The sequence below is a fragment of the Melospiza georgiana genome, chromosome 6 (assembly GCF_028018845.1).
Source record: "Melospiza georgiana isolate bMelGeo1 chromosome 6, bMelGeo1.pri, whole genome shotgun sequence".
In the NCBI taxonomy this organism is placed as follows: domain Eukaryota; kingdom Metazoa; phylum Chordata; class Aves; order Passeriformes; family Passerellidae; genus Melospiza; species Melospiza georgiana.
Window position 1 is genome coordinate 61957624 of NC_080435.1, and position 140959 is coordinate 62098582.

The 140959-nt window shown below is 50.3% G+C and overlaps 5 protein-coding genes across 9 annotated transcripts; 2 read left to right on the forward strand and 3 right to left on the reverse strand.

Moving 5' to 3' along the window:
- Positions 1 to 1765: 1765 nt before the first annotated feature.
- Positions 1766 to 27107, forward strand: NID2 (nidogen 2). Its single transcript, XM_058025639.1, has 22 exons — positions 1766 to 1954; positions 2717 to 3025; positions 9082 to 9314; positions 9544 to 9893; positions 10451 to 10600; positions 10680 to 10925; positions 11125 to 11325; positions 11444 to 11662; positions 13117 to 13260; positions 13925 to 14053; positions 14135 to 14278; positions 14360 to 14479; positions 15277 to 15507; positions 16178 to 16414; positions 16508 to 16729; positions 16825 to 16994; positions 17982 to 18111; positions 21337 to 21508; positions 24158 to 24315; positions 24867 to 24990; positions 25623 to 25735; positions 25827 to 27107. The coding sequence occupies exons 1-22, from the start codon at positions 1766 to 1768 to the stop codon at positions 25835 to 25837; spliced, it is 4002 nt and encodes a 1333-aa protein (XP_057881622.1). The 3' UTR covers positions 25838 to 27107.
- On the reverse strand, positions 26803 to 44123 carry RTRAF (RNA transcription, translation and transport factor). The gene is given in 9 exon segments (XM_058025650.1): positions 26803 to 27138; positions 28620 to 28668; positions 31257 to 31325; positions 34978 to 35066; positions 35935 to 36021; positions 39917 to 39989; positions 39991 to 40017; positions 41561 to 41685; positions 43898 to 44123. Coding segments are annotated over 9 exon segments (735 nt in total). The 5' UTR covers positions 43959 to 44123; the 3' UTR covers positions 26803 to 26983.
- Positions 44124 to 48153: 4030 nt separating this feature from the next.
- Positions 48154 to 52355, forward strand: LOC131084303 (periaxin-like). 3 transcript variants are annotated; one of them, XM_058025647.1, is made up of 2 exons: positions 48154 to 50633; positions 50781 to 52355. In XM_058025647.1, exon 1 carries the CDS (start codon positions 49295 to 49297, stop codon positions 50474 to 50476), a length of 1182 nt encoding a protein of 393 aa, XP_057881630.1. In that variant the 5' UTR covers positions 48154 to 49294; the 3' UTR covers positions 50477 to 50633; positions 50781 to 52355. The 3 variants fall into 3 exon arrangements, with proteins under 3 accessions (XP_057881630.1, XP_057881628.1, XP_057881631.1); XM_058025645.1 differs by having other exon boundaries at positions 48154 to 50630; positions 50760 to 52355; XM_058025648.1 differs by lacking the exon at positions 50781 to 52355 and adding an exon at positions 50673 to 50728.
- Positions 51932 to 82919, reverse strand: GNG2 (G protein subunit gamma 2). Its single transcript, XM_058025651.1, has 4 exons — positions 82695 to 82919; positions 55482 to 55549; positions 53805 to 53920; positions 51932 to 52353 (listed from the first exon to the last, which is right to left on the reverse strand). The coding sequence occupies exons 3-4, from the start codon at positions 53889 to 53891 to the stop codon at positions 52225 to 52227; spliced, it is 216 nt and encodes a 71-aa protein (XP_057881634.1). The 5' UTR covers positions 53892 to 53920; positions 55482 to 55549; positions 82695 to 82919; the 3' UTR covers positions 51932 to 52224.
- Positions 82920 to 88692: 5773 nt separating this feature from the next.
- Positions 88693 to 116027, reverse strand: FRMD6 (FERM domain containing 6). 3 transcript variants are annotated; one of them, XR_009114556.1, is made up of 16 exons: positions 115975 to 116027; positions 113995 to 114113; positions 106377 to 106561; positions 105313 to 105403; positions 105050 to 105183; positions 104386 to 104462; positions 101808 to 101994; positions 100096 to 100251; positions 99474 to 99539; positions 99322 to 99390; positions 98457 to 98631; positions 95751 to 96083; positions 94077 to 94202; positions 92606 to 92697; positions 89122 to 91360; positions 88693 to 89067 (listed from the first exon to the last, which is right to left on the reverse strand). XR_009114556.1 is itself a non-coding variant. In XM_058025644.1 (15 exons), the coding sequence occupies exons 3-15, from the start codon at positions 106473 to 106475 to the stop codon at positions 91076 to 91078; spliced, it is 1836 nt and encodes a 611-aa protein (XP_057881627.1). In that variant the 5' UTR covers positions 106476 to 106561; positions 113995 to 114113; positions 115975 to 116027; the 3' UTR covers positions 88693 to 91075. The 3 variants fall into 3 exon arrangements, 2 of the variants coding, with proteins under 2 accessions (XP_057881627.1, XP_057881626.1); XM_058025644.1 differs by having other exon boundaries at positions 88693 to 91360; positions 105104 to 105183; XM_058025643.1 differs by having other exon boundaries at positions 88693 to 91360.
- Positions 116028 to 140959: the final 24932 nt, after the last annotated feature.

Consider the following 140959-nt stretch of genomic DNA (forward strand, 5'->3'; position numbering starts at 1 on the left):
ACCTCCCAATGTCCCCGGAGAGCCGTGGAGGTGTTTGAGCTTCACAGAAAAGCCACGTTTTGGCACATGTGGGGAGCTCCTCAGAGGCTGCAGATCGTGTCCAGCTGGCCTGGACCCTGCTCAGAGTCCTAATGGTTTTCCATGGCCAGGCAAAGGACTCCTTCCAGGGGCTGGAGCCAGCCAGCTGCTGCAGCCAAGGGGCAGGGGCTCCTCCAGATGTGGCCCCCAGAGCAAGTGACACCCCTGGAACAGCCAGGCTTCCATCCCAGCACCAGTGGGAGCTGCTTTCCAGCGTGAGCAGCTGGTTACACCCCGCCAGGATGGGACCACAGTGACAAATCCCTGTCACTGCACAGGGTGGAGGGTGTCCAGCTGCTTCCCGTGCGAAGGATTCCTGCCGGGAATGCCACGAATGTGTCCCTGATTTATTTCTCTCGACAGCCTAACGGGGGTTTGACGCTTCCTCCCTCGTTATCAGGCATTCCTGGGGCATGGCCGTGCCTCGGGACAGCTGCAGCCTCCAGGCCAGGGAAAAGGGGGAACGCTCCAGGAAGCTGCAGCAGAGCTTTGGGCTGCTCCCAGCCCGGATTTCCAGGAGCACTCACGGAGCGCAGCTGGCGGGATTTGAGCTCTTCCCGCCCCCCACCGCCACCGTGGGCGCTCCCACCCCGGCCCGAGGGCAGGGAATTGGGAATTCTCCTGGATCGCCGCAGATCTGGAGATGATGGATGGTGGCACAGAGGAAGGATAAACAGCGCTGACCCTGCGTGCGTGGGGGCCGCTCGCTGACCCGGCCCAGCGCAGATTTCGGCCGGGGGCTGCCGAGTGCTCCCCCCGCGGCTGCCGGGGGATGAGGGTCACGTTCCTGCCCGCCCCGGGGGAGCGGGGAGCGGCCGGAGCCTCCCGCCCAAACCGCGACCCCGGCCCCGACCCCGGCTGGACGCGGGGGCGCTGGGGCGAACCGGGGGCAATGGGGGCTCCAAGAGGAGGGGGCTGCAAGATGGGGGTCTCCAAGAGAGAGGGCTCCAAGATGGGGGGGCTCCAAGAGAGAGGGGCTCCAAGATGGGGGAGAGTTTCCAAGATGGGGGGGGAATCTCCAAGATGTGGGGGGCTCCAAGATAGGGGGGTCTCCAAGAGGGAGGGGCTCCAAAATGGGGGGGGGGGGGGTCCAGGATGGAGGGGTCTCCAAGATGGGGGGCTCCAAGATGGGGTGCTCCAAATGGGACTCTCCAAGATGGGGGGGTCTCCAAGAGGGAGGGGCTCCAAGAGGGGGGTCTCCAGGATGGGGGGCTTCAAGAGGGAGGGGTTCCAAGATGGGGGTCTCCAAGAGGCGGGGGCTCCAAGATGGGGGGTCTCCAGGAGGGGGGTCTCCAATAAGGGGGTCTCCAGGATGGGGGGCTCCAAGAGGGAGGGGTTCCAAGATGAGGGAGTGGCTCCAAGATGGGGGGCTCCAAGATGAGGGGGGCTCCAAGATGGGGGTCTCCAGGAGGGGCTCTCCCCCCTCATTCCCGGGATGCCCCCTCAGGACACCCCCGCTCCCCGCGGGATGCCGTTCCCGGGGGAGGGCGGTGGGGGCCTCAGCCCCGGCCGGATTTTGGGTAAGATCTGATTGGCCCAGGCCGGGGCCGGCCGCTGTTGGGCCCCGCCCCCGGGCCGCTCGCTGTCCCGCCCCGCGGGGCCGGGGTCGCCCCGTCCGCTCCGTCCGGCTGCGCTCGGCTGCTCCCGCTCGGGGCTCCCGCTCGGGGCTCCCGTGGCCGCCGCGGGGATGCGGGCGGCGGCGGCGCTGCTGGCGGCGGTGCTGGCGCTGGGGGCGGCCCTGCCCCGCCCGGGGCTGCTCCCGCACGGCCCGGCCCGCGGCGATGCCCGGCTCCGGCCCGGCGACGACGAGAGCTCCCCGGGGCTGCTGCTCCGCCGCGCCCTGCGCCTCTACGGCCGCGCCGCCCGCCGCCTCTACGTGAGTGCCGCTCCCCTCGCCTTGCCTGCCCTCCTTCCTTCCCCCCGGCCGCTCGGCCCCTGCCCCGCTTCCTCCTCTCCAGCATCTCCCCCTGTCCCTCCGTCTTCACTCCGTCCGTCTCTCCACCCTCTGTCCTTCCATCTTCGCTCCGTCCGTCTCTCCACCCTGTGTCCCTCTCTCCTTCCAGCCCTGTCTGTCTCCGTCTTCCCGCTCTACTCCCCTCCGTCCCTCCTTCCCTCTGGCTTTTCACCCCTCCATCTTTCCATCCTTCTTCCCACTCACCCCCTTCCTCTCTTGCCTTTACACCCCCGCCTCCTCCTCCTCCTGCCCGCCCCTGCCCCTCCATGTGCACCTTCGCTGTCCCGCCGCACGTGTTTTCTCCATCCATCCATCCATCCATCCATCCATCCATCCATCCATCCATCCATCCATCCATCCATCCATCCATCCATCCATCCATCCCTCCATTTCCCCCTTCCCGCGGTCTCCAGCCCGATGTCTCCGGAGGAACAAGAGGGCTTTCTCCTCAGTTTTCTCCCCCGCAGCTGTTCCCCGGCCGCAGCTGGGACGGCCCCCGAGCCGCAGCTCCCTGGGGGATGCAGAAGCCCGAGGTCTTTGTTTTCTGCCCGGCCCGGATGGGGCCACGCGGCCTCGGGGCTCTCCTCGGGGGGACAGGGCCAGGGGACAGCAGTGGTGGCACCTCTGCCATGGTGTGGTGGCACCTCTGCAGCTCCCGAGCGCCCTGCACTGCTCTCCCTGCAGGTGGGGACCAACGGGGTCATCTCCAGCCAGGATTTCCCCAGGGAGACCCAGTACGTGGATGACGATTTCCCCACGGACTTCCCGGTCATCGCCCCCTTCCTGGCCGACCTGGACACCTCTGGGGACAGAGGGAACATCTACTACCGCCAGGATGACTCCAGGGACGTGCTGGACCAGGCTCTGGGATACATCCAGGCCGGCTTTCCCCGCTCTGCTGCCGCCTTCGTGCCCACCAACGCCTTCATTGCCACCTGGGAGGAGGTGGGCGCCTACCAGGAGCTCTCCCAGGACACCGAGCCCTCCACAAAGGTGAGGCCAGGGGGCTGAGCTTGGTTCCCATCTGAAGGTGAGGCCAGGGGCTGAGCTTGGTTCCCATCTCAAGGTGAGGCCAGGGGGCTGAGCTTGGTTCCCATCTCAAGGTGAGGCCAGGGGGCTGAGCTTGGTTCCCATCTCAAGGTGAGGCCCAGGGGCTGAGCTTGGTTCCCATCTGAAGGTGAGGCCCAGGGGCTGAGCTTGGTTCCCATCCTATGTGTCATGAGAGGATGAGTTTCTCTTGCGTGGCACCCAAAATTTCTTTCTGAGCAGCTGCGTGGTGGCTCCATCCATGCATCCATCCTTGGGTGAGCAGCAGGAGGAACGTGGAGCTCTGCTCAGAGCTCTGGCAGTGGTGGGGCTGTTGGCCAGCAGAGGTTTAGAGGTTGCCTTCGTGGCTGGAGGTGCTTGAGCAAGGACATGGAGTGACAGGACAAGGGGGAATGGCTCCACGTTGCTTGGATCAGATGTTAGGAAGGAATTCCTGGCTCTGAGGGTGGGCAGGCCCTGGCACAGGGTGCCCAGAGCAGCTGTGGCTGCCCCTGGCAGTGTCCAAGGCCAGGTTGGACAGGGCTTGGAGCAGCCTGGGACAGTGGAAGGTGTCCCTGCCATGGCAGAGGGTGGAATGAGATGAGTTTCAAAATCTCAACCCAAACCATTCCGTGATTCTGATTCTTTTCAGACACAGCTTTCCAGTTCTGGCTAATCTGCCTTTGCAGGGCAGAGGGTGGCTGGGGGCACCCTGGTTTAGGTCCCCCATTGTGCTCCTGACCTTTACTGGTGGCTCAGGGTTGGTCTTTCCTCCTGCCCTGCGCTGATTGCGCTGCCGGTGAGCAACCGGCTCTGGAATTTCCACCGTGGGCCGGTTTTGTGCCTGGAAAACAAGCTCAGAGGTGGCCTGCCAGCTCGGGGGGCGACCTGTGCTCTCCACCCATGGGGCTGATGGGGCTCCTGCGTGGGTGGACCTCCAGCACTGCCTGTCCCTGTCACATCAGGCCGATGACGTGCTGAGGAGGTGACAGCTATGCTCTGCCAGCTGCAGTGACTCCAAGGAGCTGAAAGGGATGAGCTGCACAAGGAAAACTCTGGTGATGGGCACCCAGAGCTGGGTGAGGGGTGCTGGGCTCTCCCCCAAAGCCCAGCAGCAGCCACCAGGTCCCCAAGAGCCACCAGGAGCCATCCAGGACCCTTCAGCAGTGCCTCGCTGAGAGGGAAGCCAAGCAAGGCAAGAGGCTGAGGTTTGGAAGGAGACAAGGCACATTTTTTCCTCTCATTTAAAAGTTGGGAAAGCAGCTGAAGAGATGCCATCAGGGGCCTCACAGCGACCTCGTGGCCATCGAAAACGCAGCCTCCTCTTCTTTGCTCTTCCCCGTTGTGGTTTTTCCCCCCTCTGAGAAGTTTTGGATCAGGCTTTAAAATGAAACCGGTCTTGTTTGGAAACAAGGAGCTCCAGGGAAAGCTCCTGAAATGCAGCTTGTGCCTGTGCTTTGCTGAGCTCCCCCTTCACCAAAACTGCTAAAAATCTCCCCAAACACCACTTGTTTTTTTTTGTTGTTTTTTTTTTGGTTTTTTTTTTTTAATTTTTTTTCCCTGACCAAATGTGGTGTTTATGGAAACGCTGCCCTCCTGCTGCTCAGCACCAGGACTGACTCCAAAACATTTCCCCCTGCCCTGCAAAGTCACAGCTCTACTTTTTGAACCCCGAAAGTAGAAAACTGGGTTAGGATGGGGAGCAGAGGATCCCCAGACCCCCTTTTTGGGGGTCCTGCCTGGCTGGGAAGTGGCAGTGCCGTGTCCCCTCCAGCTCCTTGGGACATTCTCCTGCTCCCTGCAGTGACATTTTCCCGGGCTGCACAACGGGACAAGGCTGACCCTGCTTCTCTGGGATCAAAACTTGCCCTTTTGGGCTGGAATTTGCCCTTTGCAGCTCTTGGCTGGGGGCTTCCCCCCCTCCTTCCCTTCACCCCACGGTGCCAGCACATGGATGTCACCCGGCGTGTCCCCCCTGCCACCCACCCCTGCCCTGCAGCTGCTGCTGCTGCGATTTGGCTGTGTGGGGGAGGAATCCAGCCCCGGGGGGGTTATTCCACCCCCCTTTCGGGGTCTCTGAATGCCCGAGTGTGTGACAGGCACAACAAGGCTCTTTATATCCCGCGGGGCCGCCGGGAAACCCAGCGATGCTCCGGGGGCCCTGCGCCCCAAAATCAGAGCGGGGGGAGCCCCCCAGCCTCTCTCTGCTCTGGGGGGTGAAACTGGGAATTCAATCACTTTTCCTTCACCCCAAAATCAGAGCAGGGGGAGCCCCCCAGCCTGCCTCCCTCTGTCTGCTCTGGAGGGTAAAACTGGGAATTCAGTCACTTTTCCTTCGCCCCAAAATCAGAATGGGGGGGAGCTCCCCAGCCTCTCTCTGCTCTGGAGGGTGAAACTGGGAATTCAATCACTTTTCCTTCGCCCCAAAATCAGAGCAGGGGGAGCCCCCCAGCCTGCCTCCCTCCGTCTGCTCCAGGGGGTGAAACTGGGAATTCAGTCACTTTTCCTTCACTCCAAAATCAGAACGGGGGGGAGCCCCCCAGCCTGCCTCCCTCCCTCTGCTCTGGAGGGTAAAACTGGGAATTCAGTCACTTTTCCTTCGCCCCAAAATCAGAATGGGGGGGAGCTCCCCAGCCTCTCTCTGCTCTGGGGGATGAAACCGGCAATTCAGTCACTTTTTCTTGGCCCCAAAATCAGAGCAGGAGGAGCCCCCCAGCCTCCCTCCCTCTCTCTGCTCTGGAGGGTAAAACTGGGAATTCAGTCACTTTTCCTTGGCCCCAAAATCAGAGCGAGGGGAGCCCCCCAGCCTGCCTCCCTCTGTCTGCTCTGGGGGGTGAAACTGGGAATTCAGTCACTTTTTCTTGGCCCCAAAATCAGAGGGGAGGGAGCCCCCCAGCCTCTCTCTGCTTTGGGGGGTGAAACCGGGAATTCAATCACTTTTCCTTCGCCCCAAAATCAAAGTGGGGGGAGCCCCCCAGCCTGCCTCCCTCCCTCTGCTCCGGGGGGTGAAACTGGGGATTTAAGGGAATTCAATCACTTTTCCTTCGCTGGGAAGGGCTGCTGCTCCCTGCTCGGAGCAGGAGCTCTGTGGGGTTGGTTTTGGGGAGATTGGGATGCCGGGCGGCTCGGGAGGAATGAGGCAGGAGGAGCAGGAGCTCTGTGGAGTTGGATTCTCGGTGTTTTTGGGAGATTGGGTGCAGGAGGAGCAGGGCCTCTGTGGGATTGGTGTCTTGGTGTTTTTGGGAGATTGGGATGCTGGGTGGCTCAGCAGGAGGAGCAGGAGCTGTCTGGGGTTGGTTTCTCAGTGATTTTGGGAGATTGGCATGCTGGGGGCTCACCACGGCTGTGCAGGAGGAGCAGGAGCTGTGTTGGGTTGGATTCTCGGTGTTTTTGGGGAGATTGGGATGTCATGGGGTTGACCAGGGCTGTGCAGGAGGAGCAGGAGCTCTGTGGAGTTGGATTCTCGGTGTTTTTGGGAGATTGGGTGCAGGAGGAGCAGGGGCTCTGTGGGATTGGTGTCTTGTTGTTTTTGGGAGATTGGGATGCTGGGTGGCTCAGCAGGAGGAGCAGGAGCTGTGTTGGGTTGGTTTCTCAGTGATTTTGGGAGATTGGGATGCTGGGGAGCTCTTTGGGGGTTGGTTTCTCCATGTTTTTGGAAGATTGGAATGTCATGGGGTTGACCACGGCTGTGCAGGAGGAGCAGGAGCTGTGTTGGGTTGGATTCTCGGTGTTTTTGGGAGATTGGGATGTCATGGGGTTGACCAGGGCTGTGCAGGAGGAGCAGGAGCTCTGTGGAGTTGGATTCTCAGTGTTTTTGGGAGATTGGGTGCAGGAGGAGCAGGGCCTCTGTGGGATTGGTGTCTTGGTGTTTTTGGGAGATTGGGATGCTGGGTGGCTCAGCAGGAGGAGCAGGAGCTGTCTGGGGTTGGTTTCTCAGTGTTTTTGGGGAGATTGGGATGTCATGGGGTTGACCAGGGCTGTGCAGGAGGAGCAGGAGCTGTGTGGGGTTGTATTCTCGGTGTTTTTGGAGCGGGTGGGATGTAGTAGAGTTGGTTTTCTGGTGTTTTTGGAGCAGAGGGATGCCGGGTGGCTCAGCAGGGCGCAGCAGGAGCTCTTTGGGGTTCGTTTCTCGGCGTTTTTAGGAGATTGGGTGCAAGAGGAGCAGGAACTCTTTGGGGTTGGTTTCTTGGTGTTTTTGGGAGATTGGGATGTGGGGTGGCTCAGCAGGGCTGTGCAGGAGGAGCAGGAGCTGTCTGGAGTTGGTTTCTTGATGTTTTTGGGAGATTGGGATGCCGGGTAATTCACCGGGCTGTGCAGGAGGAGCAGGAGCTCTTTGGGGGTTGGTTTCTCCATGTTTTTGGGAGATTGGAATGTCATGGGGTTCACCAGGGCGGTGCAGGAGCAGGAGCTCTGTGGGGTTGGTTTTCGGGACATTGGGATGTTGGGTGGCGCAGCAGGGCTGTGCAGGAGAAGCAGGAGCTGTGTGGGGTTGGTTTATTGGTGTTTTTGGGAGATTGGGATGTCTGGGGGTTGACCAGGGCTGTGCAGGAGGAGCAGGAGCTCTTTGGGATTGGTTTCTTGGTGGTTTTGGGACGGGTGGAATGTCATGGGGTTGGTTTGTTGGTGATTTTGGGAGATTGGGATGTCAGGGGGTTCACCAGGGCTGTGCAGGAGAAGCAGGAGCTCTGTGGGGTTGGGTTCTCGGTGTTTTTGGGAGACTGAGATGTTGGGGGGTTCACTAGGGCTGTGCAGGAGGAGCGGGAGCTGTGTGGGTTTGGTTTTTTGGTGTTTTTGGGACATTGGGATGCCGGGTGTCTCAGCGGGCCTGTGTTTCTCGGTGCAGGAGCTGTGTGGGGTTGTTTTCTTGGTGTTTTTGGGGCAGGTGGGATGTCGTGGGATTGGTTTCTCATTGTTTTTGGAAGACTGGGATGCCGGGTGGCTCAGCAGGGCTGTGCAGGAGCTCTGTGGGGTTGGGTCCTCGGTGTTTTTGGGACACTGGGATGTTGGGTGTCTCAGCAGGGCTGTGCAGGAGCTCTGTGGGGTTGTTTTCCCGGTGTTTTTGGGACACTGGGATGTTGGGGGGCTCAGCAGGGCTGTGCCGGCTCCGGAGCCGCCCCATCCAGGGCTGTGCCCGCGGTGCCCATGCCTGGCACGGCCCCAAGGCTCGCAGGGCTGGCAGGGCAGGCGGCCAGCCTGCCTATAGCGGGATGTATGGGAAGCTGGGATGTTTTTTCCGCAGGAAACCGAGCTAAAATTGTTCTCAGGGACGAGCGGGGGTGTGGGTTTTCCTCTGGAGCAGGGGAGGGGAGGACGGGAGTGAGGGGCTCCCAGTGCAGGGGTTGCATGGCCGGGGATGCTCCTGGGACAGCCTTGCCCTGAGGGATGGCCTGTCTGTGCCATGGGCTCCTAGGAGGATGCTGAGCACCTTCCCAGGATGTGGCATTGGGGTTTGGCTGGGCATGAGCAGCCCCAGCTCCTGCTCTTCCTCAGGAGGCCTCTGCTTGGTCATGGAATGGGTTGGAAGGGCCTTAAAGAACACCCAGTGCCACCCCTGCCATGGCAGGCTCACCTTCCTCTATCCCAGGTGCTCCAAGCCCTGTCCAGCCTGGCCTTGGGCACTGCCAGGGATCCAGGGGCAGCCACAGCTGCTCTGGCAATTCCAGCCCAGCCAGGAATTCCCAGTTCCCAATCTCCCACCCATCCCTGCCCTCTGGCACTGGGAGCCATTCCCTGGCTCCTGTCCCTCCATCCCTTGTCCCCAGTCCCTCTGCAGCTCTCCTGGAGCCCCTTCAGGCCCTGCCAGGGGCTCTGAGCTCTCCCTGGAGCCTTCTCCTCTCCAGGGGAACATTCCCAGCTCTCCCAGCCTGGCTCCATGGAGGTGCTCTGTGTCTCAGGGCCCTTTTGGGGCGTTTGCACGCCCTTTGGTGTGTGTGGGGCTGCCTCTCACATCCCTGCTCCCCTTCCTTCACTGCTCTGCTCTGTTGCTGCCCCTCAGTGCCACCCATCTGCTCTCCCTTTGGCAGCTCAACACCTTCCAGGCAGTCATAGCCTACAACGATGAGGACACCTACAGCATCTTCCTGTACCCCGAGGGTGGCCTCCAGTTCCTGGGCACGCGGCCCAAGGAGTCCTACAACGTCCAGCTGGAGCTGCCAGCCAGGGTGGGCTTCAGCTGGGGGGACAGCGACGACCCCAAGAGGGACGGGCTCTTCCACAGCCTGGCCAGCAGCGAGCGGGCTCTGAGGGGCCTGGAGAGGTGGGTGCAGCCTGGGGGGCCGTGCTGTGGGCAGGGGGAGCAGGGCCACCTTCCCCCAGCCCTGGAGCCTTTCAGAGCCTGGAAAAACCTGGGGAGTGACCTTGGGCTGCACCAGGGGCTCAGCCCCACATGCACAGGGGCTGTACTGGGGTGCTGGAGGGGTGCTGCCACCTTTGGGGTGGCTTTTCCAGCATGGCTGTGGTGATTTCTGTGTGTGCTGTGTCCACAGGGAGAGCAACACGGGGATCCCTGGCGTGTGGGTTTTCCACGTGGGCAGCACGGAGCACGTGGAGCCGGGGGGTGGCCAGGGAGCTGCTCCTGCTGTGCCTCAGAGCCCCCCTGAGCCCCCCAACCCTGGCACTGCCAGCTACACCCGCCGTGTCTCCAGCCACACTGCCATGGCCCAGCGTCCCAGCCGCGGTGGCCCGGTGCTGCTGGGCTTTGTCCCTGCCAGGAGGGACACCCAGGAGCCCGGAGGGGACGGTGGCACCGGGCAGAGCTTCTCTGCCAACCCCTCCTCCTACAGCTCGGGCCAGCACGGCGTGGGCGTGGAGGAGGACGTGCATTTCAACCCTGATGGTGAGTGGGGACAATGACCCAGTGGGGACAGTGACCCCTAAAAAAGGCCCCTGGCTGGAATTTCACCCCGTCCCAAGGGCTGGTGCTGCTCCTGCAAAGCTGCTGCCCTTGCAGCTCCTCTGAGCCCCATCCTGCTGCCAAGGGAGCCACACAGCCCTGCCTGCTGGGCGTGCCAAGGGGAAAGAGGGAGGTGTGGAGCTTGGGATGGGGTGGGAAGCTCAGGGGACAGGTCCCAGAATTGGCCTTGCCACCCTCCCCGCCGCCGAGCCAGCTGTGGAGCCGCCATGGCACGTGCCTGGGGAGCAGAGCCCTGTCCCAGCCAACTGTCTCCCAAAAATACCGTCAGGAATTTGATCTCGTGCCCTCTGTCAGATCCGTCTGAAATCGGGCGGCAGGTTCCAAACCCTCCGCCCCCTCTGCATCCCGGGTGACTCCCTTGGGAACCGCCGCCGCCAGCTGGCTCCTTCCCAGCTTTTGGGGCCAAGAAGGCGAAACACCCACCCCGTGTGAAGGGTGGCTTTGTCACCGCGTCCCCAAGCTTCTCCCCTTGTCCCCAGTGTTCACCTACAGCGCGGCCAGCAGGGAGACGTGTGCCCAGCACCACGGGCAGTGCTCCCCTCACGCCTTCTGCACCGACTACGCCGCCGGCTTCTGCTGCCACTGCCGGGCCTCCTTCTACGGGAACGGGCGGCAGTGCCTGCCCGAAGGTACGCGGGGCGGGCGGCGGGCACGGGCGGCCCCTGTGCCCCGCTGCCCGCTGCCAGGGGTGCCCCTCTCCCCACCCAGGCGCCGTGCATCGCCTCAACGGCAAGGTGAGTGGGAGCCTGAGGGTGGGACGGGCGTCCCTCCGCTTCCAGGACGTGGATCTGCACGCCTACATCGTGGGCAGCGACGGCAGAGCCTACACGGCCATCAGCGGCGTGCCCCAGCCCGCTGCCCGCGCCCTGCTGCCCCTGCTGCCCCTCGGGGGGCTCTTTGCTTGGCTCTTCGCCCTGGAGGAGCCTGGCTCTGAGAACGGCTTCAGCATCACCGGTGAGAGGGGATTTGGGAGGTGTGTGGCTGCTTGGGGTGGGTGGGGGATCCAGGTTCGGGGCAGCTCTGTGGTTTATCCAGTCCCACTCACCTCTTGCTGTGACCCCCCATGCCGGAGTAGCTGGGAAGGACACTTTGGGGTTAGTTTGGGGTTTGGGGTTGTCCCTACAAATGGTGCCCGTTCCCTTTTCCTGCCCAGGCGCTGAATTCACCCAGAACCTGGAGGTGACGTTTTACCCCGGCGGGGAGACGGTCCAGGTCACTCAGACAGCCGAGGGCCTGGGGCCGGACAATTATTTAAGCCTCAGGACACACATCCAGGGTGAGGTGCCATTCCTGCCAGACAACGTCACCGTCCACATCACTCCCTACGAGGAGCTCTACTCCTACTCCAGCTCAGGTAAGACCTGTGCCCACCTGCCTTCAGCCCCCTGCCCACACACCCAAAACCACCCGAGCCGCATCGACGCTGACACCGTTTCTCCCACATCCCTGGCGTTCTCCGTGCCATCGGGCAGCCGTGACATCCTCAGGCCATCGGGAGTACGTGGTGGCGGCGGGCACTGCCAACCAGACCCTGTCCTACCGCCTGCGCCAGAACATCACCGTGGCGGGGTGCCCGCACGCGTGGCCGCCGGCGCGGCAGCGGCTCTCGGTGGCGCGCGCCTTCGCCCTCTTCGACAGCCACGAGCACGTCCTGCGCTACGCCCTGGCCGCCCGCATCGGCCCCGCACCAGGTGAGCTCCAGCACCCACCCCCGGGTGCCAATCCGAGTGCCAATCCAGGGTGCCATCCCTCAGAGGGGTGCTGCCATCTTCCAGTGCTGGCTTTGCCCAAAATCAGCCCGAAAGAAGAGTTTTCCAAGCAGTTTGAGTGCAGCGCTGCTGGCGCTGGGTGGCACGGCCATGGTTCCCTGCATGGGACAGCGGTGCTGCAGCACACGGGGTGTAAGTGGGGATGGTCACTCCCTGTGTCTCCCAGGTCTGTTATCCCCCCAACATCCCTGTGTGCCCGTAAGAGTGCCAGCGGATTGCACGGTCAGGACAGAGGGAGATGGGAGATCTCTGGGGCCAGGTGATGGAACTTGGGGTTTATTGCACAGGGCCTGGGTGCAGGGCCCTGCTGGGATTTGGGGTTTATTGCACAGGGCCTGGGTGCAGGGCCCTGCTGGGATTTGGGGTTTATTGCACAGGGCCTGGGTGCAGGGCCCTGCTGGGATTTGGGGTTTATTGCAAAGGGCCTGGGTGCAGGGCCCTGCTGGGATTTGGGGTTTATTGCAAAGGGCCTGGGTGCAGGGCCCTGCTGGGATTTGGGGTTTATTGCACAGGGCCGGGGTGCAGGGCCCTGCTGGGATTTGGGGTTTATTGCACAGGGCCTGGGTGCAGGGCCCTGCTGGGATTTGGGGTTTATTGCAAAGGGCCTGGGTGCAGGGCCCTGCTGGGATTTGGGGTTTATTGCAAAGGGCCTGGGTGCAGGGCCCTTCTGGGATTTGGGGTTTATTGCACAGGGCCTGGGTGCAGGGCCCTGCTGGGATTTGGGGTTTATTGCACAGGGCCTGGGTGCAGGGCCCTGCTGGGATTTGGGGTTTATTGCAAAGGGCCTGGGTGCAGGGCCCTGCTGGGAGCTGCCAGCCACAGCTGGAGCAGGCCCAAGAGAAGAGAGGGGTAGAGAGGATGAGAGGGTAAGAGTGTAAAAGAGGCAAGAGAGCCAAAGCATAAGAGAGTAAAAAAGGTAAGACAGTAAAAGGCAAGAGCTAAGAGAGCAAAGTTCCCATTACAGTACAATAAATCATCTTCTGTGTTGAATATTCTGATTCTCACTAACCAATCCAGTACAAGATACAAATCCTATAGCATTTCCATACAGCCTATAAGAATCACTACATCACCATACTGTGTTACATTTTAAACCCTAAAACCTCCTCTTTGGACCCCTTCTGCCAAGCTGGCAGGGTCTGTTCTGACCCTTGGGCCTGTCTGCAAGCAGAGGGTCTTGTTTCATCATGTTCCATCAAAAGGGGATCACCTTCAGCTGGCCACACCGTTGTTTTCCAGTTGTTCAGTAACTAAGGGATCTCAAAGCTTGCTTTCATTTCAATCTCACTTATAGCTTCTATATTCTCAAAATCTTTTGCCAGACAATCATATTGATAAGGCTTTCCTGTTTCATCTTCCCCAACGTGTGCCCACAGACGATGCCGAGAATCCCGGGGTGAGCCCGTGCCACGATGGCAGCCACGCGTGCGAGGCGCCAGCGCGCTGCCAGCCCGGCGCGGGCACCGAGTACACGTGCGAGTGCTCAGCTGGGTACCGTGGAGATGGACGGGGCTGCCGAGGTCAGCAGGGCTGGGCTTGGATGCTGGGGGGCAGCTCTGGTGCCCGCAGAGCCACAGGTCCCTGGGGAAGCGCACCAGGAGCAGACAAAAACAGGAGGGAAAAAAAGGAGATACAGGAAAAAAGCAAAACCAGTTGAAAAATAATTCCTGCGTTTCATAAATCCAGCCAGCTTTGTTGTTGCTTTCCTATCACTCCAAGCTTTGCACTGCAAATTTATCTTCCAATTTTAGAGTCCCTTTCTACAAGAAGCTGCCCAGTGCCAGTGAGTTGCACTGCATAGTGATGATGGCAAGGAATTTGAGGGTCCTGCCTTTCAATAAGGAATAGGTTTCTCTCTCCTAAAATCCCAGGTTAAGTGACCAATCTGATCACCTCATTTCAGGAGAAGGAAACCGAGTTTTAAACCACAAATACTTGAGAACATTGGTGTGCCGTGAACAAACGCTTCTTTGTCACAACCGTACACCAAAAGCGATCTTGCTCTTTTTTTTTCCCTCCTATTTTGAGCTGATTAGAAAGTTAATTCCGTAGCTGATTAGGTTTGGTGACAGACATGGGATGGGCAGCGTGGGGCAGGATATTCCCTGTCACACCACGAGCAGCCAGAGAGGACGGGGGTGTCCCACCACCATCGGGGTGCCTGGTGTCTCCTCTTTTCCCCAGATGTGGATGAGTGCAGCGAGGGCCTGAGCCAGTGCGGGCCCTTCTCCGTGTGCCTGAACGAGCCGGGCAGTTACCGCTGCGAGTGCCGCGGCGGGTACCAGCCGGCGGGGGACGGGCGGGCGTGTGTGCGTAAGTGCTGACCCCACCGGGGCGTGCCCCACTCCCGAGCCCTCTGGACGTGCCCTGAGCACCCCTCCCGTGTCCCCACAGCGCTGGCACCGCCGAGTGACCCCTGCGAGGCCGGGCGGCACCGCTGTGCCCCGGGGGACCGGGCGCGGTGCGTGTCCCGTGGCGATGGCCGCGCCACCTGCGAGTGCCTGCCCGGCTACACCGGCGATGGCATCCACTGCTCCGGTAAGGCGGGCACGGGAGGGGCCCCACAGCGCAGCTGTTGGGGTGTCCCTGTCCCTGCTGATCCTGTTTTCCCCTGCACAGACGTGGATGAGTGTGCTGAGAGCCCGTGTCACCCCGCTGCCATCTGCTACAACACCCCCGGCTCCTTCTCCTGCCGCTGCCGGCCCGGCTACGCGGGTGACGGCTTCCAGTGCACGTACGGTGAGGTGCCCGCTCAGCCCCGTGCCCTCCCTGCCTGGCACAGCTTCCCCGCTCAGCCCCGTGTCCTCCCTGCCTGGCACAGCTTCCCTGCTCAGCCCCGTGCCCTCCCTGCCTGGCACAGCTTCCCCAGCCTCATTCCCTGCTCAGCCCCGTGCCCTCCCTGCCTGGCACAGCTTCCCCAGCCTCATTCCCTGCTCAGCCCCGTGCCTTCCCTGCCTGGCACAGCTTCCCCACTCAGCCCCGTGCCCTCCCTGCCTGGCACAGCTTCCCCAGCCTCATTCCCTGCTCAGCCCCGTGCCCTCCCTGCCTGGCACAGCTTCCCCACTCAGCCCTGTGCCCTCCCTGCCTGGCACAGATTGCCCAGCCTCATTCCCCGCTCAGCCCCGTGCCCTCCCTGCCTGGCACAGCTTCCCCACTCAGCCCTGTGCCCTCCCTGCCTGGCACAGCTTCCCTGCTCAGCCCCGTGCCCTCCCTGCCTGGCACAGCTTCCCCACTCAGCCTCGTGCCCTCTCTGCCGGGCACAGCTTCCCCGCTCAGCCCCGTGCCCTCTCTGCCTGGCACAGCTTCCCTGCTCAGCCCCGTGCCCTCCCTGCCTGGCACAGATTGCCCAGCCTCATTCCCCAGCCAGCCCCGTGCCCTCCATGCCTGGCACAGTGTCCCCAGCCTCATTCTCTGCTCAGCCCCGTGCCCTGTCCCCTGGCACAGCTTCCCCAGCTCATTCCCCGCTCAGCCCCGTGCCCTCCATGCCTGGCACAGCTTCCCCAGCCTCACTGTCCCCTTTTCTGGCTTTCCAGCAGCAGAGGGGAACCCGCAGCGCCTCACGCCGTGCCAGCACGAGCGGATGTACCCGCGGGAGGTGCCACCCCTGGGCGACGGCCACGTGCCCCAGTGTGACGAGCAGGGCCGGTACCGGCCCCTGCAGTGCCACGGCAGCTCCGGGCACTGCTGGTGTGTGGATGCTGCAGGGCAGGAGATTGCCGGCACCCGGACAGCGCCGGGCACCACCCCACCTCGCTGTGGGAGCCCAGGTCAGTGGCACCCTCTGGGACTGGGTCCTTGGGCGTCTGGGTGGTGTCCCAGTGACTCCCCACTTTGGCCCAGCCACCAGCAGTGTGGGGACAGTGAGGCACAGTGGATGGAAGGGAGTCATAAACTAAACAGCCATAAAGTAAAACTTGAGAGGTTTCATCTCAGCATGAGGGAGAATTTCCTAATGCTGAGGGTGGCAGAGCCCTGGAAGAGCTGCCCAGGGAGAGTGTGGAGTATCCCTCTCTGGAGATTTTCCAAACCCACCTGGACACATTCCTGTGTCACCTTCTCCAGGTGACTCTGCCTTGGCAGGCAGGTTGGACTGGAGGATCTCCAGAGGTCCCTTCCAACCCTAAGGATTCTGTGACTCTGTGACCCTCTGCCCAGTCACCCTTCTGGGGCTTCACTGTGGGCAGGGTGCTGCCAAGTGGGTGCATTGAGGGGCTCCTGGGTGTTTAGGGTTCCCTGGCCCATTGGGTTACAGTGTTTGTGGCCACTGTGCCACCTCTGTGTCAGCTTATGATGGAGGCAACAGCTGTGTGGTACTGAGGCGGCTGGAGTGGGGCAGGTGCTGGTAGACAGGGGACAAGTGATGCCAAGATGCCACGTGGCTCCAGAGGAGCTGGTGGCACCCCCTGAGGCCAGTCTGGGGGTGTTTGCCGCCAGCAGAGTCCATCCAGCAGCTGACGCCGTGCGAGCACGCGCGCATGTACCCGCGGGAGGTGCCGCCGGGGCCGTCCCCCGTGGGCGATGGCCACGTGCCCCAGTGTGACGAGCAGGGCCGGTACCGGCCCCTGCAGTGCCACAGCAGCTCCGGGCACTGCTGGTGCGTGGACGCCGCCGGGCAGGAGATCGCCGGCACCCGGACGGCACCGGGCACCACCCCACCTCGCTGCGGGAGCCCAGGTCAGTGACACCCAGGGGGGACAGGGGGACACAGGGCTCTGCCCAGCCCTGCGTCACCCCAACAGCGCGGTGACTGTCGCCGTCCCTTTGCAGAGCCCACGGAGCGGCCCCCCAGCATGTGCGAGCGCTGGCGGCAGAGCCTGCTGGAGCACTACGGGGGCAGCCCCCGCGGGGACCAGTACGTGCCGCAGTGCGAGCCCGGCGGGGACTTCGCCCCGCTGCAGTGCCACGGCGACAGCGGCTACTGCTGGTGCGTGGAGCAGAGCGGCCGCGAGATCCCGGGGACGCGCTCCGAGCCCGGCACCACGCCGCCCTGTAAGCACCCCAAAGGCAGCACCCTGGGCACCCCCAGCTCTGGCATGGAGCTGAGCGGTGACGCTGAGCCGTCTGTGTCCCTTCTGACACGCCAGGTCTGCCCAGTGTGGCCCCACCCAGCGTGCGGCCCGAGCCCCGGCCCGACGTGTCCCCTCCGGCCTCGGGGACGTTCCTGCTCTATGCGCAGGGCCAGCAGATCGGGTACCTGCCCCTGAACGGCACCCGGCTGCACAAGGAGGCTGCCAAGACCCTGCTGTCCCTGCATGTACGGTACCCGTGGGGTGGGCAGGGGGTGCAGCAGCACCCAGGGGGGTGGGACAGGCTGGGGCCCTGGTTTCACCTCTGTCTGAAGTGCTTGTCAGGGTTTGAGAGGTCACCTCCTGGGCACATTGGCTGTGCTGGATGCCTCGGTGGCACTTTGGATGAGTGACAGGATGAGGAGGCTTGGCTTCCCAATGACGGAGGTTATTGGGATGTAATTATTGACTGGGGGGTGGGGAGGCCCTGGCAGAGGTTGCCCAGAGAAGCTGTGGCTGCCCCAATCCCTGGAAGTGTCCAAGACCTGGTTGGAGCAGCCTGGAATAGTGGAAGGTGTCGCTGCCCATGGCAGGGGTGGAACTGAATGTTCTTTAAGGTCCTTTCCAACACAAGCCATTCTGGGATTCTATGGGTTCTATTTTCACCTCCCTCCAGCCATCCCCAGCAGAGAGAGAGAGGTCTCAGACAGGTCCCAGACCTGGGACTGCTCACAAAGATGCTCCCAGAGCTCCCCAGGGTTGGTTTCAGCCTGGATTTCCAGCTGCAGGGCTGGCCTTTTTCCTTCCTTGGACTCCCCTTGGAGCCTGGCCATGTGCCTCTCCAGCCAGGCCAGGCCAAGGCAGAGGAATGCTGGAATCTGGGCCAGGACCCTCCCTGCTCCCTGGGGAAGTGAAGGACTTTGCCAAGTATTCCCTCTCCCCATCCTGAATGTCATTCCCCGGGCTGGCTTCGCTCTTGGAGCACCCTCTCCTTCAGGCAGAGGGTTCACATCCATCTGGATGTGAGCTGGCCTAAAATCCTCTGCTGAGGGATTCAGCTGGGAGGGTGCAGTGGCAACAGAGCAGAGTCTTGCTGGGGAAATGGGATTTGAGTGTCATTCCCACTTTCAGCGTGTCCCAGGCAGCTCTCAGTGCCAGCTGATGGGCTGAGGTTCCTCCCTGAGCCTCCTGGCAGGATCTCACCCCGTTTTTCCCTCCTCTCCTGACCCTGGCAGGGCTCCATCGTGGTGGGCCTTGACTATGACTGCCGGGACAGGATGATCTACTGGACTGACGTGGCCGGACGGAGCATCAGCCGGGCTGGGCTGGAGCCAGGCTCCGAGCCAGAGACCATCATCAGCTCAGGTGGGCTCCTGTCCCCAGGATTTGTTAAAAAATATGGATGTTGATCTAGGACCGATATCCAACTGTGAGGGACAAAACCTCTCTAACAGTTTAAAATTATAAACTGTGTGTTCATTGTGGGATAGCTCCCAAATACACACCTCAATTTACAGGTGATCACAGAGCCCTTTTATCTGTACAAGTGTTGAGTACCCAAAATACAAATCCATATTCATAACTTTGGTACATCTCATTCCCAGTATGGATATTGATCTAGTACTGATATCCAAAAACTCTCCAACAGTCTAGAGTTGTAAAGTGTGTGTTTGTTGAGGGATAACTCCCAAATACACACTGCAATTTACAGGTGATTCTAGAGTCCTTTTACCTGTAAGTATATAAAAGTATCTATATAAGAGTATCTACAAGTATATAAGAGTATTGAATACTCAAAATACAAATACATATTCATAAATTTGGTACATCTCATTCCCAATATAGATATTAATCTAGTACCAATACCCAAAAACTCTCTAGCAGTTTAGAGTTAGAAAGTATATGTTTATTGTGGGATAGCTCCCAAATACGCACTGCAATTCACAGGTGATCACAGAGCCCTTTTATCTATAAGTATATAAGAGTATCTATAAGTATTTAAGAGTATTGAATACCCAAAATACAAATGCATATTCATAACTTTGGTACATCCCATTCCCAATATGGATATTGATCTAATACCAATATCAAAAAACTCTCTAACAGCTTGAAGTTAAAAAATGTGTGTTTATTGTGGGATAGCTCCCAAATACACACCCCAATTTAGAGATGATTCCAGAGCCCTTTTATCTATAAGTATACAAGAGTATATAAGACTATCTATAAGTATATGAGAGTATATAAGAGTATCTATAGGTATATAAGAGTATTGAACACCCAAAACACAAATCCATATTCATAACTTTGGTACATCCCATTCCCCACCCTATATGGTAATTAGTTCAAAAGCCATTAAGCTTGGTAATTAGTTCAAAAGCCATTAAGCATGCACAGTTTGTTCCTTGAAATGGGTGGGTGGTCCCTTTCATGGGGAGGGGTCCCAAAATGAGGAAGTCAATGAAGTCTTCCTCGTTCTGACCTTTCTGCCTTTTCAATGCAAATGTGACAAATGAACCCTTGGTAGAACTCCCATTCCCCATCTTCAATTGGTTTCAGAACAGAGGAGGCCACAATTGTCTGATATTCCTAAAAGCAATTTATCAGTTCCTATATTCTTCATTAAAACCCAGCTCACCAAACATTGTGCTGACAAGCAATCAGTTATTAGTTAACTACTAACTCTTAACTTCATCAAGGCCTTTTATTTTAATTTATTTTAATTAACTCCAATAAAGCTTATCTTAGCTCCTCTAAAATCTCTAAATTCCTTAAAGTTTATGTCTCACCCAGTGTCACCTGCCCTGAGCCACGTCTGCTCTTCCCATCCCAGCTCCAAGCTCCTCCCATTGGTGCCTTTTTGGGCTACCCAAAAACAGAGCCCAGACAAAATTTAGACAATAAAAAGCAGTTATATTTATATTTATTGAAGAGCCTTCAGGTACATTTCGGGCAGACAAAGCCCATCCAGGGGCTACACCCAAAAATGGACAGTTTTCACACTTTTATAAGTTTGGTACATTTGCATATTGGGGGTTAATCTTCCAATTACAGCTTCAGGTACTGAAGTCATTTATTGGAATGTGCCCTTTGTTGATGGAGTGGCAAAATCTTAAAAAGGAAATAAGTCTATAAGTTTCTCTCCTCAATGAGGTGAAAAGACATCTCATAGGCCTGGGGGACTTCACCTCAAACTTAAGGATGGCTAATGGGACAGAAGCCAAAAAGTCCACCCTGGGCAATTTACTAGAAAAAGAAGAGAACAAAGAAACTGATCACTTTTGTGAGGTGTTTTACCAGGAGCAAGGACCTTTTGCACCTGGCTTGTTTTTTTCTCTGTAAAGAGCTTTGTTATTTTGCCTTTTTTTTGAAACTTTTATTTTTCCAACACTGCAACAGAAGCCATCCTGCTGATTTTATGCCTTCTAAGGTAGCTGAGCTATCTTGGGTGTGAAATAGATCTCTAAAAGCTTATGAGACCTGGCTTGAGGAGACCCATATTTCATGATTTACCCCACGTGTTGAATTTGTGGGCATCCCCGACATGGGAAGAGATGAGAATCTTGACTCCATGTTTCAGAAGGCTGATTTATTATTTTATGATAGATATTATTTTAAAAGAAAATGATATATTAAAACTATACTAAAAGAATAGAAGAAAGGATTTCATCCTGCTAGCAAGGAATAGAAAGGAATGATAATAAAATCTTGTGACTGACCAGAGAGTCTGAGACAGCTGGACTTTGGCCATTAATTAAAAACACAACCACATGAGACCAATCACAGCTGCACCTGTTGCATTCCACAGCAGCAGATAATCATTGTTTACATTTAGTTTCTGAGGCCTCTCAGCTTCTCAGGAGAAAAGATCCTAATTAAAGGATTTTTCATAAAATATGTCCGTGACACCCAAATTTGCTCCCTCCCCAGCTCCCTTTTGTTTAAATCTCTTGGGGCCTGAGTCAGTGAGGTGTCCTTGAGGAATTGTGTCTGACCAAAATGGGAAAGCAGCAGCTCACACTGTATATGTAGTTTAGAGTTTATATGTCGTTTATACACTAAAGAATTACAAGATTACAAGTGTGTCACAGACATCTTTTATGAAAAATCCTTTCCTTCAGATTTTTCCTCCTGAGAAGCCAAGAGGCCTCAGGAACAAAATGTAAACATTGATTATCTGCTGCTGTGGAATGCAACAGGTGGATCTGTGATTGGTCTCATGTGGTTGTTTTTAATTAATGGCCAATCACAGCCCAGCTGGCTCAGAGAGTCTGAGACAGAGCTTTTGTTATCATTCTTTCCTATTCTATTCTTAGCCAGCCTTCTGATGAAATCCTTTATTCTATTCTTTTAGTATAGTTTTAATGTAATATATATCATAAAATAATAAATCAGCCTTCTGTAACATGGAGTCAGATCCTCGTCTCTTCCCTCAACCTGAGACCCCTGTGAACATGGTCACACAAGTACATGAAACATTTAAAAGTTAAAACCTTAAGGCATCACCATCCTCAACCTTTGGGCTGGGGGTGCCTGAGGGCTCCCAGAGCAGCGTTTACCCACCCTGAGCGTTTCCCCCCCATCTCCCAGCAGGGCTGATCAGCCCCGAGGGCCTGGCCGTGGACCACCTGCGCCGGGCCATGTTCTGGACGGACAGCGGGCTGGACAGGATCGAGCGCGCGCGGCTGGACGGCTCCGAGCGCCGCGTGCTCTTCGACAGCGACCTCGTCAACCCCCGTGCCATCGCCGTGGACCCCGTCCGAGGGTGAGCACCACAAATTCCCTACAGGGAGCTTGGGCTTTGGGCTTTGTCTTGGTTTGGAAAGCCAGGTGTTTGCTAAGGAAGGCAGGAGGCTCCCCTGAAATGGAAAATGTAAAACCCCCGACCTGTGATGGTGTTCACAGGGGTCTTAGACCCTCATCTCTTCCCTCATCCTGACTCCATGTTTCAGAAGGTTTGATTTATTATTTTATTATATATATTATATTAAAACTATACTAAGAGAATAGAAGAAAGGATTTCATCAGAAGGCTGGCTAAGAATGGAAAAAGAAGGAATGATAACAAAAGCTTGTGTCTTGGACAGAGAGTCCGAGCCAGCTGACTGTGATTGGCCATTAATTAGAAACAACCACGTGAGACCAATCACAGATGCACCTGTTGCATCTCACATCAGCAGATAATCAGTGTTTACATTTTGTTCCTGAGGCCTCTTGGCTTCTCAGGAGGAAAAATCCTAAGGAAAGGATTTTTCAGAAAAGATCTTGGCTACACCCCCCTTTTTCCAAATTGCTATAAATTTGAAATTAAGGGGCTCTCGGGAAAAAAATATGGGAGCAGGAAATAGCAGTTCTTTAATAGGGAAGAAAATAAAAAGATAAACAATGCAGTGAACCAAACCAACACTGTCAGAGTCAGAACCCAACCTGACACCCTGTGGGTCAGGCTGTTGGCAGCAGTCCCATTGGAATTGTGGCTCAGCCCTCCTGCAGGGTCAGGGCTGGTTCTGCTGGAGCAGGGATCCTGGAGAAGGGTGCAGTCTTCCTCTGGAGATCCAGGGGAAGAGGGAAATCCTCTGGGAAATCCAGTGGAGAAGCTGTGCTGGTGTTCCAGAATCTCCAGATTATATCCAGGCAGGAATGCTTGGCTCCTCCCTCTGGGCTCACATCTGCCAATGGGATGCTGTAGTTCTTATCAGTCATGCAGGGACATTCAAGAGCTGTTATCAGCAGGTGTCTCCCTGTGGTGGTGTTTGTAGGGGTCTCAGGATGAGGGAAGAGATGAGAATCTTGACCCCGTGTTTCAGAAGGCAGATTTATTATTTTATGATATATATTATATTCAAAGAAAATGATATCTTAAAACTATACTAAAATAATAGAAGAAAGGATTTCATCAGAAGGCTAGCAAGGAATAGAAAGGAATGATAATAAAATCTTGTGACCAACTAGAGAGTCTGAGACAGCTGACTGTGATTGGCCATTAATTAAAAACAACTACATGAGACAAATCAAAAATGCACTTGTTACATTCTACAGCAGCAGATAATTACTGTTTACATTTAGTTTCTAAAGTCTCTCAGCTTCTCAAGAGGAAAATCTTAGCAAAAAGTTTTTTCATAAAATATGTCCATGACATCTCCCCAGTTGTCGAAGAGATAAGGAGAACTGCCTGCTGAACAGAAGACAACTGCCATACAGATGGCAAATAGAATACAATTTGCTTGGCAATCCAGGACAAAGGTGCAGAACTTGTCCTTGCCAAGGCTCCTGTGGACACCCTGGGGGGGCATTCCCTGGTTTTGGGAGACACAAGAAGTGATGTGGCCGGAGGCTGGGTTTTGGGGTATTGTGTCTTATCAGTAAAACAGTCTCACTGCTGTGAGTTCAGCAGCTTTTCATTAAAAGGCACAAAATGGCCAACAATCTCTTGCTACAAGGTCTTTTAAGACTAAACCATCCAATTAAGAGCTGACACCTGGATTATTTTCCCTTTTAACCCAATAACTGATCCCACAGAGCCCACAATGTGGATTTTTCCACCCAAAAACAAAATGCCACCCAAACCCATGGAGAAGGAGGGAGAAGAATCATGAAGAAGAAACCCTGTGCCCTCCATCTTCCATCCCCAACATACTAAAAATCCCAAAACCTCAATTTCTCACCCAGTGATACACCTATACTACTCTCTATAACCTATTTCACACTTTTGTGGGTTCCAGTCTACCTTGAAGTGTAGGAAACTTTCTCCATGAATGAGGGTCAAAGTGAGTGCTCCCCTGGGAGTCACAGCACCCCAGAGCAGACAGAGAAATATTTCCAGTGCCCTGGGTTTCCACATCCTCCCTATTCCCTGCCTGGCCCTCATCTTTCTACTGCCCCAGGCCCCTGAGCAGAGAGAAACTCAGACTCTCCATGTGTGGGTGCTGGGACAGAATCATCTCACCACGGGGCTGAATTGAACATCTGTGGATGTTATGCAAAGTTCCTTTTTGCTTCCTTACCCTGGACTGTGTTAGCAGCAGTTCAGCCTGCTGCAGGCCCCGTCCTGACCTTGTCCTGTAGGAGGGATTGGCTCTGCTCCCCAGCCCCTCTTTTTATTGAATTATTCGAGATCTGGATAAAGCTGCTGTTCCAGTATCAGGATGTAGATTATTTTGAAGAGCTGTGCCTCCAGGGTGCTGTTGGGATACAAAATGTGCTGCTCCTCAGACTCGCCCTTGTCGAGGAGCCGCAGTTTGGGTCATAAACATGTCTGATATCGTTCTGCCTTGTTTGGAGAGGTTTTTTTCCTAATCAAATAAAGATGGGTCAGGCACTGATAAGGGAAAAACCAGGCCTTGCTCCTGGCAAGAACCAGGATAATCTCCCACCACTCCTTACTCTTGTGCCCTGTTTGTGCATTATTTCCCAAGCAACCTTTACTGGACGGACTGGAATCGCGAAGCTCCCAAAATCGAAACTTCCACTGTCAATGGAGCCAACAGGAGGGTTCTGGTGCACACAGACATTGGTTTGCCCAATGGCCTGACTTTTGACCCCTTCTCCAAGCTGCTGTGCTGGGCAGACGCAGGTAATGTCCCCAAGGATGGATCAGAGAAGGTCACACTGGGTCTCAGAGGAAAATCCTGGGTGTCTTCAGCTCAGTGCTACCTGTGGGCTCCAGTGTTGTGCCAGATTGGATTTTAGGAAATAATTCTTCATAGAAAATGTTGTTGCTCAGGGCAATGATGGAGTCCTTGGCGCTGGAGGGATTTAAAAGCTGTGTGGATGTGTCACATGGGGACATGGAGCAGTGGTGGCTTTGGCAGTGCTGGGAATGGCTGGACTTGATCTTAGGGAGTTTTTCCAACCCTGAATTTTATGATGCTACATCTTCAGGCTGAAAAGCTGTTTCAAAATGTAATAACTCAGGAAAGGCTCTTCCCTCAGAGGGTGCTGGCCCTGCTCAGGCTCCCCAGGGAATGGGCACAGCCCCGAGGCTGCCACAGCTCCAGGAGCTGCCAGGGATGCCCAGGGTGGGATTGTTGGGGTGTGCTGTGATCCTTGTGAGTCTGTGAAATACCAAGCACATATTTAGTGTGGCATTTCCAGTGGGATGGGGAATATTTTGTGTTGGAACAGGCACCAAGCACCTGGAATGCACATTCCCGGACGGCACCGGCCGGCGCGTCGTCCAGAGCAACCTCAACTACCCCTTCAGCATCGTCAGTTACGCCAACCACTTCTACCACACGGACTGGAGACGGTGAGCAGGGAAAACCCCACGCCCTGCACGCCCGGGAATGCTCAGCTCCCCTCCCTGAGAGGAATCCCAGCCTGCTCCCAAACCCTGGAGCCTCCCCAGAGCTCTCCTGGATCTCCCAGCGCGGCTTCAGCAGCACCTGCTTGTAAATCTCAGCACCGAGGAGTTGTTTAGACACAAGCTCCCTGGGAGGGATAGAAACAGTGGTTTGGGTGGTTTTTTTTTAAACTGAGACTTGGCTGAAGTCTCTGGATGTAGATGAGGTCCAAGGAAAGATCCTGTCCTCAGCCGTTCCCTCCAGCAGCAGGAACTCGCCTCTCTTCCCACTCCAGCTGGAAGCTCTCACAGCTCCCAGCCAATCTTGGGTTACAACAAACACTTAAGGGCTTGCCACGCTTGGAGGAGACTCTCAGGGAGATAATCTCTCCTTGGAAGGCTCTTTTCTGTGGCTGCATCACCACACAGAAATGCACTGACTGAGCTGGAGGAGGATTTTATGGAGCAAATTTCTTCCCACTTGTCCTGCAGGTGTTCAGAGCAAGATTTTCAGCTGCCTGTTCTAAATATGGGAAAAACCCTTAATTTTCACAGGTGAATAAAACACTTCTTCCCTTTTTTTTTTTTTTTCCCACCAGGGATGGGGTGATAGCTGTAAATAAAGAAACAGGCTCCTTCACTGATGAGTATCTCCCAGAGCAGCGATCCCACCTCTATGGAATCACAGCAGTTTATCCCTACTGCCCTGGAGGTAAAATCCCACCCAAACCCCATCCCCCTGTGAATTCTGATGGCCTGAAAAATCTCCACTTCACACTAGAAATCTCCATTTCTCCCCACAGCCAGGAAATAGTAACTCCATTTTCAAGGGAACGAGGATCTTTGCACCCAGAGGAATTTCAGACCCAGAGAACTGTCGCTGCATACAAGGGGGAGAAGTCCCTCACGGAGGCCAATGAAGTGCCCTGCTTTCCTGCAAAAGATTTTCAAGTATTTTTTATAGTTATACCTCAAGACTTTACTACTGTATTTTTGTACCAAATGGAAAATGTTGAGATATCACCAAAAAAAACATCCTGGGAAGCTCAAGCCATGACTCGAACTCTTGCTTATGCAAGATTTAAAGTGTAGCTTTTATTTTTACTCCAATGTTTTATTTTATTTTATTGGAAGAAGAATGGATTCATTTTTCATAGTTTTGACAATCTGACCAAGAGGTCTTTTTATCCAAAAATAAGAAATTAAGTGCCTATGGGAAGCTGTGGATGCAGTTAATTACTGGGTCTAATTAACAAACAGCCCTGAAGACAGAGACTGTGTGTGCTCCAAAATCCTGCAGAACAGGGATGGGATGTGGCAAAGGCATTGAAGATTTTCCAGAGGATGATTCTGTGTTTTCACCACTGCCTCCATGCATGTCTTTTAGTATTTATATTAGAAGAATATGCTAGAATTGATCTGTTCATGCTTGTTGGGTCTTCCAAGTGCCTTCCTAGACCTACCCAGTGTAGACCAATACATGTTCAGAAATACCAGTTACGTTGTAATGCTTCACTTTTTCTAAGTTACTTCAATAATTGAATAAAAAAGGTTGGTTTTAAGTTGCCCTTGGGATACAGTTTTTCACTATTTCAGTTGTAGGGGAATATTTCAGCATGCAAGCCAGGAGCAAGCTGTTCCTAGGGCAGGACCTCAGGAAAAGAAGATTTTATGTAACATTCCCCTCCACACAAAGCCAAACACAATGAAAAAGAGACACACACACACACACACAAAAAAAAGTCCTATTTGCCAACTCAGAGCTCACCAGAACAATCTGTTTCCCTCGATTTCATTTATTTCAAGAAAAAAAATCTGGTAATTCATCAGAAGTCAGAATTCAATTTCCTGTTTTCTTTCCCAAACAGGCAAATCAACCCCGTTCCAAGCTGCACGCCAGAGCGGAGCTGTCCCTAATTGCACTGACACACGGGGGGCTGGAATGGAAGCTCTTCTCCCTTCATCTGCCCACTTTGCCCAGTCTGTGGTCAGTCTTGGGGTCAGCAATGATGGCCTGCACGGCCACGATGGCTTCGTTGATCTTGGTCTGCAGCTCGCGGAGCTCCTCGATGTGCAGCAGGCGCAGGATCTGCGCAGCCTCGTTGATGACGGCGTCTGGGGAGGGCACACAGAGGAAATGCAGTTATCCACAATTTTATTCTCAGCTTTTTACGCATGGTTTTCAGCTCACAGGAGGGATTTAAGGGAGTTTTAGGGCCCTGCGTGGTGTTGCTGCTGGTGGTTTCCAGGGTGGAAGGAAGCAGAGGACAATTTTCTGTGCTGCTGGAGAGGGATGGGGTGGCCTCCAAAGCTTCCCCACCGTCCTGCAGCCCAGGGGCAGGGAATGAGGGAACCATAAAAATAAAGGTTTTTAATACAAAAAACCCAAAAATCAAACCAAACCAAAAACAAACAAAGAAAAAACCCACACCAAAAAAAAAAACCCCAAAACCCCCAAAAAAACACAAATAAACCCCACCCAAACAAACAAAAAACTGCAAAAAAAACGAACCAAACCAAACCAAAAAATCCCCCAAACAAACAAAACAAAAAACAAAACAAAACAAAACAAAAAAACCAAAAAAACCCCCAAGCCCCCAAAAAACCTTCCATAAACACAAAAAAGTTTAATTCACAACCCCTAAAAAACTTAAATTAATATAAAAATAAAATATACAAACAAATTAGAAACAAAAATATACATTAAAGAAATAAAAAGATATCCTAATAAAATAATAAAAACTTAAATAATAAAACAGAAATATAATTATATAAAATAAGAATCTAAATATTATAATGAAATTTATAATATAAAAATATAATTATATAAAATAAATTGAAAATTCAATTATTAAAATTGCATAATAAATTTGTAATATAACGTATTCTATATATTATATAATATTTATAATTTAATACAATATATTATTTAAATTTAAAATGCAATGTGTAATACAATATATACATATACTAACAACTTATTAATTATATACATTCACATTACAATAAAATTAATAGAAACAATAAATTAAAAACACAAAAGGCTGAAAGCACCTTAAGGATCATCTCATTCCAACCTCCCTCTTCCAAGGCTGGTGTGAAACATTCCAAGCAGTGATTTAAGTAATGGGGAACACAAGTGAATCCTGTTGAGTCCCAGGTCACCTGGCTGGCTGTTCCTTATCAATAATCCCTCAGGTTTATCAATGATCCATCAGGTCTATCAATAATCCCTCAGGTTTATCAATAACCCATCAGGTGCTGCCAAGCTGAGGTGCCTGGGTGGGATTTTAGGAGAGAGGAGGCAGCTGCAGTGCATGGAGCAGCACAGCTGTCCTCTGCTGGTAGCAGCAGGATTTACCAACAGCAGGATGCATTCAAAGCTGTTATTTCAACAGATTCCAAACAGACTGGATTGAGGCTTTGCTGTTCCAAACCCAAAATGCTCAGGGATGCTCATAAATAACCAGCTGGGAGGGAGGAATTCTTTCCACCGCAGGGTTTTTTACTGCCCACATCAGCTCTGGATCTGACAGTAATAACTCTGTCAAAGGCAAACATTCCCATTTAAAAGTCACATTAGGGGCAGTGCTCACCTCCCGTGTCAAATCCAAGAATGTGCTTTTCCAGAGCAACAGGCAGACCCTGGAAAAGGGAAAAAAAAAAGTGTTAAAAATGTCATTTAAATGTTGGTAAATCAAATCAACGACTACAGCAGGTATTGGGGAGAAAATATGGGTTTTGCTTAGACAAAAATGTGTGAAAAGTTTGAAAAGTTGGTTAAACAACTCCCTTTGTGTCCTGAAACACCAAACCCCAAGCATTATTACAGAAAAATCTTGCTGCTTCAGAATCCCTCGGTGGATACACAGTGCCTGCATTCAATCCTTAAAAGGCCAACAGCAGGACTGGGAGCCATCACCCAACCCTGCAGCTTCCCAGGAAAACAAAACTGAGCTTTCTTAGAAACTCCTGCCTTTCAACAGCTGCCAGCCTTGGAGCAGGGGCTGACTGCAAAGAGCTGCACAAATTCTCTGTAATCAACTTTTGCTGAGCTCACAACATCCCCACAAGCATCTGCTCAAGTGTTAAGTTTAGGAATAAAGGGAAATATTCCATTTTTCTGAACATTTTATCTATTAAAACACTCCAAGGCAAAATTTATTAGTGGTGATTTCTGAGCATTGCTGTGTTTCCTTTGTGCAGCTGCAGAGGAGTGGTCACACTAAATCTTTACTCAGGGAGCTTCAACATGCACTTAAAATTAGATTTAAACATTCCAAATGCCAGAATTTGCTTTTATTACCCTCAGCAAGTTTGTTTTTTTTTTTTAACATTTGCCAAAAGCCTTGCATTTTGCACAACAAAAACATCAAGAGTTCAATACCATTAATTTCTGCAGGGATGGGGCTGTAAAGCTTTTAGACAGTGAAAATTTCCTTTAAAGGCTTTTATACACATGGGAAAAAAAAGAATCTGAGCTGATCAAAACACAAATTAAACACAAACTGGTGGCTGCAACTCATCTGCAAAAAGTGGGGGTTTTTCCATGGCCTTTATAGTAAAATCCATGTTTTACTGCAATCTTAAAAATCCATCTCCACTGTTAAAATTGGTGATCAAAATGCCACTAAAGCCACTTCAGAAAGATTCCAGAAATATCAGACTTCCTACAAGGATTTTTTTTTAAGAACTGAGGTTTGTACTTAAGGTTCCTGCCAGCCTGGGGGGTACTGAGGAAAAAATTGTCATTTTTTTGTCTTTTTTTTCTCTCACAGTTCTTTGTGGATAAATTCCCCAAGGTTCCTCCAGTGTCCCCTGCTAGCAGGGAATTCTTTACCCTCCCTTCTTCCCACGCTTTGGAGTCTGATCCTTTTTAGGGAACTCCCTTTGGAATCCCCTCAGCCCATCCTACAACAAGCTCACGATCCTTCAAACAGGGAATGAACTAAAAAAAAAGAGCAACTTTTACATCAGGAACTGCACACACAACTTCACTTCCAGCCTCATTCCCTACAAATCTGATTTATGAATGCTGCACAAAAATGTGGCCATTTACAAATCAGCCAAAACCTGAAGAATAAATCTAATTTTACTTTTTTTTTTTTTTGTTTTTAAGATATTGATGGTCCCTCCTTGCACAGATTTTCGTGCTTCTCACCGCTCCCTTTTCTCCACACCCCTTGGAATGTGGCATTCCTAAGGAAAAAACACTCCCAGGTTATCTCCCAGACAGAGACCTCTCAGCCCTGCTGATGATTTGGAGATCTATCAAAAATGAACAATTCCCTGAGATAAAAAAAAAAAAAGAAAATCCCATTTTGATCCCAGCTGTGCAGCTATGAAAACAACAAACTAAAAGCTGCTTTTTATTAACATTACAGAACCTTGAAATGAAGACAGCAGGCTCAGCTGTTTTCCTATTTTCCTGCTCTTTGAACAGTTTTATGGATTTGCAGGTCCAAAGCTTTGATTAATGAATAAAGAAATAAATAAATCATGGATTGTTGTGAGCAGCTGCCAACAAAAATGAAAGAATTTGGGTTCTTTGATCAGATTTAGCAGATTTTAGCAGATTTAGCTGCTTTAGCAGGGACACTCATACACCTGCAGGGCAGGTGAGGCTGCCTTTCCCAAATTCTGGAGAGATCTGGAATGATGAGGAAATCCCAAACTAAAAACCCACAGTCATCCCCTGGAACATCTTTCCCAACAGCCAGCTCGTGGTTAGCAAAGAATTCTGCAAAAATCTGACTTTAAGGGCAGAAATTTCCTTCACTGCTCCTTTTTTTTTTCTAGGGAAAGAGAGGAGGGAGGAGCTGGATGTCCAACATCCCATTCCTTGAACAAATATGAGGTGTCCATATGAAAAAAATCACTCCAAACAAGGAAAATTTAACTTCTTTATGGTGCCTAATCCCAAGGAAAAGCCAGGCCATGCATTTCCCCTCACTCTATAGGACAATCAGGATAATCCTGTGGAAAATAACTCAGGGAAGAGCTTTTCCATGATTTCTCACACAGGTGTGTTTGTATTGACATGGAAAAAACCCAGCTTTGTGTCCTGCCCTCCACAATCCCCCAGATCTGCTGGAACCAGCATGGCTGGGATAAATGAAGCTGCCACCATCCTCCTAAATGAAGTGTTGGAACAGAAATGGTTTTGACTGAGGGGACAGAGCTTTATCTTCATTAATTAGCATGGATAATTAAATCTGGCCATGGGCACAAACCTCCTTGGACTGGCTGGCTTTGGCTATGGCATCCTGTGTCAGGCGCTCCTGAACCAGAATCCGAATTGCCTGGGAAAAACATGGAAAGGGAACAGGAATTAATTCATGTCCTGAGGCATTTCTCAGTAATTCCAAGGGAAAAAGAGCCACAATTATAACCCCAAATCCAGTTTTGTGACAGGTTTTTTTTTTAATATTTTTTCCAGCCCTTAAACCTTTCCATTTAGGAATAATCGTGGCATGCAGGATCTCACCCAGGTGACAGAACCAGAAGTGACAAGGACATTGATTTCACACCATTAATTCCTGCCCTTCCTGGGACAGAAGCTGCAAAATACAAGGAACAGCCTGGAAATCTTGGGATTTTTAGCCTGGAGCAAGGGAGGCTCAGGAGGGTGACAGGAGGGAGGAGCCAGGTGGGAGCTGGGATCTCCTACAGGGAACAAGAGACAGAACAAGAGGAAATGGCCTCAAGCTGTGCCAGGGGAGGTTTAGGTTGGATATCAGGGAAAATTTCTTCCAGGGAAAGGTGGACAGGCACTGGAAAGGGTTTCACAGTGGTGATACCCCCATCCCTGAAGGGATTTCAAAGCTGTGTGCATGTGGCACTTGGGGACATGTGGCAGTGCTGGCAATGGTTGGGCTCAATGATTTAAAGGTCTTTTTCCAAGCTAAACAATTCCATGATTCCAAAATGAGCTGATCACAGCCCCAAAGCAGCAGCACCAATCTTCTTCTCCTGAGTTCTCACATCTTGAACTCTGCAGCAATGCAGCTCCTCTGGGAAGGAAATGCTGCCTGGGGATGGAAATCCTGCTTTGGGAAGGGAATACTGCCTTGGGACAAAAATACTACCTTGGAAAGGAAATGCTGAATTGGGATGGAAATGCTGCCTTAGGAAGGAAATGCTGCCTGGGGAAGGAAATTCTGTCTTAGGAAGGAAATCCTGTATTGGGAAGGAAATCCTGTATTAGGAAGGAAATCCTGTATTAGGAAGGAAATGCTGCATTGGGAAGGAAATCCTGCTTGGGGAAGGAAATGCTGCCTTGGGATGGAAATGCTGCCTTGGGATGGAAATCCTGCCTGGGATGGAAATCCTGCCTTGGGAAGGAAATCCTGCTTGGGGAAGGAAATCCTGCCTGGGATGGAAATCCTGCCTTGGGAAGGAAATGTTGCCTTGAGATGAAATTCCTGCCTGGGATGGAAATGCTGCCTTGGGAAGGAAATGCTGCCTTGGGAAGGAAATGCTGAACTGGGATGGAAATGCTGAATTGGGATGGAAATGCTGAATTGGGATGGAAATGCTGAATTGGGATGAAATTCCTGCCTGGGGATAGAAATGCTGCCTTGGGAAGGAAATACTGCCTTGGGAAGGAAATGCTGAATTGGGATGGAAATGCTGAATTGGGATGGAAATGCTGAATTGGGATGGAAATCCTGTCTTAGGAAGGAAATGCTGCCTGAGGAAGAAAATGCTGCCTTGGGGTGGAAATCCTGCCTTGGAAAGGAAATGTTAAATTGGGAAGGAAATGCTGCCCTGGGAAGGAAACGCTGCCCTGGGAAGGAAATGATGAATTGGGAAGGAAATCCTGCCTTGGGATGGAAATGCTGCCTTGGGAAGGAAATCCTGCTGCCAGCATCTTTTGGAGGTACTGAACCTCCTCCCACATGCAAAAAAACCCTAGAGCAAGGCTTCCCAGGCAGGCTAGGAAAAGACTGAGAGCAGAAAGGAATCAATTTTTGAGAGCAGAAAGGAATCAATTTTAGCCTTGGGAACAAGAGCAGCCTTGACTTTGACAATCCTGGTGCTCATCTGTTTTCCCTGGCTCCAGCACATGGGGTGAAATCTTATCAGAGCTATCAGTTACAGATACCTCCAGCTCCAAATGCCTCCAAAAATAACTGCAGGCAGATTTCCACAGGAAAGGAGAACTGGCTCTGTCAAACACACTGCTCAGACTCTCCCTGATGAGCAGCCAAAAGTGACAGAAGCAGCTCTGTGTTTCTCCCCCAGGATTTCTCCCCGTTTTGGTCATGATTAAAAGTTGAACTGATACCAGAAAGTTGTCACTTAAATACTTCTAGAAATCTGTCACTGAAGGAAGTGGCCTGGACAAAGGAATGGTTGGATGGGGAGTTTCATTCCAGCAGTGAAACCAGACCTTTGTGGAAGAGAATTCCAAGTGCTTTTGGCATTAGGAAATATCCAACTGTGTCCCACAGATGCTTTCTGATCCACTTGCCAGGTTTAAATGGGATCTAAATCTCTGCCCAGATGTCTGTGCTGTGCCTGCACCCTCTGGCTCTCCCTAAAATCCACTCCTGAGTGTGCGAGCCTGGACAGGGATCAGAAATTCCCTGCAAACCTGCTTATGGTGGGAGAGAATTTAAGATTTTGACACCTTCTAATATCATCATCCCAACCCCAAAAACAGCTTTGCATTGCTCCTGGAATGGGGATTTTTCACTGCAGGATTCCACTCTTGCTGGAATTAAAAGCAAGAAAATTCAGGCTGGTTTTGCCCAAATCTGTCTGAAAAAAAGATGTGGAAATACAAATACATTTATGCAGAATTATACAAATACATTTTTGCAGAATTACACAGCCAGTAAAGTTTGCTTTACTCGGTGTATAATTCTGCATAAATAAATTTATGCAGAATTATAAATTCTCTAAAGTTTCTTTCAAAGAAGATCTGAAGGAATTTTGATAAGAGCTGAGCTCATTCAAGCTGCAAATCCTCAATATCACCACACTCAGAGTCTCCCCTCCCTACCTGATTCCCTTTTCACTGATTTTTGGGGCGTTTTGAGTGGTTTTTGGTGGGGGGTATGAGATCTCCATGCTCTTTAAAGATTGAAGAAAAATATATTGGGAACGGAAAGTAGGAAACCATACTGGAGAGAAAGGGAAAAAATGGATGGAATAACTGCAGGCTGAGAATTCCTTCAAAAACCAGATTATCATTTTCAAGAGTTACAGACTAACACTAAATAAACCTCAATACCCACAGCTTTTGGTTTCTCCAAAATAACTTTAGCAAATATCACAACTATTGCCATGAACAGAACTTTATGAGTTTTCTTTTAAAGTTAAATGCTTTTCTTTTTGTTCCAAACCAAACAAAGTTTATTCCCATAGTATGACATGATCAAGTAGGAACTTGGGATTTTATACTCTCATCAATAATGTATTGTTTATTTTAACCCCAAATCTATAAAGTTCCACCAGAAAATCAGAAAATTTCTTAAAGACATAAAAAAGATGGTTTAGAAAATTAATCAGCTTATTTAGTGCACTTAAAAGCACTAATTAATTATAAAATTTAAATTAAATAATGAAAAGGAGTAAACAGTTCATAGGACCAAAGGAAAAAGGAAATTTTTAACAGTGGCTTCTCCCTTGGATGTTGTTTTAAAACACCTTTGGCATCATTAACTTTTAAATTTTCAACTTTCTCTGATTTCTAGCACTGAACAGAATTTTCTCCTTTGAGGATGTTCCTTGAAGAACTCAGCTAAAATTGTTGACCAGGATAATTCTCCCTGAATTTCCATGAAATGTCTTCTTATCTGCTTGAAAAGACACAGAAATGTTTTTTTTTTCCTATCTTTGCCTAAAAATTCATATTTGTCAGTAACTGCACCTCAAGCTATGAACACACACCAGGCACTGGGGAAAAGAAGGAAAAAATAGAGGTGGGAAAAGTGTGAAACTCACCTTGAGCATCACCAAGTAATCATCATGTCTCTGGATCTGAAGCAGATTAGCCAAAGCCATCACTCCAGCCTTGAAATCAGGATTATTCACTGGAAAAAAAGAAGGATTATTGGAAAAAAATAAGGATTATCATTAAAAAATTATGATAATTTATTTTGGTTTCACTGATTCCAGCAGGCAGAAGTGTCTCCCTCACTCCATGACATTGGATTGCTCTTCAGGATGGACAAGGGCAATTCCTCAGCACCCCTGAAGTGTTCAAAAAACAAGAATGTGGCACTGGGGACATTATTTAGTGCTGAATGTGGCAGTGCTGGGTTCATTGTTGGGCTCTGTGATCTTAGAGGGCTTTTCCAACCTTAACTCCATAATTCCAAGCAGTGAGGAAACAATTTGGCTGCAGAGGAATTAGCACTGGGCTACACAGCCAAGAAAAGTGTTTGAAAATATAAATTACAGGCAGGTATTGTCTGCTGTACATTATTTGTACATTTTTATTGTTTTGTATCTTTTTATCCTTGCTGCTGGTGAGGGCAGGATCAATCCCTGCCTTTTTGGAGATGGAGGAATGGAAGAATATTGGAAGATTTAGGATTGATTTTAGCAGCTCTCTCCCACCACTTCCATTTATTGTGACTGTGCCAAGCAGGGAAAAAAGAAATTAAAATTATGATGACAGAACAGCTGGGGAAGAAAAAGCCAACATGAAATCCCTGACAGCATGGAAGTAACCAGCCTGCCACCATGTTTCCTTGGATATTTTTACTTTTCAAGGCATCTTGCCACTTCTCCCTCACTTAAAATAAATAATTATGATTTACAGAGCAGAGCTGTTCATGTAAATGTTCAGATCTGCAGTCCTAAAGCTTTTAAAAAATCTACAACATAGGATTAACCAGCTGAGGAAGACCCAGGCCATGGAGCACATCCCCACCCAGGAGCTTGTGGCACACTCACCATCCAGATTAATCAGGGGCTCTGCATTTTTTGCTGTGTTGTCTGCATTTTTAGCACCATCAGGGGTGGAATCCTTGTATTTATCAGCTGGCAAAATGAGGAGGCAAACACAAAAATCATCAGCATTAATGGCAAAAAGAAATAACTCCAAGTTTAGCGAGGAGCTGTGGTGTTACAGATGGATTTTTGGGTGTGGTTGTTGCTTGTGGGATTGTAAACTGAGATTTCTGCATTTATAAACTGAGGTTTCTGGGTTTATAAACTGGGATTTTGGAGCTCCCAATGTTAATGATACCAAAAGCTGCCACTCCTGTGAGCTGCTCCAGGAGCTCCCAGCCTCAGAGCCTGCTCCAGACTTTTATTTAGGGCAGGATCCTCTTCATTACAGCCTCACCCCTGAAGGCTGAACAAGTGCTGGAACCCTGGGCACTGAGAATTTCAGACTTTCTGTGCTGCCAGGCTCTGACCCCCAGGAGAACACTGCACTGACCTGAGGGCTGTGGAGAAGCTTCCAGAATGGAATGGCAGAACTGGGATTGTGGGTGTGGGGTTTGGATAGAATTGTGTGATATCACAGGATGGAAAACTTAGAGTTCAAGGGTTTAGAATATAGCAATATATAAAAAAAAGATGGAGGTTTTAGGGTGAGGCTGCTCCTTCTTCACCTTCTTCTCCATGGGTTTGGGTGGTTTTGTGTAATTGGATAAAAACGTCCCCATTGCAGCCATGGGTGGTTGGTTATTGGGTTAAAAGTGAAAATAATTGAGGTGTCATTTCTTAACTGGACACCTAAATTAACTGGACACTTAATTCTTAAGTTTATCCTTAAAAGGCCTTGTAGAGAGAGAGAGCTGGGGCTCCATTTTTAGTTTGTTAGAGTGAAGTGCTGCAGAACTCAGGGTCTGTGACACTGTGGCAGAGATAAGAACTAACAAACATCTGAGTCCCTACAGGAAATATCATGATGCCTTGTGCAGGCTGCCCCAGAGCAGAGGCTGGATGGAGCTCCAGAATAAAGCAGGGATTCATTCACAGCATCTCCTCCATGGATCCACCTTGGGCAGCACAACCCAAAATGGCCACAAAAATGGACAACTGGTCACAGGTCTCTCACTTTTATAAGTTTTGGTCCATTTGCACCTTGCAGTTCATTGTCCCATTCCAGCTTTAGCCCTGCAGTCCCACCCTGCTTGTTTTTCTCTCTCCAGCCCACGGGGTTTGTGCTCCTGGGCTGAGATTTGGGTCATTTGTCCTTGGTGCCCAGCTGGAGCAGAAATTGTTTTGTCTCCCTGCTCTGTGCACAGAGCTCACCATCCCCTCATATGGAGATGAGACCCTCACACTAAAGCAGCACAGAATCTGAAAAATAGAAAAGCTGAACCTGAGGTATCACTGTCCTGCAATTTAATCCTATCCCTGGCAAAAAAGAAGGAAAAAATTAGCAAAAAAGCTGCATCTCCCAGATCTGCCCTTCTAAAATCCATCAGTTCCTTTGCCTTGAGCAGGGAAAAAGAACTGGGAGATGATGTTGGTCCTGAGGAATAAATAAAACATTTCCAGCTCAGGGTTTGTTTCACAGCCCACACTGGGGATTTCCAAGCCTTTGGAAGATGGAATCTCCTGAACTCCTCCTTTTTTTCACACAATCCCAAGGCATAGGCAGCCCATTTTGCCCATCCTGAAGGACTGAGGATCACAGCACAGGTATTTGTATCCCATCCCTGCAGGAATTACAGGAAATGGAAAAGCAGCACTTCGGCTGTTGTTATTTTGCCACCAGTAATTACATTTGTATTCCCACTCCCTCCATAAGGAAATGGAACTGCTGTGACTTGGGGAAGATTTAACTCCACTTTTCCAGAACTTTGTCCTAGTTCCCAAGGCTTCCACATCCACTCCTTGTTAAAAACAAACAAAAAAAAATTTAAAAGTGGTCTAAGAATAACTTCTCTGAATAAATTCAGTACTAAATATAATGCACTTAATACCCTTCAGAGGAAGTTCTCATCAAGGCAATCCCACAGGGAGAAAGGGGGTAAATATCTACAATGGGATTGGCTCTATCCGGAAAAAGGAAAGGAAAAAGGAAAGGAAAAAGGAAAGGAAAAAGGAAAGGAAAAAGGAAAGGAAAGGAAAGGAAAGGAAAGGAAAGGAAAGGAAAGGAAAGGAAAGGAAAGGAAAGGAAAGGAAAGGAAAGGAAAGGAAAGGAAAGGAAAGGAAAGGAAAGGAAAGGAAAGGAAAGGAAAGGAAAGGAAAGGAAAGGAAAGGAAAGGAAAGGAAAGGAAAGGAAAGGAAAGGAAAGGAAAGGAAAGAAAAGAAAAGAAAAGAAAAGAAAAGAAAAGAAAAGAAAAGAAAAGAAAAGAAAAGAAAAGAAAAGAAAAGAAAAGAAAAGAAAAGAAAAGAAAAGAAAAGAAAAGAAAAGAAAAGAAAAGAAAAGAAAAAGAAAAGAAAAAAGATGCAATTATGCTGTTCCAGTCCCATGGGAGCTGAAAAGAAACAGTTCCTCTGAGCAGGGGGTGCAAACAAACACACAAAATTGTGTTTTATTCTTTTAAAGAAGTGAAATATCCTTTTGACACTGTCTGATTTTGATGAAAATTGAAACCATGCAGGGGAAGGTGTCCCTGCCTGTGGAACCCGGCGTGTGCGAGGGCACTGTGACATCACAGCACATTTGGTGGCACTGTGGGGGTGACAACTCCCGTCCCCAAGGCGCAGAGCTGCAGGTGCCACCCAGGGATGGCCTGAGCAGGACCCCAGAGGGATGCCCAGCCTGGAGGAGCTCCTGCTGGTGGCCTTTGGGTTCAGCTGTTTCTACCCCAGCAGCACCTCCCACTCGTGCCCACCCTCCTGGGCCACCCTGGTGTGGGATGTGCCCCAGCTGGAGAGGGGCACTGCCCCCAAGGGCACCACCGTGGCAGAGGTGCTTTGCTGGAGCATCCCAGCCCTGTGCCTGCTGCTCCTGCTGCTTTTCCTCAGCAGGACCTACTGGAGGAAGGTGAGGGAGGGCTGGTGCCACAGGCCAGGAGCCCATGGGGACAAGGAAGGGACTTCCCAGAATGTGCCCAGCCCCTGTGGAGAAAACCAGGACAGGCTCAACATTCCTGGGGACTGGAATGAGGTGGGGTTTAAGGAACCTTCCAAGCCACACCATTCCATGATTCCCACACAAGCTGCTCCCTGGGACAGCCCTGAGGTGCCTCTGTCCCTGTCCATTCCAGAGATGTGGCAGGAAGCCTGGATGCTCCTGCAAGACCTCCAAGCTGCTCTCCAAGCTGAAGGAAGATCCTGACTTGCTGAAGCTCTACCTGAAGCACCTGCAGAGGTGCAGGACTTCCTTTGTGGAAGTGTTCCAGGTATGGCTGGATGGGGCTGGGAGCAACCTGGCCTGCCTGGAAATGGCCCTGCCCAGGGGGGTTTAGACTGGAAGGTCTTTACAGCTTCCTTTCAATCCAAATCTCTCTGTGATTCTCCAGAAAAACCAGCAGGAATATACAGGAGGGCTTCGAGGAGGAGAAGACACACTTGGCTGTTTGCCAGTGAATTCCCAGCTGTAGCAAGGATCCCAGGAAAGCTGGGCAGTGGCTGGAGCTGTCCCAAAGCACGGGGACAGCACAGCTTTGCAATAAAGGTTTCAGGTGAAATTGTCTCCAAGGTAAATGGAACACGGAATGGATGCAAGGAACACAGGGAGTGACCTCACAGGGAATGCTGCAAAGTTCCTCCAAACCAAAGGGAAGGAATTCCTGGCTGAGAGAGAATTCCCAGAGAAGCTGTGGCTGCCCCTGGATCTCTGGAAGTGCCCAAGGCCAGGCTGGATGGGGTTTGGAGCAGCCTGGGGTAGTAGAAGGTGTCCCTGCCCATGGATCCTTGAGGTCCCTTCCAACCCAAACCATGTGAATTTCACACAGGATTGTGTGAAATGAATCAGAATCCCCCCACTCCCTATCCATTTTGAGATATCAAATAGATTTCCTCATACCATTATCTCCATACTCCAGCCTCACAGCCAAGCCAAGCAGCCAATCCACAGTTTCCTGTCGTTCCTGTATTTTTGAAGGGACAGTTCACATCTTTCATGTACTGGGCAGCAAAAAAAAAAGAGAAAAAAATGGATTTTAGTGGATGAATCAGTTGGGAGCACAGAACTGTTGTCACTTTCCCACAGGCCTCACAGAAAATATTAATTAACAAGAGGTGTCACTGTGAAATTCCTGCTGTGGCATCTGATCCATGTTGGAGTGTCCCAAAGCACCCCCAGCTCAAGTCTGACACCTGAGAATGGAATTTTATTTTTAATGAATGTTTTTTATTGCCAGACTGTACCAAAATGCCCTTGCTTTGCTCTCTGCTCATGTCACAGAGCAGATGGAACAAGGGAAGGGGGAACAAGTTGGAACAAAGCTTTCCCACCTGGAATGAAACCACCTAAGGCTTCCCCACACCAGAGCATTCCCTGCAGCAGCAGAAGTAAAATTTTCCTTTTTTAGGGATTTTGTACAACAAGAGAGGACAAAACCAGGCTGAGGTTCTATCCCAGACCACGAGACCCAAAAACCAGGACATGGTGACATCCTGTCATGTCCCTTTGCTGCAGGGACAGGAGTGCCACACAGCTGGGAAAAGGGATTTCTGCTTTCCAGGGGCTGGAAAACAGGAATTCCTTGGGAATTACGGAGAGGACATTGTCACCAAGCCAGGAAAGGCACCACAAGCCTGGAATTCCAGATATTCCCATTTCACCTCCAGGATATTGGAATAATTCACTGAGCAAAGCAAGAGTTTCCAGGAGGGGAAAAAAATTGGGATGGATGGGCACTGGGAATTACAGGGGAAATGGGAGCAAGAGGAAAAGCTCAAGAGCTTTGGGGGGCTGCAAATGCTCAGGAGCACAGAGATCACCCAGAGTCCATTTGGATGCAGAAAATCCATCTGGAACCAGAAAAATCCATCTGGAACCAGAAAATCCATCACATTTCCAGCTCAGGAAATCCAGAAAAAAAACTCCATCTGGGTCTAGACAAAAAAAATCCATCTGGAACCAGAAAAAAAAACTCCATCTGGGTCTAGAAAATCCATCTGGAACCAGAAAAAAATCCATCTGGGTCCAGAAATCTACCTGGATGCACAAAAATCCATCTGGGTCCAGAAAAATCCAACTGGGTCCAGAAAAATCCACCTGGAACCAGAAAAATCCATCTGGAACCAGAAAAATCTATCAGGAATGGCAGGAGGAGCAGGGATGAGCTTCCCCCACATGCTGGCAAGGCCTGCAGGAGCCTCATCCACCTCCTTTTGGGACAAAAGGAGCATTAATGCAGAAAAAATTTGTTTATTTGCAGACTCGCTTCTGGTTCAAGAGCTGAATCAAATCAGGCAAAAAAAAAAAAGAAAAAAAAAGACAAAAACCAGTTTGGGATGGACACTCCACCTATTAAACAAACAAAGCTGAGGGAAAACTATGCACAAAATTCCCCCATTGTCATAAACTCCCCCAGTTTGGCTCCAATAATACATTTAAATTCCTAGAAATGTAACAGGACAAATATTCAGTTCTTTATTTGTGCTGCACAGCCACAGCAGCTGTGAAATATCATTGACAGCAATGTCTGGAGCAAGGAAATACCTTCTCAAAGGACTTGGGCCAGTCCTCACTGTGGATGTTCCTCAGATTCCCTCGGTCCTCGATCTTGTAGTGTCGGATTTTCTGGTCCTCCAGCCAGACAATGAAATTCCTGAACTCTGTCTCATCTGTGGGGAGGAGCAAACAGAGCAGGAATTCAAAAATATCTCAAGTTTTCATCTGATTCATACAGATCTTGATGGCTCTGAGCACTTTTCCCATTAAAAACAACGCATACATATACAAACATATAGAAAACCCACTAAAGAGGTATTTAGTGGGTGACAAATATATATATTTAGCTAATATATATTTACTAGTTAATATATATTTATAATATATATTTACTTATGTATTTAGTTAGTATATAATTCAGTCAGCATATATTTATGTATTTAAAATATATATTAATTTATATATTTAGTTAGTATATATTTATTTTAGTTAGCATGTATTTATATGTCTATAATATATGTTTATTTATATATTCAGTTGGTATATATTTATTTTAGTCAGTATATATGTATATATTGAGAATATATATTAATCTATACATTTAGCAGGTATATATTTATTTTAGTTAGTATATATCTATATATATTTATATACTTAGTTGGTATATATTTATTTAGTCAGTATATGTTTATATATTTAGAAAATATATTTATTTATGTGTTTAGTTAGTACATATTTTAGTTAGTATATATTTATACATTTATAATATATATTTACTTATATATTTCGCTAGTATGTTTATTTTTGTTAGCATAAATTTCTATATCTATAATATGTATTTATTTATATATTTAGTATATATTTATTTTTGTTAGTATATTTATTATATATGTTACTATACACTTTTATTTATGCATTTAGTTAGTACATATTTATATATAATAAATTGTTATTCATAAATTATATTAATAATATATAAATAATACATAATTAATACACAATTATATATTATATATTTTATATAATATACAGAATTATAGAATTTATGTAAATTATTACTTATATATTTATTGATTTATTTATTTGAATATTTAGTTGGTATATACTTATTTTAGTATATACTTATATATCTATAATATATATTTACAATTTAGTTAGTGTATATTTATTTCAGTCAGTATATATTTAAATATTTCTTATCTATGTCTTTATATATATATTTAAATATATATTATATAACTTATGGAGCACAGAGAGAAAGGTGAAAAAACAGCAGAGAATTTGAGTTTTTAATTCTGTTTTCAGCACACACACACGACACATGCAGCACTAATCCCCAGCTCCTCTCACAAAACAGCATAAATATCATGGCTGCACATTTTTCCATTCACTGCTGACTCCTCCTGACCCCAAATCCCGATTTTTGGGGGCTGGAACCCCACAGTTCCCAGGCTGTGGCACACAGGGATGTCCGGGCTGGGTGACACGGGAGGTGACAGCTCTGCGGTGTCACCGCGGCCCAAAGCCAAAGCCCAGCTGGGCCACGCTGCCTCTGGGTGAGCTTCAGCCAGGGAATGGCTGGGGGGGAAGGGACCCCTTCCATCCCATCCCAATCCCAGCCCATCCCATGGATCCCATTCCAAACCAAATCCCATGGATCCCATCCCATCAACTGCATCCCATGGATCCCATCCCATCCCATGGATCCCATCCCAATCCCAATCCCATCCCATGGATCCCATTCCAAACCAAATCCCATGGATCCCATCCCAATCCCAGCCCATCCCATGGAACCCATTCCAAACCAAATCCCATGGATCCCATCCCATCAACCTCATCCCATGGATCCCATCCCATCCCATCCCATGGATCCCATCCCAATCCCATCCCATGGATCCCATCCCAAACCAAATCCAATGGATCCCATCCCATCAACTGCATCCCATCCCATCCCATCCCATGGATCCCATCCCATCAACTGCATCCCATCCCATCTCATGGATCCCATCCCAATCCCAATCCCATCCCATGGATCCCATCCCATCAACCGCATCCCATCCCATCCCATCCCATCATGATCTCATCCCATCCCAATCCCAATCCCATTCCACGGATCCCATCCCATCCCATGGATCCTATCTCATCCCATCCATCCCATCCCAATCCCATCCCCTCCTATCTCATGGATGCCATCCCAATCCCAATCTTGTCCTGTCCCAATCCCATCCCAATCCCATCCCCTCCTATCTCATGGATGCCATCCCAATCCCATCCCATGAATCCCATGCATCCCTTCTCATCCCATCCCAATCCCGTCCCATACCATCCCATGGATCCCATCCCAATCCCCGTCCAGCCTCCCCCGGTTCCCCGCAGCCCCCTCACCCCTGCAGTTGAAGCCGGCGGGGTTGTGATAGTCGAGCGCCGAGAGCTTGCGGCGGAACATGGTCCCAGTGCCGCTCCCGGAGCCGGCCTCGATCCCGATCCCGACCCGGATCCCGGATCCCGATCCCGGTGCCGGCGCCGCCTCCCCCGCTCAGGCCGCGCCGACGGCACCGCACGGACCGGAAGGAGGAGAACGCCCGCCCCCTGCTCCGCGTTCTGCTCGCTCATTGGTCAGCGCGCTGAGCGGCGGTCATCTCCACCAATCAAAGAGCGGAATGGGCTGCCGGGAGGGGAAGTGGATGCTCTGCCTAGGGTATGGACGCGGCGGCGGAGGGGGCGGGGCCTGTTTGGCGTGTAACGGGCGGGGTCAGTGTGAAGGGGCGGGGTCATCGCGAGGGGGCGGGGTCTGCATGTAGGGGCGGAGTCAGTGTGAGGGGCGGGGTCGGCGAGAGGGGCGGAGTCAGTGTGAGGGGCGGAGTCAGTGTGAGGGGCGGAGTCAGTGTGAGGGGCGGGGTCAGCGGGAGGGGCGGGGTCTGTGTGGGGCGTGGTCTGTGTGAGGGGGCGGGGCTTTGGCGCCGTGTCCGCCCAGTGGGGAACTGGGGCGTGTGCTGGGCTGTACTGGGAGCTGTGTTGGGGGCACTGGGAGCGCTGGGAGCTGTACTGGGAGAGCTAGGAGCTGTATTGTGGGGGTACTGGGAGCACTGAGATGCACTTGGAACACTGGGAGCTGTACTGGAAGTACTGGGAGCCGGCGTATAGCTGGGAGCTATACTGGGGGGTACTGGGAGCGCTGGGAGCTGTACTGGGAGCTCTGGGAGCTGTACTGGGAGGTCTGAGAGCTGTTCCGGGAATACTGGGAGCACTGATCTGTACTGGGAGCTCTGGGAGCTGTATTGGCAGCTCTGGCAGCTGTACTGGGAATACTGGAAGTGCTTTACTGGGAGCACTGAGCTATACTGGGAGCTCTGGGAGCTGTACTGGGGAGCTGTGCTGGGAGAATTGAGCTGTACTGGAGAGTACTGGGAGCATTGCACTGTACTGGGAGCCCTGAGATCTGAACTGGGGAGCACTGGGGAGCAGTGATCTGTACTGGGCAGCACTGGGGAGCAGTAATGTGTCCTGGGGAGCAGTGATCTGCACTGGGGAGCCGTGATCTGTACTGGGGAGCAGTGATCTGCACTGAAGAGCAGTGATCTGCACTGGGGAGCACCGGGAAGGCTCCAGTTGAAGGTTTTTTCCCTGGGGAAGGAAGGGATGAGCTCCGGCTGGGAGCGAGGCCGCCCCCGTCCCTCATGTCCCCCCCTCCCGCATGGCTGGGGTGGCACTTTGCAGGCAGCCAGGCGGTGACAGCGTGACGAGCCACTGCAATATTCATGCTGACATTTCCTCCGTGCCAGCCCTTCCCTTCCCTTCCCAGCTGGCACCGGCTGCAGGATGGCAGCGGGAAGAGCCAGCCCCCGCCATGGCCTCAGCGGGATCCAGGGTGCTCTGCCTCCCTTTCCCTTCAGGACATTCCCCTCCCGTCCACTGGATCTCCTCCAGCTCCTTCCTGGAGTGGTGTCAGCAGGGCAGGGGCTCCCTGGCACCTCAGCCTCCTTCAGCTTTTCTGGAATTCCAGAATTCCAGAGTGGTTTGGGTTGGAAGGGACATTAAAACCCATCCAGTTCCACTCCTGCCATGGCAAGGACACCTTCCACTGTCCCGTGGTGTTCCAAGCCCTGTCCAGCCTGGCCTTGGGATCCAGGAGCAGCCTCTGGGCACCCTGTGCCACCACCCTCCCAGCCAAGAATTCCACAAATCCAACCTAAACTTCCACTCTTTCAGTCTGAACCTGTCCTGTGGCTGCAGTTCCTGAGGGAGTGTCTCTTTCCCACCCCACAGCTGGAGCAAGCAGTGACATTGAAGCCAGCAGGACAGGCACAACAACCCCAGCATGGAGAAAAGGAGCTTGGGCCCATGCCCACAGTGTCCTCAGCCACACGAGTGTCACACGCTGTCCGTGCCACCAAGAGTGACAAGCAGTGTCATTGAAGCCAGGCACAACAACTCCAGCATGGACAAAAGGAGCTCATGCCCATCCCCATGGTGTCCTCAGCCACATGAATCCATGCCACCAAGAGTGACAAGCAGTGACACTGAGGCGAGCAGGTCAGGCACAACAACTCCAGCATGGAGAAAAAGAGCTCAAGCTCATCCCCACAGTGGCCTCAGCCACACGAGTGTCACACGCTGTCCGTGCCACCAAGAGTGACAATCATGGAGGCAGTGACACCTCCACTCTCCACCCCTCCTGCCATCCTCGCCCTCAGAGCAGCCCTTCCCCCATTCCCTGGTGGCTCCAACCCTTCCTGCAGGAGCACAAACACATCCCCAGGAGATGAGTTGTGCTTCTCCTCTCCCCGCTGCAGCTAATGAATGCAATTAGTGCAGATGGGTTTATTCTCATTAGGGAGCCGGGCCTGGCTGCGGCCTGCGCGCGGAGCAGCGCCTCGCCCACGCTCTCCATGGAAGCTCCTCACCTCCTCCTGCTTGGCAGATGCTGCTCCAGAGCCAAATCCTGGATGTGAGGATGGAAGGGAGAGAGTGTTGGAGCTGGAGGGGAGCCAGGGAGCCATGGAACAGCTGAGCTGCCTGGCAGGCCAGGATAGACTTGGCTCCTTCCTCCCCAGCAACACCATTTTGCTTTGGAGCTGCTGTGATGGACACAGAAAAGGATGGAGGGGCTGGGAGTTGAGCTTGATGCCTGGAAAAACTGGAATATCAGCACAGATCCGTGCTGGGCTCTGTTTTGGTGGTTTTATTTCAGAACCTGTGGTGATACCTTGCTTGGAGCAGCCTGGGATAGTGGAAGGTGTCCCTGTGAATGACAGGGGGTGGGACTGGATGATTTTTAAGGTCCCTTCCAACCCAAACCATTCCAGGATTCTGTGAGTCCATCATTCTTACTCTGGACCACCAAAACACCTCCTGATCACAGAATCAAACATACTATGCTCCTGCCAAATTCCCCACATCCTGAATTTTCCCTCCAGTTTCACAGGACCTCAGGGGTGAGTGTTTGATTCTATGATCAGGAGACGTTTGGGTAGTGCAGAGTAAGAATCATGGAATCACAAAATCCTGGAGTGGTTTGGGTTGGAAGGGGCCTTAAAAGCCATCCCGTTCTCCCCCCTGTCATTCACAGGGACACCTTCTGCTATCCCAGGCTGATCCAAGTAAGGTTCTGAAATAACGCCATAGGTTCTGACATAAAACCACCAGCACCCAGCCCAGCGCAGATCTGTGCTCATATTCCAGTTTTTCCAAGCACCAAGATCAACTCCCAGCCCCTCCATCCTTTTCTGTGCCCATCAGAGCAGCTTCAAAGCAGATCCCAGGAATGAGCTGAGACCGAGCAGGCTCAAAATGTGTGGGCAAACACTCACCTCTGAGGGTCCTGTGAAACTGGAGGGAAAATTCAGGATGTGGGGGATTTGGTAGGAGCAGAGTATGTGATCAGGAGGTGTTTTGGTAGTCCAGAGTAAGAATGATGGAATCACAGAATCCTGGAATGGTTTGGGTTGGAAGGGACCTTAAAAATCATCCAGTCCCACTCCCTGGCATTCACAGGGACACTTTCCACTGTCCCAGGCTGCTCCAAGCCCTGTCCAGCCTGGCCTTGGGCACTGCCAGGGATCCAGAGGCAGCCACAGCTGCTCTGGGCACCCTGTGCCAGGGTCTCCCCACCCTCCCATTAAAAAATTCTTCCTTATTTCTGAGCCTGAACCAACCCTCTTTTAGATTAAAACCCTTTTTGCTGTCCCTCCAGGCCCTATAGAAATCTGTCCTTCTGTAGAAGGTTCCTTGAGGCCCTGCAAGGGGCTCTGAAGTTTCCCTGGATCCTTCCTTTCTCCAGGTGAGCGCCCCCAGCTCTCCCGGAGCATTCTCCAGCCCCTGGAGCAGCTCCATGGCCTCCTCTGGATTTGCTCCTGTGCTGAGTGCCAGGGCTGGGAGAAGATGGAAGGAGAGGGGAGAAGGATGGACAATGAAATTGGGAATTTTAGGTGTCTCTCAATTTCAAGGAGCAATGTCCCACCCTGAACAAGTCTGTTCTCCCCTGACCTGCCCCATCCTGTGGGGCTGCTGAAACCCCAGGCCCAAAACTCCTGCTAAACCCTCCCTGACAGGGAGAACCCCTTGGGAACTGCATGCAACCACAACCAGGACGGGATCCCACCTCCCCAGGGCGCACAGAGCAGCATCTCCAAAGGCTTGAAACAAATCCAAAAGTTTATTTCCAACGAGTACACAGACCATGTGGGATGGGGATGCGCTACACCACGACTGGCTTTCGCCTACAGCCACCCCCTCCCCAAAATCCTGCTGCTGGCAGGGTGACAACCCATGGACAGAATTGCCACCAGCAACCTTTGCAGACAATAAAAGTCCTTTTTTCAGTACTCCAGATATTTTTTTTTTTCTTTAAAAGCCTGGGGGTAGTGGAATGTCGTTTGAGGCCAGGCTGGAAATCCAGCATGGGGATGGAGGGATGGGTGGGATTTTTGTTGTGAGGAGGGGAAACAACCTTGGCAGGAGATCTCTGCTTGGCTAACAAAGGCAGATCTGTGTAAATAGAAATACTGGGGTGAAATACCTGGCAGCACACCAATGGCAACACTACAACCAACAGAAAAATCAAGCCCAGCAACATAAAACACCTTCAATGAATAGTCTGGGTTAATTCAAAATCTCCCCCTCCCCGCTCCCCCATATTCATGCAGGTTTATTTTGTCCTCTAAGGTATTAAGAATTCGAGTTGTAAAATAGGCAAGTCGTTAAAAAAATTATTACAAACCACTTTTGTGACAATGTTTGAGAAAGGGTGGGGTGGGAGCCCCGGGTCAGACCGGCTGCACTTCACTCTCTGTGACAATAAATCAGATTAAGAAGAAAAGACAAAACTCAGGGTGGGGTTTTTACATCTCTGCCTGGTAACACCAAGAGTGAAACCAGCTGCAGAGCAAACCACCCTTCATCCACCCTTCATCCAAAAGCTACGGGAGCTGTAGTAAAAAGATCAAAATTGGGGGAATTAGGGGGGGCTGCGACCATCTAGGTTACTTGTGGCTTACAAACATTCCCAGGTGCCAAAAGTTTGGAGTCCAGTGTGAGAAGAACTGGCCTTCTCTGTAGAAGAACTAGAAAAAGAGTATGAAAAGGTAGAAAAACCAAAAAGCACTTCTTTTTATGGGCTAGAAAGAGTTACCAAAAGGTACCTAAAGACTTTTCCCCTCCCAGATCCACAGGAATTTTTAAAAGCTCTCACACCTGATTCAGAACTGCTTCAGCAGGGTCACCACAGACCCCTAAAAACCCCTTTGTGACCCCCAGCTCATTTTGTACATAAATCCCCACATAATGATTCCCAAAGTGATGGTTCCTAATGTGATGGTTCCCAAAGGGATGGCTCCCAAAGGGATGGCTCCAAAAGGGATGATTCCCAAAGGGATGGTTCCCGAAGGGATGGTACCCAAAGGGATGGTTCCCAAAGGGATGGTTCCCAAAGGGATGGTTCCCAAAGGGATGATTCCCAAGGTGATGGTTCCCAAAGGGATGGTTCCCAAAGGGATGGCTCCCAAAGGGATGGCTCCAAAAGGGATGATTCCCAAAGGGATGGTTCCCAAAGGGATGATTCCCAAAGGGATGGTTCCCAAAGGGATGGTTCCCAAGGTGATGGTTCCCAAAGGGATGATTCCCAAAGGGATGGTTCCCAAAGGGATGGTACCCAAAGGGATGGTACCCAAAGGGATGGTACCCAAAGGGATGGTTCCCAAAGGGATGATTCCCAAAGTGATGATTCCCAAAGGGATGATTCCCAAAGGGATGATTCCCAAAGGGATGGTACCCAAAGGGATGGTTCCCAAGGTGATGGTTCCCAAAGGGATGGCTCCCAAAGGGATGGTTCCCAAGGTGATGGTTCCCAAAGGGATGATTCCCAAAGGGATGGTTCCCAAAGGGATGGTTCCCAAAGGGATGGTTCCCAAAGGGATGATTCCCAAGGTGATGGCTCCCAAAGGGATGGTTCCCAAGGTGATGGCTCCCAAAGGGATGGTACCCAAAGGGATGGTTCCCAAAGGGATGGTTCCCAAAGGGATGGTTCCCAAAGTGATGGTTCCCAAAGGGATGATTCCCAAGGTGATGGCTCCCAAAGGGATGGTACCCAAAGGGATGGTTCCCAAAGGGATGATTCCCAAGGTGATGGCTCCCAAAGGGATGGTTCCCAAAGGGACGGTACCCAAAGGGATGATTCCCAAGGTGATGGCTCCCAAAGGGATGGTTCCCAAAGGGATGGTTCCCAAAGTGATGGTTCCCAAAGGGATGGTTCCCAAAGGGATGGTTCCCAAAGTTTCCCAAAGGACAGATGAGCAGGGGAAAGCCAGGAGGTGTTTAGCAGCAGAAAGGAGAGACAAGCCACATCCACAGAAGCATGGGCCTGAGGAGGAGCCCAGAAAGGTGGCGTGTGTCCCCCGAGAGCTGGGAGCAGATGAAGCAGACCTGGGAATCACTGCCCAGCCTGGCAGGAGCCCAGGCTGTGTGTAAACAGGGAATCAGGCACCTCTGGGAAGGGGCAGCCCCACAGCTCCCGGGGCTGCTCCTCTGGCCCTTCCCAACGTGGGGAGGGGACAGCGGGAATGGGAGGGGAGGTGGGGGAAGGAAGGGGCAGGAACATCCCAATGTAGGGCAGCATCTTGTGGTGGTACAGCATCCCATGGAGGAGGAGCATCCCACCATGGAGCAGCATCCCATGGTGGAGCAGCATCCCACCATGGAGCAGCATTCCATGGAGGAGCAGCATCCCACCATGGAGCAGCATCCCATGGAGGAGAAGCATCCCATGGTGGAGCAGCATCACATGGTGGAGCAGCATCCTATGGTGGAGCAGCATCCCACCATGGAGCAGCATTCCATGGAGGAGCAACATTCCATGGAGGAGCAGCATCCCACCATGGAGAAGCAGTCCATGGAGGAGCAACATTCCATGGTGGAGCAGCATCCCATGGAGGAGCAGCATCCCACCATGAAGCAGAATCCCATTTTGGAGCAGCATTCCACTGTGGGGCTGTATCCCACCATGGAGGAGGTGGCATCCCATTCTGGAGTAGCATTCCACCACGGAGCAGAATCCCACCATGGAGCAGCAGTCCCTGGAGAAGCAGCATCCCATTTTGGAGTAGCACTCCACCATGGGGCTGTATCCCACCAAGGAGCAGCATTCCATGGAGGAGCAGCAACCCACCACGGAGCAGAATCCCACCCTGAAGCAGCATCCCACCACTGAGCAGCATCCCAGCAACATTCCAGACCAGCCCCAAGGGAAGGAAGTGCTACCAGGAACTGGGAAAAGAGCAGGACCAAGCGAGGAGAGCAGAGGCACAGAGGTGTAGGAGGAAGGAAAGACCCAGAAAGAAGCGGTCGACTTTGATTTTCGGATTTCTGGCTCGCCCTGCACCCGGGCTGGCACCTGCCCTGTGGCAGGAGGCATTTCAGGCACGTCTAAGGCATCTCAGGAGCTCTCTTTGCTTTCAGAATCGCCTCTGTTCCCTCCCTACGGCTTCTTCCACCAGCACGTGGTGCCAAACGCTGGAAAAGAAAAGTCTGGAGCGGATGAACGGAATTAAACTCTCATGCACTACCACTGAATGTCATCACAGGGCTAGGAAGCACCAAGCACAACACAGGAACCACTTTTACTTGCAGAACCAAAGCTAACCATAGAGAGAATGGTAAAAAGTGGGGTTTGCTGGGGACACAGAGCTGCTGGTGTTCCCTGGACCCACCCCTGCTACGCTACGGCCAGAAATGAAAAAGCACAAGACCAAACATTGAGTAACAGCACAGCCACCTAACCTGTCTGCTATATATCTGACAACTTAAATCAAAAATATTAGCTTGGAAAGAAACCAGCAATATCATTCCAAGAAGGTTATACACATCCTTAGCAGTTAACTTTGCTCAGCACAGCTCTGGTGCTTTAAATATGGAACAATTGAACAATTTTGTGAGCAGAAAAGTGACACAGATTTATTCTTTACATGGGTTTTTTTTTTTGTTTGTTTTTCTCTTTCTAGGCAACTCTACAGACTTCAGATCTTTTGCCTTGCAATGCAGATCATCTGATTCCCCCAAAGGTGGCCAGGTTCTTTAAACATGCACATCTCTGTAGCTTCCAGGCCGTGTTTTTTACTTATTTTTGTTTAAATTCTGCGGACCAGCAGGTCGTCCCCATTCCTAAAAACTCTACATCAGTGTTCAGGGTGGCCTGAGTGCCCGTCAGGCTCCTCCTGGGTTTACAGGATCACACAGAAGAACTTCTTCTCTCTAAAGGGGTTTTCTGAGGCCGGGACGGGGGTCAAGAGAGGGTCCTCCTTGGCGTGGGCTTCACAGTACGCCATCAGGTCTGCTGCTGCTTTGGACACCTGCAAAAGGAGGAGCCCTGGGTTAGGGACAGGCTGTGCTGGGGACATCCCACCTGGAGAGGTGCCACCAGGCTGGCAGCATCCCTGGGCAGGGAGCCCTTTGGACACCTGCAAAAGGAGGAGCCCTGGGTTAGGGACAGGCTGTGTGACGGTGTTCACAGAGGAATCAGGTTGAGGGAAGAGATGAGGATCTGACTCCATGTTTCAGAAGTCTTGATTTACTATTTTATGATATATATTACATTAAAACTATACTAAAAGAATAGAAGAAAGGATTTCATCAGAAGGCTGGCTAAGAAGAGAAAAAGAAAGAATGATAACAAAAGCTCTGTCTTGGATTCTCTGTCTGAGCCAGCTGACTGTGATTGGCCATTAATTAGAAACATCCACATGAGCCAATCAAAGCTCCACCTGTTGCATTCCACAGCAGCAGATAATCAATGTTTACATTTCGCTCCTGAGGCCTCTCAGCTTCTCAGGAGGAAAAATCCTAAGGAAAGGATTTTTCATAAAAGATGTCTGTGACATGGCTGTGCTGGGGACATCCCACCTGGAGAGGTGCCACCAGGCTGGCAGCATCCTTGGGCAGGGAATATCAGAGTATATGAGAACCTGTCTGACAGTGCAGCAGCACGTCCCTGCTGGGGCTGATTCTGGGCTGGTTCTTCACCTCTGGGCTCTGAGCTGCTCTGTCAGCCTGAATTCCCATTCCCAGCTTTCCCAGCCTTCCCCCATTCCCACCCTTCACCTGACAAGGACTGACTACAGCATCCCTGCTGGCTCTCCCACGCATCCCTTGGCAGGAACATCCACAGCAGATTTCCTGCCCTCACCCACCAGCCTCGCTCTTTATTCCAGACATGGCAGCAGCTCCCAAGCCACCAGAGCTCATCCCAGCCCTGGAACACTTCTCTCCCTGGATTTAAGCTCTTAGCAAGGAGCTGAGATGCCTTGGGGACAGTCACTCCTTCCCACCACCCCACAGGGCTCCAGGGGATGCTTCCAGCTGCCCCTCACCCTTGGGAGTGCAAGGCTGGATAGGGCTTGGAGCAAGCTGGGATGGTGGAAGGTGTCCCTGGCAGGGGGTTGGAACAAAAAGGGCTTTAAAGGTCCACTCCAACCCAAACCATTCCCAGATTCTACAGTCCCATCTCCCTGGATCTGCTGCCCCAGGGCCATGGCTGGAGGTTCGGCTCGGCCCGTGCATTGCTTATCTCACCTCTCCCTTCTTTTTGTGGTGGCTGGAGAAAGGTTTAAGCCCTCTTTTGATTTCCCTCTTCTTTTGATTTCCTTAATCTGGTGCTCGTAACACTGATGACTGAATGGTCTACTTAAAACAAGAGCGTCCCCCACAAACACCACCTGGCTCCACCTCCCAGCTCCCTCCACGAGCGTTGGGCAGCAGCCACCACCTCCCAGCCTTCCCAGAGGCCTCTCCCAAGAATCCCTACCTTTATCCTGTCGATGTTGGCCTCCATCTTCAGCTGCTCCACCAGCTTGCGGGCCTGTGCTATGCTAGCAGTGTTGTTGCTAGCCATGGGCAGGCCAGGAGGGCTCTCGGGATGGGCTGTGGGCAGGAACACACCGGGATCAGCTGCTGGGCTGCTCCTGCCAGCTCCAAAATGGGTTTTTTATGGGATTTAAAAAAAATATATATATATATAAAAAATATAGATCATATTATATATGCCAGCCCCCAAAGGATGGGCTGGGGTTGCTTGTGTGGAGGGTTAGAGCCATCAAAATGAGGGGGTGAGGATGGCAGATGCCAACCCAGGGCAGGGACATGCTGCCAGTGCTGGCCCCAGAGCTGGGTGGCACTGGGGCTGTCCAGAGCACAGCCTGCAGCAGCAGGAGCCCAGCTGATCTGTGCTTTGCTGTTTGCTGTTCCACACCAGCCTCTGACAGCAACAAAAACCAGGGAACAGGATTTCTGTGCCAGGCTCATTCCCTGCCCTTCCTCCAGCCCCTGCTGGTGCCCAGTGTGCGTCCAGTGTCCCTCAGCCTCCCTGCCTTTGTCCCTGCTGCCAATTTGCACATTGAGATGCTAAACAGGATGCTGGAGTTTCCTGTTTCTGGAGATTTCTACCCCAGGCAGGCGGGGGATGCTCATTAAGGTCACTCCAGGCTGGATCCCGGATGTTTTTCCAGCACCTTCTACCAGCAGTGAGCTCTGGCAGAGGCAGCAGAATCCCAGCATCCAGCTCCTGCAGCACCAAGGGCTTTCCAGCAGTGCTGAGGCTGACTGGGGCTGCCTGCCAGCTCCAAAATGGGTTTTTCATGGGATTTAAAAAAATATATATATACATTTAAAAAAATTATATATATATATATATATAAATAAAATATAATCTATGTAATCTATAATATAAATATAATCAATATCAGATAATAGATATTATATATTTATATATTAGATAACTGATATTGTATTAGACAATATAGATTACAAATATAATGTAATGTAATGTAATGTAATGTAATGTAATATAATATAATATAATATAATATAATATAAACTACATAATATATAATGTTTTATATTCTAACATTATTATAATATATGTTATATAATAATAATATATAACATTATATATTATAATAATTTATAATAATGTTATATAACATTATATATTATGTAGTTTATATTATATTATGATGTTATATTATATATATTAGAATAATATTATACAACATTATTATAATATATAATGTTATATATTATAACATTATAATTGCAATTATAATATAAACTACATAATATATAATATTCTATATTGTGTAATTTATATTATATTAATGATATATTAATGATATATTAATGATATATTCTATTATATTCTATTAATGATATATATTCTATTATATTATATCATATAATATCATCATATCATATCATATCATATCATATCATATCATATCATATCATATCATATCATATCATATCATATCATATCATATTTATTATATTATATATTTTTGTGGGGTTTTAGGGGATTTATATGGGACCCCACTCAAATCTGTGGGATTTCTAGAGGAATCACCCTGGCACTGGTGCCTGTGCTTGGAGCCAGGGCCAGCCGTGTTTGAGGATGAGGAGGGGAGCACAGGGAGGGGTTGTTTTTTACCAGAAGCTGATCTCTCCGCTGATCTGTGCCTCTAAGGGAAGCTCTGCTCCTCTTGGCCCTTCGCTGCCCTTAAATAAAGAGAACAGAAAATGAAACCCAGCTCTGTGGGACGATAATTTCTGGCGCCAGGGATCCCACAGACGCCGGGTGCCACATCCCCAGGTCCCCGCCGTGTGTCCCCCTGCCCTGTGCAGGGCCAGCCCAGCCCCCAGGGACACTTTTTGTTTGCATTCAGCGAGGTTTTCAGCACAGGAAGAGGTTCCAGTCATGGGCAAGCAGCCCAGGGCTGCTGGCAGCCCCGAGCAGGCTGGAGGGCACCCAGGGCATGGGTTGAAGGTCTGGTGCACAGAAGGAGCATCCATCTCCTGGGGAGTGCTGCCAAAATGCTCCAGCCCAGCTCCTGCCTGGATCTGCTCCCCAGGCCATGGCTGGAGGTTCAGCTCAGCCCCTGCATTGTGTTTATCTCACCTCTCCCCTCGTTTTTGGTGGCTGGGGAAGGGTTTGAGCAGCAGAGCACAGCTCTCTTTCGATTTCCCTCTTCTTTCAATTTTTCTTAATCTGGGGCTCAACACTGATGACTGAATGGTTACAAAGGATTCTGAAATGAATCTTTTGCTTCACAGGGCACCATTTGTGTTGGGGAAGCTTTTTGTCTTTCACAAACAGAGCGAGATTAGCAAGAGACATTCCTTGGAATTTTATTACAACATCAGCCTCATTTTCTCAACATTAGATAGCTGAGACAATAGAGAAATAGCAAAAGCTCACATCTTGCCAGCAGCAGCCAAAGATTTCTTTGTTACAGAACATTTTAAAAATTTTCTAGCCAATAGCATATTGCTAAAGTTACAAACAATAGTTCTAACCAATCACTACAGGTACACATACTTCACACAACACTTACTTATTTCTAAGTAAGAAATACTTCTTACTTAATAGAACTTACTTCTATTAACAATGCACAATACACCATTATTAAGCTTAAAACCTTCTACTATGTTACTAAATATATTTTTTCTATAGTCTTAAAGTCTATCTTAACCAAACCTAAAACTCAAGCTATTGTTTCAGGTCCTTATTTACTATTAACTTTACTTACTACAATATTGTAACTTTTTCCTACCTTCACACTTTACAACTAATTCTAATTTCTCTATTCTTTCTATTTTTAAAATCTGCTTTCCCAACTTTCTTTCTTATCTTCACTATTCCCCACACCATGGAACGTGTTGTGTTCTGGCATAGCAGCAGGTTCAACCAAGACTGGCTTGGGTGCCACAGAGACTTTCCCAAGGCAGCAAATGTCACCCCTGGCAGGGTTCCAAAAGTGTGTGACTGTGGCACTTGGGGACACGGACTAGGGGTGGGATTGGCAGTGATGAGGGCTCAATTTTAGAGGGCTTTTCCAACCTAAACAATTCCACATTGTGCCCTTTCATATTGTGTCTTAAGCTGGACTAAGGGAAATTTAGGTTGGATATCAGGAAAAAGTTTTTTACAGAAAGAGTGATAAAGTTCTGGAATGGCTGCCCAGGGAGGTGGTGCAGTCCCCATCCCTGGGTGTGTTTAACAAAGCCTGGATGTGGCACTGGGTGCCAGGGCTGAGCTGAGCTGTTGGGGCTGGACTGGACTCCATGATCCTGAAGGTCTCTTCCAACCCAGGGATTCTGTGAATTCTGTGGAAGGACCTGCTCCAGTGGCAGGGAATCACTTCAGGGACTTCTGTTTAGGATCCATAGGAGCAGGGAGGGCAGCTGAGAGCATCTGTATGCCTGTTACAGCTCTGATATTTTAAATAATTCCATATATCCAACCCAGCTGCCACGCTCCTGCAAGGAAACCCTCCCTTGCTCTTACTACAGCCAGCCCTAGGGACACTAAAATGGGGAAAACAGCCCCAAAAATAAGGTGAGGGAAGGGTGGGACCCTCCTGAGAGGAGCACAGGCCTGTTGGGACAATGCTGGGGCAACCCAGAGGAGCCTCCCAGGAGCCACCACACCCTGGGCCCTGCTTGGCCACTCTGCAGGTGCTTCAATTAGAAACAAGAAGCATTTTGGGGCCAGGGATGGGTTTAGAGCACTTCCACCCCTGGGGAAACCCGGGGCGTTTCCTCCACCACAAACAACAAAAAAAGCAGCAGGTGACACTTCAAAATGAGCTGCTGAATGTCCCACCCTGGACAACAGCCCTGTGGAGCTGCTCCAGCACTAAAGCAGCTCTTAAATCCCAGAGAGAGGAGACACCACTGTGCCCTTGCGAAGGCGTGGAACCCCAAAATTCCATGGGTTTTTGGTTTGGATTTATCATAGAGAGATGGGATGAAATGGATTGGAAGAACCTTAAATCCCATCTCATCCCACCCCTGCCACAGGAGAGACACCTTCCACTGTCCCAGGGTACTCCAAGCCCTGTCCAGCCTGGCTTTGGGCACTGCCAAGGATCCAGGGGCAGTTTGGATTGGATTTATCATAGAGAGATGGGATGGGTTGGGTTGGAAGAACCTTAAATCCCATCTCATCCCACCCCTGCCATGGCAGGGACACCTTCCACTCTCCCAGGCTGCTCCAAGCCCTGTCCAACCTGGCCTTGGGCACTGCCAGGGATGCAGGGGCAGTTTGGATTGGATTTATCATAGAGAGATGGGATGGGTTGGGTTGGAAGAACCTTAAATCCCATCTCATCCCACCTCTGCCATGGCAGGGACACCTTCCACTCTCCCAGGGTGCTCCAAGCCCTGTCCAGCCTGGCCTTGGGCACTGCCAGGGATCCAGGGGCAGCCACAGCTGCTCTGGGCACCTGTGCCAGGGCCTGCCCACCCTCATACTCCTTCCCAAAATCCCATCCAACTCTGCCATTCCCTGTGTCCTGTCCCTCCATCCCTTGTCCCAAGTCCCTCTCCAGCTTTTTGCTCCCCTCAGAACAATCCCAGCCCTTTCCACACACAATAAATAACCCAAGGCCCCTCTGCACTACAGACAAACATCAAAACAAGCTGGCAAGATCCCGAGCTCTAATTACAGTGCAGAGCCCAAAAGAGACACTATCCATGTCCTGGCCCTGTAAAACATCATTAGCATGGAAATAACGAGGAAGGGCTCATTAACCTGTGGGCTCCAAGGCAGGAATCCCATTATCCAGGCACACACGTGCCATTAAGTGAGGGAAATAAGGCACTGCCTGAATTCCCTTGGGAGGGCCATAGAACTCCTCTCATTGCAGGCAAAGCTCAGCACAACAGCATGAGCGGGTGTGAGAGCAGCCCTGTGATAATAGGAAGACCAGGAAATGAAATATAAATGAATAAAAATAAAAATTAAATTAAAAAAAATTAAAAATAAAATAAAATTTAAATTTTTTTAAAAATAAAAGTAAGCTCAGCACAACAGCAGAGGATGTGAGAGCAGCCCTGTGATAATAGGAAGACCAGGAAATGAAATAAAAATAAATAAAAATAAATTTTTAAAAAAAATTTATAATAAAAATAAGCTCAGCACAACAGCAGAGGATGTGAAAGCAGCCCTGTGATAATAGGAAGACCAGGAAATGAAATAAAAATAAATAAAAATAAAAATTAAAAAAAAAATTTAAAATAAAAATAAGCTCAGCACAACAGCAGAGGGTGTGAGAGCAGCCCTGTGATAATGGGAAGACCAGGAAATGAAATAAAAATAAATAAAAATAAAAAATTAAATTAAAATAAGTTAAAAAATAAAAATAAAATTAAAAAAATTTTTAAAATGAAAATGAGTTCAGCACAACAGCAGAGGGTGTGAGAGCAGCCCTGTGATAATGGGAAGACCAGGAAATGAAATATAAATCAATAAAAATTTAAATAAAAATTTTAAAAATTTAAACATAAAAACAAGCTCAGCACCACAGCAGAGGGTGTGAAAGCAGCCCCGTGATAATGGGAAGACCAGGAAATTAAATAAAAATAAATAAAAATAAAAATAAATTTTTAAAAAATTTAAAAATAAAAATAAAATTTAATTTTTTTAAAATAATAGTAAGCTCAGCACAACAGCAGAAGGTGTGAGAGCAGCCCTGTGATAATAGGAAGACTAGAAAATGAAGAAAAAAAATAAAAATTAAATTTAAATTTAAAAAAAATTAAAAATAAAAACAAGCTCAGCACAATAGCAGTGGATGTGAAAGCAGCCCTGTGATAATGGGAAGACCAGGAAATAAAAATAAAAATTAAAATAAATAAATAAATAAAATCAAAATTATCCTAAAACAAAACCTATAAATAGAACTATAACTGTAAATATAAATACATTTATAGACATAATAAAGGAAATTACAAAATAAAAAAGAATATTAAAATGAAAATGTAAAAATTAAATATATTTTATATATTTATTTGTAATATATAAAAATAATATAAAATATAAAATTATATATATATAATCTATTTTTTTAAAAAACATAATTTATATATATATATATATATAAAGTTATGGACAGGGCTTGGAGCAACCTGGGATGGTGGAAGGTGTCCCTGCCATGGCAGGGGTGGAGTGGGATGGGCTCTAAGGTCCCTTCCAACTCAAAATATTCTGGGATTCCATGAAAAATGCTGGCAAAAAATGTCTGGACATGAAAATTTCGCTGCTGGTTTTTGCTAAGCTCCAAACCCACCTCATTTGTTGCTCCCTGCTGAATGAACAGCTTTGGGTACATTTGAATGATATTTTTTTCTGTCTCCAGCAGCACCCAGACTGAACAGGCACCAAAAATTGGGATTTAGGTGAACAAACAGTGAGGCACATCCCTGATCCCTGGTGCAGCTCTGCTCATTCTAGCTTTCCCAAAAATTTCCCAAAGAATGGCCAAATATTGGAAAATTCAGGGCTGCCCAAATATCAGGGAATAAAGATGCCCAGATACTGAGGGATAAGAAAATCCAGACAGAGGGAAATACAGATTGACAGATATTTGGGAAATACAAATGCCCAAATACTTGGGAACAAGGATATCCAAATTTTGAGGAATAAGAATGTTAAAATACTGAAGGATAAGGATGCCCAGATACTGCAGAATAAGGATGTCCAAATACTGGAAAATAAAGATGCCCAAATTCTGAGGAATTAGGGTGTCCAAATCCTGGGGAATTCAGGGATATCTGAAGACTGAGGAATAAGGATGTCCAAATATCAGGGAATAAGGATGCCCAGATATTGAAGGATAAGAAAGCCCATACAGGGAGAAATACAGAAACTCAGATATTTAGGAAATAAGGATAGTTATTTCCAAATACTTGGGAACAAAGATGTCCAGATTTTGAGGAATAAGAATGTTCAAATACTGAAAGATAAAGATGGCCAAACATCAGGGAATAAGAATGCCCAGATACTGGAAAATAAAGATGCCCAAATACTGAAGAAAAAGGATGTCCAAATGTGAGGGAATAAGGATGCCCAGCTACTGGAAAATAAAATGTTGAAATACTGAGGAATAAGGATGTCCAAATACTGAGGAACATGGACACCCAAATCCTGGGGAATTCAGGGATACCCAAATTCTGAGGAATAAGGATGTCCAAATATCAGGGAATAGGATGCCCAGATTCTGGAAAATAAAATGCCCAAATACTGAGGAATTAGGGTGTCCAAATCCTGAGGAATTCAGGGTTATCCGAAGAATGAGGAATAAGGATGTCCAAATTATGAGGGAATAAGGATGCTCAGATACTGGAAAATAAAATGCCCAAATACTGAGGAATTAGAGTGTCCAAAACCATGAGGAACATGGACACCCAAATCCTGGGGAAATTCAGGGATACCCAAATCCTGAGGAATAAGGATTCCCATATAAAGGAAAAAATTATTCTCAGATACCTGGGGAATAAGAATGCCCAAATTCTGAGGAATAAGGATGTCCAAATATCAGGAAATAAGGATGTTCAAATACTGGAAAATAAAGACCCCCTAATACTGCAGAATAAGGATGTCCAAATACTGGAAAATAAAGATACCCAAATACTGAGGAATTAGAGTGTCCAAATCCTGGGGAACATGGACACCCAGATGCTGGGGAATTCAGGGATATCCAAATCCTGAGGAATAAGGATGCCCATATAAAGGAAAAAATTATTCCCAGATACTTGGGGAACAAAATTGCTCAAATTCTGAGGAATAAGGATGTCCAAATACCAGGAAATAAGAATGCCCAGGTACTGGAAAATAAAATGCCCAAATTCTGAGGAATAAGGATGTCCAAATTTTGGGAAATAAGGATGCCCAAATACCAGGGAATAAAGATGTCCAGATCCTGAGGAATCTCCACCAAAATCTTCACCTCTTATCTGTGATGTGGAGCAACAAACGTGGATGTGGATCAGCTTGATGTGCTGAGATTGAGATTTAAAATGCTCTGAGCTAAAAGCCACCACTGCTCTGGGCCAACCAGCCCTCCTCCATCCCACCCTCCTGGATTCCTGGAAGCATTTCCACACCAAATGGCACATCCAACCCAAAGCAGGCACTGCAAAAGGAGCATTTCTCCATGCTGAGCCCTCCTGCTAAGCTGCCATGCCATCCCTCCCTCCCAGCCCGGGCTCCTGTGGGGCTCTGGCACCCCAGAGATGCCAGCTCTGCTTGCAGCAGTAATTAAGCTTCATTTGCCAGCTCCTCGTCAGCAGCAGCTGCTGCCTGCTCTGCACTGAGCTCACAGGCTGTGGAGCACAGAGGATCCTGGATCTGGGTGCCTGGTGCTGGATCCATCCCCAGCTCCAGCTCCAAACCCATGGCATCGGAGCTGAACCACCTCCAGAAGCTTTTTTCGCCTCTTTTGGTTGGGTTTTAGCTCAAGGTGTGCGTGGGTGGAGATTGGAATTCTCCTAAATGTTTTAAAAAATGGCATTTTCCCATCCCTGGAAGTGTCCAAGGCCAAGCTGGATGGAGCTTGGAGCAACCTGGGATAGCAGAAGGTGTCCCAGCCCATGGCAGGGCATGGAAAAAGATGAGCTTGAAGATCCCTTCCGACCCAAACCATTCCATCATTTATGGTGGAATAACCTTTTCCAACCTGGATGATTCCATGCTTCAGTTTTCCAGATTTTTTTCACCTCCCAGCAAGCTTTTTCTCTGCTTTCCATAAAATCCATCTCTCCCCTCTGAACCAAAAGGAAAAGCAGGAATGAAACAGAAAGTGCTGACACAGGCCAGGCTGAAACCTCTCCCTTCCCTCACCACAAAGACTGAAAGCAGCATCACCCACCCCGAAACCAGCTCCTTTTTGGGGTGAAAGCAGCAGCCTCCCTGCTCCTTGCCTGCAAAAGAAGTCATATTTTCCATCCTGATGCATTTTCCACTCATTTATAGCAAAGTGGGTGAACCCCACTGGGACAGGAAGGATTTTGGGGAGAGCAGGGATCAGGGTTGTTCCTACCAGGCAGGCATCACCCATGTGGGGTTTGAGCCAGAAAAGAGGGGATTTTTGGACAGAAAAGAGGTTTTTTTGACAAAAAGGGATTTTTTTGGACAAAAAAGGGGCCATGCTGGGTATTATAACAAATAAATTAGTCCCAAATCTCATTCACTCTGGGATTTCTCCCTGTCCTTGTGCTTCCCAAGAGCTGAGCCCAGCCCAGGTTGCTGAATCCCCATTGAGACAAGCAGGATCTCCCAAAAACTGCCTTTTTCTCCCCAAAAGCAGCGAGGATGCAGATCCAGAAGGGATAACTGGGAACAGGGTCACTGTCTGGCTGGAGTGTGGGAATCCCTCGTGAGGGGCTGGATGCCTTTGCCAGGCATCTTGTGGCTTTTGCTAAAAGCCATGGCTAAAAATAGGTGGCTCAGCTGAAAAAAAAAAAATTGCTAAATATATCCAGAAAAGTATAAAAATACAACAGGCAAAATTGAAAATAGCAGAGCCACGTTTTCCAGGGGGTGAGAGATGGGATAGTCCCACTCATCCCAACAGGAGTTGCAGATCTGGCTGGGAAAGGAGACTTAATACACCCAAATTCCAAATGTTTCACTTTTTCCTTAAGGAAAGAAAATTATCTGAGCTTGATTTGTTCCATGGAGCAAAAAAAAACCTTAATCCTGAGTGCTGCTTCCATCCCCAGCTCCCAGCCCCTCTCCACAGGGATTTTATTCCCTTTCCCAGCCATTTTTTAATCCTGGATGTCCAATCCAGTGTTTAAATGCCTGGGAGGCAGCTTGCAGGTCAGAGATGTTGCTGGCAGATAAATAAATAAATAAATTAAAAGACAAGGGAGTGGAAAAACCGAGCTTGTTTCCATGGCAACAGCTTCCTTATCCCTTTGGCTGCATCCCATCCCTCCTGGCAAACCCAGACAGGAGAGCTGGGACGGGCACCTGGTTCAGCCCCAATTGCTGATCCCACAATGGTTTGGGATGGAAAGGACCTTAAAAATCATCCAGTTCCACCTCTGCCATTCACAGGGATCCCTTCCACCATCCCAGGCTGCTCCAAGCCCCATCCAGCCTGGACTTGGGCACTGCCAGGGATCCAGGGGCAGCCACAGCTTCCTTCCTTCACCACCCTCCCACAAAAACATTATTTCTTATATCTGTGCCTGAATCAACTCTCTTTAGGATTAAAACCCTTTTTGCTGTCCCTCCAGGCCCTATAAAAACCTGTCCTCCTTTAGAAGGTTCCTTCAGGCCCTGCCAGGGGCTCTGAGCTCTCTCTGGATCCTTCCCTTCTCCAGGTGAGCACCCCCAGCTCTCCCAGAGCACTTTTAAGGATGGGAATTATCAAGCCAAGATGAAACCACATTTTGCTCTTCCCTGACTTTTGCAGAGCTGAGCACTGGGATTGGCTCTGTCAGAGATGGGGTGTGCCCTTCACTCACCTTGTGGGAAGCTCAGATGGAGTCAGGAGGCTCCAGCCTCACATTCCTGCTGTGCCCCCTCTCCCTGGAGCAGCCCGTGGGCATCGCGTGCAGGGCAACCTCAGCTGCTTTTGTTTTCTCTCAGGCCCCAACTGAAGGCTCAAAATGAAGCAAACAGGAACCAACCTCAACTTCCTTTTTTTGTTTTTTAGGGGTTTTGTGGTTTGGTTTTTTTTTTTTTTTTTTTTTTTTTTTTAATATTGTTCATGTGAAAGATCAGCAGCTCTGGTCCCTCCTACAAGGCCACCGTTCCTACAAGGTTTTGGCTCTCTCCACCTCAGTGCCACAGATCTGCTCCAGGGTGGGGAAAAAAGTATTCAGAGCCATGGGAATGCCACTAGGGAATGCACTGGTAGTTGAGCAAACCCCCAGGCTGCTTTAGGGCTGTTATCTGGGGGAAAATCCTGGGAAAAAGTGCTGGTGCACAAGGGATAATGCCAGTGGTGGGAGCAGATCAGGCTCTGGGTGTTCCCTCACCTTGGTCAAATACTGGGGAATAAGGATGCCCAAATTCTGAGGGATAAGATGGAATAACATGCCCAAATATCAGGGAACAAGGATGCCCAAATTCTGAGGGATAAGATGGAATAACATGCCCAAATATCAGGGAACAAATATGCCCAAATATCAGGAACAAGGATGCCCAAATTCTGAGGGATAAAATGGAATAACATCCCCAAATACCAGGGAACAAATATGCCCAAATATCAGGGAACAAGGATGTCCAAATTCTGAGGAACAAGATGGAATAACATGCCCAAATACAAGGGAACAAGGATGCCCAAATATTGAGCAATGCCCAGCTACTGGGGAATTCAGGGTGCCCAAATACCAAGGAGTACAAATGCCCACATATGGGAAATGAGAAATAAGGAATTCCCAGATGCCTGGGGAATAATGATGGCCAAAGGCCGAGGAATAAGGATGCCCATAAAGAGGGAATAAAGAATTCCCACCTACTTGGGGAATAAAAATGCTGAAATATTGAGGAATAATGATGTCCAAATACTGGGGAACATGGACACCCAAATCCTGGGGAATTCAGGGATACCCAAATCCTGAGGAATAAGGATACCCATATAAAGGAAAAAAATATTCCCAGATACTTGGGGAACAAAACTGCCCAAATTCTGAGGAATAAGGATTTCCACATACTAGGAAATAAGGATGTCCAAATACTGGAGAGCAGGGTTGACCAAATATCAGGGAATAAGAATGGCCAAATATTGGGGAATTCAAGGCTGCTGAAATAACAGGGAATAAGGATGCCCAGATACTGAGGGATAAGAAAACCCATACAGAGGGAAATACGGATTCCCAGATATTTGGGAAATAAGGATCCCCAAATACTTGGTAACAAGGATGTCCAAATTTTGAGGAATAAGAATGTTCAAATACTGAATGATAAGGATGCCCAGATAGAGGAAAACAGAGATGCCCAGCTACTGGAAGATAAAATGCCCAAATACTGAGGAATAAGGATGTTCAAGTTTTGGGGAATAAGGATGCCCAAATACCAGGGAACAAGGATGTCCAAATCCTGAGGAATGAATAAGGATTCCCAGATCCTGAGGAATAAGAATGCCTAAATACCAGGGAATAAGGATGCCCAGATACTGGAAAATAAAGATGCCCAGATACTGGAAAATAAAATGCCCAAATACTGAGGAATAAGGATGTCCAAATTTTGGGGAATAAGAATGCCCAAATCCTGAGGAAAAGGATGTCCAAATTTTGGGGAATACGGATGCCCAAATATCAAGGAACAAGAATGTCCAAATCCTGAGGAATAAGGATTGCCAAATTTTGGGGAATAAGGACATCCAGATCCTGAGGAATATGGATGCCCAAATACCAGGGATTAAGGATGCCCAGATACTGGAAAATAAAATGCCCAAATACTAAGGAATAAGGATGCCCAAATTTGGGGGAATAAAGATGTACAGATCCTGACGAATAAGGATGTCCAAATTTTGGGGAAATAAGGACATCCAGATCCTGAGAAATAAGAGTGTCCAAATACCAGGGAATATGGATGTCCAGACACTGGAAAAAAAAGATGGCCAAATTTTGGGGAATAAGGATACCCAAATTTTGGGGAATAAGGATGTCCAGATCCTGAGGAATAAGGATTCCCAGATCCTGAGGAAGAAGATGTGGGATTCACATTCTCTGAACAGAGAGAGACAATTCTCTTCCTCAGGTTCAGATAATCTGAATCCCACAATAAGGATGTCCGAATTTTGGGGAATAAGGATGTCCAAATTTTCAGGAATAAGAATGCCCAAATACCATGGAATTGGGATGCCCAGGTACTGGGGAATTAGGACTCCCAGCTATGGGGAGCAAGGCTGGCATCTCGTCCTGCTGTGACTCAGAAGGGAAGGGGCCAGGCTGTCACATGCTGTGACACCCCAGCAGGGCAGATAAGGGCACACATCCTGTCACATCACCTCCAACCCCAACCCCTGCTCCCCACCAGGGCTCAGCCCTGTCAGGCTGCACTTGAGTGAAAATGAAAATGCCTTAAGGTTTCATGGGGTTTTTTGGGGGGTTGGGTTGGGTTTTTAAGGTTTAACAAAACGTTAAACAACACCCAGAGGTCACCAGAAGGCTGCTGCAGCACAGGAGTGAAGGAGAGGAGAACATACAGCTTGAGAAATTCCCCAAAATCCATGGATGGACCAGAGTATCTCCAGCACACAGATCACAGAATCCCAGAGTGCTCTGGGTTGGAAGAAACCTTAAAGATCATCCCATTCCAGCCTTGAAGCTCGTCCCATTCCAGCCTCCAAGCTCATCCCATTCCAGCCTTGAAGCTCATCCCACTCCAGCCTCCAAGCTCATCCCATTCCAGCCTCCAAGCTCATCCCATTCCAACCCCCAAGCTCATCCCATTCCAGCCTCCAAGCTCACTCCATTCCGACCTTCAAGCTCGTCCCATTCCAACCCCCAAGCTCATCCCATCCCAACCCCCAAGCTCATCCCACTCCAACCTTCAAGCTCACCCCATTCCAACCCCCAAGCTCACCCCATTCCAACCCCCAAGCTCGTCCCATTCCAGCCTTCAAGCTGATCCTACTCCAGCCTCCAAGCTCATCCCATTCCAGCTTCCAAGTTCATCCCACTCCAACCCCCAAGCTCACCCCATTCCAGCCTCCAAGCTCGTCCCATTCCAGCCTCCAAGCTCATCCCACTCCAAACCCCAATCTCATCCCATTCCAGCCTCCAAGCTCATCCCATTCCAGCCTCCAAGCTCACCCCATTCCAGCCTCCAAGCTCATCCCATTCCAGCCTCCAAGCTCATCCCACTCCAAACCCCAATCTTATCCCATTCCAACCTTCAAGCTCACCCCATCCCAACCCAGAAGCTCACCCCATTCCAACCTTCAAGCTCATCCCACTCCAGCCTTCAAGCTCACCCCATTCCAGCCTCCAAGCTCACCCCATTCCAACCCCCTTCCACCATCCCAGGCTGCTCATCCAGCCTGGCACTGAACTTTTCCACAGATTGGGAATCCACAGCTTCTCTGGGCATTCAGTGCCAGGGCCTCACCACCCTCCCAGTCAGGAATTTCTCCTTTATCTGCTCATCCAGCTCTGAACCCCTGACCCTTAATTAAGGGAAGCAGGCAAGAGCTATTATTTCATGTTAATTAACATATCCAGCCATGGGTTTCAGGTTTTTAACATCCTGCTCTTAAGTATTGGCCAGGGTGAAGATAAGGATCTTGATGGGAAGATGGGAAATGAGGATTGAAAGGGAAGGGAAGATGAAGGGAGAGCTGCAAATGGAGTTGTTTCTCCCAGCATCACATTTCCAAGAGGATTTGGAAAAGGACAAATCCACCTTGGAATGGGTGGAAAAGAGGGGAAAAAATGGAAAAAGAGAAGGGGGAAAAAAAAAAAAAAAGAGGAAAAAAATAAGAGGGAAAAAATGAGAAAAAAAAAGAGAAAAAAAAAAGAGAAAAAAGAGAAAAAAAAGAGAAAAAAAACAAAGAGAAAAAGGAGAAAAAAAAGAGAAAAAAGAAAAAAAGGGAAAAAAAGAAAAAAAAGAAGAAAAAAGAGGAAAAAAAGAGGAAAAAAGAGAAAAAAAAAGAGGAAAAAATTGTATAAAAGGAGGAGGAAAAAGAGAAATAAAAAGGGAAAAAGAGAGGAAAAAAAGAGGTGAAAAAAGGCAAAAAAAATTGTCCCCTGTGCATTCTATATTTCCACAATCCATAACTCTGAAAAGGAATTTTCTGCAGCATGCATTCCTGCAAATCACCCCAAATTAAAGCCTGGGAAATAATTTGACTCCATTATCTCAGGGATCTCCTCCATCCTAAATGATTCCATGATTTCCCAATCCCTGCTCATTGGTGTGGGGACACAGCCACCCTGGAGAAACTGGGACAAGACCTTGCCCTGATTTGGTTAAAAGATTTTATTTTAGGGTCACCCTCTATGTGACCACAGAAAATGGGGAGGAAAATGTGAATTTTGCCACGCTGCTGGGCCCAGCCCTCTGCAAATCAATTTTCAGCTCAAATAAACCCTAGATCTCTTTTTTTTTTTTTTGCTAGAGCCTCATCATTTTCCCCAAAAAAACCCTCCTGCAGCAGGCAAAGCCTTGGGCTGCAGAAATCCTCGTGATGAGGAATCATCCCCCGATGATTTCACCCCCATCAAACCTTTATTAGAATTTTATTTTAAGTAACACTCACAGGGAGCCCAATGACCCTTTCCAGCCTCTGGGAATCACCCAACAAGTGACATCAGCACAGAAACAACCCCGTTAAGCAGCCCCATTAATCTGAGCCCCTCTCCCCTCAGGAATTACCTGAGACTGCCTTAATTAGGTATCCAGCGTGCAAAAGAATTAATTAATTGGTGATAAGCACCTGAACCACATTACTCATAAGGCTCTATTTCAAGCTTCAAATACAGCAAACAGGTCACAGCCCAGCTGAGAGTGTAGACAGAACTCCCAGGGCTCCTGCCTGGTATTTCTCTTCCCATCCTTGTCATGGAAAGAACAAGGCTGGGAATTTTTTTTTACCTTTTTTTTTTTTTTTTTGTATTAATTTTCCTTCCATCCTGGGAAGTGTTGGACAGGGTTTGGAGCAACCTGGGATAGTGGGAATTGTCCCTGTCCATGGCAGGGGGTGGGACTGGGTGATTTCAAGGTCTCCTCCAACCCAAACTATTCAGGGTTTTCAGATTTTCCACAGCTGCTGCCTTCAGAACCACTCCAATAGTGACTGCACCACATGGAGATGGGAGTTCTGGGATAATTTTGGGGGATTTGGTGTGTTTTAGGTGTGGGTTGTGGGGTAAAACACACCAAATCCCCCAAAATTATCACAGTTATCTTGGGGCTGTGAGGGTTTCACATCCCTGAGAGGAGCAGTAAAGTGAGTAAAGCATCTGCTGAGGGCCACAGCACAATGGGCAGGGGGAGAATCCACGTGGAACAGGGCAGGGTTTAGCAGGTTTTTGAGGGGGGAAAAAAGCGGAAAAGGAGAGGAAAAATGGGTATAAAAGGAGAGAAAAAAGAGAAATAAAAAGAGGAAAAAGAGGGGAAAAAAAGCAGAAAAGGAGGGGAAAAGTGGGGCAAAAAGAAGGAAAAAAATAAATTTTTTCCCTGTGCATTCTGTATTTCCACAATCCATAATTTTGAAAAAGAATTTACTGTGGCTCGTGCTGGCTCTGACATTTCACAGCCTGGCAAAGCTGAGGCTGTGAGAGGGGTTCCCCAAGCTGAGGGGGATGAGGGCAGGGATGGAGAAAGAGGTGTAGGCAGGGATACAGGGATGTGGGCAGGGATGCAGGTGTGGATCAGGGCAGGGCTGCAGGAGCAGATGCAGGCAGGGATGTGGACAAGATCGGGGCATGGATGTGGTCAGGGATGCTGTCTCAGGCTGGAAATGCAGGTGTGTGTTCTATCCCCAGCTCTCTGCTGTTCCTGGGGCAGTTTTTTCTTTATCTCTCCCCCAGCCAACTCTCCCTGCAGGAGATCTCTGCTGTCCATAGCCACTGAGTGTCCCTGCAGGGCTGATCCAATCCCAGCATCCCATGGGGAGATGCTCCGCCCAGGGGAGGAGCCAAGCATTCCTGCCTGGATCCAATCTGAGCTTTGGGACACCCCAGCAGCCTTTGCCCCCTGCACTGCCAGAGGAGCAGCTTTCTGCTGCCCTGCATGGCCAGAGGGAGCCCAGGCCCATCTGCAGCAGCCCTGGAGCTGCAGAGGAAAACTCCCCCCTTGTGCAGGATCCCTGCTGCAGCAGAGCCACAGCTGGCACTGCAGGAGGGCTGAGCCCCCATGGCATGGGGCTGGGACACCCCCTGGCACACAGGGGGCAGGGCATGGTCTGGCTCTGGATGGGGTTTGTTTTCTTTCTTTGTACTATTGCATTTGTATTTTTAATTTTCCTACTAAAGAACTGTTATTCCTATTCTGCAGGAGGGCTGAGCCACCATGGAATGGAACTGCTGCCACCACCCTGACCCACAAGGTGTCAGGTCTATTCTGACTCTGTCAGTGGGGTTTTTTTTATTTGTACTGTTGCATTTGCATTTTTAATTTTCCCAATAAAGAACTGCTATTCCTACTCCCATATCTTTCCCTGAGAGCCCCTTAATTTCAAAATTATAATAATTCACAGGGAGGGGTTTTACATTTTCCATTTCAGGGGAGGCTCCTGCCTCCCTTAGCACACACCTGGCTTTCCAAACCAAAACTGATGCACACGGGGACGTGTGTGGGGATCTGGGCAGGGCTGGAGCCCTGGCAGAGCTCAAACCAGGTTATTCGGGCGGGCTGGCAGAAGTAGGTTGTTGGTGCTGCTGCTCTGACCCATATTATCCCAATTAAATTTAACTCCCTGCCCCTGTGTCCCCTGTGCCCTGCTGCATTCCAGGCTACAGCTGGCCCTGTTTTTGGAGGCAGGGTGTACACCTGGGTCCTGCCCAGCAATGAGGAGAGGAGGGCACGGCCAGCGTGGCAGAACTGGGGCAGCGTTTCTGATCCACAGGCTTTCCACAGCATCCACAGCTGCTCCAGCAGTGGCTGTATCACAGGATGGGAATTCTGGGATAATTTTGGGGGTTTTGGTGTGTTTTAGGTGTGGGTTGTGGGGTAAAACACACCAAATCCCCCCCAAATTATCACAGTTATCTTGGGGCTGTGATAATTTCAGGTCTCGCATCCCTGAGCGAGCAGTGAATGAGTAAAGCATCTGCTTGAGGGCCACAGCACAATGGGCAGGTGGAAAATCCACATGGAACAGGGTTTAGCAGGATTCTGAGGGGGGAAAAAGAAAAAAAAAAAGGTATAAAAGGAAGGAGGAAAAAAGAGAAATAAAAAAAGGAAAAAAGGGTATAAAAAGGAAGGGGGGAAAAAAGAGAAATAAAAAGAGAGGGGGAAAAGGGTATAGATGGAAGGGGGGAAAAGAAACAAAAAAAGGAAAAAGAGAGGGAAAAAAGGGTATAAATGGAAGGGGGAAAAGAGAAATAAAAAGAGGGAAAAGAGAGAAAAAAGGTATAAATGGAACGGGGGGAAAAGAGAAATAAAAGAAGAAAAAGAGAGGAAAAAAGGGTATGAAAGGAAGGGGGGGAAAAGAGAAATAAAAAGAAGAAAAAAGGGTATAAATGGAAGGGAGGAAAAGAGAGAAATAAAAAGAGAGAAAAAGGTATAAAAGGAAGGGGGAAAAGAGAAATAAAAAGAGGAAAGAGAGAGGAAAAAAGGGTATGAAAGGAAGGAGGAAAAAGAGAAATAAAAAGAGGAAAAAAGGTTATAAAAGGAAGGGGAAAGGAGAAATGAAAAAGAGAGGAAAAAAGGTTATAAATGGAAGGGGGAAAAACGAGAAATAAAAAGAGGGAAAAAGGTATAAATGGAAGGGGAGGAAAACAGAAATAAAAAGAGGGAAAAGAAAGGGGGAAAAGGTATAAATGGAAGGGAGGGAAAGAGAAATAAAAAGAGAGAAAAAGGTATAAAAGGAAGGGGAAAAAAGAGAAATAAAAAGAGGAAAAAGAGAGAAAAAAAGGGTATAAATGGAAGTGGGGGGAAGAGAAAGAAAAAGAAAAAGGTATAAAAGGAAGGGGGGGAAAGAGAAATAAAAAGAGGGAAAAGAGAGAAAAAAAGGTTATAAAGGAAAGGGGGGGAAAGAGAAATAAAAAGAGGAAAAAAGAGAGAGGAAAAAAGGGCATGAAAGGAAGGGGAAAAAAGCAAAATAAAAAGAGGAAAAAGGGGTAGAAAAGGAGAAATAAAAAGAGAGAAAAAAAGGAAAAAAGGAGGGAAAAAAAGGGGGCATGTGCTTAGCATCTTTCCTTTGCTCCAGGCCTGACCCACCTACATTTTCCCTGACCACGCTGCTCCTGCAAACAGCAAAATTGGCTTTTCCCTGCCAGCTGCTCCCTCAGAGCCTTTCCCACCCCATTCCCTGGCCTGTCTCCATCCTCAGCCTCCCTCATCCCTTACTGACCTCCACAGAGAGCTCAACCCCCAAACCCAGCCCATTTCTCCCCAAAACCCTGGCAGAGATCCCTTCCTGCTGAGTCCAGGGCGCTGCTTTCCCAGCTGTGGGTGACACGAGCTCAGCACACACCGCTGCCTTTACACTCACACAGCAAAAAAAGAACGAAAGGTGCAAAATTCCCAGCCTGAGGAACGCTGGAAAGCCTGGATGAAGCAGCCCAGGAGAGCTGGATCCCCTTCCTCCCCATGCAGGGATCCCTCAGGTGCTTCATTTATCCCAGTCCCAGAGCTTTGATCCTTCTGGAATCACTGCCTTGGCACCACGAGTTTTGTCTTAAATATTCTATACGTGCTTTTTTAATATAACTTATATAAATTTATATGATTTATATAATATCTTTATATAACTCACAAGTTTGAGCTTACTAGTTTAACATTAATTTATCTTTTTCTATAGTTTGCATGTTTTTCCCATCAACTACTGCATACCCTGTATTTTCTCCTTTTGCAAGGAGTTGTATCTCTGTTAGCTAACATCATTCCCAAAGGCCTATTTTGGGGTGTCTTCTGCTAGTATGACTTTATTTTATTTTATTTTATTTTATTTTATTTTATTTTATTTTATTTTATTCTATTTTATTCTATTTTATTCTATTTTATTCTATTTTATTTTATTCCTGTATCCAACTTTCTGGTTTTCTGTCCCATTTTTCAAGATTTTTATCTTCATATTATCTTATCTTTTTATTCATCCCCTCTCTCTGTTTTTCACTTTTCTCTAACAACTTAAATACCACTTTTCTTTCTACTATACACACACAAAAAAATAAAAAACCTTTTCTCCACACTACTTTTCAATACAATACACCTCTCTCCAAGGAGATATAGTGAAGTTTAAAATGCACAATCTACATTATGCACAATATACATTATTATACATTACACAATATACACAATCTACATTACATATACTTTCATTTGTCTATATTCACTCACTTTTATTTCTCATTCCCCAGGGTTAAACACCTTTCCCTGCCTACCTGCTACTGGGAAATCTCTGTTTCACTATTTTCTGTATTTTTCCTGAGCTGCTCGTTGGGGGATCTCAGTTCCAGGCAGGATGTGGATTCCAAACCAGCCCAACTTTTCCATCATTTAATAGAAACACTCACACAGGGCTTAGATTTTCAAGCTTAAAAAAATAATAATAATTTCCTCCCTTATTTGCTGCTTATACCTCTCCTTAAGCCTGGCTGGCTGCATTAAAATAATCTTTTTATTCCCTTTATTCCCTGTTTTTATTCACAGTGTGGAGGGAGGAAGGAGGAGGGAGAGTTTCCCCCAGCTCTGGCATTAAGTGGGGAGTGAGGGAAGCACCAGAGGTGGATGCAAATCCCTGAGCAAGGATGTGAGGCTGAGCAATTCTATTAAATCAGCTGATAAATAATGCAAGGGATTTTGATGGGGCCGGCCCTGCCAGCACCACACAAACACCACCAGGTCTCCAACACGTTCAAAATCCAAGGGATGCAGCAAGAACTGACCCCAAAGCCTTTCCCAGCACGTAAAGATGAAAAAGAGGGTCACTCTGGAGCTCTGTCCCCACCAGGGCTTTGCCCTTTCCCAAGGTTCTGCACAAAGCCATGGAATCCACCATGGAAGGCCTGGCCAATGTTCAGCATTTCCCCAGGTGGGGAAGCTCTGCCTGGGCCCTTCCCAGCAGCAGCCTCAGGCCTGGGGGTTCATTAGAAGTTAGAAGAGGTTCAGGCAGGTTGTGATGGTTCCCAAAGTGCTGCAGAACCAGAGAGGGGCAGGAAATCCCTGAGGAGGAGCCTGGAGCATGGAGAAAACCCAGCCATGTTCCTGCAGGACACCCTGGGCCTACATGGACAGCTCTGACCTGCCCTGAGTGATGGGTGGGAGCAGAGATTCCCAATTCCCAGTCTCCCATCCATCCCTGCCCTCTGTGTCCTGTCCCTCCATGCCTTGTCCCCAGTCCCTCTGCAGCTCTCCTGGAGCCCCTTCAGGCCCTGCCAGGGGCTCTGAGCTCTCCCTGGAGCCTTCTCCTCTCCAGGGGAACATTCCCAGCCCTCAGAGCACCTCCATGGCTCCTCTGGGCTCCTGGCACTGGGAATTGTTCCAGTCTCAGGAGGCTCAGACCAAGCCCTGCCTGTTTCTCCCAAGGTTTCTGTGCAGAATCCCTTGGGCTGCAGACATGACAATGACAAATGGCACAGCACAGACACTGGCACTGCCCTGGTGTCCCCCTGGGGACAGTGGCATTGTGGAGACATTTCCCTGGCACCCCTGACTCTCAACACCTTCTTTATCCTCCTTCCCTGCTCCAGAGCAAAACCAGAGAGGAATCAAATCAGTGCTGAGCATCTCCCATCAGCTGGCAGCTGCTGCTTTCTTACCCAAAATACCCAAAAACGACCCCAAAGCACATCTCCTCCAAACCCACAGCTCCTGCACAGGAACCCAGAGCTCCAGGGAGGATTTTAAACCTGAAGGATCCTCTCAGCATCCTTTCAGCACTGTCCTTAAGGGATCAGAGCACAGACTGTGCCTGTTGGACACCTGGCAATGCTCCCTGTGCCATCCCAAGGGATGCTCCAACAGGTTCAATATTCCTGAACCTCATCCAGCTCCTGGTTTGTCCTCTGAGACACAGCCCAGATGGGAGAACACAGCTCCTCCTCACCCCTGCAGGCTCTGGGGGCTGCACAGGGACACTCTGCCTGTCCCCAAGGTGCCACCACCACCGTGGTGGCTCTTCCCTGGCTCAGCACCACGTCTGCTCCTTGGGAAAAGGAACCAGGAAAAAGAAATCATTGAAAGAGAATTGGCAAAAGTCGCAGAGGAATTTCAATCCCCACCCCTGGAGGGACAGAAAAGCCCTGTGGGGTGGTGGCACTCGGGGACGTGGGTGGGAATGGCTTCGCTTGGAGATTTGAGAGGGATTTTCCAATTCCACAATTTCCTGGCACGAGAAACACGACAGCACCCGAACGTTAATGACCATAATGACCTTAATGACCGTAATTAGCACATGAACCCACCATGAATTAGCAGTGCCACTCTTCTCCTGCAGGTGCCAGCCCTGGGGACACCAGGGCTCTTCCTGCCCAGGCAGGGGCAGGAGGAGAGGGAAGAGAGGGATCTTCAGTGTGAAAAATGTGTATTTGATGATTGGCTTTTCGCAAATATTCAAATGAATATTGTATATGTTGTGTTAGAAAGTGATGCTGTGTTAATTCTCTTAAGTAGTGTGTTAAATATAGTTTTAGGTTATAACAAAATGTTAAAATAGAAACAATGCTATGTAAGATACTTTTTCTAAAGAAAGGACTTGCAGCCACAGGAGATAGCAGCCACAGGACACCTGAATCTTTCAGAGAAAGAGAATTTATTGCTCCATTATCAGGAGAAATGAACTTCTTCCTGCATCGAAGGCGCTGTCAGGATTCAGAGGAAGAAGCTGACACTGCCCAGCCAGAATCCTGGGTTTGAATGGAATTTATGCATCATGGATGAGCTGTATGAATATGCAACAGGCTGTTGCTTTTAAGGGTTAATCCTCTGCTAATGTGTGTCCTTCTTTGGGCTTGTTTTGCCCAGAAAAGGCACCCGGACTGTCTGTAACCCTTTGTATTTATTGTCTCATATTGTCCTAATCCAAATTGTCCAAATCATTATCACTCTAATTATATTACTATTTTTATCACCATTTTATTACTATTAAACTTTTAAAATTTTAAAAACAAGTGATTGGCGTTTTTCACACTCAGCACGGATTTACCCCGGGAACGTGCCAGAATCAGGGGGTGGTGACACAGGACACCAATGATGTCCCCAGGTTTTGGGGCTGGGTTTGTCCCCCTGGCCCCTCAGAAGAGCAGCCCTGTGACCCCAGGAACACCGAGGGATTTGCAGTGGGAATATCCCGTGCTCTGCCAAGGATTTTCCCCTTTTGGGGGATTTTATATGAGCACAAATCCCTGAGGAGCTCCAAGGCAGCTCCTCCTCACCCAGATCCCTCTTGCAGCGCCCATCCAGGACCTTTCCAGCTGTTCCTAGGGAGCATTAAGGGATGGACAGAGACAGCTTTCCTTCCCAAAGCCCTCGGGAGAGCAGAGAGGAAGATAAACCTGTTAAACTGAGCCAGCAGCTCAGCCAAAGGAGCTTATTTATCCAGCAGCACCCCTGGAATAACCAACCTGCAGCCCAAGAACCTGCAGGAGAGCAGCAGAGAGCTCCAACCACCATAGCTTCCCTTGGATAAACTAATTAAGCCGGGCTCTAATGAGGATGATGATGACAGACAAGAGGGGAAGGAAAGTGCTGAGTGAAAAGCCAGGGAAGGACGAGATAAGGTGAAAACTAATTGTGTTTGGGAGGATAAGCAGGTCCTGGTGCAGCTGCTGCTTCCCAGGAATCATCCAGGCTGCCTCAGCTGCAAGGTGCTGATTTTTCAAGGCTTGGCCCAATGTCATTTCTGAAGGGATTTATTTTTTATTCCCACTGATCCTGGTGCTTGGAGTCCATCATTCCCACGTGAAATGCAGGGCATGGGGGATTTTAGACTCCAGCCTCAGCATGGCTGCATCTGAGCCCATCCCAGATGGTCTCTTAGATCCCTTCCAACCCAAGCTACCTGTGATTCCCTGATCTGTGATTCTCTGATCTGTCATTCCCTGATCCTGTGATTCCATGATTTCCTGATCTGTCATTCCCTGATCCTGTGATTCCCTCATTTGTGATTCCCTGATCCCCTTATCCTGTGATTTCCTGATCCTGTGATCCTGTGATTCCCTGATACTGTCATTCAAGACCTGTGATTCCCTGATCCTGTAATTTCTCGAACTGTCATTTCTTGATCTGTGATTCCCTGACCTCTCATTCCCTGCTCCTGTCATTCATTTCCTGCTCTTGTCATTCCCTGATCCTATGATTTCCTAATCTGTGATTCCTTGCTCCTGTCATTCCCTGATTCCGTGGTCATGTCATTGCCTGACCCTGTGGTTCCTTGATCTGTGATCCTGTGATTCCCTGATCCTGTCATTCAAGACCTGTGATTCCCTGATCCTGTAATTTCTCGAACTGTCATTTCTTGATCTGTGATTCCCTGACCTCTCATTCCCTGCTCCCGTCATTCATTTCCTGCTCTTGTTATTCCCTGATCTGATTCCCTGATCCTGTGATTTCCTAATCTGTGATTCCTTGCTCCTGTCATTCCCTGATTCCTCGCTCATGTCATTGCCTGACCCTGTGATTCCCTGATCTGTGATTCCCTAATTTGTGATTCCCTGATCCTGTGATTCCATGATTCCCTGATCCTCTGATTTCCTAACCTGTGATTCCTTGCTCTTGTCATTCCCTGATCTGATTCCCTGCTCCTGTCATTCTCTGATTCCTTGCTCCTGTCATTGCCTGACCCTGTGATTCCCTGACCTGTGATCCTGTGATTCCCTGATTCCCTGATCCTGTCATTCAAGACCTGTGATTCCTTGATCCTGTCAATTCTTGATCTGTGATTCCCTGATCCTGTGATTTCCTAATCTGTGGTTCCCTGATCCTGTGATTCTCTGATTCCCTAATTTGTGATTCCTTGCTCCTGACATTCCCTGCTCCTGCATCATTCCCTGATCTGTGATTCCCTGCTCCTGTCATTCCCTGATTCCCTGATCTGTCATTCCCTGCTCCCTCCATTCCCTGATTTCCTGATCCTGTCATTCATTCCCTGCGCCTGCCATTCCCTGATTCCCTGCGCCTGCCATTCCCTGCTCCTGTCATTATGTGATTTCCTTATCTGTGATTCCCTGCTCCTGCCATTCCCTGCTCCTGCCATTCCCTGCTCCTGTCATTATGTGATTTCCTTATCTGTGATTCCCTGCTCCTGCCATTCCCTGCTGCTGCCCCCAGCCTCCTCGATTCCCTTGCACCTCCCTAATCAAAGGCATCATTAATTAATTAATCAACCACCGGCCTGATCCAACACTCACACTCCACCAGCACCATCCCAGCCCCACCCTGGATGGAACAGTTTGGAACAGTTCTGGCTTCTCCATGGAGCCAAATCCAGCTGGATCCTGCCCAGCTCAGAGCTGCCCTGTCCCTGCAGCCACCCTGAGCATCCCCACCAGGGCACCCCTGGCCATTCCCTCAGGGAATTTGGGTGGACAAAACCCCTCCTGTGCTCCAAAGGGAGTGGATGTGAGGGGTTTGCACCACGCACGAGGCACCCAGAGGGAAAAATGCACATGGAAAGCTGAGCAGGGAATAAAACAGTGCGAGGACAAGCAAAAAAATCCCTGGCTCGGTGGAGCAGGATGCAGCCACATCCTTTTCCATGGAATGGGGTTTCATCCCTGCTCCCCACGAAGATGCTGAGCCCAGAGAGGGGAACAGCAAGAGAAGAGCCTGAAAAGCAAGAAAAGCTGAAAATCCAGCTCGTTCCTCCCTCTTCCATGCTGGCTGTGAACACACACGGACACATCCCGCTTTCCCCATCCCGCTTTCTCCTCTCCAGGTGAGCACCCCCGGCTCTCCCAGCCTGGCTCCAGCCCTCAGAGCACCTCCATGGCTCCTCTGGGCTCCTGGCACTGGGAATTGTTCCAGTCTCAGGAGGCTCAGACCAAGCCCTGCCTGTTTCTCCCAAGGTTTCTGTGCAGAATCCCTTGGGCTGCAGACATGACAGTGACAAATGTCACAGGCACAGACACTGGCACTGCCCTGGTGTCCCCCTGGGGACAGTGGCATTGTGGAGACATTTCCCTGGCACCCCTGACTCTCCACACCTTCTTTATCCTCCTTCCCTGCTCCAGAGCAAAGCCAAAGAGGAATCTGATCAGAGCTGGGCATCTCCCATCAGCTGGCAGCTGCTGCTTTCTTACCCAAAATACCCAAGAACGACCCCAAACCACATCTCCTCCAAACCCACAGCTCCTGCACAGGAACCCACAGCTCCAGGGAGGATTTTAAGCCAACTGAAGCCTGAGGAATCCTTTTCCCATCCCGCTTTCCCCATCCCGCTCCGGGCACAGCAGGGAGATCCTTGGCAAAGCCACGCTGAGGATTGATGCCACTCGAGCCTGAAATGCTGTTTTTCCAGGGTAAGTGCCTAAATCCCAGCCCCAAACGGGGCGATCCAGGGGGAGGGAGGGTGCAGGATGTGCCCTCCTGGAGCATCCCAATGGGATGGGCGGGATGGAGCAGGACAGCCGCCCCCGGCAGCGATTTTTGGGGACATGAGGGCTCCGTGGGGCTCCAGCACCATCTCTCCAGCCCTAATTACTATGGAAACAGCCGGCGCCTGCCTGTCCTCCTTCGGTGACTCACCGGGATTCAGGAGCCCCTGGAATTCCAGCGGGAGCACCCGCGGGGCTGCCGGGCGGGATTGGCACTGCCCACCCCGGGAAAATCGCGTTTATATTGCATTTTGCACTTGGCATGGGGTGGCAAAGCAGCAGGTGGGGTTGGGGATTAATACCAGTAATAACAGTAATAATATTAACAATAGCACACAATATAAATATAAATATAAATATAAATATAAATATAAATATAAATATAAATATAAATATAAATATAAATATAAATATAAATATAAATATAAATATAAATATAAACATGCTTCTTGACCAGCTCGCAGCCATCAATCCATGGGATTCCCTTCAGGAATTACCTGCTCCTGGTCTTGAGAACCCCCATGCCATGAAGCAGCCTCAGTTATCACCTCCCCCAGATGCAAAATGTGCCCCACCAAGGAGAAAAAACCCCACGAGATCCTTCAGGGTGGTGCATTATCCACTGGGAGCAAAGCTGGCAGCTCCCAGAGAGACCACAGGTCCTCCCAAGGTGGGAATATCCCGTTTTTGGGGGCAAGGCTGCCTCCAGGCGTGATCCAGGTGATAACGGATCCAGGTGAGCAGCCAGCAGCACATGGCATCAAGCATCACCCCTCCCTCCTCCTCCTCCAAGGCTGGAAATGCCTAAAAAAGCCCCAAAATTGGTGCCAAGGAGCCGCTGGGGCCATGCCCGGCCTTGTAGGGCCAGCACAGAAGGTGGGGTGGGATAGGGATCAGCCCATCCCTGAATCCCACAAAACAGGGTGGGAAAAGCCCCTTCAGAACCCTCCAAACCCCCTCCCAGAGAAAGGCTTGGCCCCAGGGCTTTCCTGGCAATAATTAATTGAGTCATATTTCAACGCAGCCAGCGGCCATATGGTTGGAAAGAGGATTAAAAAATCTGCATGCTCCAGTTGCATCCAGGGAAATCCAGTTATGAGGAAAAATCCTCCGTGCCTGGCTGCAGCCTGCTGCCAACCCATCCACACGGCCCCAGCCCCTTCTCCAGGACAGAGGGGCTGGGGATGATGGATTGGGAGCGATGGGGGGAAATGGGGAAAGAAATGAGAGCAGCAGGAAATGGGGAAAGAAATAAGAGCAGCAGAGGCAGATCACTGCTGCCCCCAGCCCCTGCCCTTTGGGCACCGCGCTCTAAGTTCGTTAGCAGCTCATCAGCGATTGATTAATGAGGGGGGTATGGCTGTGCCTCAGGACTGGCCTTAAATCATTTAATAAATATAAATCATTTCCCACCAAGGAGGTGAGAACCGTGGGGTCTCTGACAGGGGTGGGAAGGGTCCTTAAAGCCCATCCCATCCCACTCCCTGCCATCCACGCCTTCCCCAAGCCCTGTCCAACCTGGCCTGGAACAATTCCAGGGATTTGGGGCAGCCCCAGCTGCTCCGGGCACCCTGTGCCAGGGCCTGCCCACCCTCACAGCCAGGAATTTCCTCCCAATTTCTATTCCAGAATTCCCCCCTAATTTCTATTCCAAATCCTGCCTGTGTCGGTTTTTTGCTGGATTCCCCCCTCCCAGCCCTGGGCCGGTTTTCCTCGAGAGATTTTCCCGGGAATCCTTCACCCAAAGCACAGCTGGGAAAACACGGATTGGGATATAAAGGAGAGGGACACGGCTGTGGGGATGGACCTGCATGGACATCGCCCCCAAACCCCCCCAAGCCAGGCTGGGGCTGATCCCAGCACATGCTGCTGCAGGGATTTGGGATCGGGAAAATCTCCCCGTTCCTTCCTTCCTTCCTTCCCGTGATTACAAAAAAAAAAAAAAAGAAAAAAGAAAAAAATCAGGGAAGAAAGAACACTACGTCTCATTCATCCGCGGAGAAAGCCTCGCCTGTGATGGCAAATCAGCTGATTAAGGAGGATCAAACCCTTTAAATCCAACCTTTGTTGGGAGCCCGAGCTCGCTGCACAAAGCACCTTCGGGTGGGACCCCGGGGGTGTCCCTGGGCGCGGGGAATGCGAGATTTGGGGGAACTCTGCAGGTTTGGGAGCGGCTCGGTCCCCACGGGGGTCAGGGACAGCGGGGGTGGGGACAGCCCTGCCCGGCCCCACCTGCGCCAGTGATCCCAGTGATCCCAGTGCTCCCAGTGCTCACTCCCAGTGCTCCCAGTGCCAGTGCTCCCAGTGCTCCCAGCGATCCCAGTGCTCCCAGTGCTCACTCCCAGTGCTCCCAGTGTTCCCAGTGTTCCCAGTGCCAGTGCTCCCAGCGCTCCCAGTGCTCCCAGTGCTCACTCCCAGTGCTCCCAGTGACAGCCCTGCCAGCGCTCCCAGCGCTCCCAGTGATTCCAGTGCTCCCAGTGCTCACTCCCAGTGTACCCAGTGCTCCCAGTGCCAGTGTTCCCAGTGCTCCCAGTGCCAGTGCTCCCAGTGCTCCCAGTGCCAGTGTTGCCAGTGTTCCCAGCGCTCCCAGTGCTCCCAGTACTCACGCCCAGTGCCCCCAGTGCCAGTGCTCCCAGTGTTTCCAGTGCTCACTCCCAGTGCTCCCAGTGACAGCCCTCCCAGTGCCCCCATTCCGTACCTGGAAGCGGTGCCCCGGTTCCCCGCGGGGCGGGCGGCGGCGGGACGGACAGACGGACAGCGGGATGGACGGACGGACGGGCGCTGGGATGGAGGAGGGAGGGCCGGGGGGACGCGGCCGCAGCAGCAGCAGCAGCAGGAGGAGGAGGATGGTGGTCAGCAGCAGCCCCGAGCGGCGAGTCCCCACCCAGCTTTGTCTGCGCTCATCCCGCTGCCTACAGGAAGCGGCTCAGCCCCGACTTCCTCCTCCTCCTCCTCCTCCTCCTCCTCCTCCTCCTCCTCCTCCTGCTGCTGATGCTCTGCGCTCCCCCGGCGTTCGGGGATCGCTCCTGCCCAGACCCCGCTGCCCCTCCCTGTCCCTGTCCCTGTCCCTGCCCCTGCCCCTGCCCCTGCCCCTGCCCCTGTCCCTGTCCCTGTCCCTTGTCCCTCGGCCACCCCATGGCGCCCCGACCCCGCACCCGCTCCGTGCCCGCCCCACACCCGTGTGCACCCCCAGTTCCTACACCCGCCCCGTATCCCCCCGAACCCCCCCTGCACCCATCACAGCCCTAAACCACCCCTGAACCCCACACAGACCCCCTGCACCCCACAGCCCCCAGACCCACCCCTGCCCTCTCTCAGCCCCTGCGCTGCTCCAAACCCCCCCGGCCTGGAGCCCCCCAAAACCCCGGATCCCTGCCAGCCCTTCCCTCCCCAACACCCCCCATCCCCCTGGCACACCCAAACCCCTCCCTGCCCCTCCAACCCTTCCCAAATCCAAGGTTCCCATTAGGGCACAGCTCAGGGGATCACTCATTATTTTATTTTATTTTATTTTATTTTATTTTATTTTATTTTATTTTATTTTATTTTATTTTATTTTATTTATTATATTTATTTTATTATTTTATTTTATTATATTTTACTTTATTTTATTACTTTATTTTAATTTTTATTTTATTTTATTTTATTTTTTATTATTTTATTTTATTATTATATTTTATTTTATTATTTATTATTTTATTTTATTATATATTTTTTACTTTATTTTATTATTTTATTTTATATTTTATTTTATTGTTTTATTTTATTTTTATTTTTATTTTTATTTTACTTTATTTTATATTATTATTTTATTTTATTTTATTTTATTTTATTTTATTTTATTTTATTTTATTTTATTTTATTTTATCTTATTTTTCACATGCCCAGTTTAGGGGAATTTCAGGTGGAAGATTCTGGAGGCATGAGGAACGGGGTTTTTATAAGGTGGCTTTTCCCTTTTCCCCCCTTCTGCTCCAGCCCAGCTGTGTCCTCATGGAAATCCTTCCCTGGCAGGGTGGGCAGGGCCTGGCACAGGTGCCCAGAGCAGCTGGGGCTGCCCCAAATCCCTGGAATTCATCCAGGCCAGGTTGGACATTGGGGCTTGGAGCAGCCTGGGACAGTGGAAGGTGTCCCTGCCATGGCAGGGGTGGGATGGGACTGGATTTAAAGCCCCTCCCAACCCAAAACATTCTGGAATTCCATGATTTTATGAAAGTGCACAATGATTTTTTTTGGATTTAAGGTCCCTTCCAACCCAAATTACTCTGTAATTCCATGATTTTCTGAAAATGCACAATTTTTTTTTTTTTTTGGATTTAAGGTCCCTTCCACCCCAAGCCATTCTGGAATTCCTTGATTTTATGAAAGTGCACAATGATTTTTTTTTTTTTTTTTTGGATTTAAGGTCTCTTCCAACCCAAGCCATTCTGGAATTCCATGATTTTATGAAAGTGCACAATGATTTTTTTGGATTTAAGGTCTCTTCCAACCCAAGCCATTCTGGAATTCCATGATTTTATGAAAGTGCACAATGATTTTTTTGGATTTAAGGTCCCTTCCACCCCAAGCCGTTCCGGAATTCCATGATTTTATGAAAGCGCACAATGATTTTCTGCCGTGCCCTTCGCCCGGGGGCAGAACTGGGGAGAGGCACAACCCCCAAAACATCCTAAAACAGCCCCAAAACAGCAAAAACCAGCACAAGACATCCCAAAACAGCCCCAAAACAGCCCCAAAGCAGCTCCTCCCACAGCAGCAGCACCGAGGGATGCTGCTCATTTTGGGAGCATCCCCAAAGGGTGACGGCGGAGGGACAGGGGCGCTGTGTCCGTGTCCCCTCCCCTGTGTCCGTGTCCCCTCCCCGGGCTCGGTGGCTCTGTGCCCGCTGTCGCCGCCCGGGTTTCCCCGCAGTTTCCACAGCAACCCCGGTGACAGATTTCCGTCCGTGACCGATTTCCTCCGCTGCCCCGAGCGAGGGAGCTCCGCGCTGCCACATCGCCCCGACAGGCCAAAAAATCACCCAGAGCTGTCCCTGCAGCCCTGGGACACCCCAAAAAATCACAGAGCTGTCCCTGCAACCCTGGGACACCCCAAAAAAAATCACAGAGCTGTCCCTGCACACACCTGGGACACCCAAAAAATCACCCAGAGCTGTCCCTGCAACCCTGGGACACCCCAAAAAAATCACAGAGCTGTCCCTGCAACCCTGGGACACCCCAAAAAATCACAGAGTTTTTCCTGGGACAGCCCAAAAACCCACCAGAACCATCCCTACAGCCCCGGCACATCAGCCTGACACCCCAAAATCCCACTCAGAGTTGTCCCTGCGGCCCTGGCACATCCCAAAAATCCCACCCTGAGCGGGTCCTACAGCCCTGGCGCCCACCTGGATCCCCCAAAAACCCACTCAAAGCCTGAGACATCCCAAAAACCCACCCTGCAGTCCTGGCACCCACCTGGGACACCCCAAAATCTCACCCAGAGCCACACCTGCAGCCCTGGGATATCCCAAAAACCCACCCAGAGCCTGGGACACCCCAGAATCCCACCCTGCAGCCCTGGCACATCACCTGGGACATCCCAAAACCCCAGAACTGTCCCTGGGTGCCTCAAAACAGCCCCAAAACATCCCAAATCAGCCCCAAACAGCCCAAACCAGCCAACAATAGCCTAAAACTGCCTAAAACAGCCCAAAACAGCCCGAAAACATCCCAAACCAGCTGAAATCAACCCCAAAACATCCCAAATCAGCCCCAAGCAGCCCAAACCAGCCAACAATAGCCTAAAACCGCCTAAAACAGCCCCAAAACATCTCAAGCCATCTGAAAACAGCCCCAAAGCAGCCCCCAAACATCCCAGAACAGCCCCAATATTGTGCATTTTGCTCCCTAAAACTGATGTTTTGCCCGTGGTCGCCCTACAAATCCCAAATCTCTGACTTCTCCATCCAGCCTGGGACTGTGATGGGAGCTGCAAAATTTGGAAGTGCAGCCGCTGGAGAAGAGAAACCCCCAGGGCAAGGGTTTTTTTGGGTTGTTGTTTGTCGTGTTTAAATCCATGGAATGGCAGCAGGAGCAGCAGGAAAAGGGCAGGGATGGGAACTCGGGGACCTTTCCCTCCCCTGGGAACCTCCCCCGTGCTGAGATGAAGCAGGAATGGAGGTCAGGGCATCAAAGAGAAGGGGATTTATTGATTTCATTCCCATTTTCTGAGCACAGCCCATGGGCAGGGCAGAGCTCCCTCCCCTGCTCACCCCCTCCAGACCCTTCCCCATCTGGTTTGAGGAAAATTCCGGGGTTTTATGGGCCAGGCATGAAATGTGCAGGGTATATTTAGCATCAGACAATGCAGTCCCCCTCGCAGGAGTGGCTCATTCCCTCGTGCTCCTCCCTCCTGCCCCAAAAATGTCGGGTTTCAGCAGAAATCAGCAATTAGGGCCCGGGACCTGCCGATGACGGCCAGTGGGATGTTTATAGAGGACAAAGGGAATCTGCTGGGAACGTGCAATTACCCCTGGAGCCTGTGGGAAAGGCACACAGAGGGGCTCCTGGCAGTGGGGATGGGCAGTGGGACACAGCCCCACATCTCCATGTCAGGGCTGGGAGCCAGGGCCCAGCCCCAAAACGCGACGGGGCTGCAGCTAGGGCAGTGCTGGGGAAAAACACTCTGGAGGTGCACTGATGCTGCTTTCCCATGGAAAATGGGATCATCATCATCATCATCATCATCATCATCATCATCATCTTCTTCTTCTTCTTCTTTTCTCCTTCTTTGCTTCTTCTTCTTCTTTTCTTCTTCTTTTCTCCTTCTTTTCTCCTTCTTTTCTCCTTCTTCTTCTTCTTCTCCTTCTCCTCCTTCTCCTTCTTCTCCTTCTCCTTCTTTCTTCTTCTTCTTTTCTTCTTCTCCTTCTTTTCTTCTCCTTCTTTTCTTCTTCTTCTTCTTCTTCTTCTTCTTCTTCTTCTTCTTCTTCTTCTTCTTCTTCTTCTTCTTCTCCTCCTTTTTTTCTCCTTCTCCTTCTCCTTCTCCTTCTCCTTCTCCTTCTCCTTCTCCTTCTCCTTCTCCTTCTCCTTCTCCTTCTCCTTCTCCTTCTCCTTCTCCTTCTCCTCCTTCTCCTTCATAGAATCCCAGAATGTTTTGTGTTGGAAGGGATCTTAAATCCGACCCAGTGCCACCCCTGCCATGGCAGGGACACCTCCCACTGTCCCAGGGTGCCCCAGTGTCCAGCCTGGCCTTGGGCACTGCCAGGGATCCAGGGGCAGCCACAGCTGCTCTGGCAATCCCAGCCCAGCCAGGAATTCCCAATTCCCAATCTCCCACCCATCCCTGCCCTCTGGCACTGGCAGCCATTCCCTGGCTCCTGTCCCTCCATCCCTTGTCCCCAGTCCCTCTGCAGCTCTCCTGGAGCCCCTTCAGGCCCTGCCAGGGGCTCTGAGCTCTCCCTGGAGCCTTCTCCTCTCCAGGGGAACATTCCCAGCTCTCCCAGTGAATGGGGACATGGAAAGAGTGTGGGTGTTGACACCTTCCACACTTTTCCAGGAGGCACCAGGATCAGCAAACCTGGCCCAAAATCACACAGAAAAGAAGTGGCCAGTGATGTTCTGAGTTTCATTAGCACCAGTGGGAGATGGGAGGGTGGTCCTGGCTGCTGTGGAGGGGAAAGGCAGCACAAAGCTTCCATCAGACACTGGAGAATCCACGAGAACCACCCAAAACCATCAACCCCACAGCTCCTGAAGGCTGGGGACCCCCCTGAGCATCCCACCAGGATCCCCACTACGGACACTCCACACTCCCACTCATTTCAGGAGCTCCCCCTGTGCCTCTTCCCAACTCCAGAGCACTGGAAGTGGCTGGAACTTCTACAAAAATCACCAAAAACCACCAAACCCACAAAAAAATCATCAAAAACCACCAACCCCACAGCTCCTGAAGGTTGGGAATGCCCCTGAGCATCCCACCAGGATCTTTACAATGGACACTCCACGTATTTCAGGAGCTCCCCCTGCACCTCTTCCCAACTCCAGAGTGTTGGAACTGCTGGAACTTCTACAAAAACCCACCAAAAATGACCAAAACCCACAAAAACCCACCAAAAATCATCAAAAACCACCAAGCCCACAGCTCCTGAAGGCTGGGAACCCCCCTGAGCATCCCACCAGGATCCCCACTATGGACACTCCACACTCCCACTCATTTCAGGAGCTCCCCCTGTGCCTCTTCTCAACTCTAGAGCATTGTAAGTGGCTGAAACTTCCACAAAAAACCACCAAAAACCCACAAAAAACCCACCAAAACCCACCAAAAATCATCAAAAACCACCAAGCCCACAGCTCCTGAAGGCTGGGGACCCCCCTGAGCATCCCACCAGGATCCCCACTATGGACACTCCACACTCCCACTCATTTCAGGAGCTCCCCCTATACCTCTTCCCAACTCCAGAGTGTTTGGAACTGCTGGAACTTCTACAAAAACCACCAAAAATCCACCAAAAATCACCAAAACCCACAAAAACCCACCAAAAGTCAGGACTGAAAGGCTCAGCCCATCCACTGCCCTGCCTGAGGCAGGAGTTGCCTTAACCTGAGCTGGGATCACCGGAGCAGAGAACCCCAATAAGTGCAAGGTTACCCTTAAATCCAGCCCTGCTCCATCTCCCCCTTAAGCCTGGGAGCATTTTCCACCTCCAAGAGCCAAAGTGATGCAAACAACTGTCACTTTATTGTCACCTCCAGCCGTTCTGCAAAAGGCACACAACAAACTTCATTGGTACAAAAGAATTTCCGGGGATTTTCGCTCGATTTTCCTGGAGTTTTTTTTTTTTTTCCTTTATTTTTTTTTTCTTTCTTTTTTTTTTTTTTTTTAATTTTCCTGCTCCTTTTTGCAACACAGTCACCGGGCTCTCCCATCAGCCCTGACGGGGAGATCCTTTCACAGAAAGGATTATTTTTGTGCAGACAGACAAATCCTTATTGCGGGGGGGGGGGGGGGGGGGGGACAGCCCCAAGGGCACGGCCACCTGTGGGAAAACTGGGAATAAATGGCACCTCTGTGTCCCCCTGTCCCAATGTCACCTCTGTGTCCCCCTGTCCCAATGGCACCTCTGTGTCCCCCTGCCCCAATGGCACCTCTGTGTCCCCCTGTTTTAGGGCTCCATCCCAACCCCATTGTTCACCCCAGCTCTGGATGCAGAATAATGGGACAGGGCTGCCTCCTCCCCATTCCTCAGAAGTGTTTACCCATTTCTCCACACATTTCTTTACACATTTTATCCCTTTTTTCCCTCTCCAGCTCTGTGTTTCTGCAGGCCGAGGGTCCCATGGGGAGCACCCAGAGGGTGGCAGAGGAAGGGGAGGAAGAGGCTGGGGATGAATTTTGGGGGATTTTCCTGCCTGTGCCAGCATGGAAACTCACGCTGCAAAGCCAGCTGCGACTCACAGATGCTACCCCAGCACCCAAAGAGAGGGCTGTGGGGTATTTGGTGGGGTGTCCCCCAAACCAGAGCATCCCCCCAGCTGCCCTGTGTGGGTTGAGGGAGACAAGGATGCTTCAGGGACCCCCATCCTGCCCTGCCAACGTAGGAAATCAACATTATTTTCCCACAAAACCCCTCAGGCAGGGCCAGATCAAGCTCTGGGCTGGGGGCACAGTGCCATAGTGCCACAGCAGCTCTCCCATGTCCCAACATCCCAAGAGATTTTTATTTTTTATTTTTTGCACTGTGCCTATAGCTCCTCTCCATTTCTTTTGGTACCAGCTCCCTCCCTCAACATTTCTTATAAAAATAAGATTGTGCTTATTTATAAAATAATTATAATTTTTTTTGGTTCTTTTTTTTTTTAAGAAAAGCTTCCAGTTTAAAAAAAAAAAAAAAAGGTGGTGTATCAAAATATGGCAAAACTTTGGCTGTCAATGGCTAAACTCTAATTAAAAATATCCACTACAAAGGCATTGTGCTGTGATAATTAACTCTGCAATCAGCAAATATTCCACCTGGGCTGCCTGCCTTCCCTGGGACACACTCAGAAACCACCCCTGGGTTTTCCTGGCACGTCACCATCATCCTCTGGCAGAATTATTCCAGCTGTAAGACACCTAAGGATGCATGAAAAGCGTTGGGAAAAGGGAAGGGAGATGCAGTGGGAAGAGCCACACAGACAAGGCAAGGATGCACATTCTCCTCGAGAGGAAAGTCTCTTTTCTCACCTTGGTGCTTAGGAAAAAAAAAATAGGATTGTTGATAGAGTTCATGAAAGAAGAGAGGCAGAGCTTTTGTATAAAAGGTGTTTCAGAGCAGGAGCAAAACGCAAATGGGTCTATAAGATCCAGACATATATAAACATACATACCTCGATATATTTATATATGTATTCTCTAGATATTCAATGTTTGGAATGCATTATTGCATTATCCTTATAGGAGATTTATTTTTTTTCCATCCTGCTTTGCTTTTTTTTTTTTTTTTGGGAGGGTGGGTTTTTTGGTTTTTTTTTTTGGTTTTGGGGTTTTTGCTCTCAAAAAAAAAAAAAAAAAAAAAAAAAAAAAGAGAAAAAAAAAGAGAAAAATATAAAAAACAAGTTGCAAATGGCTCTGAGAGCTTCCAGCCATCATCCACCTGGCTGGGACTGCTGTGGCCCGACCTCCAGCACGTGTTTTTTTGGAAAAACTGGGCTCATGCTGTGCCCCAGGAGCTGCTGGCCATGCCTTCCTCCACGGAACACCACCACGCCCGGCTGGTTATTGCTTGACTCTCCCTTCCCATACTGGCCTTTAGGGTTATTTACATTTCTTTGGCTTGGCTTGAACACAACAGTCTGGCACTTTCCATCCGCCCCAGAGTCACCTGGGGGCAAGGAGGGGGCGAGAGGGGCCACGGCAAAGCACAGGGGGGCTCCTGCCAGCTCCAGCTGGGCCGTGCCCCCGCCAGCCGGAACGAGACAGCTCGTGCTTGGCACAAACCCCTCTGGAACCCGCTCTGTGCCCGGGGCATCCCCATCCTGCCCCTTCTCCAGCACGGCCAAGGTCTCCAGCGTGGTCTGCAGGGAGCAGGGCAGGGCTGGCGGCGCCAGAGCCTCCCCACGCTCACACCACGAACTCGGGCACCTCGTCGTGGGTCAGGTCCAAGGAGAAATATTTGCTGGTTCTCTTCACGGGGAAGGTGTCCTGGATGTTGATGCACTGCTGGGCCAGGCAGCCGTTGCAGTAGAGCCCCTCGTGGTCCAGGCCGTGCGCGCAGCCGAAGGTGAAGCTCTGTGCCGTGTCCTGGCACAGGTTGGCCAGCTGCAGGAAGTCCTTCTGGTAGAGCCTGATGTCATCCAGGCTCAGGCTGTGCCGGTCTGTGGATGTCTTGGGTTTCCTGCACGTTGTCTGGGAAAAGCCAAGAGGAGGCTCAGGATGCGCCAGGGAGACCCCAGGGTTCACAGAATTCACAGAATAATGAGGCTGGAAGAGACCTCTGAGATCATCAACTCCAACCTATGCCCTAACACCTCAACCAGACTATAGCACCAAGTGCCATGTCCAGGCTTTTTTAAAACACATCCAGAGATGGTGATTGTTGAAGATTGCAAGGCAAGATGTGCTCTACTACCATCTGTATGGCAGATTACCTTTGCCAAGGGGGCAGTTTGCCTTATCTCTCTCTTTGAGTGACCACATTCACACCTCCCTTGGGAGGGGACATCTGCTGATAACAGCTATTGAATGTCCCTGCATGGTTGATAAGAACTACAGCATCCCATTGGGAGATGTGAGCCCAGAGGGAGGAGCCAAGCATTCCTACCCGGATATAATCTGGAGATTCTGGAACAGCAGCCAAGCATTCCTGCCCGGATATAATCTGGAGATTCTGGGACACCAGCCAAGCATTCCTGCCTGGATATAATCTGGAGATTCTGGAACACCAGCCAAGCATTCCTACCCAGGTATAATCCAGAGGTTTTTGAGACAGCAGAACGGCTTCTCCACTGGATTCCCCAGAGCAGCTGCCTCTTCCCCTGGATCTCCATAGGCAGAATACATCCTTCTCTACAGATCCCCCTTGCTCCAGCAGAACCACCCCTGACACTGCAGGAGGGCTGAGCCACAATTCCAATGGGACTGCTGCCAACAGCCTGACCCACAGGGTGTCAGGTTGGGTTCTGACTCTGGCAGTGTTGTTCTAGTGCACTGCACTGTTTATTTTATCCTTTTATTTTTTCCTTTCCCTATTAAAGAACTGTTATTTCCTGCTCCCATATTTTTGCCTGAGAGCCCCTTAATTTAAAATTTATAGCAATTCAGAGGGGTGGGGAGGGTTTACATTTTCCATTTCAGGGGAGGCTCCTGCCTTCCTCAGCAGACTCCTGGCTTTCCAAACCAAGACAGTGATTCCACCACCTCCCTGGGAAGAGCACTCCAGTACTTTATTATTCTTTAAGTGAAAATTTTTTTCCTAATATCCAACCTATCCCTTCCCTAATGTAGCTTGAGGCTGTGTCCTCTTGTTCTGTCAGAGACCGACCCCACCTGTCTGCAGCCTCCCTTCAGGAAGGTGTAGAGAGCAATGAGGGCACCCCTGAGCCTCCTTTTCTCCAGGAATATTGGAAATCCCAAAGCCCCAGCCCCTCGTACCTGGGGTAAGGAGTCGGTGCTCTGCCCCCGCAGCTTCACCACCGTCTCTGAGGAGCTGGAGGTGGAGGAGCTGATCTCCTTCACGATGAGTCCTGCACAAAGGAGGGTGCAAAGGTTATTGTGGGGTGGCTCAGCTCTCCTGGCATCCACTCCTGCTGTCCATGGGGGCAAAGGCTCCCTCAGTGCAATGCTTCAGCCCAACAGCTCCACTCGCAAACAGCATTGCCTACAAAGCATCCCAAATTTGCCCCAAAATGGCATCCAAAATGTCCCCATGGAACCTGGCATCCCCAAAGACCTTCCAGTACCTCCTAGCTCAGAGCTGTAAGTGACTTTCAGGGTGCAGACACAGCTCCAGAGAAGATCATGGAGTCCAACTGTTCACCAGCAGTGCCAAGGCCACCACTGTCCCCTGTCCCCAAGTGCCACATCCACGTGGCTTTTAAATCCCTCCAGGGATGGTGACTCCACCACTGCCCTGGACAGCTGTGCCAGGGCTGGATAAACCTTTCTGTGAGGAAATTTTCCCCAATATCCAATCCAAACCTCCCCTGGCACAAACTGAGGGAGGTTCCTCTTTTCTTTACCCCATCTCTCCTTCAACCCATTGGGTGAGCAGTTTCTCCCAGCATCCCAAATGGACACCTGGGGCTAACTCTGTCCTGCCAAACACCAGAGAACCACGGTGTCCTAGGGTGATGTTATGATGCTTGTATCCCCATTTGTGTGTTCTGTTCATGCTGGATATTACGTTCTGTGCCTTCAAGACTGGCTCTGAAGAGTGAAAGTTTTCTTTAAGTTTTGTTATCAGCCTGGCAGAACACAGAGACAGGGCAGTACAAAGTGCTGCTTTTGCTTTTCGCTTTGCTCTTGCTTCTGCTTTGCTCCTGCTCATTAGTTAGTTTAACTAAGCAGTCCAAATTTTCCCTGGACTGTTTTTCCTTTCCCTTTTTTGGACCTACTCGAACCTGCTCTGGACTGGGACCTGGGAATAGCGAGAGTTTGCACCTTGTGACTGCAGCAGCTGCCCCAGCAGAGGCGGGACTGAGAACAGAGCAACCACCCCAAGAGAGACTTTCTGAATTTGTCATCTTTTTCAGAGCGGTGTCATCCTGTATTGCTCATTTTGTGTGCTGGGGGGTGCTGTGCCTGTTCAATAAACAGGTTCTGTGTGCTGGGGGTGCTGTGCCTGTTCAATAAACAGGTTCTTTCCCCTTCTCTCCGAGGAATCCTTCCCAAACCGGTTGGGAGGAGGAGCCGTGTGGGTTTGCTTACTGGAGGGACCCCTTTTGGAATTTTTCTCCCAAATTTGCCCTAAACCAGGACACACAGAATGATCAGGCTTGGAAGAGACCTTAAAGACCTCTTTAAACCTTAAAGACATCTTTAGACCTCAAAGGCCATCCCATCCCAGCTCCCAAAGGCGTGACTGGCACGGGGGGATTGGGAAGAGAAGCGGCCAGCACCTTACCCGAGTGCCCGTTGAACTTGCGGGACAGCAGCATGTCCTCGGTGATGTAGACACACATGTCGGGGCTCACGTCCATCTCCCCAGCCTGCTCCAGCTCCCGGGGGTCATCCACCAGCATCTCAATCTCTGCAGGGCACCAGCACACAGGACAAGTCAGCTGTGCCCCTTCGGAGCACCCTCTGTCACATCTTTCATGGAAAATCCTTTCAGTAGGAGCTTTTCTCCTGAGAAGCTGGGAAGGTTCAGCTTCCTCCCCCATGTTTTGCTGCTTTGGAATGTTATTGGGACAATTGTTTACCCAGCATGTGAAATTGTTTTTACTTGATGACAAATGACAGCCACCTGTGTCGAGGCTGTGAGCAGCCACAAGATTTTGTTTTCATTCCTTTCTATTCCTTGCTAGCCTTCTGATGAAATACTTTCTTCTATTCTTTTTAGTATAGTTTTAATATATCCTTTTGTTTTCATATGATATATATCATAAAATAAATCAAGCTTCTGAAACATGGAGTTTCGCAGGGGTTCTTTTAGTATAGTTTCTTCTATTCTTTTAGTATAGTTTTAGTAGATCATTGTATTCTTCTATTCTTTTAGTATAGTTTTAGTATAGCATTTTCTTTTCATATAATATATATCATAAAATAATAAATCAGCCTTCTGAAACAGGGAGTGAAGATTCTCATCTCTTCCCTCAATAATAACATCTAGCAGAAAGCAAATCTGCCATTTGCAGGAATAAATTGTGCAAGATGCTGTTAAAAAAAAAACTATCATTTACAATACAGCTGTTACCCCTCCTAAAGAAATATTAAAAAAATTAAAATATTTAGTGTCTGACAATCTACAATAATCAGGACCCGAGATCCCTGCGAACACCACCACACACCCTTCAACCACCCCAGTGCCTGGACAACCTGTGGTATCCACAGAGAGAAGCTGTGAGACAAGCAGAGAAGAAGGAAAACACAATTCTTATCTGGCTTGCTGTGCCTGTGTTGTGCTAAAGTAGAATGCAATATGGAAATGGTTTACCCAAAGTGAGGATGTTTTGTTCCCTTGGCTTAGCAGGGCCAAGAAGTGTGTGTGTGTGTGTGTGTGTGTATGTGTGTGTGTGTGTGTGTGCTGGACTGTCACGGGACTGTGCCGGTGTTCACAGGGGTCTCAGGTTGAGGGAAGAGACGAGGATCTGACTCCATGTTTCAGAAGGCTGATTTATTATTTTATGATATATATTACATTAAAGCTATACTAAAAGAATAGAAGAAAGGATTTCATTAGAAGGCTGGCTAGGAATAGAATAGGAAGGAATGATAACAAAGGCTTGTGGCTTGGCTCTCTGTCTGAGCCAGCTGGGCTGTGATTGGCCATTAATTAGAAACATCCAACACTGGCCAATCAAAGATCCACCTGTTGCATTCCACAGCAGCAGATAATCATTGTTTACATTTTGCTCCTGAGGCCTCTCAGCTTCTCAGGAGGAGAAATCCTAAGGAAAGGATTTTTCATAAAAGATGTCTGCGACATGGGAGAGTCACGAGAGAATCAGAGGTGAGTGCAGTGTGAGAAAGAGCGAGTGCAGGGCAGATTCAGTTTAGATACAACATATATAGTACAGTATAACAAAGCAATTCATTAGCCTTTCTGATGATGGAGTCATATCTATCATTCTCTCACCGTCATCCTGGGAATCCTCCTCCAGCCGCTCCTTCCCGCCGCTCTCCACGCCCGAGGTGTGGGAGCTGCCGTGGCTGGTCATGGAGCTGCACGTCTTCAGCTTGCGGTGGGCACCACCAGGGAAGGCGTCCTCGGGCCCCATCTCCCTGGCCTTGGGGTCAGCCTCGATGCCGGACGTGTGGGAGCTGCTGTGGGAGGCCGTGGAGTGCCGGGACAGCCGCTTGTGCCGGGCGCTGCCGGCGCTGCTGCCGCTGGCGCGCGAGCGCTTCTCCAGCTGCTCCATGTCCAGGTCCAGCGTGTCGCTGATGTAGGACTCCCGGTACTGCTTCTTCTCTGCAGCAAATGAAATACGCACAGAAATATTTTCGGAAAAAGCCTTTCGTTAGGATTTTTCTCCTGAGAAGCCTCAGAAGAAAAGAAAAGCAATAATTATCTGCTGCTGTGGAATGCAGCAGGTGCATCTTTGATTGGTCCATGTTGGTTGTTTTTAATTAATGACCAACCACAGTCCAGCTGTTTCGGACTCTCTCTCTCTCACCCTAACCCTAACCATAACCCTAACCCTAACCCTAAAGGAAAAGAAAAGCAATAATTATCTGCTGCTGTGGAATGCAACAGGTGCGTTTTTGATTGGTTTCACGTGGTTGTTTTTAATTAATGACCAATCACAGTCAGCAGGCTTGGACTTGACTCTGGTCAGTCATAAGGTTTTATTATCATTCCATTCCTTTCTATTCCTTGCTAGCCTTCTGATAAAATCCTTTCTTCTATTCTTTTAGTATAGTTTTAGCATATAATTTTATTTTAATATAATAATAATAATTTATATATATATAAATAAATATTAATTATATTTATTATAAATAATAAATATTTTATTATATAAATATATAAAAATAAAACTATAAAATTAATATATGTATAAATAAATATGTATTTTATGATAATATATACAATAAAATAATGAATCAGCCTTTTGAGACATGGAGTCAAGATTCTCGTCTCTTCCCTCATCCTGGGACCCCTGCAAACACCACCACATTTGGTGACCCCGAGTGAAGAAAAATTCCACATTTGGTGTCTCCAAGTGAAGAAAAATTCCACATTTGGTGACCCCGAGTGAGTGGCATTGATTACCCCTTAATGGAGTCATCACCACGGGGGAATGGAATCAGAGTGATTCCCATGACCTCCAGGGCAAACTGGATCCTCTGGAGGGACATGGATGTCCTGGCACACAGAGGAATTGTCACTGAGCCCTGGCACAGCTGGGGACACCTCTGTCCCAGTGGCATTAGGGAAGATGGGGCAGGAGCTCCAAAGCTCCTGTGCTGGGCTGCTCCTCCAACAGAGCAGGAGGAGGGAGACATGGAGGAGGAAGAGATGTGGAGGAAGAAGAGAAAGAGGAAGACAGAAAATAAGGAGGAGCAGGAAAAGAAGAAAATAAAGAGGAGGAAGAAGATGCGGATGAAATGGAAAAAGATGAAGATGAGGAGGAAGAAGATGAAACAATGTGGAAGAAGATGATGAGGAAGAGCAAGACAATGAAACAAGGTGGAAGAACATGAGGAGGAGGAGGAGGAGGAAGAAGATGAAACAAGGTGGAAGACGATGAGGAGGAAGAAGAAGACAGGAAAGAGGAGAATAAGGAAGAGAAAGGAAGATGAGAAGGGGAAAGATGAGATAGGAGCAAGAAGAGGAGGAGGAGGGTGAGGAAGAGAAAGAAGAGAAAGAAGAGGAAGATGAGGAGGAAGAAAAACAGGAAGAGAAAGAAGAGGAGGAAGAAAGCAAGAGCAGATTGGGATGAAGATGAGAACAGAGGAAGAAGATGAGGAGGACATGGAAAAAAGATGAGGATGACGGTGAGGAGGAGGAAAACAAGAAGAGGAGGATAAAGATGAGAACAAGGAAGAAGATTAAGAGGACAAGGAAAAAAAGATGAAAAGGATGAGATAGAGGAAGAAGTTGAGGCAGAAGAGGAGGATGAAGAAGAGTACGACAAGAAGAACAAATAAGAAAAGGAGGAAGAGGGGAAAGAGAAAGATGAGGAAGAGAAACAGAAGATGAGAGAAAAGAAGAGGAAGAAGACCTCTTGCTTTCACAGGGATGAGGGACACTGGGAAAGGGACACATGAAAAGAAGGAGAAAGAGGAATAAGTTGAGGCAGATGAGGAGGATAAAGAAGAGCAGGACAAGAAGAACAAATAAGAAAAGGAGGAAGAGGGGAAAGAGAAAGATGAGGAAGAAGAAGAGAAAATGAGGAAGAGTAAGAGAAGATGAGAAGAGCAAAGAAGAACACCTTATGCTTTCACAAGGATGAGGGACACAGGGAAAGGGACACACGAAAAGGATGAGAAAGAGGAAGAGGTTGAGGCAGATGAGGAGGATGAAGAAGAGTACGACAAGAAGAACAAATAAGAAAAAGGAGGAAGAGGGGAAAGAGAAAGATGAGGAAGAAGAAGAGAAGATGACAAAGAGGAAGAGAAGATGAGAAGAGGAAGAGAAGATGAGAAGAGGAAAGAGGAGGAAGAACACCTTATGCTTTCACAGGGATGCAGGACATGGCAAAGCCGTGCTGAGGCAGAACCACGACACCGGCGAGGACGGCAGGGCTCGCGCCCATCCCTTCCCAGAGAACCAGGAGCCCTCAAGGTGCACACACCCCCTGGGAGCCCATGCTGGCATCTCGGGGGCTGCAGCACGTACCCTCGTTCTCCTCGAGCCGGCGCACCTGGCGCAGCACGGGCTGCAGGTTCATGTAGAGCCGGTGGCTGCTGCTGAGCAGCTGCAGGAGGTGCCGCGAGCGCAGCGGGCAGCCCGTGTAGTAGATGAGCTTGCGCGCCGAGGGCAGCCCGTCCGGCAGGATCTCGAACTTCTTGCCCTGCGTGGGACAAGGGAGGGGTCAGCCCCAGGCAGGAGAAGGCTCCAGTTCTCACCCAGCCCTGCTGCAGCTCCTCAGTGACCCCATGGGTTGTTGTTGTCACCTGCTGCGGGTTGGTGCTGAAGCGTCCCGTGCCCATATCCACACCCTGCCCAGGGATGGTGGAATCACTGAGGGGTTTGGGGTGGAAGGGACCTTTAAGACCACCTAGACCAACCCTCGTTCCAACTTCCACCATCCCAGGGTGCTCCAAGCCCTGCCCAGCCTGGTCTTGGACACTGCCAGGGATCCAGGGGCAGCCACAGCTTCTCCAAAGACCCTCCCTACCCTCCAAACACCCAGGGCCTGCCCACCCTCACAGGGAACATTTCCCAATCCCCAATCTCCCACCCATCCCTGCCCTCTGGCACTGGGAGCCATTCCCTGGCTCCTGTCCCTCCATCCCTTGTCCCCAGTCCCTCTGCAGCTCTCCTGGAGTCCCTTCAGGCCCTGCCAGGGGCTCTGAGCTCTGCCTGGAGCCTTTTCCTCTCCATGTGAGCACCCCCAGCTCTCTCAGCCTGGCTCCATAGGAAATGGAGCTCGAGCCTGTGGAGCATCTTCTGTGGAGCTGCTCCAAGAGCTCCACGTCCTCCCTGTGCTGAGGACCCCGGAGCTGGAAGCAGTGCTCCAGGTGGGGATGGTGGCACTCACCACAAACACCAGTTTCCCCACGTTTGTCCACGGGAAGTCGTAGAGCAGCTGCTTTTCCTCATCCAGGTTCTGCAAAAAGAGGAGAGGGAGCCATGGCTGAGGGTTCTGGCAGGGGCATGGAGCTGGGCTGAGCCATCACCTTCATCACCTACCTGGAAAATCTGGATGCCCCGTGTTGTCAGCCCCAGAGTCAGGGAGGCCTCCACTTCCCTTTTGTCCTAAGGGGGGAAAAAAATGCTTTTAAATACACAATTTGCAACATGAATTGGTTAAATCCACCCCACCTCAGCCCAGGGATCCTTCCACAATCACCCCAGTCACCATTCTATGATTAATTGAAAATGGAAAGTCATTTTGGACACAGGCAGTGAGAGGATAAGGGGGAATACTTTTGAACTAAAAGAGATTTAGATTACACGTGAGGAAGAAATTATCCCTTAAAGGTGGTGGGGCCCTGGCACAGGGTGCCCAGAGCAGCTGTGGCTGCCCCTGGATCCCTGGCAGTGTCCAAAGCCAGGTTGGAGCACACTGGGACACTGGAAGGTGTCCCTGCTATGGCAGGGGTGGCACTGGATGAGCTTGAAGCTCCCTCCCAACCCAAACCATTCTGATTAAATGGTTTTTTAACCATTAATTAATTAAATTAATTAAAATACCCCATGCTCTCCCAGCAAACAAACATCTTTATTCCCAGGAGTGAAAAAAACAGCATTTATTTCTCAGGGAGAGTATTCCCAAAATTCAGGTCGCAGCAGGCACAGGGCCAGGGCTCACCTTGTACAACCTGTAGTAGTGCACGGCCACGTCGTCCAGCCTGACAGCCTCCTTGATGTACTTGAGATGGGCCTCTGAGGCTGTCAGGGCAAACTGGTCCTTGTGCATGTTGGGGACGTGCTTCAGGATGTAATCCTTGCCCCTCTTGGCAACCACCTGTTTGGAGGGGGAGAGAAGCTCGTCCAGCTACCCCGTGCTGGCCCCTGGGAGTGGTGGTTTCAAGGGAAAAGGGCAAATTGGAGCTTTGTTCTAGAGAGCCCCAAGCAAAAAATAAAATCATTGCAGCAGCCAGTGACTTCTTGCCAGCAGGATTTCCTGCTGGGGATTGTGCTCCTTGTGGCCATTCCATGGTGACACCTGTGCTGGGGCACACGTGGGCTCCCTGTGTGCCTGGGGACCACTACTCAGTGAGGTGTGTGAAAAAAGGAGAAACGGGCAGATTTTGGGACAAATCCAAGAAAAGAGGTTGGGAAGGAGAAGAAAAGGCTCCAGGGAGAGCTCAGAGCACCTGAAGGGGCTCCAGGAGAGCTGCAGAGGGGCTGGGGACAAGGGATGGAGGGACAGGAGCCAGGGAATGGCTCCCAAAGGGCAGGGATGGGTGGGAGATTGGGAACTGGGAATTCCTGGCTGGGCTGGGATTGCCAGAGCAGCTGTGGCTGCCCCTGGATCCCTGGCAGTGCCCAAGGCCAGGCTGGGCACTGGGACACCCTGGGACAGTGGGAGGTGACCCTGCCATGGCAGGGGTGGCACTGGATGAGCATTAAGGCCCATCCAACCCAAACCACTCTGGGATTCTGTGCCAGCAGCTCCCAAAGGGCTGCACCTGATGCTGGTTGGGCAATGCGCACACAGAACCACCCTGAAAAATCCCTTTGCCAGGATTTTTCCTCCTGGGAAGCTGCAAGGCCTCAGAAAAGAATGAAAGCAATAATTATCTGATTGCTTTCAAATGTGGTCTGGAGATCATTTACCAACAGCTGCGTCTTTGATTGGTTCCATGTGAATTGTTTTTAATTAATGACCAAGCACTATGAGCCGTGTCAGACTCTGAGGAGTCAGCCACAGAGCTTTCATTATTCATTTATTTTCTAGCCTTCTGATGTATCCCTTCTCTTTCTTTAGTATAGTTTTAGTATATAATATAATATAATATAATATAATATAATATAATATAATATAATATAATATAATATAATATAATATAATATAATATAATATAATATAATATAATATAATATAATATAATATAATATATAATATACAATAATGTAATGTAATATAATAGAATGTAATGTAATATAATGTAATGTGATACAATGTGATATAATATACTATAATATACTATAATATAATATAATATACTATACTATGATATATGATATACTATGATATAATATAATATAAAATAATAATATAATATGATATGATATGATATGATATGATATGATATGATATAATATAATATAATATAATATAATATAATATAATATAATATAATATAATATAATATAATATAATATAATATAATATAATATAATATAATATAATATAATATAATATAATATAATAATATATCAGCCTTCTGAGAACTTTGAGCCTCATCTCTCACCTCATCCTGGGAACCCTCCCAAGCACCACACTGTCCCAGGTTATTTACACCAAGGACTAACCCAGGCTGCAGCCAGAGCAGGGAGCAGAGCAGGATTCCTTACCCAGGCAGGGAAATAGGCCTCGGGCTCGAAGTATTTCCCGTAGTGCTTGTTCCTCTTGAAGTCCCCCAGGTCGGCTTGCAGGGCGAAGGCAGTGAGCAGGAAATAAGCCTCTTCCCTCAGCACGCACTGGGAGTGCAGCACCTGCTTCCTCAGGTGCCAGTAGTAGTAGTACCGAGCTGTCCTGTCACTGGGGAGGGACAGGGGACACAGAGGGGACATTTTCCAGAGTGGAAATCTGTCACAGACATCTCTTATGAAAAATCCTTACAAGATTTTTCCTCCTGAAAAGCTGAGAAGCCTCAAGAACAAAATGTGAACAGTAGTTATCTGCTGCTGTGGAATGCAACAAGTAGATCTTTGATTGGCCCATGTTAGTTGTTTCTAATTAATAGCCAATCACAACTCTCTATCCGAGCCACAAGCCTTTGTTATAATTCTTTCTTCTTCTATTCTTAGCTAACCTTCTGATAAAATCCTTTCTTCTATTCTTTTAGTACAGTTTTAATATAACACATATCATAACACAATAATAAATCAGCCTGCTGAAACACAGAGTCAGATCCTCATCTCTTCCCTCATCCTAAAACCCCTGTGAACATGGTCACAGAAATCCATTTTGATTTAGGTGAAATGTACATTTTTGAGCTAAGTCTGTAGTTTGAATAGCTGTTTACTCTGACTACCTGTTCTCATAAAAAACCTATGCTCAGAGAAACTGCTTCAGCCAAAGTACAGAGAGATAAATGGGGGGCAGACAAAAAACCAAAAAGTCCGCTATGAAAGCAGGTCAACCTGACCCAGGGATTCTTTCTGATAAAGAAGAATTAATGGCAAACTTCTAGCAAAATCAGTAAAAATTTGTATGCATGACCCTATTGTGAAATTGCACGCTTATGTCTTTGAGAAGGGGCTAAAAAAGGATCTGGAGTTCCCAGAGGCGCCCATGTCTTTTAAGAAGAGGAATCTCCACATGTGTCCAGCACTGTAATAAACCACATACCAGCTTTACAACTTTCACAGAGTTGTGGAGTTTGTTTGCCTCCACAAAACACAGGGGACACAGGGAGGTGTCAGCAGCCAGGGGACACGATCTGGGAAGCCCTCAGGGAGGGGGCACCAAAGGGTTTTCTTCCCTCTTCCCTATTTGTTAAAATTGGTTAAAATTGGTTAAAATTCTGCAAACGCGCAGCCGCTTCACCAGCCAGGTGAGTGACCCCTCTCAAAAACTCTGTGCAGGTGCCACTGTGTCCCCAAAGCCCTCAGGACATCATTTAGCCCCAAAGCAGGAGCTGCAGCTCCCACCCAGCTGTGGGTAAGTTCAAATTAGGCTGTGCTAAATCCCTAAACACATCATCCATCCCACGTGGCATTCACATTTTCTGGAAAAATCCCTTCGCCCAGGATTTTGCTCCTGGGAAGCTGAGAAGCCTCAGAGAAAAAGAAAAACAATTGTTATCTGATTTGCTTCTCCTGTGTTTTGCTGCTTTGGAATGTGTTTGGAGATTGTTTATCCAACAGGTGATTGTTTGTTTGGATTTTTGGTGTGAGTTGTTTTCACTCTCTGGCCAATCAGTGCCAAGCTGTGTTGGGACTCTGGAGAGAGCCATGACTTCTCATTATTATCTTTTGAGCCTTCTGTCAGTATCCTTTCTGTATTCTTTAGTATAGTTTAGTTTAATATTCTTCAATATAATATAGTATCATAAAATAATAAACGACCCTTCTGAGAACATGGAGTCAGATTCATCATTCCTGCCTTTTGTCTGGGGGCAACCCAAATACAATAATCCCAAATAAAACCCCCCAAAAGGCTTTGTCTGGGGCCAATGTCCCCACCTGCCCCTGTCAGAAACCACTCAGCACCCACCCATCAAAGCCCCAGCTTCTGGGATGTGCCCAGCACCCCAGAGCACCCCAGGATGGGCACGGCCACCCCACGAGGGGCACAGCCATCCCAGGAGGTGCCCAGACACCCCAGGAGGGGCACAGACACCCCAGGATGGGCATAGCTGTGCCAGGAGGATCCCAGCCGTGCCAGGAGGGGCACAGCCACCCCAGGATGGGCACAGCCACCCTGGAAGATGCCCAGCCATGCCAGGAGGGGCACAGCCACTCCAGGAGATGCACAGATACCCCAGGAGGATCTCAGCCACGACAGGAAGGGAACAGCCACCCCAGGAGAATCCCAGACACCCCAAGAGGTGCCCAGCCACCCCAGGAAGGGCACAGCCATCCCAGGAGAGGCACAGCCACCCCTGGAGGTGTCCTACCATGCCAGGAGATGCCCAACCATCCCAGGAAGGGCACAGCCACCCCAGGAGGGGCACGGCCATCCCAGGAGGGGCACAAACACCCCAGAGGGGCACAAACACCCCTGGAAGTGCCCAGCTACCCTAGGAGGGGCACAGCCAGCCCTGGAAGATCCCAACCATCCCAGGAGGATCCCAGCCATGCCAGGATGTGCCCAGCCACCCCAGGATGGGCACAGCCACCCCAGGACGTGCCCAGCCACCCCAGGATGGGCACAGCCACCCCAGAAATTGCCCAGCACCCCCAGAGGTGCCCGGGCACTCCGTACCTGATGAGCCGCCCGTTCTCCACGTAGTACTGCACTCGGAAGTGGATGATCATGGGGGGGCCAAACTGGTCGATGCCCTGGAATGGAGGAGGTTTTCAGGAATGCCCTGGGGGTCCCAGCATCGCACCCCAGGGCCTCTCCTCAGCTCTCTGGGGTCATGGCTGTCACAGCCACCCCGTGCCCCGCCATGGCACTGACGGTGGTTTTGTTCCTCAGTTTTGAGTTTGGTGCCCATTTTTCCACATAAAATGCAGGAAATGAAGGGGATTTGGATTTTAAAAGGCTGGGTGTGACAAGCCCGGGAGCTCTGCAACATCTCATTGCTGCTCTCCCTCTCCCAGACCATCACCCACCAGCACTCAAGCCTGGAGCACTGAAAGAATGAAAAGGTGCTTTGGGGAGAAAAAAAAACCTAAATTGATTTTAGAATTTGGAAGAAGGGACATCAAAAATTCTGCTGAAGGATAAGGGAGGAAAAGAAAAATCAAAAGAAAAAACCCCCAGAGCCCCAGGGATGGAGCATGGAGGACACATCCCCAGCTGGGACACATGGTGGCACTCAGAGTGCCAACCCCAGGGCTGTGGTTTTGCACACCCACCCCCAGCCCCACAGTGACCACGTGCCCCCCACCCCTTGGCAGTGTTCCCAGGTGCTGGGAGTGACCTGTGATGGGGACAGAGGTGGCCTCAGCTCTCCATGCAAGACCTCACCGCTGACCTTGCTGGCCTCCTTCTTCCACTCCTTGGGGCAGTACTTGTAGAGCTTCTGGGCCAGGTCCATGTACACATGCTCATTGTCTGCGAGGGACAGAGGTGGCATCAGCATCCCCACGTGTCCCCTGCCTCCCACCATGACCCACTGGTGAGGGGGATGAGGAATTGTGAGCTCCTCATCACCAAAAGTGTTGATTTTTCACCCTGACTTACTCTGGATGACGCTGAGCCCGAAGAGGTGACAATCCTTCAGCCTCAGGAGGTCACACACCTGCACCAGTAACTCTTGGCACAAAATCTTCACCTGTTAAAAACCCCTTAAATGAGGCACAGTGGATGCATCTGTGCCCACCAAAGCCCTCAGCAGGACCCTGAGCAGGATGGGGGTGACAGGGTGGGCTGTGGGCTCAGCTGTGGCCCCAAAGCCTGGACCAGAGCTCTGCCAGGGCTGGGATGCTCAGAGCACCACGGGGCAGCTCCAGAGCAGTGGGTGGAGGAGGAACCCAGCACTGGGGAGATGTTCTGGAGGCAGAAATCAGAACATTGACAGTCTAATTCTACCCCACAGTCACCTTCCACCATCCCAGGCTGCTCCAATCCCATCCAACCTAGCTTTGGACACTTCCAGAGATCCAGGGGCAGCCACAGCTTCTCTGGGAAACCTGTGCCAGGGCCTCCTCACCCTCCTAGGCAAGGATTTATTCCTATTATCTGATCTAAATCTTCCCTCTAAGTTTAAAACCATTCCCCTTATCCCCTATAAGGATAAGGGGAATGGTTTTAGATTAGAGGTGGATATCATTATCCACGTCTTTCCATCTTTTTTCATAAGCTCCCTTAAAGTCCTGACAGGAATTTCAACATTTTCACGACTCAAATGCAACATTGGGTGGGGGTGAATTAACAAAAAAAAAAAAACAAAACCAAAAACAAAAAGTGGGGGAATTTGGGAATTTCACATTCAATGCTCCATCCCAACCAGAGCCAAAGCCCCTCCTGTTTATTCCCTGGGCTAGAGAAGGCTGGAGAGCCATCCAGAAGGGATTGGTGGAGTGATGGGGCTGGTGGCATGCAGCAGGTCACCCTCCCCAAACCCAGCATCACATCCACCAGGGAGACTCAGGAGAGCCTAAAACACCACTGCAACCCCCAGGGGAATAACCCACGCGCATTTCCCCAGCAGGGCAAGGCCAGGCAGGCTCCAAAGGAAACCCAGGGTGTGCAAACACAACCCTGGGGGTGAGGGAGGTGTCAGGCTGGGGAGGGGTGTTCCTTACGTTGATGATGATGTTGAGGGAGTCGTCGTTGGGGAGGAAGATGCACACGCTGCGCCGGTCCTGCATGACTCTGTTGTTGTGGAAGGGCAGCTTGTTCATGGTGCTCTGGCCTGGGGGCTCGGGGGGGCTGCTGGGGGCACCTCACCGGCGGGCCGGGGCGGCCTCGGGCTCTGTGGGTGCCATCCCTGGGGGAAAAGGGGGGGTGAGCCCTGGGCAGGGCACCCTCAGCTCCCCAACTGCATCCCCCAGCCCTCCCACCCACCAGCATGTCCCACACGGTGTGGGGTCATGGTGGGGTGTCCCCCTGCCCCAGATTGCAGGGCAAGATGTGTTCTATCACCATCTGTGTGGTAGTTATCTTCTGTTCATTGGGTAGTTTGCCTTATCTCTCTCTGAGTGATCACAACCACTCCTCCCTCGGGAGAGGGCATCTGCTGATAACAGGCTATTTTTTATTGAATTTTATTCAATTTTTTAATTGTATGTCACTGCATGGCTGATAAGAACTACAGCATCCCATTGGGAGATGTGAGCCCAGAGGGAGGAGCCAAGCATTCCTGCCTGGATATAATCTGGAGATTCTGGAACACCAGCACAGCTTCTCCACTGGATTTCCCAGTGGATTTCCCTCTTCCCCTGGATCTCCAGAGGAAGACTCCACCCTTCTCCAGGATCCCTGCTCCAACAGAACCACCCCTGACACTGCAGGAGGGCTGAGCCACAATTCCATGGGACTGCTGCCAACAGCCTGACCCACAGGGTGTCAGGTTGGGTTCTGACTGTCAGTGTTGGTTTGGTTTACTGCATTGTTTATCTCATCCCCTATTAAAGAACTGTTATTTCCCGCTCCCATATTTTTTGCTTAAGAGCCCCTTAATTTAAAATTTATAACAATTGGGAGGGGTGGGGAGGGTTCACATTCTCCATTTCAGGGGAGGCTCCTGCCTTCCTTAGCAGACCCCTGGCTTTCCAAACTGAGACACCCCCAAAACCCTGAGCACATCCCACACCACCACAGCCATCCCCATGGTTTTAGGCCCGGCCCCAAAAATCTGAGCCAGCAGTTTGATGCTCCTGGCTCAGGCTCAGGAAAACATCAGGAAAGGCTTTTCTGGCATAATTAAAACAAATAGAAGTTTATCCTCTGGGAATAACCCGGTTGGGGCAGCGAGGAGCAGTGCTGTAAGCAGGAGGTTTCCCTGCCAGCCATGGAAAGGCAAGGAAATTCTGTGGGGTGTCCTTAGAGGATACCCACATCCCTTCCAACATCCTTCCCCCCAGTTCTGACTCTTCACTGGGGTGGATTAAAACAATCCAAGCACCAGCAGGGATTTACAGACTGGAATTGACATTCAGAGCCAACAAACCCATCCTAACACTGACCCCAGGAAATTCTCATTTCCCAGGGTGAATATTCCCAAAGCACTTTTTACCCCACCATTCCTGAGGACACGAATTCCCACGTGACACCATGAGGAAGGACTTTAAACTCTGACCTAGTTCAGCCCTTTCCTAGCCCAGATTTACACTGGCAGACAGCAGAGTGTCTCCCTTGTCACCAAATATTTGCTTTGGTCTAAATGGATGCGCCTTTGGCTTCCGAAAGTCTGGAATTCCTGCAGCAGCACAGGGGGAAAAGTGCCCTGAAGTGACTTTTGGTTGGTGGTTCCTGGGGTTTTGCAGAAGTTGGGAAATTTGGAAGTGATGCTTTCCCATGGCCAGGGCACGCTGGGACTGCAGCAGAGAGGCCGTGTCCCTGCATCATGGATTCTGGATTGCAAATGTGCATTGCATCCATGCATTGCATTTGTGCCTTGGGATGGTGCATTGTGGCCATGTATTGCACCCATGCATTGCATCCCTGCATCCTGGCCATGCGTTGCACCCATGCATCGTGGTGGTACACCACAGATTCTCTGTGTTGCATCTGTGTCGATCTTGGCCCTCCACTGCATCCATGCATTGTGGCATCCATGCATTGAGCTGGAACATCGTGGCACCTATGCACTGAATCTGTGCAGTACAGATGTGCAACCTGGCCATGTGTTGCACCTACACGTTGCATCTCTGCGTTGTGGCATCCATGCATTGAGCCGTAACATCATGGCACAAATGCACTGCACCTGTGCATTGCAGCAATGCATCAAGGCATCTGTGCATTGCAGCACTGCAGCGTGGCATCCATAAATTGAGCTGGAACATCATGGCATCCATTCACTGCACCTGTGCAGCACAGATGTGCAACCACAAATTGTGTTGGCACCTCATGGCATCCATTTGTTGCATCTGTGCAGCACAGGCATGCAGCTGGCCATGCGTTGCACCTACACATTGCACCCACGCATTGTGGCACCCATGCATTGAGTTGGAACATCGCGGCACCAATGCATTGCATCTGTGCATTGCAGCACTGCATTGTGGCATCCATTAATTGTGCTGGAACATAATGACATCCATGCATTGCACCTGTGCAGCACAGATGCGCAACCTGGCCATGCACTGCACCTACACATTGCCCCCATGCATTGTGGCATCTGTGCATTTGGCTGGAACATCATGGCACAAGTGCATTGCATCTGTGCATTGCATCAATGCATTGTGGCATCCATGCATTGAGCTGGAACCTCATGGCATCCATGCATTGCACCTGCACATCACACTCATGCATTGCGGCATCCACGCATTGAGTTGGAACCTCATGGCATCCATGCAGCGCACCTGTGCATTGCAGCAGTGCATCATGGCATCTGTACATGGCATCACTGCATTGTGGCATCCATAAATTGTACTGGAACGTCATGGCATCCATGCATTGCATCTGTGCAGCAAACTGGCCATGTGTTGCACCTGTGCATTGCAGCACTGCATTGTGGCATCCATAAATTGTGCTGAAACCTCATGGTATCCATGCATTGCACCTACACGTTGTACCCACGCATTGTAGCACCCATGCATTGAGCTGGAGCACTATGGCACCCATGCAGTGCATCCCTGCAGCACAGCTCTGCGCCGTGGCTGTGCCTGGCCCCTCTCCATGGCATCCATGCTCTGAGGCCATGCCTGCCGTGGCCAGGTTGGTTTCAGGGCTCGTTGAAGATCCTGGTGCTCACGGATCAGGGCTGAAGGAATTTGGCACGTCCTGGCCTGGCTGGGCACGGGCAGCTCCCGGGCACTGGTGGGATGTGGCTTGTGAGGGCTGGGCTGGGGAGGGACCGTGTTCCCAGCAAAGCAGCCGTGTCCCGGGGCTCCTGCAGCACCCTCCATGTCCTGCTCCCACCCACAGGCTCCTCAAGTCCCAGGGGAGCACCAGAGCTTCCTCCCAATTCAGCTCGAAATTCCAGCAGCACCCACTGCTGAGCTACTGGAGAATCCATGCCTGGGATTCTCTCCCCTACATGGGCAGGAACACCTTCCACCATTCCAGGTTGCTCCAAATCCAGTCCAACATGGAAAACTTCCAAGCATGGGGCAGCCTCAGCTCCTCTGGGCAGCCTGTGCCAGGGCCTCTCCTCCCTCATAGCCAAAAATTCCTTCCCAATATCCCATCTAACCCTGCCCTCTGCCAGTTTGAAACCATTCCCTCTTGTCCCGTCACTCTCTGGCATTCTGGGGCTGCTCATCCCCACACCAGTCCCTGCACTTCCTCCTCCTCCTGCAGCCTGGATTGATCCCAGAGCACCAGGGAGCTGGCGTCAGCAGAGCACGGACACGGCAGAGGAAAAAACCACCCGAGCCCAAACCCTGTATTTTGGTGTTTGTATAGAAAACATCCCAGCTCCTGCTGCTGAGTGGGAACATTCCATCAGCCCACCACACAGGGACGGTCCCTATGGAGATTCCCTCAGTTCCAGGTGCTTCCTGGGGGCTCTGGCAGCCCTGGGAGCTGCAGGGATTCAGCAGGGGATACACAAAGCCCTTGCCAGGGTGCTGTGCCTGCAACAGCCCCGGCCAGACGCCGGGAAATTCTTTCCAACATCTGCTGCTCATTGCCACAATGTGAGCTTTGATTCCCCGGGACCTCGCGCCGCTGCCCTCACAGAGTCCCTGCTGCTCCAGAGGAAGTGCTGATAGCAGGCACAAACGTGGAAGCATGGAATGGTTTGGGTTGGAAAGGACCTTTAAAGATCTAGCCCAACATTCCCAGCTCCAAGCTGGAAATATTCTAGATAGAGGGAGAGCCACCCTGGATTGCCCTGGAACAGAGGGGGTGACACAGATCACCCCACACTCCAAGCAGGAACCTCCACCCCAGGCAGTCTTCCAAAGGGTTTTCCATCCAAAGTCAGCTGGAAAAAACACTGGGAATGAGGACTTGGGCATGGATCAGCAGAGTGAGGAGCTCCAGGTCTTCCAGCCATGTTTTCCCTGCTATGGGGAAAAGAGCATTAAAACTCCACAGGAAGGCACTGCAAACTCCTCGTGACTCCAGAGCTGAGAAAATTCCTTGATCCACCGTGTTTTCCAGGCCCAGGCTGCTGGAATATTGTCTCCCTCCCTGGTGCTGATGCCATGGGATAAATCCTGTCACAAAGCTCAGCTGCAAAGAAAACATCCCACAAAAAACCTGGGAAAAGCAGCTGGGGCTGGCGCTGCTGACTCGGCGAGGGATTTGCTCATCCCGGGGTCCTGCAAACACATCCGAGGGCAGGCAGAGCCTGGGATTGGTTCACATGGAGGTGCTGGAGCAGGATCTCGTCAGAAATAGAAATTTGGATGTAATTCCAGGGTGGGGATTGAACATGGTTTGAACTTGCTGGCTGAGATGGGGTTTGCTTCCAGATTCCGTACGTGTGAAGCGAGGCTGGGTGGACGGGCAGTGTTTTTCCCTCTCCGTGGATTTAAATGGATTTAAAAGAAGTGAATGAGTCTCCATCCTCGTGGGTTTGGGTCAGGTTTGTCCCTCTGTGGTACCCACCAGACATCCCAGTGCCCCCCATTCAATCCAGCCTCCAGGCAGATCCTGTCCACTTCTCCATCAACCAAATCCATCCCTCTTTGCCAAAATATCCACTTTTCCAAAAAATGCAGCTCTATCAGACATCTATCCCTCCTTATCAAAATACTCACTTTTCCAAAAAATGCAGCCCTATCAGACATTGCTGTGCCTGCAGGAATTTAACAGCCATGTGGCTGTGGCACCTGGGGACATGGGTTAGTGCTGAGGGAACGGCTGATTACAATCCTAGAGGTCTTTTCCAACCTAAAAAACTCCATGATTCCCTGATTCTAACCCACCTCCAGGCTTTTGTTCCAGCCCTCCTGAGGCTCCCCAGGGGCAAGGGAAGGGATCCAGCCCAGGACCCACACGTAGGCAGAGGCCATCCACAGCCAGAGGCTGCCCAGAGCGCGGGGCGAGACGGGAAGATGAATTCACGGGGCAGGAATTTCTTGTTTTGAAGAGTCTGGAGTGGGTCTCACCCCACATCACAGGCACAGGTATGCACAGAGCTGTTATTACAAGTTTTAGGGCCGTCCCTTAATGCAGCTCCTCCGAACCCAAAACCCAGATTAATTCCTGCTTGCGGTTGCCCCGTAATTAAAATCGTCTCCAATTCTTCATGAACTCAACAGTTTCCTCCTAATGAAGAGAGGCAGATGAAAGAGACCTTCACTGGGAAAAAGGACTCAGTTATAAATATTCCATTACTTCATCCACCACAAAAGCTATTTGGATGCTGGAAGCTCAGCCTGGGCAGCCAGGGCCAGCCCCCACCAGCCTCACCAGATACCCCCGAGTGCTGGGGGTATCCAAAAAGCCTCTCCAAGGAAAATTCCTCCAGGAGATCGCCTCTCTCCACCTCTTCTTCCTCATCCTCATCCCCTTTGGCTATTGCAGTGGGACAACAGCAATGGGCAGGAACGGCTGGGCCATGTGGATCATCCTAAAAATGGGGTGATGTCCCCTCCTGCTGGGGATGAGCCCCATGGGATATCACATTCCATGGGGAAACACAGGAAGCTGCTTGCCCTGCTTATCTCGTCGTGCACGGAGCAGAATCCAGCCTGGAAGCGCTGATTTTCCATCCAGCCCACAGCAGAGTCACCCCAGGCCTCTTCATTCCCTGACTTTGGAGCACTGAAATATAAATAAAGCGTCCCTGCCTCCGCCAGGGATGGACACGGAGATGGATTTCTCCTGGCAAGGGCTCCAGGGAGGGGAGGGACAATGCCTGCTCTTCCTCTTCCCTCCTCTGCTCCAGAACCAGCCCCTTCCATCAGATTTCCTTCCAGGAAACTCTGCCTGAGCCTCTGGGATTAGAACAATGTCCAGACTGGGTTGGAGAGGGTTGTGCTCAGGGCAGCCCAGCTCTCCCATCCAGCTCCAGAGCCTGTCCCATGGCGTCCCCAGGCATTTTAGGAACCATCTCCCAGCACCAACAAGCCCAAAGCTCCCAGAGCTCCGATCCCACTCCCAGGATGACAGGCATCACTGCCAAGGCTGCACATGGATGTGGAGCACTGCCTTTGCTCCCCTCTCCGTGGGCAGGCTGCAGCCCACACCACCAGCAGCTGCCATAAATCCCTTGGGATTTCGCTGCGGGATCCCTGGACCACAAAGCAGCCCCAAGGGCCAGAGTCACCACGCCGAACCCCTGCACCACAGAAAGCACAGCCCCGAGTCTCCAAACCACAGAGATCCCTATTTAGAAATTAAAGTCATATTTTAAATGTAATTAACAATATAATATTAAATAATTAATAATGCCACGTAAATATTAATATTGTTAATATGCAATGATGAATGTTTATGTTATTTTCTATAACAACACACCCCCCAGATGCTGTGACCCTGGGTAAACCCTCCCTTCCCAGTAGGAGGCACTTTTGGGGAGCCCCATTCCCAAATATCCCAATAATAGAGGAGCTCACAGGCTCCTCTACATTGGCTGGCCAAACCCATTCCCACTGTGGGGAATGTGCAGTGCTTGCTGCACACAGAGGGGGAAAAAATGTGATGCAAAGTGCTCTGCAGACACACAAGAACCCAAAAACCAGCTCCATTTTATGCCCAAAAATTCAAATCCATGCCTGGACTATCAGGAGCTCCCGCTGCCCTCTGTGGCGTCCTCGCCTCCAGCTCCAAATCCAGCGAAACAAAGCCAAACCAAGTTCCTGATTTTTTTAATCCTGGGGCGGGCAGAGGGAGATTTGTCTTCCCTCAGCAGCGCCGCTCTCCAGTTTTCCAGCTGGGAAAGCTCCTCAGCCACGCCACAGCCTCCACCAACTTCCCTGCCCCGGCCACCATCGGGGAAAGCTTTTTGGGAAAAACATCCCAAGCCCACTTTTCAGTCAAGGTGGGGAAAAAAAGCAGGATAAAACTCAATTAAGGAGCAGGCAGATATTTTAACCAGCGCCATGGTTTGTATACTCCATCTGGAGTCCAAAGGCTGCCGGGTTTTTTTTTTTAGCAGGAGGGAACTGACATCATCTTAATTTTAAATTCCCATTTATTTTTACATCTGGTCTGAATTAATCTTTCTCAGCGTCCTGACTTTCATGTAATGGAATAATTGCTTACAGACTCGGGGTTTAAAGAGCCTGAATAAACCCAGTTTTTAAAAAAAAAAAAAAAAAAGAAAAGAAACCCCTTTAAAAACCGATAGTAAAAATCCAGTACCTAGAACCAAACTCCAATATGCCTTCGGGATTGGGAATTTTAAACGGAACATCTCTTTCAGGCAAGAGAGCTCGAATTAATCCCAGCTCTATCCAAGATTCCAAGAGGGAGAGCGAGCCCTGTGGAAAAACACCAACACAAACCAGCCCAGAATTAGGCAGAGCAGCACAGCTCCATCGGTGCCACGCGGGGAGCAGCTCTGGAAAAGCAGAGTTGGGCTCGGAGGGGAAAACATCCTGCTGGCCAGAAAGGCACTGGCCACGAGCAGGAAGAGGAGGATCAGGAATGGGAGATGGCAGAAAGGTGGCAGGGGGCCAGGGGCACGGCAGGGTCGGGACGTGCCTCACTCCCACGGGCCAGTCAAAGCACACAGGAACACCAAGGATGGCGCTGGGAAAGCTCAGCCCAATTTCCCCGCTGCCACCAGGGCACCGGGTCAGATAAAGCTTGGCTTAGGAGCTGCATGGATTGACCCAGAAAGCGTCAGGGATGGCATTCCCGGTGGGAAACGCAGAGAGGGCCATCAGGGACACCAGCAGGGAGCAGCTGTCACCCCTAAGCACCTCCATGGGGTGGGGGGCAGCCGAGGGTGAGGGGAGCCCAGGGGCAAGGGGGTCCCACAGGTGGCTGTGACCCAGGGACAGGAGGATCCATGGATGAGAGGATCACAGGCAAGGGGACCAAGAGATGGTGGGGACCACAGCTGAGGGCACCTGTGGGTCACCACGAGCCACAGAAAAGAGCTGGCACAGGCACAGAGCACCCACAGGTGAGGGGACCCACTGGGGATGCGTGACCCAGGGGTGAGGGGACAGTTGGGTGAGTGTGGCCCGGGGACAAGGGGGCCTGTGGGTGAGACCCAGGGGTGAGAGGGGACCCATGGGCACCTGTGACCCAGGGACAAAGGGGCCCATGGGCACCTGTGACCCAGGGACAAAGGGACCCATGGGCACCTGTGACCCAGGGACAAAGGGACCCATGGGCACCTGTGAACCAGGAATGAGGGGACCCATGGGCACCTGTGAACCAGGAATGAGGGGACCCATGGGTGAGGGGACCTGGGGGTGAGTGTCACCCATGAGCAAGGGGTCCCATGGGTGAAGTGACCCATGGGTGAGTGTAACCCAGGGACAAGGGGACCCATGGGTGACTGTGAACCAGGAATGAGGGGACCTGCGGTGATGGTGACCCACAGGTGAGAGGACCTGCGGGTGAAAGCAAGGGGTCCCGTGGGTGAGGGGACCTGTGGGTGAGTGCCACCCAGGGAAAAGGGTCCCAAGGGTGAGTGAGACCACAGGTGAGCGAGACCCGTGGGCGAGTGTGACCCAGGGGCCAGGGCTCTCACAGATGTGGGGATGAGCGTGACCCAGGGGCCGCAGGTCCTGCAGATGTGGGTACTCGGGGGCACGGGGTCCCGTAGATGTGGGTACCCACGGACCGGGGCTGCTGCAGATGTGGGGACGAGTGTGACCCAGGGGTCCCGCAGCTGTGGGCACCCAGGGGCGCGGGGTCCCGCAGATGTGGGGATCCAGGGACGAGTGTGACCCAGGGGTCCCACAGCTGTGGGCACCCATGGGCGCGGGGGTCCCGCGGGCGAGCGCGCCCCCGGCGCGGGTCGGGGCGGCCGTGTCGGTGTCGCGGCGGTGTCGCGGCGGTGTCGCGGCGGTGTGGCGGCCGTCGGGGGCCGTGGGGGGGTTCCGGCGGAGCCGCAGCTCCCGCGGGCGGGCGGGCGGGCGGAGGAAATGACTCGCATTCCTGCAGCCGGGGCCGCTCGCACCGCTCCGGCTCCAACTCGCCCCCGAGCGCAACAAGCGGCAGCGCCGGGCCCACCCGCGGCACGGCCCCGCGGGGGCGAGCCGAGCCGGGCCGGGCTGAGCCACAGCGAGCCGAGCCGAGCCGAGCCGAGCCGAAGGGAGCGGAACCGGGCTGAGCCGAGCCGGGCTGAGCCGAGCGGGAGCGCGGTGCGGGGCACGCACCTACCTGCGGCTGCGGGAGCGCGCTGCGTGCCGGCCGTGCCGAGCCGAGCCGAGCCGAGCCGAGCCGTGCCGAACCCCGCCGTGCCGAACCCCGCCGTGCCGAGCCGAGCCGTGCCGAGCCCAGCCCAGCCCAGCCCATCCCGCCGCCCCCGCCCCTTCCCGGGCAGCCCCGCACCGCCCCGAGCGGCACCGGCACCGCCTCCCGCCCCGGCGCCGGGCCCGGGACAGCGGGGACAGGATCGGGAACGGGGCGGCCCCGGGCTGCAGAGACGAGTGCTGACCCCGGAGGAGGCGTGGGGAGCCGGGCACGGTGCCCACGGAAGACTCCGGGAAGAGCCCGAGCATGGCATCCCCTGGGAGGGCACTCGGACACCGTCCCTGCGGGATGGAGCCAGCGGAGGTGCCCGGAGCGGAGCGGAGCTGAGCATCCTCCAGCGGGGAGAGCGGCCGGAGGAGCCTCCGAGGGCTGGGGAACGCTGCGCCGGAGGGCTGGGAGAGCTGGGGTGTCCAGCTTGGGTTGGCCTTAGAGCCCCTTCCAGTGGGGCTCCAAGAGAACTGGAGGGAGTTTGGATAGGGGGAATGGATTCCCACTGCCAGAGGGCAGGGATGGATGGGATATTGGGAAGGAATCCTTCCCTGGGAGGGTGGGAGGCCCTGGCACAGGGTGCCCAGAGAAGCTGTGGCTGCCCCTGGATGTGTCCAAGGCCAGGCTGGACAGGGCTTGGAGCAGCCTGGGACAGTGGAAGGTGTCCCTGCCATGGCAGGGTTTGGAATGAGATTTTTTTAAAGAGCTCTTTTAATCCAAACAACCCTGGGTTTCTATGATCTCCTAGGAAAGGCACTCACATGTCCTTTGGAGGGGTCTCAACACCCTTGTGTAGGGGACCCCTCGCACCCATCCCATTATCCCCAGCCCCTGGACATCATAGAATCCCAGTTTTTAGGATTCACATTGAGGCAGGAGCAGAATTAAACCCCATTCCCATTAAATCCCCCCCTAGCAGCTGGATGAAGGTGAGTGTGGCTCACTCATGTGAGGCCTGGCCACCCTTAGGAGCTGATGCACACACAGATCCCTCTCCATAGGTGACCCAGGCCCGGAATAGCAACAGCAGCAGCACCATAAATTAGCAGCAAAGCATCTCCGAGCCGCTCCTCCTTCAGAAGTGCCATCTGGCGAGATTGTTTTTGGAGGAGTTATTTATTCCTCACTTTAACCGTCTAAAGGCGTTCCTCGGGCTGACCTGCGAGGCCGCCTCGGCCCCCGCAGTCTCTCCGAGGCTCTGGCAGAGAGGAGCCGCTTGTTCCCAGCCCTAAATAAAGAGCAGCTCTGCTGTGAGCACCCTGACACTCCTTGCTGAAATCTGTTTGCAGCTCAGCAGCTCGTGCTGGGTAATTCCATCATGGGAGCGCGCGGCGCCGGCGCTGGGGATCCAACGCGCCGCTCTCCTTGTGGAGAAAAACAACCCAGGGATGGGGCTGGATATCCCTTGGGTTTGGGATCACTCTCATCCTCCTGTCCATGCCAGGTGGAACTGGGAGAGGGTTTCTACCCCCACAGCTCCTGCTCGAGTCCTTACAAAGACACTGGTGCCACTGCCAAGGGCATGGAGAGCGTCCTGTCCAAGCAGGGCCTGTCATTCCAACACGGCCTGTCTTTCCAGCCAGAAATATCTTTTTTTCTTCCCCAAAAACTCCCTCTGGAAACACCCCTCCTGCAGATGACACAAGCAAAGCCTCCCTTTGGTTCATTTATCCAAACCCACAAATCATTTTAGGGATATGGGGTGGCACAAGCAGGACACGGCCCCATTGCTGCGGTGCTGAGGAGGACGAGTGGGTCCTGCTGAGCACATCCCAGGCCCCGTGGAGCACAGGGATACAGGAACCCAGCTCCTGCCTTGCTGCAGAGGCTAAATAAAGCAGCAGGAAGAGCTCTGGGATGCCAGCGAGGCGATGTATAAACACCGACGTGGATGGCGCGGCTGCTCCCGAGCCGGGGGGGAAAATCTCGGCTCATTCCAAAGGGAGATGCTCCCAGGGCTGGAGGAGACACTTCAGGAAAAGCCATCCCAGGCTGCAACGTGGGGAGAGCTCGGAAAGATGGACCTCAGCCAGGGTCTGCTCTGCCTCTGCTCTCTGGGAGAGGAAAAGCCCAAAGACTCCGGTGACATTTCCCTCACAATCCTGGAATTAATCTCCCTCAAAGTCCCAAGGAGCGGAAATGCAGATGGAAAATGGGAAAAAAAATTGAATTCTTTTGGGGTTGGTTTGGTTATTTTTTGCATTGCTAAGCCTATCTCAAAATAATAATAATTAAAATAAAAAAAAGGTGGTGTGGTTATGGCTGAAAATACCATTCCCATAAAATACTCTTGCACTGGATGTATTTATATGGAAAGGACAGGAAATAGCAGCAGCTCACTGTGATCCTGCATTATCACCAGGCGAGTGTCTCCCATCCCAGAATTTCAATGCTGCCATTGTCGCTGGCAGGAATGGACACGGAGACGTGGGAGCTCTCTTATCTCATAGTGTCCCTCGGATTTTGTTAATGGCATAAAAATTATCACTCCAAAAGCAACAAAATAACAACTAAACACACCCCTTTCTGCATCCCACCCCCTTCCCAAAGGCTGCTGGATTAGTTGTGCTAACCCAGGCTTGCTGCTTTTAGTGCCCAGCATCCATTTCTAGGGATTTTTGGGATGTCCTGCTAAGAAAATTGACCCTGGAGCAGCAGCACAGGGACCTCAGTGCTGACCACAAGCCTTGTGGGGTGCATTTGGGGACAGGGGTGTCACCTCTGCTCGGTGACACCTGGCACAGCACCAGACTCCACGATCCTGATGGGCCCCTTCTAGCTCAGCATATTCCAGGGCTCCAGCTCTGGCTGCAGCTGGGATTTAGAAATTCCTCCCTGGACAAGAGAGGAAAACAACTCCCAGCTACTGTGAGAGGGCTGTGCCGGGGCTGGGAAGGTTTCTCAGCCCATAAGGGGAAGAAATTAAATAAAGAATCCCTGGTGTGGAGCCACAACAGCCGGAGTGTTGCTATAAACTCCGGAGAGGAGCTGGAGCTCGCTCCCATTCCTGCATTTCACGGGGATTTCCAAGGAAGCTTTTCCTCCCTCCCTGGCCAGGCTGGGGTGGCCAAGTCCTTGTCCCCCCCAGCACAGAAGCAACCAGGCTGGAGGGACCCTCTCCAGCTTTTTCTGGGCTGTTTAGGAGAATTTAATCTGATTTTTTAACCATAAATACCCAACTCGTGGAGATCTCATCCAGCCTCTGCTTCAATTTGGTTTGAATGTAATATAATTAATAACCCTGACCTGAATAATAATAATAATAATAATAATAATAATAGTAGTAGTAGTAGTAGAAAAATTAAAAGCCTGAGCACCCATTGGGAGCCCTCCTCAGGGGTTTTGCCCCCGTGCTTCCCCTGGGGGTACCCACCTGGGGGCAGCTCCAACTCCATCCATCCCAGCTGAATTTTGGGAAAACTAATCCCTGGATGGTGCTGGGAAAGGGGGAACATTCCCTAGGAGAGGCCTGGGGACACACCAGCTCAGGAGCCAGGTGGAGAGCAGGATGGTTCCTTAATTCTGGATTTTTGGCAATGGCAAACCGCTCCTGGCTCCCCAGGAATTCAGGGATGCTCATCCCATCTGATTTTAGCCAAGGGAGGATGCTACTACATTTAACTGGCCCCCAAAAATCCCCCTCTGTATTTAGCATGCCCAGCCTTTGCTGGTAAGTCAGCAAGGATGAAAATAAGATGAGATTTAAACCCAATGAGGCTGGAAAATGAGAAAATCCAGCCTTAACCCCCAGGTGTTGGAACCATCAGGAAAATCCAAGCGTGCACCCGGCAGGGGAGCATCCCCCAGCTCCTCCAGCCCAGCATCCTCCTCCTCCTCCTCAGCAGCAGGGATGCCATTGGAGCCGTGACATTCCTTGGGATGGCCAGAGGGAAAGGCGGGATCGCCCCAAACCCAAATCCCCTGCTCCTCACCCAATCCTCACCAATTTGCTGAATTCATCAGCAAATTATTTATAAATTCAGTGATTTTCAGGCAGGGATTTTCTATGGAGTAAGTCTGGCTTTCCCACAGCCCCATTCCCAAATCCACTTTCATTTCCCTCTTTTAAAACCCCATTTTCCCCCTCCCACTCTTTCTGTTTTGGGGGGGCCCAAAGAGCTTTTTCATGGCCTGGAGGTTATTCCTAGAGTTTGCTCCCAAGCTGGCAGAGCTGCTGCAATCCCATGGAATTGTGGTGTAAAGCAGGAAAGGGCGCTGGGGAGGGCCAGACGGGGAGGAAAGATCACAGGAGCGAGCAGGGGAATATTTTTAGCCCGTCTGTTCTCCAGCACTCCATGATCCCAATCCCATCTGACAGAGGGGCAGAACGCCTCAGGGCTGCTGGAACGGGAGAGAAACCCCGGCAAGGGCCCCCTCAGGGGGGTCACCAACAGCCCTGACCTACAAAACATCAGAGAATCCCCTCCTCAGTTGGGTGGGTGGGAGGAAAACTGGGAATTTCTCTGTTGGACAAAAAAAAAATTAAAAATAAAAAAAAAAAAAAGTGGAGTTTGGGTGATGAAAGACATCAAAGAGCCAGGGCTCTAAAGGAGGAGGTGTGGGGGGCACATTCCCCCTGGCGCCCTGTGCCCAACTCCTTGCTCACCTGTGCCCATGGATTTCCCATGGCAGCATGGCTGGGTTACAAGTTTGCAGGAGCCGCTGTGAAATCTGGCAATGGGGTCATGAAGCTGAAGGTTTTGCTCCAAACCTGATCCAGGTGGATCTGGGATAAAGCTGGGAAAAGGGGTCGGGGGGCAGGGCTGGCTTTGCTCTGTGCAAAGTGCAGCAGCATCAGGAATGGATTGGGAATGGAATGGAGCAGCACCACATTCCCACTGGGAGAACTGGAGATCCTCCAATGCCCTTCCTGAAGGGAACCCAGCAGAACCCTCACAGCCTGAGCCAGTTCAATTGTCACCCTGATTTTTTAAGATTTTCTAAGCCTTCTGATGTTTACACTCTTGTAATGAACTTTCTTACACACTTTCTGTAAATAACTTCTTGTTTTGCATTCTTTTATAGAGAAGGAGAAATTTGATGGACTGTTGGTTTGTCCAGTGTCATTGGAGAGGTGACACTGGACAAACTCCAATCCACTGTCACTTTTGAAAATCTATAAATGTCAGAGTCAGAAAACAAACTTCCTTTGTCCACCTTGAGAACAGCTGTGTGTGCATGTTGTGTTATTTCGTGTCCGATGGTGAGAGCTAAATTAGGATTTCCCCATGATTTAATAATTTAATAAATTAAAATATTTTTTAAACTAATTAATTAAATAAATTTAATAATTCCCCATAATTTAATTTAATCCCCATAATTTAAACCTCAGCTCCATCACAGAAGGACACAAAGGCTTCTATCCTATCCCATCCCCTTCACCCACACCACCATGTCCTGGAGTGGCACTGCCCTGCTGGGATGTGCTTTCTTTGGCATGGTTTGTAAAAACCCTGGTGCTAGCACAACTTTCTGGGGTGCTCTTTGAATAACCCTAACCCAGCAGCTCTGCTGGTGCTGTTTCCATCCCCAGGGAAAGCAGGCAGGCACCTTTTGCCCGTGGAAACAGGACACCAGCCTGGTGCTGTGTAAACAGGATATTGCAGCAGGGAAAATCCAGCCCCGTCCCCCCCTCGGTGCCCAGGGAGCCCAGGGAGCTTGGCCATGGCCCCATGTGTCCATCAGGCACCCATCAATGATTTACTGCTGCTCTGAAGAGCTGTTTGTGCTCCCGGCCTCGCCGCCGGCCCCGGCCAAGGTCAGCACTCCATTTGGCAGGGAAGGGATGGATGCCAAAGGGGAGAGCGGATGGGAGTGCAAGGCAGGGAGAGGCAGAGCCCTCTTGGACCCCAGAGCCCCCCTGGACCCCAGCAGCAGCTCCAGGGGCTCATCCTGAGCATCCCTGCTCCCACCAGAGGAGCCTGGAGCAGCTGGGGACAAATCGTTCCACATTTCCAGGATTTGGGTTGGATCTTCAAGCCCATCTCATTCCATTCACCACTTCCACATCTTCCTCATCCCCCTCCTGGCACCGCAGGGGTGCCAGGGCTGGTGCCAACAGCACCTGCCTGGGGTTTGAGTCACAGCAGGCCTGAAATTCCCATTTGGAGACAGCGGCAATCACTTCCCGCTGGGATCACCAACATGGCCTAAAACCACTCCTGGGAGCAGCAACATGGCCTAAAACCACTCTTGGAAGTACCAACACGGCCCAAAACCAGTCCTGGGAGCACCAACATCGACATAACACCACTCCTGGGAGCACCAACATCGGCCTAAAACCACTCCTGGGAGCACCAGCATGGCCCAACACTACTCCTGGGAGCACCAGCATGGCCTAAAACCAGTCCTGGGAGCACCAACACGGCCTAAAACCAGTCCTGGGAGCACCAACGTGGCCTGAAACCAGTCCTGGGAGCACCAACACCAGGATATGGGGCTGGATCAAACCAGGCACCTCACACCAAGGGTTCCCAAGCTGCCAGTGCTGCCAGGCAGAGTTTGTGCAATTCCTCTGCTTTTTGAAGCCGCCGCCGGGCCCTCCCCCCACGCCTGCCCAAAAGAGAATTGATTTTCATGAAATGGACTGAGGCAGCCTCCAGGAGGATCCATAGCTGGGCTAATATTTGCCTAATGGGCTCCCACAAATAGCTCGTTAATCCCTTTGTGTTTATTAATGGCACACGGGAGCCAGACAGCTGCAGCCAAGATCCCTGTGCCCCTGAGATCCCAGAGAAATCAGATTTTGGGGTCTCCAAGCTCCCAGAGACCCTAGATTTCAGGGTTTCCAAGCTTCCTGTGTCCATGAGCTCCAAGGGAAACCAGATTTTGGGGTGTTCAATCTCCCTGTGTCCCTAAGTTTCCAGGGGCCTCAGATTTTGGGGTCTCCAAGCTCCCCAGGTCCCTGAGCTCCCGGGAACCCCAGATTTTAGGGTCTCCAAGCTCCCCAGGTCCCTGAGCTCCAAGAGGTTCCAGATTTTGGAGTTTCCAAGCACACCAGGTCCCTGAGTTCCCTGGATTCCTGAGTTCCCAGGGTTTCCAAGCTCCCCAGGTCCCTGAGCTTCCAAGGACCCCAGATTTTGGGGTTTCCAAGCTCTCTGTGTCCCTAAGCTCACAGAGACCCCAGTTTTTGGGTTCTCCAAGCCCCCTGGGTCCCTGAGCTCCCAGGTTTTCCAAGCTCCCTGGGCACGTTGCTGTGGTCCCATATCCCTGTATCCCTTCACTTTGGTCACCCCCTTTTTTGTCCCTGAGCCTCTCCTTCCCTCTCCCTCCCAAAAATGGGCTCAGCTCCCCACTGAGTGCTCTGGCACCCATGGGACAGCCTGGAGCTGGCACCATGTCCCAAAAAGCCTTGAAACCCCCCCAGATTTAGTCATGGATTGGGAATATCTCCCTGCTGTGGCAGCAAACAGCTCATTTATGTGTTTATTTGCTTATTTAGCTGTAAATTAATATCAGGAACGTTCTTGTAAACCTGTAAGTGAGCAAATGCATTTGAGGGCTTGAAAAATCATGGTGCATTATTGCAGTGTATTTTTCCTGATGGGATTTTGGGGTGCTCCTTTGGTAGGGAAAATCTGTGGATAGATATAGATATAGATATAATTTATATATAAAAATTATTTTATATAAAAATATATAGATATAATTTCTATAAAAATGTATAATATAATTTATATGTATATATATTTATATATTTCTATATAATATATATAATATAGAGATAGATATCAAATATATACCTATATATAAAAAGATGTATTTATACATGATACACAAATATATATTATTTATTTTATATAAATATATGTATATTTATTATATAAAATTTTATATTATATAAATTTATATATTATATAAAAATTTATAATTATAAATATATATTCTATATTTATATGTATCTATATTATTGATATTCTATTGTTATTTATATTATTGTTGATAATTTATAATTATTAAGAATAAATTATAAATTAAATATATAATTTTAGAATATGAATAATATTATAATATTATTATATATTATATTATTTGGTCATTTATATATAAAACCTGAGCAACTTGGGCTAGTGGAAAGTTTCCCTGCCAATGGCAGGGGTTTGGAATGAGATGGCCTTTAATGTCCCTTCCAATCCAATCCAAACCATTCTGGAATTCCATGATTCCTGTTGCCACCCCTCCCTTCTCTGCAGCAGGAAAAGGCAGAATTTTGGTTTGGTTTGGTTTGAAGGGCAGCTTTCAGTGGAACCTTTCCCAGTTATGACATTTCCCTGGGAAGCAGCAGCTGTGGATCTCTGGGGGTTTCCCCTGCCAGCCCCACACGCTGCTCCCAGGAAAAGGGGGTGTCTGAATGGTGACAATGCCATCCCCAGCTCTCACCCAGCTGGGTCATCCTGCTCCAGAAGGGTTTGTCCCTCAGGAAGTCAGCAAAGTTCCCCCTGGAAGAACATTGTCTCCCAGATCATCAACAAATTGAATTTCTGGAAAATGTGGCCTTGAAATGACATCATTCCCTGGGAATGATGACACCAGAACAGGCTGAGGGGACACCAAGGCCAGGTGAGGCTCAGGGATGTGCCCCATCTCTGCTGATTTCCATCCCAAAGGATGTGCAGGACACCTGAAGGGGCTGAGGGGACACCAAGGCCAGGTGAGGCTCAGGGATGTGCCCCATCCCTGCTGATTTCCATCCCAAAGGATGGGAGCTCTTGGGGTGAACACAGTGCCCCAAGCCAGCCCCCATGGGTGGTGTGGCACCCTGAGCTGGGGTCCTGCACTTCCAGGAGGGAATTTGCTCCATGTTTAGAGCCTCCCTGCCTTCCCAGGCTCTGGGATTGTCCCAGGTTTCATTAGAGCAGACTGGGAGGGGAGAGCTGGCTCACCCTTCCCCAGGGCCGTGTCTGGGAGCTGGGGCAAGGCAGGAATCACAGCTTTGGGGACGGATCTGGGCCACCCCAAAATGTCCCTTCCTGCCTTGGAAGCTTCCAAACCTCTGTCCCATCCCTGGAAGAGTCCAAGGCCACGTTGGATGGGGCTTGGAGCAACCTGGGACAGTGGAATGAGTGGAATGAATCCCTGTTTCTGTCAGGGGGGTTGGAACTGGAGGGTCTTGAAGGTCTCTTCCAACCCAAATAATTCTGGGATTTTAGGGTTCTAGCCTATTTTGGGGTCCCATCCCAGCAATGGGTACATTGGGTTTATTAGACCTGTTAAATTTTTTAACAAAAAATTTAACTCCCCTCCATGGCAGGACCTGTGTCTGTGATTATCAAGGCCAGGCCCCATCACCAAAACCTCAATCCATTCTCCCACAAGCTCACATTTTCATGGCACCCTCAAAATCCCTGGGTTCCTACCCCAAACATCCCAGAGCAGCTGGACCTGGCCCTTTCCCCTTCCCAACCAAGCTGTTTATGAGCTCTGGGAGCACAATAAAGCAAAAGCAGCTGTGGCTATGACCTCCTTTTATGTGATTCCTTTTTTTTCCTTCCTCTGAATTTTCATGATCCAGTTATAAAGCCCTGGGAAAGAGAGGTTTAAAGGAGAACCCTGACACCCATTATTGCAGGGGCATGAAATGCAGAGCCTTGACTCTCATCCATCCCAGGAGATTATTTCAATCCAATCCAAAATGATTTCAATGGTCCAAATAGTTTCAATCCAAATCTAATGGGGGTTTTTTTGTTTATTTTTAAAGAAAATACTAAAAATAAAGCTCCTGGAAGCCAGTGATGGACAGTGAGGGAGAAATCCCAGGTGTTCCTTGTTCAGCCTTGCCCACCTCATGTTTGCACAATTCTGCCCTGTGCCAACATTTCTTTGTCCAAGGCCTTCCCTGAAGGAAGGAAAGGGGTGAAGGATGCTGTGGGCATCTCAGGAAAACTGGGAAATTGTCACCCCTGTGCCACCCTGCTTGTGGCACCACTCCCAGCTGCTCCAGCAGCGCTTGCTGTATTGAAAATTAATGCATTTTTTTTTGCAGAGGGTCCTGCTGTTATCCCATCCAATAAACCCAATCCTGGCTCAGCCCAGATCCCATCCTGCTCCAAAGCCCAGGAACAGATGCCTCCATCTCCAGCCGGGATTTTCTGCAGTGTAGGGCTCCCCTTTCCTCCCATTTACACCCCAAAATCCTCCCATTGGAAGTGGCAGCACATCCCACACCCCAGATTTCCACAGACCCTCAGCACACACTTGGAGCAGGTTGTTTTATGGCACCAGTGATTAGGAAGATGCTGCCTTGAGGAAAGGAAAGGTTGGGGCTGTCAGAGCAGGAATTCAGGGCTCTCTCCAGCCCCGTGGTGCTCTGGAGAGCCTGGAGCTCCCCAGGGCTTACCCCAACACCAGCTGCTTGGCTCATCATCCTCAGACCAAATAAAACTTAAAAAAAAAAAAACAAAAACAAAAACAAACTCACAAAGTGTCCAATTTTGTGCTGTGTATGTGAGGAAAGAGCTGCAGCATCCCTCCCTGGAGCAGCCAGGACTCCTGTGCTCTGCCAGGGCAGCTGCCCCTGGTGAAGGCTGGTGCCACCTCCTCACCCTCCTCATCCACAGCGGGGATTTTCCCCTCTTTCCAGCAATATTCCCAGTGCCTGAGGCTTTCCCAGTTTCTCAGGAACATGGAATTCTGCTGCACACATGGATCTGCCCAGCCAGTGCCCCTAGGAGGAAATCAGCAGAACAAAGCAGAGAAATAACCCTCCCAGTTTCTTTTTCCAAATAGAAATCCCTGCTTTTAGGCATAATCAGGAGAGTTTCCAAGGCACAAAAAGCCTTTCTTCCATCCCTCCCTCCCCAAGCTCAGCAAACAGCCCTACCTGCAGAGCCAGACTGGATTTATCACATTCCCATGGCTGTGTTTATGACAGGGCTGGATCTCAAGCTGTTACATGAAGAACACCAGGCCTGCCCTCCCCTGAGCTAGGTTTCACACCCAGCCTAAACCTAAACCTAAACCTAAACCTAAACCTAATCCACATCTCATCCCTCAGACACCCCAATTACCCCGTGCAGGGATTGCTGCTACCAGCTCCTGGAATTGTGCTGCTCCTTCCGCTCACCATGGGGAATGAACAGCACAATTCCTTCCTCCCCAGCCATCCCAGGAGAGGACAACACATCTGTGGGAGCAGCAAAATCCCATCCCAGAGCTGCCCCATCCCAGAGGCGTGGGAAGCTCCCCACACAAGTGCCCAGGCCAGCCGGGTGGGGTGAGCCTGGAGAAGACCTTTAATTACACAGGGCTGGGTGTTTTTCCAGTTGCAGAAGCCCAGCTGATTATTCCCTCCCTGTGCCAGGTGCCATTAGTGCTGTTTGACTACTAATTGGCAATTAATAATATCTTTGCATGATGCAAATGGGTTCTAAACACCTGCAGATCGATTATTCAGGTTTGCAAGGTGCAGCAGTGTTTGGGGGCTTGGATGATGGGGGGTTTTTGCTATGAGCTGGAAAAGTGGGTGTTTAGGGGTGCAAAAGGATCATTCCCACAGCACCTGTGGATTCTTTGCTTCTTTTTTGCCAGGGTTGGGATTAAATGCATGAAATGGTGTTTCTTGTAGGGACTGAGATGTTTATTAGTTCTTATCTCTTATCTCTGTCACAGTGTCACAAACCCTGAGTTCTGCAGCACTTCACTCTAACAAACTAAAAATGGAGCCCCATCTCTCTCTATAAGGCTTTTTAAGGATAAACTGTCCAGTTAAGAAATGACACCTCAATTATTTTCACTTTTAACCCAATAACCAACCACCCATGCCTGCAATGGGGACGTTTTTATCCAATTACACAAAACCACCCAAACCCACGGAGAAGAAGGTGAAGAAGAAGGAGCAGCCTCCACCCTCAAACCTCCATCTTCTTTTTTATATATTGCTATATTCTAAACCCTTAAACTCTGAGTTTTCCACCCTGTGATATCACACAATTCTGTTCAAACCCCACACCCACAATCCCAGTTCTGCCATTCCCTTCTGGAAGTTTTTCCACAGCCCTCAGGTCAGTGCAGTGTTCTCCTGGGGGTCAGAGCCTGGCAGCACAGAAAGCCCAAAATTCTCAGCAATTCCCAGGGTCCCGAGAAGCCCCCAGCAGGAGTGGGCAGCCCAGGGAATGCCTGGCTGGGGAATTTCCCTGGCTGACCCACGGGATGGGTGCCAGGGCTGCGGGGCAGGGCTGGGGCTGCTGCTGCTGCCCAGCTGATGGAAAGGCCATTGGGACGTGTCTGTCTGTCCATGGACAGGACATGCCGGGCTGGTCCTGCTCCAGGTGCCACGGGGAAGGAGGGAATGACATTCAAAACAGCCTCAAATCCCAACAGGAGCGGGATGGGAGGCAGCATGGCACGGAGGCAGCTTTGCTTATGCTAATGGCGGAGAAGAGTCTGCAAACAGCTCCAGGTGAGAAGATTGGGCTGGGATTTTCCATGGGCAATCAGCCAGCCCCAATCCCTTTTATCTGCTCTCGGGAATGTCTGATTCCTGGGGGGATGGCTGCTCCTCACCCCGAGGCTCTCCAGCATCCTTGAGTTGCAGCATCCATGGGCCCCATTCCCCAGGTCGGGGTTTTTGGGGGAATTTGGCTGCCCCTGAGGACCTCATTCCTGCAAACATCTGCAGGAGACTGGGGAGAAGCTGGATAAGCAGCACAGGCTCCACCCACGGTGTTCCAGAGGATTTGGGGTTATTCTGGGGAAGAAACACAGCATCATTTTGTTTTCTATTTCCAAGGGCTTTCATGGGGAGGGGGAATTGTGCAGAGAGGTCCTTCCCCCTCCACAGCCCCATGCCAGCAGGATCAGCTCCCTGATGGTGGTGGCAAACCCCTCCTGAGTCATTTACCTGCTTTAAATCCATCAGGATACAAAGCTGAGGTGATTTTTTCATAGCACAAGCTACTTATACTCTGAGCTGTGTTCCCACACTGTCACTCCCTTTAATTTTGGGGGATCAGATAGCTCCTATCAGCCCTGCTAACTCTGCTGGCTGCCCAGCAAGTCTTGCTCTGGGCTTACAGAGGCATCTCTAGGAAAGATAAGCAAGATAAAGGAATTGCACACCCCAAAAGACAAGAGGCTCCCCAAGTGCAGTGGGAACACCTGCCTGGAATTCTGTCTCCCTGATTCCAGGACTGGTTTTGCAATCAGATCTCCCAGAGAAGGAACTCACACAAAGAACATGGAAAACCAGCAAAGGCCCCATTTTTCCCCCATATGGGCAATTCCCAGAGGTGGGTTTGCAGACCTGGAGAGCAGGAAAATATAAGTCACTTGTGCAATGGGCTGTGTGATGCTGTCAAGTGCTCAGGGAGATCTTTCAGGGAAGGGAAAGCGGGTTGGGAGCAGAGCAAAAGTAATTTTTTCCCTTTTTCTACCCAAAAGCTCTTCCTGACACTGAGCAGACCCTGCTCAGAGAACACCTCAATAAACACTTTCCTTCCCAGGCTGCACATGAACTTCTCACAAAAAAATAATCAGTGTTCCTTTGATGAATCATTTGCATTCAAGGTAATTAAACTTTAATCAGCAAAGCCAAAGAAAATGAGGAGTTTTTTTTTTTTTCTCCAGCAGAGATGAGATAGAGCTGGACCTGATTCCTATCAAACCCAACACTGCCCAGCTCCTCCAGGTCTCTCCATCTCTTGTGGGAAACAGGGTGAGGAAGAACAAAGGGTGCTAGGAAACAGCAGGATAATCCATGGGTTTTCCAAGTGAAATGGCAGCGCTGAGTTCATGGGGATAAAAATTCCCTGCTCCTCCCTGTCTGCTTTCTGGTGCCTCACTTGCAAACCCTCAGTGCTGGAAAAACCCTCCCCACCCAGGCAGGGCAGCCGAGGGCAGGGGAGCTGCTCATTACCTGGGCTGGCTGGGCTGCTGGGAATGAGGCTGCTCCCTTTCCCTTTCTGTCCCCTCCCTCTCTCCATCCCCATCCTTGTCCCCATTCCCATCAGATTCCCATTCCTACCTTGCTCCTGTCCCCATTCCTGTTCCCATCCCTATGCTTGTTCCTATTCCCATCTTTATCTTTGTTCCTGTCTCCATTTCTGTCATCATTCCCATCCCTTCTCCATGTTCATCCTCATCCTTATGTTTGTCTCTGTCTCTATTCCCATCCTATTTTTAGTCCCATTTCCATCCCTATTCCTTTTCCCATCTCTATCCCAATTCCTACAACTGTTCCTATGCTTCTTTATGTCCCCATTCCTATCCCAGTCTTTATCCTTGTTCCCATCCTTATCCTTGTTCCCATCCTTATCCTTGTTCCCATCACCATTCCCATCCCCATTCCTGTCACCATTTCCATCCCCAGTTCTGTCATCATGTTTGTCTCTGTCCCTATTCCCATCCCTATCCTTATTCCCATTTCCATCCCTAGTCCTTTTCCCATCTCTATCCCAATCCCTACACCTGTTCCTATGCTTGTTCCTGTCCCCATTCCTATCCCCCTCCTTATCCTTGTTCCCATCCCCATTCCTGTCACCATTTTCATCCCCATTTCTGTCACCATGTTTCTGTCTATCCCTATTCCCATCCTATTCTTATTCCCATTTCCATCCCTAGTACTTTTCCCATCTCTATCCCAATCCCAATCCCTACACCTGTTCCTATGCTTGTTCCTGTCCCCATTCCTATCCCCCTCCTTATCCTTGTTCCCATGCTTATCCTTGATCCTATCCCCATGCTTGTTCCTGTTCCCATCCTTATTCTTGTTCCCATCCTTATCCTTGTTCTCTTCCCCATTCCTGTCACCATTTTCATCCCCGTTTCTGTCACCATTCCCATCCCCTTCTCCATGTTCATCCCCATCCTTATGTTTGTGTCCATCCCTATTCCCATCCCTATCCTTACTCCAATTTCCATCCCTATTCCTTTTCCCATCTCCATTTCCTGTATCCATTTCCATCCCTTTCCCAGTGGGGGACAGACCCTCTCTTCCCTCTCCCCTAGCAGCTGGAGTGGTTGCAGGTTTTTTAGCCAGCCCTGTTTTTTATCAGGATTTCAGTTAAATCCCAGGTTTCCTGCTAAATTCCAGCTTTTCTTGGTGAGGACAAAGCTGTGCAGGGCTCAGCCAGGCTGTGGGACCCAGCTCAGGCACTTCCCTGAGGGATAAAACTCTGGGAAGCAGAGATGGATAATCCTGATCTGGTGGGTGACATCCCTGCCCATGGGGTCCCTTCCCACCCAGACCACCCTGGGGTTCCAGGAGTCTGTGAAGAACATGGATATGGAGCAAAACCAGCCCTGGGGACAGTTTGCAAACCAGCAAGAATTCCTCTGCTCCCTGCAATCCCCAGCAAACTTCCCCTCTGCTAATAACTCACTGGGATGTCACAATAACAGCCTGCACCCTTCCTGTGGGTGCAGCTCCTCTGCCAGGGACAATGGCTGGAAAAATAACCTCAATCCTTACATTTTAGGGCTATAATTGTGTCTTAGTAGGGAAAAGGCTGGGATGGAACCTGGATCTTCTGCTGGGAGCAGCATGGGTCCTCCCTGCCACCCACTGCATGGACAGGGGACTGTGGGAAATAAGCTGATAGGCCAAGAAATGCATTGTAATTAAGAAATAGTTGGCTTCTGATTGTGATGGTGTCAATTATATATATATATTATATATTCACCCTTCACATGAAACTAAAAATAAAAATTTTAAAAACACTTCTCAGTTGTCCCGTCTCTGGGTCAGAAAAGAGCTTAATCCAACAGGGGACCAAGAGCTGGGCCTCTCTGCAGGAAGAGTGATGTTTTTGGGGGTGGGTGATGGGGATATTTATGGTATGGAGGTCCCCTAAGTTTGCTTTGCAGGAAAGATGGAGGAGAGGGCTTGCTGTGAAGGGAAGGGAAGAGAGGAGGAGGAAATGCAAACTAATTAACTAATAAATATGCTGGGTTGGCTCGGGGCAGCAGGAGAGCAATCCAGAGGGCTGACTCACTCTGACTCAGGCAGAGGAGTGGGATGGAATCTGGCTCAGGAGCATCTCCTGCCTCAGCCATGCTGCCAGGACTCAGGGGCTGATCCCAAACCTGACAGGGCCGAGCATCCTGTGGGGACCTTCTTCATGTGGGCTTTGCTTTCTTTGGAGAAATCACACTCTAGAGGGAAACAAAGCTAAATTCACCAGCTGGAACCAGCAGCTGAAATGGAGTCAGGCTTTAGGATGCAATTCCCTGTCACTCCATTTGTACCTTAAAATCAGGACAGGTGGGAAATTCCCCTTGACGCAGCCAAAGCAACCGTGGCTGTGGGAGGAGATGATGGTGTCACCAGTGCTGGGATGCCAAACATGAATCCCAAAGGCATAAAAAATGTCCAGAGCCAGCAGGATGACCAAAGGAATCATGGAATCAAATAATCCCAGAATGGTTTGGGTTGGAAGGGACCTTAAAGATCATCTCATTCCATCCCTGCCATGGCAGGGACACCTTCCACTATCCCAGGTTGCTCCAAGTCCTATCCTTGGACACTTCCAGGGATCCAGGGGCAGCCACAGCTGCTCTGTTCCAGGACCTCCCCACCATCACAGGGAAGAATTCTTTTCCAATATCCCATCTGACCCTGATCTGAGCAAAGTTATACCCCCTTGTTTTGTCCCTCTAGCCCCTCATCCAAAGCCCCTCTTCAGCTCTCCTGGAGCTCCTTTAGGCTCTGGAAGGGGCGCTGAGCTCTCCCTGGAGCCTTCTCCTCTCCAGCTCTCCCAGCCTGGCTCCAAGGGAGCAGAGCAGCTCCAACCCTTGGAACAACCTCATGACTTTCCCTGGGCTTGTTCCAGCAATTCCAATCTTTCTGATGCTGCAGCTCTGCAGGTGGGGTCTCACCTGTGTGGGTCAGAGAAGCAGAATCCCCACTTTCCCTGCTGCCCCCGCTGTGGGCTCAGCCCAGCACCCAGCTCCATTTTGGGGCTCCCAACCCACATGGGCGCCTCACACTGAACTCCTCACCCACCAACACCCCCAAATCCTTCTCCTCAGCGTTCCCCTCCCTCCATTCTCTGCCCAGCCCGTGCAGGGACGGCTCTGAGGAGATGGAAGGAGCCGGGCCCTGCGGGGAGGCCGTGCGGGCCCGGCATGTCGGAGCAGGCCGCCAGGGAGGTGCTGCCTTCCCCCGGCTCCTGCTCGCCCCGGCTTCGCCCCGTTCCTGCCCGATGACTGCCTGGGATTGCTTCACCCCACACGCTCCAGCCCTGCAGCAAAAGTTCCCCTTGGCACCCACTCCCTGCTCCCCTTGGTGCTGCCCCAGGGACGGGCACGGCCGTGGATCCATCGAGGCGTGGGGGATGTGGGTGCGTGGCCTGAGACGTGGGCAAGGGCATCACGTCTCTGCACCCCCACTTCCAAGAGGCTGTGCCAAAATGTTTGGAGGAGATGAGGCTCCTCCATCAGCGCCCTGATATTCCCCCTCCACCCCACAATAAGTGACAGCGTGCTCTTGGTGAGATGAGTTCAGTGAGACAATCCTACCCTCAGCACAGGCATGAGGGAAAATAGAGAGAAAAAAATTCTGCAGTCAGCTTAGGTTTTTTCCCACCCCCAGAGGCTTTTGCATAGACTTTCTTTATTTTTTTTTTCTATTTTATTTGTTCTCGCTCCCTTTTTTCTTTTTCAAAATATTTTCAACCGACGCGTTACTGAAGTCGTTTGCCTCCTGACAAAACCCGGGCTGCCTGCCAGCACATATTTCTGATAATTCATCCATTATTAAATGAAATCAAAGATAGGAGTTTAAAGGAAAAAAAAAAGCCATGGGAGTGCTTGCATCTGAAAGAGAGAGGCTGTTTACAGCTGGGCTGGGAGTTTCTTCCATGGCAAAAAGATCTCCCCAGGGAAAACCAACCCAAAATGCCTGCCCTGCTCCTCACACTGCAAACATCTCTGTGTGGCCATGCGAAAACCCAGGGATTCTATGAAGTTTTTCTGCCTGGATTAAGGTGATTCCATCCTGACTTGGGTGGGTGCTGCTGGATGTTCCCCTTCCTCAGGGAGAGCCTGCAACCCCTGGCCAGAGACAGCCTGACTGGATCAGCCGGTCCTCTCCAAACCGGAGCGAGAGGAAAATCTGATGGAGAGGGAGGGGCCCAGCAATTACAGTCTTTTCTTTTTAATAACCCTCGCTGCTTCCCCGAGTCCATATTTACATCCTTGGCACCAAAGTAGTAATTAAAGTCTCTCCACTCAGGTCTAAACAACAGCAGACCCTCCTGTCATTAAAAGAAGAGGCAAAGCTGAAAATAAACCTGATTTTTATGGCTTTGGAGCCTCAAACCTCTCTCTATCATCTGACTGGGCAGCAGGTTTTAGGGTCACACCTCAGTGCTTTGCTAGGACATGGATAAGCTGCATCTATCTTCATGGGATACTGGGGGTGGAAAACTATGTGGAAAACTCCTCCATGCCACTGGTCCCTTCTTGTGCCATTTTTTGGCCATTTCCACTGCCCATGATGGAATTAATGGGCTTTGGGGTCTGCAGACACCAGCTAAAGGACTGAGCCATGGTCGTGCCAAGCTCAAACCCTCTTGCTCTAAAGAAGCTATCAAAAAAACCTGTGAGAAAATTAATTATTCACTTAGACTGCTAATTAGGCTGATTTGCTCTGTGAGGGCATTGAAGGAAATGAGCTGGAGAAGCTCTTAATTGTTTAAAAAGAGCAATCCTACAAACACTCCTCCCAGGCTGCTCTACTTGCCAAGAGAGCCTGGTCCCGTGTTCCACCGGGTCCAGAGGAGTTTCATGGAATGGTTTGGGTTGGGTGAGGCATTAAAGACCACCTTGTTCCACCCCTTTTCCATGGGCAGGGACACCTTCCACTATGCCAGACTGCTCCAAGCCCTGTCCAGCCTGGCCTTGGACACTGCCAGGGATCCAGGGGCAGCCACAGCTTCTCTCACCACCCTCAGAACCTGGAATTCCTTCCCAATATCCCATCTAGCTATCTATCCCTGCCCTCTGGCACTGGGAGCCATTCCCTGGCTCCTGTCCCTCCATCCCTTCTCCCCAGCCCCTCTCCAGCTCTCCTGGAGCCCCTTCAGGCCCTGCCCAGGCTCCCTGGAGCCTTCTCTTGTCCAGCTGGACACCCCCAGCTCTCTCAGCCGGGCTCCAGAGCCTTGGAGCACCTTCATGGCCTCCTCTGGACTCGCTCCAGGAGTTTGACAGTATCTGTGCCAACATCAACCTTGCAGATGATTTCAAATAACAAAAGATCAGCCACGAGCCCTTGTCCCCAAAATGTGTGACCCAATACAATCCAGAGGGGATCCCTGCCAAAAACACCCAAGGAACGCCTGCCATACACACATATAAAAACCCAAAAGCCACAGGCAGCTTGGAATTCAGCAATCCCAGCTCATTACTCAGGTTATGGAAGCTGGGAAGCAACAGGCAGCAGGACCCGAAGGCAGAGCGCTGCACCCACTGCCCAAAGCATCCTCGGGTGGGTGGCTGTGGAAGAGGGAGCTCTGTGTGCCCTGTGCCAAGGGAACAGGCTCCCTCCCAGCTGCTGGGCGCAGGGTGGGAGCAGAGGTGCCCCCAGGACCTCACCCAGCCTCCCACAGCAAGGAGTGGTGCCCTGCCCACACCCAGCCTTGCCCTCCCACTCCCACCAGCATTTCGCTTCGATCCCACCTCACCGGGACCTTCCCCTCTCGTCCTGTAGGGGTTGGTGGAGGAAAACTCCCCGTGTCACATGGCAGAGAACAAAAGGAGCTGTTTTTAACCCAATGGATTCGTCTGTGACAGGAGCAGGGCGATGCCACACCAGCCTCGCTTCTCCCATAGGAATCAGTCAGGCACAAACACGATGGGTTTGCTGGCAAGGAGCACATCCCATCCTCTCCATCCCTTCCACCTCTGGCAGCTCCCAGGATGGGACAAATCTGGGGCTTGGTGCAGGCAAAAGATGGAAATCACACCAACAAAACCAAGGGAAAAGCCAAGATCCAAGCAAACAGCATTGCACAGGAGCTCGGGGTTTTCCCGAGGCCATACCATCCTCCACAAGAATTCCCAGATATCTTCACCATTCCTGGCACAGCTCTTGTGCCAAAAATGCCATGACAAAGGAAAAACACGGCCACAAGGAGCATGGCTGCCAATGCTTGGCCAACCATGAGCTCAGCAGGAGAAAGCAAAGCTTTCTGACACCGAGATCCTCTGCTGAGTTTCCAGCAGGTGGGAAGGATTTCTCAAGCCATGGGAAACACCTGGATAGGCACCTCTCAGTCAACACCACAGCCCCACATCTCTGATGTCCCCACCAGTAGCAGGTCACCACCTGCCCCACCACTCCCTTCCATCCCCAACACCACTGAAACAGGCCCTCATTTTCCTACCTGGTGCTGGGAACATCTACGAGTCAGGTTCCTCCAGCAGCTCCATGGCGAGCTCGGCGTTGTCTCAGCACAGCTGGAAGATAAAGCCACCAAGAACAAAGCTCAGTGTCCCTGCAGAGGTGGCGTTCCTCAGGGCAGGTTCCTCCTGTGTGGCTGCTGTGAGCCCATCCCGAGGGAGCCGTGGGGCTCTCCACGTCCTGCTGGGCTGGTGGGGCGCCGGGATCCCTGGGAATCGTGCTCTGCTCGGAAGGACCAACCCTTTTTGACTGGTGTCCAAGCCCAAAGCGCGTGTTCTTACCTGCTCGCTGGAAGACAGGGGAAGGCTGGACCACCTTTCCGAGAAACACATGGATCTCAGCGGGGTGTGGACGTCCTGCTCCTCACCCAGATGCTGTTTGGGAGAAAAGGGGGCTGCAAAGTTGTGGGAATTTGGAGGAAAGAGGTCGGAGGTGCGAACGCTCCTGCGGCTGGAGCCAGCAGGGCTCTGCTGGTTGGTTCACAGCAGAGCTGTGATCAACAGGGATGGGGTGTCAAGCTGGGACTTGTCTCCTCGGCAAGGAGAGGGAACAGAAGAGATTACTAAGCGATGCAGGAATGTGGTTTGTTTAATATGAGCCATCAACACAGAAGAGTAAAATAATGACAGATGTGTAATCACATTTCCTGAGTCTAAAACCATGAGATCGAGAATTTAAACACCACTTTTCCCAAGATCAAGAAGAGGAGCCGTTTGGCTAAGAACTGATTTGGTTACTAATTTCCTTGGCATTAAATCAGCTGTTTCCCCAATCTCTTGACAGGCTTTGCTCCAAGGACGGGGCTGGTCCCTGCCTTGCTTTGATGTGAGGGTAAGCAGAGAGGGAAGATGCTTTGGAAACAGGGATTCACCAACTGACCGAGCTGGCCTGGATCAGAGGCTCCTCAGCGTTGCTTAATTGGTTTATTTTAATGAAAGATGGCGAGATAAATTTCACATGGATCTTTATCAGGGGAGCGGCCAGTGGTGGGAGACACAAATCCAGAGCTGGGTTCATCCAACCTTCCAAGGGCAGGATGGAGGAAAGGAGAGCCCTTTCCCCACCATGGAAAACCAGAACTTCTGCAAGGTTGGATTGCAGAAGACATCTGGTGGCTGAGGGACACCAGACCTGTGACCCACCAAGAATGAGGGATGAAATCTCTGCTCAGCCCCTGTACATGGCACTGTCCCAAAGGTCACAAGGGTGCAGGATCTGGGAGGGAGAGGTTCCATGGCAGGGTAGGGATGGGAGGGAATGGTGTCATTTGCTTGTCAGATGTTTCCATTCGTCTCTTGAGATCAAAAGTGGGAAAAACACCAAGTAGGGAAGGTGCTGCTGGCACGGGAGCTGGCCTTAGAGGGACTGCAGTCTGGTTCTCCTCTGGATTTGGGAAGTGTGTTCTCTATCCCAAAGGAAAGGCTGAGAGACCGGGGGTGTTCACCTGGAGAGGAGAAGGCTCCAGAGAGCCCCTTCCAGGGCTAAAGGGCTCCAAGAGACCTGGAGATGGGCTGGGGACAAGGGATGGAGGGACACAACAAGGAGGAACAGCTTCCTACCCACAGATGGGATGCTGGGAAGAAATTCTTCTCTGTGAAGGTGTTTTAGGAAGCTGGGAAAGCCAAAACAGAGGTCCCCAAGGATGCAGGACCACTCTCCCAGCTCATAGAAAACACAAAACCATTCAAGGCCTAACAGGGAGAATAAAGAACAAAACAATGTGAATTTATTTTGTATTTTTTTTTCATGTCCCTGTGTTGGAACTCACCAGTGCTGGTGGGATTCATCCCTGCTCACACCTGGAGGAGCTGTGCTGACCCTACAGCTGATGGTGCAGAGGTGCCACCAGCTCACACCTCCCTGCTGTGAGCCTGGGAATGTTCCTACATTTCCAGGTAATTGAACAAAGTGGTGCCTCCCCTGAAGGTTCTCAATGAGCAGCGTCCCTGTATCCATGACCACGTCCCTGCTTTCTTCCCTGGCTTTATTAGAGCCCATGAAGCTGCTGTCTCCTGCCACAGGAAAGGCAGCTCCTTCCCCTAAATGGACTTTAATTAGCTCAACTCCCTGCCAGGAGCTATTTTGGTGTCACACATGCTCCAGTTAAGTCATGGTTTCACCCCAAATTGTGCAGGACTTGGACACGACTTGTGCCTGGCTGGTGGGACCACGTCCAGCCTGGGGAACTGAGCAGCAAACGCCCAGTACTGGGGTTGTATTGCTGGTCATTGCATAAGATCATGGAATCCCAGGATGGTTTGGGTTGGAAGGGACCTCAAAACCATCCCTTTCTTCCTCCTGCCAAAGGCAGGGACACCTTCCACTACCCCAGGCTGCTCCAAGCCCTTTCCAGCCTGGCCTGGAACACTTAACGTGGCCTTGAACTCTTATGATGCAAACAGATAACTTGAAATGTAGGGAAAACATCCCATGCCGTGGATTTGGGAGCCTGTGGAAGCATTCGTGGAGCAGCCATAGGAGGCAGAGCAACCTGCCAGCCCTGCCTGCGTGGAGCAGCTCACCCCGTGCCCAGGGCACTGACGGGTTCCTGGGAGCACGGTGGCCTCCGTGCAGGGCTGCCATTCCATTGTCACTCGGAGTCACCTGGGAAGGGGGACGCAGATGGGCTGAGTCACCCCCTCCCAGCTGTGCACAGGAGTCTAGACGGCGGCTGGTGAGGAGACATCTCCTCTGGAGATACCTGCGCCACGTCCCCACATCAAAGGGCCCCGAGCTGCTCCACTGAGGATGTAATTAAGCCACCCCACGGCAAGAGTTTCTCCCAGGGCCGGCTGATCTCCCTGCGCAGCTCTGTCGGTCGGGCTGGTGGCCTCTGTCACCCTCCCAGGGGGATTTGGTGGCCCTAGCAGGGTCTCCTGTCCCACAGTTTGTGGGAATTGTGGCTGTTTCATGCTGACCCTGCTCTAAAGGGTCAACCAGATGTTTTCCCAAAATATTTTCCAAGCCAACCTTGCTCTGCTCCAGCTCCTTGGCAAAGAGAGGGGCTCTGTGGAAGGACAGAGGTGTCAGCAGCTCCTTAAAGCCTTTTTCCTAACAAATAGTCCCAAAAGCCAAGGAACAGCCTGAGCAGACTCTGGGAAGAGCAGGAGAAAGCTGCAAATCCTTGCAAACAACAGCACAGCCTGCCAGTGACTCGCTCCATAGATGAGTATTAAAATGCAGCAGGATGGAATTTTCAGGTCAGGAAAAGCCCAGGAAAGCAGACACATAACCAGAGGAACCAGCTCTGTGTCACTCCTTGCTGTGAAGAACATCAGAATCTCGTCCTTACCTGTGCAAAAAGCCCAAGAAACCCAACGCCTTGCAGGTGGGAGATGCTGGATGGTGTTTCCCCCTTTTAATGTGGATTTGTGCAGTTGGACTGTTGAACAGAGCCAGCAGCTTGAGACAAAAAAAAAAGAAAAAAAAAAGAAAAAAAAAAGTAATATTGGCACAAATAAGAATTTAAGATCTGGAAAAAGGATCCCACCATGGATTCTACCTGCAGCACCAGCAGGGCCAGGTGTAATGTTGCCTCAATAAAGGCAGGGAGGGGCTACTGAACTTGCTGTTAAAACCTAAGCTCCATAGAATATCCATAAAGCTCACATTAAAGGATTAAAGACTGGCAGGAAGGTCCCACGAGGCAGCTGTCCTCCAAAAAAAAAAAAAAAAAACCCACTCCATGAAGCAGAGCATTGCTGCTGGAGTCTAAATTACAAACTTAAAGAAAATAATTTATTAAAAGGTGAATTTTTTTAAAAGCCACCCAGCTGGCTCTGCAGATGGATTACCTCCTAAAAGGGGATTATTTGGTAGGGTGATGTTCTCCCCCATACACAACTTCAACCATCTGAGCTTTCAGTGACATGTCACAGAATCCCAGGATGGTTTGGGTTAGAAGGGAGCTTGAAAATCACCCAGTTCCACCCCCTGCCATGGCAGGGACACCTTCCACTATCCCAGGGTGCTCCAATCCCATCCAGCTCGGCCTTGGGCAGTGCCAGGGATCCAGGGGCAGCCACAGCTGCTCTGTGCCAGGGCCTCACCTCCCTCACAGGGAAGAATCAAAGCTGTGCAACCCTGATGGATTCATGGTCATCTTCTCTCGTCTTGGAATTGATTTTCCATTTTCCAAGAGAAGAGTTTCCCCTCTGTTTTTCCTTTCTCCATCCTCTATTTTATCCAAACTCAAGTGTGAGCGCAGTTTGGGCTCCTGCAGCTGCACAACGGCCTCATTTCCCAACAGAGGCCACCAGGGAAGGCTTACCTGGGAAGCGTGGTGGGATTAAAAAATAACACCCCTTTGAAATGTGGAAACCTTGCTTTAAGCTGGGTAAGGATTTAAGGGTAGGAATATTCTAGGAGTGAGCCAATGCAAAGTGACTTTTATGATTCATTCTGTCTCCAGCCTGATCTGGAAGTGGCTGCAGACGTGGATGGTGGGTGACATTGAGATGAGAGGGACAACACAGATGCAAAGAGAGTAAAAGGTGCAGTGACATGATTTTATGGGCCAGATAATACTCTACAGAATATAATAATACTGGAATATGAATATATCCC

What these genes read in the sequence shown, in the direction of transcription:
- NID2 (XM_058025639.1), top strand. Translation starts at nt 1,766, where the DNA reads ATGCGGGCGGCGGCGGCGCTGCTGGCGGCGGTGCTGGCGCTGGGGGCG. An exon ending in CGTGCATTTCAACCCTGATG is followed by an intron (nt 9,894 to 10,450) that starts GTGAGTGGGGAC and finishes CCTTGTCCCCAG; the next exon opens with TGTTCACCTACAGCGCGGCC. An exon ending in GCGGCAGTGCCTGCCCGAAG is followed by an intron (nt 10,601 to 10,679) that starts GTACGCGGGGCG and finishes CTCCCCACCCAG; the next exon opens with GCGCCGTGCATCGCCTCAAC.
- LOC131084303 (XM_058025647.1), top strand. Translation starts at nt 49,295, where the DNA reads ATGATTCCCAAAGTGATGGTTCCTAATGTGATGGTTCCCAAAGGGATG.
- GNG2 (XM_058025651.1), bottom strand. Translation starts at nt 53,891, where the DNA reads ATGGCTAGCAACAACACTGCTAGCATAGCACAGGCCCGCAAGCTGGTG. An exon ending in CCAACATCGACAGGATAAAG is followed by an intron (nt 52,354 to 53,804) that starts GTAGGGATTCTT and finishes CTCCTTTTGCAG; the next exon opens with GTGTCCAAAGCAGCAGCAGA.
- FRMD6 (XM_058025643.1), bottom strand. Translation starts at nt 106,475, where the DNA reads ATGAACAAGCTGCCCTTCCACAACAACAGAGTCATGCAGGACCGGCGC. An exon ending in ACTACTACAGGTTGTACAAG is followed by an intron (nt 99,540 to 100,095) that starts GTGAGCCCTGGC and finishes TTCCCCCCTTAG; the next exon opens with GACAAAAGGGAAGTGGAGGC. An exon ending in GGGGCATCCAGATTTTCCAG is followed by an intron (nt 99,391 to 99,473) that starts GTAGGTGATGAA and finishes CTCTTTTTGCAG; the next exon opens with AACCTGGATGAGGAAAAGCA.